Below are 144,179 nucleotides of genomic sequence, written 5' to 3' on the forward strand. Positions count from 1 at the left end.
CGATGAGAATTTCTGAGTTATGAGTTTGGCAATCACTTAAGACATTGTGGAATTGTTTCACAGTTGAAGCCACCTGGAACACCACAGGGTAATGGTGTGTTCGGACGTCGTAGTTGAACCCTATGAGATATGGTGCGATCTGTGATGTCTCTTACCGATCTACCATTTTTATTTTGAGGTTATGCGTTAGAGACAGCTGCATTCACTTTAGATAGGACACCATCTAAGTCCATTGAGACGATGTCGTATGAATATGGTTTGGCAAGAAACAAAAGTTGTCATTTCTTAATGTTTGGGGCTGCGATGCTTAAGGCTTCAGCCCGAGAAGCTCGAACCCAAAAGCGGACAAACACATCTTCATAGGATACCCAAAGGTAATAGTTGGGTATACCTTCTATCTCAAATCCGAGGGCAAATTGTTTGTCGCTAAGAACGGGTCCTTTCTCGAGAAGGAGTTTCTCTCAAAAGAATTGAGTGGGAGGAAGATAGAACTTGATGAGGTTGTTGAACCTCTACTTCAACCAGAAAGTGGTGCAACACAGAAAGATGTTTCTGTGGCGCCTATGTCGGTTGAAGAGGAAGTTAATGATAGTGATCATGAAGCTTCAGATCAAGTTGCTATCGAACCTCGTAGGTCGACAAGGATATGTACTACTCCTGAGTGGTACGGTAATCCTTTCTTAGATATAATGTTGTTAGACAACGATGAACCTACGAGCTATGGAGAAGCGATGGTGGGCCCGTATTCTGACAAATGGTTAGAAGCCATGAAATCCAAGATATGATCCATGTATCAGAACAAAGTATGGACTTTGGTGGACTTACCCGATGATCGGCAAGCCATTGAGAATAAATGGATCTTTAAGAAGAAGACAAACGCGAACGGTAATGTCACCATCTATGAAGCTCGACTTGTGGCAAAGAGTTTTTCACAAGTTCAAGGAGTTGACTACGATGAGAATTTCTCACCCGTAGCGATGCTTAAGTCCATCGGAATCATGTTAGCATTAGTTGTATTTTTCGATTATGAAATCTGACAGATGGATGTCAAAACAAGTTTTCTTATCAGTTTTCGTAAGAAAAAGTTGTATGTGATACAATCAAAGGTTTTGTCGATCCTAAGGATGCTAAAAGGTATGCTGGCTCCAGCAATCCTTCTATGGACTAGAGCAAGCATCTCGGAGTCGGAATATATGCTTTGATGGAGTGATCAAAGCTTTTAGGTTTATACAATGTTTGCTAGAAACTTGTATTTACAAGAAAGTGAGTGGGAGCACTACAACATTTCTGATAAGTATATGTGGATGACATATTGTTGATCCGAAATAGTGTAGAATTTCTAGAAAGCATAAACGGTTGTTTGAAGAGTGTTTTTCAAAGGAAGACCTGGATAAAGCTGCTTACATATTGGGCATCAAGACCTATAGAGATAGATCAAGAAGCCTGATTATACTTTCAAAGAACGCACACCTTGACATGTTTTTGAAGGAGTTCAAAATAGATCAGTCAAAGAAGGGGTTCTTGCCTGAGTTGTAAGGTGTGAAGTTGAGTAAGACTTGAAGATTGACCACGACAGAAGAAAGAGGAAGGACGAAGGTCTTCCCCTATGCTTTTGTCATAGGCTCTATACAGTATGCCATGCTGAGTACCGCACAAGATGTGTGCCTTGCCACATGCCTGGCAAGAGGGTACAAAGGTGATCTAGGAGTGGATCACCAGATAGTGGTCAAAATTATCCTTAGAGGAATAAGGAAATGTTTCTCGGTTAAGGAGGTGATAAAGAGTTCGACGTAAAGAGTTACGTCGATGCAATCTTGACACCTATCTGGATAGCTCTGAGTAGAGATACCGGATACGTATAATGGAGCAACAATTTGGAATAGCTCCAAGTGGAACATGGTAGCAGCATCTGCGATATGACATAAAGTTTTGCGAAATACATAGGGATCTGAATATGGCAGACCCGTTGACTACAACCTCTCTCACAAGCATAACATGATCAAACCCAGAACTCATTGAGTGTTAATCACATAGTGATGTGAACTAGATTAGTGACTCTAGTAAACTCTTTGGATGTTGGTCACATGGCGATGTGACCTGTGAGTGTTAATCACATGGCGATGTGAACTAGATTATTGACTCTAGTGCAAGTGGGAGACTGTTGGAAATATGCCCTAGAGGCAATAATAAATTGGTTATTATTATATTTCCTTGTTCATGATAATCGTTTATTATCCATGCTAGAATTGTATTGATAGGAAACTCAGATACATGTGTGGATACATAGACAACACCATGTCCCTAGTAAGCCTCAAGTTGACTAGCTCGTTGATCAATAGATGGTTACGGTTTCCTGACCATGGACATTGGATGTTGTTGATAACGGGATCACATCATTAGGAGAATGATGTGATGGACAAGACCCAATCCTAAGCCTAGAACAAGATCGTGTAGTTCGTATGCTAAAGCTTTTCTAATGTCAAGTATCATTTCCTTAGACCATGAGATTGTGCAACTCCCGGATACCGTAGGAATGCTTTGGGTGTGCCAAACATCACAACGTAACTGGGTGGCTATAAAGGTACACTACGGGTATCTCCGGAAGTGTCTGTTGGGTTGGCATGAATCGAGACTGGGATTTGTCACTCCGTGTAACGGAGAGGTATTTCTGGGCCCACTCGGTAGGACATCATCATAATGTGCACAATGTAACCAAGGAGTTGATCACGAAATGATGTGTTATGGAACAAGTAAACAGACTTGCCGGTAATGAGATTGAACAAGGTATCGGGATACCGACGATCGAATCTCGGGCAAGTATCGTACCGATAGACAAAGGGAATTGTATACGGGATTGATTGAATCCTTGAGATCGTGGTTCATCCGATGAGATCATCATGGAGCATGTGGGAACTAACATGGGTATCCATATCCCGCTGTTGGTTATTGACCGGAGAGTTGTCTCGGCCATGTCTGCATGACTCCCGAACCCGTAGGGTCTACACACTTAAGGTTCGATGACGCTAGGGTTATAGGGAAAGTATGTACGCGGTTACCGAATGTTTTTCGGAGTCCCGGATGAGATCCCGGACGTCAAGAGGAGTTCCAGAATGGTTCGGAGGTAAAGATTGATATATAGGAAGTATGGTTTTGGCCACTGGAAGTGTTCCGGGCATCACCGGTAGTGTACCGGGACCACCGGAGGGGTCCGCGGTCCACCAGGAGGGTCCACGGGCCCCGGAGGCCTACGTGGGCCAATAGTGGGAAGGGACCAGCCCCTGGGTGGGCTGGGGCACCTCCCACCAAGGCCCAAGGCGCCTCCAAGAGGGGAGGGGGGCAAACCCTAGGGCAGATGGGCCCTAAGGCCCACCCCAGGTGCGCCTCCCCCTCTCCCCCTTGTGGCTGCCATCCTAGATGGGATGTAGGGCTGCCGCACCCCCCTCCCCTCTCCCTATATATACTTGAGGTATGGGGGCTTCCCAACACATGAGATCCTCTCCCTCTTGGCGCAGCCCTACCTCTCTCCCTCCTCGTCTCTCGTAGTGCTTGGCGAAGCCCTGCTGGAGTTCCGCGCTCCTCCACCACCACCATGCCGTCATGCTGATGCTGGACGGAGTCTTCCCCAACCTCTCCTTCTCCCCTTGCTGGATCAAGGCGTAGGAGACGTCACCGGGCTGCACGTGTGTTGAACGCAGAGGCGCCGTTGTTCGGCGCTTAGATCGGAATCAACCGCGATCTGAATCGCTACGAGTACGACTCCTTCATCCACGTTCTTGTAACGCTTCCGCTTAGAAATCTAGAAGGGTATGTAGATGCACTCTCCTTCCCCTCATTGCTATATTACTCCATAGATTGATCTTGGTGATGCGTAGAAAATTTTAAATTTCTGCTATGATCCCCAAAACTCCATCAGCTCCATCTACTTTGACTGAAGCCTTCGTTCTTGGAGTTATCCGGACACCACCACCTGAAGACCAAGCCTGAGAGACGATTTAGTGCTATGCATTTTCGAGGAACTTTTTGGTAACTTGTTGCCAAAGGGGGAGAAAAATGTATAGATCATAGGCTTCGAGAGAGAGCGTTGCTTTTTATTCTCTCTTGCTTTGGTGCTTGAACTTTATTTGCTTTGCTTGTTTGAGATACCTTTTGTCTATGTGATACTTGGATGATCATGTGTTTGATCATATGCTACATTAATGCTTGTTGGATGACATTATCTTTTTATCCCTATATAATCATTCACTTTGCTTGGTGATGAGTGCATGCATTTAATTATTATCATTTTGAGCGCTCCACCAAGATGTATGTGACATGGAAGAGTAACCCATGAGCCTAACTCTTTGTGCATTTCAAGTCCAAAGCAAACAATAAACTATGCACAAATTTAGGGGGAGCTCTTGCCTTTCACATACATCTCAAAGCTACAATGTTTTTCACTCTTATTATCATTTGTCGAAGCTTTGATCTATATGTTGTCATCAATTACCAAAAAGGGGGAGATTGAAAGTCCAACTATACCTAGGTGGTTTTGGTAATTCCTAACAACATATAGCTCATTGAGCTAATGCTATTACAAGATTAATATTTAAGGAGAAGCTCAATGAATGGCATGGCATGAATGAGGAATGTGGACCCCTCAAAATATTAAGGACAAAAAGATTGGGTCAAGCTCAAAGCTCAAGACTCTACATTTTATATTTTAGTGATCCAAGATCACATTGAGTCTATAGGAAAGGCCAATACTATCAAGGAGGGATGAGGTGTTGTTTAATGAGGTTCTTGCTTCATAGTGCTTAGTGATATGCTCCAAAACCCTCAAATACCTTCCCACATCCACATATGACCTAAACCAAAAGTCAAACTCGGCCCGACCGATTCTTTCTATCTGGCGCCACCGAGTTTCAAATGTCATAGCCACTGCCACAAACCCTAGGCAAATCGGTCTCACCGATAGGGATTTCGGTGACACCGAGATGGGGTTGTAATCTCTCTGCTTCCCTTCATAACGTTTTGGTCCTACCGAGATGAGCGATCAGTCCCACAGAGATTGCAATGTAAACTCTCTGTTTCTCTTTCGTAACATTTTGGTCCCACCGAAATGAGCGATCGGTCCCACCGAGTTTACCTGGCCAACTCTCTGGTTAGCTTATTACCAAAATCGGTCCAACCGAGTTTGTGTAATCGGTCACACCGAGATTATGTTATGCCCTAACCCTAACCATATCGGTCCTACCGAGTTGCATCTCAGTCCCACCGAAAATCTTAACGGTCACTAGGTTTGCTAAATCGGTCCGACCGAGTTTTTCACTTCGGTCTCACCGAGATTGGTAAATTGTGTGTAACGGTTAGTTTTTGTGTGGAGGCTATATATACCCCTCCACCCACTCTTCATTCGAAGAGAGAGCCATCAGAACATACTTACACTTCCAATACACATTTTCTGAGAGAGAACCACCTACTCATGTGTTGAGGCCAAGATATTCCATTCCTACCATATGAATCTTGATCTCTAGCCTTCCCGAAGTTGCTTTCCACTCAAACCTTCTTTCCACCAAATCCATATCTGTTGAGAGAGAGTTGAGTGTTGGGGAGACTATCATTTGAAGCACAAGAGCAAGGAGTTCATCATCAACACACCATCTATTACTTCTTGGAGAGTGGTGTCTCCTAGATTGGCTAGGTGTCACTTGGGAGCCTCCGACAAAGATTGTGGAGTTGAACCAAGGAGTTTGTAAGGGCAAGGAGATCGCCTACTTCGTGAAGATCTACCGCTAGTGAGGCAAGTCCTTTGTGGGCGATGGCCATGATGGGATATACAAGGTTGCTTCTTCGTGGACCCTTCATGGGTGGAGCCCTCCGTGGACTCGCGCAACCGTTACCCTCTGTTGGTTGAAGTCTCCATCAACGTGGATGTACGATAGCACCACCTATCGGAACCACGACAAAAACATTCATGTCTCCAATTGCGTTTGAATTCTCCAAACCCTTCCCTTTACATTCTTGCAAGTTGCATGCTTTACTTTCCGCTACTGATAGACTCTTTGCATGCTTGAATTGTGTTAAGATTGCTTGACTTGTGCTAAGATAGGTAAAATCTGCCAAAAGTCTAAAATTGGGAAAAGGATAGATTTTTATTTGGTCAAGTAGTCTAATCACCCCCCCTCTAGATATACTTTCGATCCTACACCTTGGGAAGTAAAAGTGGGAGGACTAGCCCCTCCTGCCTTTCCCTCTCATTGGCTAAAGGAAGGGGGGCGCCACCCTCCCTTGCCTTTCCCGCACTCCAAATAAGGAAAGGGGGGCACGGCTTGGGAGGGACCCCAAGTAGGATTCCTCCTACTTGGGAGCCTCCTTTGGCTGCTCCTCCCTCCCTGCCACCTATATATATGTGGGGAGGGGGCGCCACACAAGGACACAACATTGTCTTAGCCATGCGTGGCGTCCCCGTCCACCGCTTACACACTCGGTCATACTTTCATAGTGCTTAGGCTAACCCCTGCAGAGATCACTTCACCATCACCGTCACCATGTCGTCGTGCTGATGGAACTCATCTACTACCTCGACGTCTTGCTGGATCAAAGAGAGGGACGTCACCAAGCTGAACGTGTGCAGAAGGCAGAGGTGCTATGTGTTCGGTACTTGATCGATTGAAGCACGAAGAAGTTCGACTACATCAACCGCGTTGTGAAACGCTTTTGCTTACGGTCCACGAGGGTACATAGACACACTCTCCCCTCGTTGCTATGCATCTCCATGGATAGATCGTTGCGTGTGCGTAGATTTTTTTGTTTTCCATGCAACGATTCCCAAAAGTGGTATTAGAGCCAGGTCTATGCGTAGATGATATGCACGAGTAGAACACAAAGAGTTGTGGGCGGTGATAGTCATACTGCTTACCACCAATATCTTATTTTGATACGGTGGTATTGTGGGATGAAGCAGCCCAAACCAACCTTACATGTCCACGCACATGAGACCGGTTCCACCGACTGACATGCAACTAGTTTTGCATAAAGGTGGCTGGCAGGTGTCTGTTTCTGCTACTTTAGTTGAATCGAATTTGACTACGGCCGGTCCTTGAAGAAGGTTAAAACAGCAAACTTGATGAATCACCGTTGTGGTTTTTGCCGTAGGTAAGAACGGTTCTTGCTAGAAACCCGTAGCAGCCACGTAAAACTTGCAATAACAAAGTGGAGGACGTCTAACTTGTTTTTGCAGGGTATGTTGTGATGTGATATGGTCAAGACATGATGTGATATACGTTATTGTATGAGATGATCATGTTTTGTAAGATATCAGGCAACCGGCAGGAGCCTTATGGTTGTCTCTTTATTATATGAAATGCAAACGCCATGTAATTAGTTTACTTTATCGCTATGAGTTAGCAATAGTTGGTGAGATGAGCACGACGCAACGATGGAGATCAAGGTGTCCAGCCGGTTGAGGGAGTCCTAGACTAAGGGGTCCTCGGGCGTCCGGCCTGTTAATCATGGGCCGGACTGATGGGCTATGAAGATACAAAGACCGAAGACTACACCCGTGTCCGACGGGACTCTCCTTGGTGTGGAAGGCAAGCTTGGCGATCAAATAAGTAGATTCCTTTCTTTGTAACCGACCTTGTGTAACCCTAGATCCTCCCAGTGTCTATATAAACTGGAGAACTTAGTCCGAAGGGGGGACAATCATTACCATAGTCATACAGGCTAGGCTTTTAGCGTTTAGCCATCTCGATCTCGTGGTAGATCAACTCTTGTAATACTGATATTCATCAAGATCAATCAAGCAGGAAGTAGGGTATTACCTTCATAGAGAGGGCCCGGACCTGGGTAAACATCGTGTCCCCTGTCTCCTGTTACCATCGACCTTAGACGTACAGTTCGGGACCCCCTACCCGAGATCCATCGGTTTTGACACCGACATTGGTGCTTTCATTGAGAGTTCCACTATGACGTCGACGACATGATCGATGGCTCGCCTTGTTCTCAAGGACAATATCACCGCCGGAGGAGCACTGGCCCAAGGACAAACCCTCCGGCTGGGCGACTGTCAGGACCCCGACTCAATGTCACATCGATCTAGCCGGTAACACCTCATATCACTTTGCGGCCTCACGCACGGTATCCCCACGGGTGTCGCCTTACCTTTGCCCGGGACCGTTTGCGCATTTTGGCTCACGTATATGATAGTGTCGCTAGCATCCATATGATAAAAGAGCCCAGGCTGACATGGCTAGTCGTAAACCCAAAGTGGCACAGACTTACAGGGACAGGCATCCATGACCCAGCATCGAACGTGTCGGTCATCAGCAAGTGGGTCCGGGCTGTAGCACTGGGCTAGCAGGACTCCGGTAAACCGGGCTGTAGCGGGCTAACAGGACTCCAGTACTCAATGCGTGACATTTCCCCGAAGGGACAGACACCGGAACGAAGAAGGACACATGCCGGCCAGCCTAAGTGTTCCAGAGCAGTAGCAAGCTACCATGGCTCAGCGGTAACACTAGGAGACATTTCCCGGTAAGAGAGGCTACTAAAGATAAACAACTAGGTAGTCAGATCCCACACATACCAAGCATTTCAATAACATACACACAATATGCTCGATATGTGCAATACAACATGGCATCACAAAATGACTCTACGACTCAAGTAGTCTATTCAATAGGCTCCGAGGAGCGAGATATTACAACAGGGGTCTCATGACCCAACACCCAGAGCATACAAGTCAAAGCACAAGCGGAAGCTATCATGTCTGGGTACAGACATCTATAAATGAAAAAGGCTGAGAAGCCTGACTATCTATCAGATCCTGCCGAGGGCACAAGATCGTAGCTGAGGTATCAAGCTAAACGTCGAAGACCACGCGGAAATACTAGTGAGACTGAAGTCTCTCTGCAAAAACATGAAATAGGCAAACGTGAGTACAAATGTACCCAGCAAGACTTACATCAGAACTATCTACGTATGCATCATTATCAACAAAGGGGATGGTGGGGTTTAACTGCAGCAAGCCAGCTTTGACTCGGTGGCTATCCTGAACTACAACTACAAGTAACTCTTTTGAGGTGGCGCACACGAGTCCACATATTCACCATATCAATACACCACTATGGATCCGCTCCCGTCTTCCTACGAGAACGCCATCCATAGCACTCACGCTTATCTTGCGTATTTTAGAGTATCCACTTTCACTTGTCTATGAACTGATATAAGCAACCCAGAAGTCCTTTACCGCGGACACGGCTATTCGAATAGATGATGTTAACCCTGCAGGGGTGTACTTCTTCATACATGTTTCCACCACTTAGCGTCTGCACACGACATGTGCTCGGCAGACTTCAAGCGAAAGCCGACGTGGGTGTAGACCACGACCTACCTAAACACTCAAGTCTCTAGTCCAGGTTTATCGCCTATTCGGGTTCCATCCATGAGGAGATCCGGCCGGAGTTTCGCTCACAGCCCCAAACGATGTGAACAGGGTTCCCGAGATACCAAACGGGCATCCGGTACACCGTGCCACGTACCTACCGCATCACAGCCCACCCCTACGGTCAGCGCTGTCCATGGCCTCCAGTAAGCTACAAACACCAGAAACTACTTGCAACTCCTGGACAGAGGACTAGGGTGAATAAGAAGTCGAGCGGGGTCATATTTCAGGGCCCAATGTATGGTAGTAGCTGAATCATGGATCACAAACACAGAACTCAGTTCCTGAGGACGGCTGCAATGAGACAACCCACCATGTACTCCTACATGGCCTCTCACCGCTACCTTTACCAAATCGTGTTCACACACTTAGCTCACACACAGTAGGACATGTTCACACGCCTCTGATTCATCCCTGATGAATCAGACCTGACTCAACTCTAAGCAGTAGCAGGCATGACAAACAAGCATGAATGAGTAGGCACAACAGGGCTCAAACAATTCCTACTCATACTAGTGGGTTTCATCTATTTACTGTGTAACGACAGGTCATGCAAAGGATAAAGGGGTTCAGCTACCGCAGCAAGTAACAGATGAATCGTTGTTGTCCTAATGCAGTAAAAGAGAGCAGGAGCGAGAGAGTAGGATTGTATCGGAATGAACAAGGGGGTTTTGCTTGCCTGGCACTTCTGAAGATAGCATTGAGTCTTCATCAGTGTCAACGATCGCATCATCGGTACACGTCTATCGAGAGGGGACAAATACCGGCAATACAGAAAAATCACGATCAATGCAATGCACAATATGATGCATGCTATGACATGGCAAAATGAATGTGTTTTGGGCTAATGCATCTAAAACCAGATTAAATGGGGTTGGTTTGAATACAAGATTCAAATTTAAACTCCATATGTGATTATTTAAATGCCCTTTATATGATTTGTGCTAAACAGCAGCTATAAGTTGTTCTAACATGCATGAAAATGGTACAGATGGATTCCTTGAATTTTTCTGATAATTTTTCATATATAAATTATTTAATTTGGAGTTACGGTTAATTTTCTATGATTTATAGAAGTTTATATAATTTTCTGGAATTTCCTGAATTATAAAAAATCCAGAAAATGGTTTATTGCGTCAGCGTGACGTCACAGAGGCGTCAGCAGGGCTGACCAGGTCAAACCTGACGTGTGGGGGCCACACGTCAGTGACACTGGGGTTAACCCTGGGTCAAACCCGCACTGACCAGGGTTGACTTGGCTCTAGGGCCCACTGTCAGCGGCTGGTGGGGTGGCTAATGGTGGGGATTAGCGCTAAATAAGCCGCCACGTCAGCCTCGCCAGAGTTCGGCCGGCGACGACCAAACCGCGCGGCGGTGCTTCGCCGGAATGGGCTACAGGCGGCGGAAAAGCGCGCGGAGACCACCGGGGCGTAGCCCGTCATCGTCCGCATCCAGTGGAGCATGTGGGATGAGCTGGGGAGGCCGGAGCTCGCCGGAGTGGAGCCCGAGGCGGCGGCCGGAGCTCGGGCGAGGTCGGGGTTGGCGTTCGGGGGCACGGGAGGAGGGGCTGGTGGGCGCTACGGGCTCCTGGGAGCAAACTGAGTGCTATGACGCGCCCAGGCACGAGCTACGGCGTCTGTAGCCACGACGGCGGCATGGCCGGCGGCGGTGAGCTTTCGGGCTCGTGGGGAACGACGCTACATCACGGGGGCGAGCACAAGGAGTTAGGGAATAAGGTAAGTGGCTCACGGCGAGTCAGACGGTGCAGACGGCGGGGCCGGGGAGGCTCTGGACGCGCCGAATCGGTGGAGTCGATCTCCGGGCACCGGAGGTGAAGACGACGATGCTCCGGTCGACTGCGGCCTCCTCTGGTCGCGTGCGTCGCGTGGGTAGCTTCACGGGGTCAGGGCGGAGCTCAGGGATGCATAGTGGGAGCGAGGGGGTGGCTGTGGCCCCGGTAACGGCGTCGGCGGCGATGGGCTCCGCTCGGGCGCGTGCAGGGAGGGAAGCAGAGGAGGGAACGGGGTCCAGGGGAAGAGAGGGGAGGTGCAGGGGGCGAGGGGAAGTGCGTCGCATCACCAGAGGGCTCGGGGAGGAAGCAGGAGGTGGCCAGAGCAGGGTGGAGGTGGCGCGCACGGCGGCGTCGCGGTGTCCGCGTCCTTCTGGCGAGGAGGAAGACGACAGGGGAGTAGCGGTGGCGGGCTGGGCCGTGCTGCTGGGCCAGGTGGGCTACCAGGTGAGCGCCAGGTAAGGTTTCTCTCCTCTCTTTTATTTCTATTTTAGTTACTGTTTTCTATTTTCTGTAATTGTGTTTGGATTTATTAAAAATGCCAGAGCATTTCCAAAAATCATGCAACTGACTGTGGCCACTGTTTGGAATATTTCCAACAGTAACATTTCAGTTTGTGATTATTTGAGCATTTAAAATATTATTAGCAATTAAATGCCCAAATGCAAATACTATATAACTTAATTCAAAAATCCAGGAATAGCCTATAAATATGTTCATCATTTTTGGAAGAGGTTTTCACCTTTAACAGAAATTATGAACATTTCCAAAGGGCATTCTGGGTTATTGAAAATATTTTTATTGAACCTAGTTAAATTTCATTTGGTGCTAGGGTTTCAACAATCCCCATTTCAAATTTAAATGAAATTTAAACATGGTGCAACACTCTAATGCATGCACTAGGCATTGTCAGAACTAGGGATGTGACAACTCACCCCCACTAAACAAGAATCTCGACCCGAGATTCAAGCGTAGGGTAAGACGAAAGGAAAACACCAACTAACATAATCTTCACGATCCAGGTTGCACTTCAAATGAACGTTGATTCAATCACCATAATTGTCTTGAAGTCTTGCTCTGAGAAATCCTGCCAACATGACCTGGAGGGAAGAAGGAGACTCTAGAAGGGTCGATCTTCTCGAAGATCGAACAACTCAGGATTAACTCACGGAATGAGACATAGCAACATCTCTCGAGCTGAGAGATGAAGCACACCTCTAGAGAAATGGAGTGGAACAGATGACGAAGGTTCACTAGGTAGACAACGATTCCACACCTAAGAAGGTGGTGAACGGTTGTCAACGTAGCGAGGAGTTGAGTTGACATGACACCATAATGATGCACGTAAGGGAAGGTGACCCGAAGATATATCCCCTTAAGTGGCAAAAAGAATTACCTTTGATATAGAGATCATTGAGACTCTCTATATCAGCCTAAGGCAAATCACAGCAATCGATTGGCGGGGGTCGGTAGAATGGCATACTTGGACTTGGATGATGTGGATTACCTTGTTGAAGACAACGTAGTGGATGAATTTGCTTATCACCGGAAATGTAAGGGACCCATGGTAGAATGGCACATTGGCGGTGCAAACTGGGAACAAAATGCAAATGATGGGAATGATTCTGGTAACTGGGGAAGAACCCAACAATAAAGAGTGAATTCACTGTTGGAGTGGTTATAGCATAACCGAAGAGACTAGGAGCAATCCCGGTTAGTGCCGGCGATAATACCTAGCGCTTGAGCGTGCTCTCAAGAACTTGAGCATTTCCACAATCATCAAGATTTTACCAATATCCGTGTCAAGGATCCTGGCAACACAACATACTACCATGATGGCTAATGATGGATGATGCAGACGCAAAGGAAGATAACACCTTCTCAGATTACACCTTAGCGAAGCCAAGGAACAAAATCTGGATGATCGACCGAGAGACATTTAGCACTCCGCTTCTAATGTTCTCCTTGATGTGCTAGTGTAACCCATTCATAGAAATGGTCTGGTATCTAGAACATCAAGTAAAGGTCGGACTTCGGAAAGACAAAAAATCATAAGGCACAACTAGGGAGTAAATCCTACGAAATCCTTATGAGGAGGTGGCCAACTTCTCCAATCAAGATACTACAATATTAGGTCTCCCGGCTGGGTGTGTTGGCCACGACATCCACTTTACCGGTTATCGAGGGACCAATATTATAGTTCTTGGAAAATGTTCCAACCATCATATCTGCCTGAGATTCAGATCTGGTTGGTGTCAGGATATTCCAGACTCATCGAGTCTAGGAAGAAAAATGAAAGTTTGCAACACAAATCGACGAGATAACGTTGCGAGATTCTCGGGAAATGAACTACGATAGCAAGCTCCAAAACATGAGCTGGTTCTGCTACACACATGTGAACACGCTGTCCCAGACAAGCATGGCCACATAGTAGTCTTATAATAAAACACTACCGAGTTCAGGAGGTGGAACCATCAACGAGGGTATCGAAGTTCTTTCATAAGTCCGGATTAGCTCTTATGAAGGAACTCCTTCTCCTTGAACAAATCAATCAGTGGCTTGGTGTGCTAGGGATACATATAGATTGAAGGTTGCAAGTCTTCAAACCACAGCATTCTTCGCACGTGTGCATGACTGATTTGGAATGATTCCAAAGAAAGCAACATTGACTTTCTCGAATCCACGGCGGCAACTTGCATCAGATGCACATGAATTAAAGGAAGTCACTACCTTCATCCAAACATATGCTTCATGAGCTAGCATGAACAAATGCTTTCAAAAGTTTCCAACACTAGCTTAATGTTCAGCAAAATTATGGAGAATACAAGGATGTTGTCAATGGGCACAACAACAATTCATCTGGGTTTCCTTTTAAAAGGAATTCCATAGTTAAGTGAACAAGTGATAGCATTGGTCAGACCAAAGATGTAATGGTGTATGCTCGAGGGATCAACCACGAATAAGACAACATTACGAGCATCGTTGGTACTGATTTGATTGGATGATAGCCCATACTCAATCAAAGGTTTGGGTAAGATAATAGATCCAACAATTGTTTACAAGGACCAATCGATGAAGATATCATCTTTCTTCAACACACACACACAAAAAGATATCCCTTAACATGAACTAAGTTGAACAAGCTTTTATCTTCCAACTCTCCAAGTTGTTGTTTAGCTTATCCAACTAGCTCAGGGCATCCAACACGGATCCTTGGAGAAAGGGTGGTTTACAGGGATGAACCAACTTGATCACGAACTCAACATAGCGGTCAGGTGACAACCTGGTAATACTTCTGAGAAGATAATCAGAAAATCACGAACCACCGATATGTTACTAAGCTCGAGAACAATCTTGCTTTTCAGGGCAAGATGATATGATCAAATGAGCGAGGACTTGACAAAATCCTAACTCATTAATCGAAATGTGCACCAGGAAGATGGACAAGGTAGCACGATCAATCTTAGAAGGATGATTCAAAAACCAACACGCTAAGAATGAAATTATTGTCCTTTAACTACCAAGCAACGAGGTTGCTGGGAGTATTGATTTCACACATCACAATTCATTTGTCGGTATTCCGGTTGCATCAACACGAGGGCCGAGGAATGAAAAAGGATGGCGAGAGGTATCTCTATGTCAAGAATTCACAAAAGGTGGTGCAATTCTCATGAAATTCTTGATATAAAGATGGTAATACTCCAAGGTAGAACAGAACAAAAGTTGGGTTAGCAACTTGATCTGCAGAGTACAACTACTTTGACCCAATCCTAGATATGGAAGAGGTACTGGAGTTTGTTTCTCCTAGTCATTCAGGACGGAATGGCTTGACAGACCACAAGAGTCATAGGCACCGATGAACGAACGCACGCATACTCTTGACTATCAATTGATAGACGAGGGTCAGAATGCAACTAAAGAGAACAACTCAAAGGAACATATAACTTTCTGAGTTGTGGATGCATAGATTAGTATGTCGAACCAAGTTCAACATATTTCTTCCGGATAACCCATGCAGAAAGGTAGAACTGGCAGAGTCACGATTTATGAATGGAGAACTCCTCAAGAGTACTCTAATTGTGATTTTTTTTGATCCAATAAACATCTGCCATAAGTATTTCATGGTATTTGGAAGAAGAAGATACCACGGACTTCAAGGACTATCGCAAAGGTTACTAATATACTAAAGGCACTAGCAATTACTATCAACATGAAGTAGGTAGAGTGAATCTCGGGTTCAGAACCCAGGAGTAGAATACCTACTACTAAGTGGCATCACGGGATGCTTTCGAGAATGATGGCCAGAATCATCACACTGGGAACACAAATCATGGCTAAATTACTAGATGATCCCCTAAGACACCTAGGGTCATAATAATATCTCCAACATATATGTCAAGGTAACGGAGTACCTCAACTCACTGATTAGTGTGGTTAATCTGGCCCATGGGAACATTGAAACAGAAGGAAGGGATTTGCAAATGCATCGGACTATTTAGAAACCTGGGATGACTCGGACAGCATAACGGCTATAATTGCTCAAAAAGATTTGAGACAATCACAAAAATGGTGGCATAACCACTCAGAAGCACAATATCAAGGTTTCGAGATCAACAGTTAACATACAGAAGATAGTAGGAACTGAACTGAGGCTTGAATCAACAATCTTATAAGTCTACGGATTAGTAACACGTGATCCTGATAGATAGATGAGAAGATCTAGTTCCTTAACCCCGTAGGAAAGATAAGATGACTCAGATCAGAAGGGCATGAGGTATAAGGAGTAAAAAGAGCCTTACGTTCCATCCCACAATCAATTCCCTTATATAACTAAAGAATTTCTAGACTCAACTTCGACCAATTTGGCTTGGTAATCCTATAGGCAGTCAAGCTCTGATACCAACGCTGTCAGGACCCCGACTCAATGTCACATCGATCTAGCCGGTAACACCTCATATCACTTTGCGGCCTCACGCACGGTATCCCCACGGGTGTCGCCTTACCTTTGCCCGGGACCGTTTGCGCATTTTGGCTCACGTATATGATAGTGTCGCTAGCATCCATATGATAAAGAGCCCGGGCTGACATGGCTAGTCGTAAACCCAAAGTGGCACAGACTTACAGGGACAGGCATCCATGACCCAGCATCGAACGTGTCGGTCATCAGCAAGTGGGTCCGGGCTGTAGCACTGGGCTAGCAGGACTCCGGTAAACCGGGCTGTAGCGGGCTAACAGGACTCCGGTACTCAATGCGTGACATTTCCCCGAAGGGACAGACACCGGAACGAAGAAGGACACATGCCGGCCAGCCTAAGTGTTCCAGAGCAGTAGCAAGCTACCATGGCTCAGCGGTAACACTAGGAGACATTTCCCGGTAAGAGAGGCTACTAAAGATAAACAACTAGGTAGTCAGATCCCACACATACCAAGCATTTCAATAACATACACACAATATGCTCGATATGTGCAATACAACATGGCATCACAAAATGACTCTACGACTCAAGTAGTCTATTCAATAGGCTCCGAGGAGCGAGATATTACAACAGGGGTCTCATGACCCAACACTCAGAGCATACAAGTCAAAGCACAAGCGGAAGCTATCATGTCTGGGTACAGACATCTATAAATGAAAAAGGCTGAGAAGCCTGACTATCTATCAGATCCTGCCGAGGGCACAAGATCGTAGCTGAGGTATCAAGCTAAACGTCGAAGACCACGCGGAAATACTAGTGAGACTGAAGTCTCTCTGCAAAAACATGAAATAGGCAAACGTGAGTACAAATGTACCCAGCAAGACTTACATCAGAACTATCTACGTATGCATCATTATCAACAAAGGGGATGGTGGGGTTTAACTGCAGCAAGCCAGCTTTGACTCGGTGGCTATCCTGAACTACAACTGCAAGTAACTCTTTTGAGGTGGCGCACACGAGTCCACATATTCACCATATCAATACACCACTATGGATCCGCTCCCGTCTTCCTACGAGAACGCCATCCATAGCACTCACGCTTATCTTGCGTATTTTAGAGTATCAACTTTCACTTGTCTATGAACTGATATAAGCAACCCAGAAGTCCTTTACCGCGGACACGGCTATTCGAATAGATGATGTTAACCCTGCAGGGGTGTACTTCTTCATACATGTTTCCACCACTTAGCGTCTGCACACGACATGTGCTCGGCAGACTTCAAGCGAAAGCCGACGTGGGTGTAGACCACGACCTACCTAAACACTCAAGTCTCTAGTCCAGGTTTATCGCCTATTCGGGTTCCATCCATGAGGAGATCCGGCCGGAGTTTCGCTCACAGCCCCAAACGATGTGAACAGGGTTCCCGAGATACCAAACGGGCATCCGGTACACCGTGCCACGTACCTACCGCATCACAGCCCACCCCTACGGTCAGCGCTGTCCACGGCCTCCAATAAGCTACAAACACCAGAAACTACTTGCAACTCCTGGACAGAGGACTAGGGTGAATAAGAAGTCGAGCGGGGTCATATTTCAGGGCCCAATGTATGGTAGTAGCTGAATCATGGATCACAAACACAGAACTCAGTTCCTGAGGACGGCTGCAATGAGACAACCCACCATGTACTCCTACATGTCCTCTCACCGCTACCTTTACCAAATCGTGTTCACACACTTAGCTCACACACAGTAGGACATGTTCACACGCCTCTGATTCATCCCTGATGAATCAGACCTGACTCAACTCTAAGCAGTAGCAGGCATGACAAACAAGCATGAATGAGTAGGCACAACAGGGCTCAAACAATTCCTACTCATACTAGTGGGTTTCATCTATTTACTGTGGAACAACAGGTCATGCAAAGGATAAAGGGGTTCAGCTACCGCAGCAAGTAACAGATGAATCGTTGTTGTCCTAATGCAGTAAAAGAGAGCAGGAGCGAGAGAGTAGGATTGTATCGGAATGAACAAGGGGGTTTTGCTTGCCTGGCACTTCTGAAGATAGCATTGAGTCTTCATCAGTGTCAACGATCGCATCATCGGTACACGTCTATCGAGAGGGGACAAATACCGGCAATACAGAAAAAGCACGATCAATGCAATGCACAATATGATGCATGCTATGACATGGCAAAATGAATGTGTTTTGGGCTAATGCATCTAAAACCAGATTAAATGGGGTTGGTTTGAATACAAGATTCAAATTTAAACTCCATATGTGATTATTTAAATGCCCTTTATATGATTTGTGCTAAACAGCAGCTATAAGTTGTTCTAACATGCATGAAAATGGTACAGATGGATTCCTTGAATTTTTCTGATAATTTTTCATATATAAATTATTTAATTTGGAGTTACGGTTAATTTTCTATGATTTATAGAAGTTTATATAATTTTCTGGAATTTCCTGAATTATAAAAAATCCAGAAAATGGTTTATTGCGTCAGCGTGACGTCACAGAGGCGTCAGCAGGGCTGACCAGGTCAAACCTGACGTGTGGGGGCCACACGTCAGTGACACTGGGGTTAACCCTGGGTCAAACCCGCACTGACCAGGGTTGACTTGGCTCTAGGGCCCACTGTCAGCGGCTGGTGGGGTGGCTAATGGTGGGGATTAGCGCTAAATAAGCCGCCACGTCAGCCTCGCCGGAGTTCGGCCGGCGACGACCAAACCGCGCGGCGGTGCTTCGCCGGAATGGGCTACAGGCGGCGGAAAAGCGCGCGGAGACCACCGGGGCGTAGCCCGTCATCGTCCGCATCCAGTGGAGCATGTGGGATGAGCTGGGGAGGCCGGAGCTCGCCGGAGTGGAGCCCGAGGCGGCGGCCGGAGCTCGGGCGAGGTCGGGGTTGGCGTTCGGGGGCACGGGAGGAGGGGCTGGTGGGCGCTACGGGCTCCTGGGAGCAAACTGAGTGCTATGACGCGCCCAGGCACGAGCTACGGCGTCTGTAGCCACGATGGCGGCATGGCCGGCGGCGGTGAGCTTTCGGGCTCGTGGGGAACGACGCTACATCACGGGGGCGAGCACAAGGAGTTAGGGAATAAGGTAAGTGGCTCACGGCGAGTCAGACGGTGCAGACGGCGGGGTCGGGGAGGCTCTGGACGCGCCGAATCGGTGGAGTCGATCTCCGGGCACCGGAGGTGAAGACGACGATGCTCCGGTCGACTGCGGCCTCCTCTGGTCGCGTGCGTCGCGTGGGTAGCTTCACGGGGTCAGGGCGGAGCTCAGGGATGCATAGTGGGAGCGAGGGGGTGGCTGTGGCCCCGGTAACGGCGTCGGCGGCGATGGGCTCCGCTCGGGCGCGTGCAGGGAGGGAAGCAGAGGAGGGAACGGGGTCCAGGGGAAGAGAGGGGAGGTGCAGGGGGCGAGGGGAAGTGCGTGGCGTCACCAGAGGGCTCGGGGAGGAAGCAGGAAGTGGCCAGAGCAGGGTGGAGGTGGCGCGCACGGCGGCGTCGCGGTGTCCGCGTCCTTCTGGCGAGGAGGAAGACGACAGGGGAGTAGCAGTGGCGGGCTGGGCCGTGCTGCTGGGCCAGGTGGGCTACCAGGTGAGCGCCAGGTAAGGTTTCTCTCCTCTCTTTTATTTCTATTTTAGTTACTGTTTTCTATTTTCTGTAATTGTGTTTGGATTTATTAAAAATGCCAGAGCATTTCCAAAAATCATGCAACTGACTGTGGCCACTGTTTGGAATATTTCCAACAGTAACATTTCAGTTTGTGATTATTTGAGCATTTAAAATATTATTAGCAATTAAATGCCCAAATGCAAATACTATATAACTTAATTCAAAAATCCAGGAATAGCCTATAAATATGTTCATCATTTTTGGAAGAGGTTTTCACCTTTAACAGAAATTATGAACATTTCCAAAGGGCATTCTGGGTTATTGAAAATATTTTTATTGAACCTAGTTAAATTTCATTTGGTGCTAGGGTTTCAACAATCCCCATTTCAAATTTAAATGAAATTTAAACATGGTGCAACACTCTAATGCATGCACTAGGCATTGTCAGAACTAGGGATGTGACAGCGACTTTACCATGACTGTCCGTTCGGTCGTTAAGCCGATGATGACCTCCTGGGTCATCGAAAATCCCCTTCGTATCGACTCTGAACACTCCAAGCAGATGGATCTAGTGGAGGTTTCGTCTTTAAACGAGCTCCTAGATCGCATTGCCGCCCTGGGGGTCGCTACAGACTACGATCGAATTGGGCTTAAACCCGATTAGAGAGAAATCAAATCTCCACCGATCACCCACCAGATAGCGGTAGTCGAGGAGCGAGACGACAACTCTTCCTCCATACTAAGGACGGACTATGTCCGGATCTCCGGCTTCGAAGAGCCGGACTTGCGAGGAGATGCATCCTGCCCTCCGAACATAGAGTCGGACGAGCCTAAGAAATCAGTGGATATCCCGGAGCCCGATCTGTTAAGTTCGGAAGTCTTTCAGACTCCGGATCCAAAATTGGGTCAGGATTCAGATTTAAAACCACCCACCCACCCAAATATAAGCGCTCTCATGAGCATACAATAGCAGTCTCAGGAAACGGTCCACCACTTCTGGGCCAGATTCCTTCTTGTCAAAGACAAGATTAAAGATTGCCGCGACAAGGAAGCGATCTCATACTACAGTTTGCTGACTTAGCAACTATCATACAAAAGTACAGCACAATGGAAAGCGTATGGAAAAATCAGGCAGCCCGTTGGGAACCATCGGTCCCCACTCAACCCCTCATTCAGGCGAAAAGGGCACACCCTTGTAACACGCCCAGTTCAATGGTAAAGAAATATAAGTCCAGTACGGGGCGTGAAACCGTTCTGGAAGGATGGCTCGATGGGCCATGCAAAATACACGCAACACCGGATAACATACCAACACATAGCCTTAGAGCATGTTGGATACTCCGGCAAGTGGCCAAGAGCGGCGAGGATATCCTCACCAATAATACCCCAGAACAACACCCCCCCCCCCCCCGAAGATGACGACCCCACAGTACTGGCGGTCTTCGAGACATTCGCCTCAAACAATAGGCGTAAAAGAGCACTACACGGACTCGCCGAAGTCTGTCAAATAGCAGCAATAAACCCTTGGAACGACACGACTATAACTTTTAATGCCGTTGACGAACCAAAATACAAGATAGTCCAAGGACCAGCCGCCTTGGTCCTTAGTCCAATCGTGGACGGCTTTTGGCTCACCAAGGTTCTCATGGACGGCGGCAGCGGACTAAACCTCATCTATGAAGATACACTCCACAAAATGGAAATAGACAGGAGCCACACCGAGCAAAGCAACATGACCTTCTGAGGAATCATTCCCAATCGGGAGGCGCGGTGTGCGGGAAAAATAACACTCGACGTGGTATTCGGCACGCCGGAGAATTATTGGTCCAAAGAAATAACCTTCCATGTGGCCCCTGTCAACAGCAGATATCACGCCCTCTTGGGGCGAGAGACATTTACACGCTTCCAAGTTGTACCTCATTACGGGTACATGAAGCTCAAGATGCCCGGGCCCAATGGCATAATCACTTCCGCCAGTGATCCGAACATAGCACTCCGCGCTGAAAATAAAACCCCATCCCTGGCCCTTGAGGCATTATCTGAAGCCCTCGCGGCCAAAGAATTAACCGCACTACGTTCTATGGTGGAAAGGGACGATGTGGTCTTAGACAAACGCCCCAAATCCACCTCCTTCAAGCCAGCAGAAGAAATAGTCAAATTCCAGGTCCATCCAACGGACCCCAAGAAGAAAACATCTATTCGGGCACAGCTAGACCCAATGGTCGACACCGCGCTACGGAATTTTCTTCACGAAAACTGGGATATATTCGCCTGGCACCCTTCTGACATACCAGGAATCCCACGCAAGCTGGCCGAACACAGCCTCAACATATTAAAGGGATACAAACCGGTCAAACAAACACTGCGGCGCTTTTCTGAACCCAAACGTCAAGCCATGGGAGAGGAGCTAGCCAAGCTAATCGAGGCCGGATTCATTAGAGAAATAAAACATCGGGACTGGCTGGTAAACTGGTGATGGTACCAAAGAAGGATAAATCCTGGCGCCTGTGCGTCGATTTTAAAGACCTTAATAAGGCTTGCCCTAAGGATCCCTTCCCCCTCCCCCGCATTGATCAAATCATTGATGCTACCGCAGGACACGACTCACTGTGTTTCCTCGACGCATATTCCGGATACCATCAAGTCAAAATGACGGAGTCCGACCAAGCTGCAATAGCATTCATCACCCCATATGGGCCATTCTGCTTCAACACCATGCCCTTCGGGCTCAAGAATGCTGGCGCCACCTACCAACGCATGATCCAAACATGTCTGGAGAAACAAATCGGAAAGACAGTTGAAGCCTATGTGGACGACGTCGTAATCAAGACAAGGCACATCGAAACACTAATAGACGACCTATGTCTCACATTCGACAACCTCCATGCATATGACATTAAGCTCAATCCGGAAAAGTGTGTTTTTGGCGTCCCCGCAGGAAAGCTGCTAGGCTTCATCGTTTCCAATAGAGGAATTGAAGCAAATCCAGCCAAAATCCGAGCTCTGTCACAATTGGCTACGCCAACAGACCTTAAATAAGTCCAAAACTCGTGGGTTGTGTGGCAGCTCTACGCCACTTTATCTCCAGATTGGGAGAAAAGGCACTGCCACTCTATCGCCTTCTACGACGAACCAATCACTTTGAGTGGACGGACACGGCAACAGCCGGACTGGAAGAAATAAAAACCCTTCTAGCGAGCAACCCAATCCTGGCCGCGCCAAACGTCGGCGAACCCATGTTGCTATACATATCGGCAACACATCAAGTGGTGAGCGCCGTGCTCATCGTTGAACGAGAACATGACGGACACAAATTCCCGCTTCAGAAGCTAGTATACTACGTATCCTCTGTCCTTACACCATGCAAATCCCGGTACCCCCTGATATGTCTCCAACGTATCTACTTTTCCAAACACTTTTGCCCTTGTTTTGGACTCTAACTTGTATGATTTGAATGGAACTAACCCGGACTGACGCTGTTTTCAGCAGAATTGCCATGATGTTGTTTTATGTGCAGAAAACAAAAAGTTCTCAAAATGACCTGAAATTCCACGGGATATCTTCCAATAAATAACAAAAATCCTCGCCAAAGATGAAGACCAGGGGGCCCGCACCCTGCTCACGAGGGTGGGGGCGCCCCCTACCTCATGGGCCCCCTGGAGACCCCCCGACTCCAACTCCAACTCTATATAACTGCTTCCGGGGAGAAAAAAAATCAGGGAGAAGAAATCATCGCGTTTTACGATACGGAGCCGCCGCGAAGCCCTAAAACCTCTCGGGAGGGCTGATCTAGAGTCCGTTCGGGGCTCCAGAAAGGGGGATTCATCGCCGTCGTCATCATCAACCATCCTCCATCACCAATTTCATGATGCTCACCGCCGTGCGTGAGTAATTCCATCATAGGTTTGCTGGATGGTGATGGGTTGGATGAGATTCACCATGTAATCGAGTTAGTTTTGTTAGGGTTTGATCCCTAGTATCCACTATGTTCTGAGATTGATGTTGCTATGACTTTGCTATGCTTAATGCTTGTCACTAGGGCCCGAGTGCCATGATTTCAGATCTGAACCTATTATGTTTTCATCAATATATGAGAGTTCTTGATCCTATCTTGCAAGTCTATAGTCACCTATTATGTGTTATGATCCGTTAACCCCGAAGTGACAATAAACGGGATACTTACCGGTGATGACTGTAGTTTGAGGAGTTCATGTATTCACTATGTGCTAATGCTTTGTTCCGGTTCTCTATTAAAAGGAGGCCTTAATATCCCTTAGTTTCCATTAGGACCCTGCTGCCACGGGAGGGTAGGACAAAAGATGTCATGCAAGTTCTTTTCCATAAGCACGTATGACTATATTCGGAATACATGCCTACATTACATTGACGGATTGGAGCTAGTTCTGTGTCACCCTATGTTATGACTGTTACATGATGAACCACATCCGACATAATTATCCATCATTGATCCGATGCCTACGAGCTTTCCATATACTAGTTTACGCTTATTTACTTTCCCGTTGCTATTGTTACAATCACTACAAAATACCAAAAACATTACTTTGCTTTCATTACTCTTTTGTTACCGTTACCATCACTATCATATTACTTTGCTACTAAACACTTTGCTGCAGATACTAAGTTTCTAGGTGTGTTTGAATTGACAACTCAGCTGCTAATACTTGAGAATATTCTTTGGCTCCCCTTGTGTCGAATCAATAAATTTGGGTTGAATACTCTACCCTCAAAAGCTATTGCGATCCCCTATACTTGTGGGTTATCAAGACTAATTTCTGGCACCGTTGCCGGGGAGCATAGCTCTATTCTTTGAGTCACCTGGGATTTATATCTGTTTATCACTATGAAGAACTTGAGAGATCCAAAAACTAAGATCTATCCCTCAACTAGGAGGGGAGGTAAGGAACTTCCATCTAGCTCTGCACTTGATTCACTTTCTGTTATGAGTAAGCTTGCGACACCTAAACCTGCTTCTGCTATTTGTTCTGATATGTCGCATGTTATTGATGATGCTACTTCTGCTATGCATGATACTTATGATGAAACTACCTCTATGCATGATACTACTATGCCACTTAGTGATTTTCTCGAGGAACGACTTGCTAGGGCTAGAGAGATTGAAAATATTGAATGTGATTATGAAGATGAAAGTGATGATGAAGAATCACTTGTTATTCCTGAGGGTTATTTATTTGATCAAGATGCTTCTTTAGCTATTTTAGCTTGCAAAGATAGATATGAACTCAAATGGTTATTAGCTAAATGGAATAAGCAATCTCTAAATGCTAGGATGAGACCTGAACCTGCTTTTGCTACTTCACCTATCTGTGTTGCTGATAAGGATTATGAATTCTCTGTTGATCCTGATATAATTACTTTGGTTGAATCTGATCCTTTTCATGGCTATGAATCTGAAACTATTGTAGCACATCTTACTAAATTAAATGATATAGCCACCCTGTTCACTAATGATGAGAGATCTCGCTACTTTTATATCCATAAAATATTTCCGTTCTCATTAAAGGGTGATGCTAAGATATGGTTTAATTCTCTTGATCCTGGTTGTGTGCGTAGTCCCCAGGATATGATCCATTACTTCTCTATTAAATATTTCCCTGCTCATAAGAAACAAGCTGCTTTAAAGGAGATATACAACTTTGTGCAAATTAAAGAAGAGAGTCTCCCACAAGCTTGGGGGAGGCTTCTCAAGTTACTTAATGCTTTGCCTGATCATCCTCTTAAGAAAAATGAAATACTTGATATCTTTTACAATGGACTAACCGATGCTTCCAGAGATTACCTGGATAGTTGTGCTGGTTCTCTTTTCACAGAAAGAACACCGGATGAAGCTGAACTCTTATTGAATAATATGTTGACAAATGAAAATAATTGGACACCTCCGGAGCCAGCTCCTGCTCCAATTAATGATCCTATTCCTAAACCAACTCCGAAGAAGAGAGGTATTCTATTTCTCAGTCCTGAAGATATGCAAGAGGCAAAGAAATCTATGAAAGAAAAAGGTATTAAAGTTGAGGATGTTAAGAATTTACCTCCTATTGAAGAAATGCATGTCTTAATTTACCACCTGTTGAAGAAACATATGATCTTAATCCTTTATTTACTGAAGAACCTCCAAACCCCGATAACCCGACACAGGTAGTAAAGGTAAATTCTCTCTATAGATATGATAAAGCTGAAATCCCTCCTACTAAAATTGCTAGTCAATGCTTGGATAAGTTTGATAATTTTATGTTTACAAGAAGACTTCAATGCTTATTTTGGTAGAAAATTAAAACAAGATGCTGATATGATTAAATACTTGGGTGATTATATGGCTAATATTAGAGGTGAACTTAAACTTGTTAGCAGACATGCCTCTATGGTTACCACTCAAGTAGAATAAGTACTTAAAGCTCAAAAGGAATTGCTCAATGAGATGAATAGTAAGAAAAATGATTATGCTATTAAAGTGGCTACTAGAACTGGTAGAATGACCCAGGAACCTTTGTATCCTGAAGGCCACCCTAAGAGAATTGAGCAAGATTCTCAGAGAACTAATATTGATGCACGTAGTTCTTCTAAAAGGAACAAACAGAAAAATGATAGAACTGTGCAAACTTCTAGTGAACCTATTGCTGAACCACCTGATAATCCAAATGATATATCTATGTCTGATGCTGAAACACAATCTCGCAATGAACATGAACCTAATGAAAATGTTAATGATGATGTTCATAATGATGCTCAACCTAGTAATGATAATGATGTAGAAACTGAACCTGCTGTTGATCTTGATAACCCACAATCAAAGAATCAACGTTATGATAAGAAAGATTTTGTTGCTAGGAAACATGGTAAAGAAAGAAAACCTTGGGTTCAGAAACCCATGCCTTTTCCTCCCAAACCATCCAAGAAAAAGGATGATGAGGATTTTGAGCGCTTTGCTGAAATGATTAGACCTATCTTTTTGCGTATGCGATTAACTGATATACTCAAAACAAATCCTTATGCTAAGTACATGAAAGATATTATTACAAATAAAAGAAAGATACCGGAAGCTGAAATTTCCGCCATGCTTGCTAATTATACTTTTAAGGGTGGAATACAAAGAAACTTGGAGATCCAGGAGTACCTACTATACCATGCTCCATTAAAAGAAATTATGTTAAAACTGCTTTATGTGATCTTGGAGCCGGTGTTAGTGCTATGCCTCTCTCTTTATATCGTAGACTTGATTTGAATAAGTTGACACCTACTGAAATATCTTTGCAAATGGCTGATAAATCAACTGCTATACCTGTCGGTATTTGTGAGGATGTGCCTGTTGTAGTTGCAACCGTTACTATTTTAATGGACTTTGTTATTCTAGATATTCCCGAGGACGATATTATGCCTATTATTCTTGGAAGACCTTTTCTTAATACTGCAGGGGCTGTTATTGATTGCTACAAAGGCAATGTCACTTTTCATGTTAACGGCAATGAGCATACGGTACACTTTCCGAGGAAACAACCTCAAGTTCATAGTACCAATTCTATCAGGAAAATTCCATCGATTATATTTGGAGGTTTTGAATTTCCTCTTCCTACTGTCAAGAAGAAATATGATATACTTATTATTGGGGATGTGCATATCCCCGTTGAGGTAACCTAGTGTTATTCGAAATTTCTCCGGTTTCATGTTAATCAGAATGAGTTTGTTAACAAGACTTGATCAACCTTGTTATTGAATTCCTTTTGACGAGCATGAGATGGATGAAACTAGAAGCAAAAACTTAGGATCAACCGAAACTAACCGATAATTGTTGAAGAAGAAAGGTGGGATGCCAACCGGGGCATTCCCAAGCTTAGATGCTTGAGACTTCTTGAAATATTATCTTGGGGTGCCTTGGGCATCCCGAAGCTTGAGCTTTTGTGTCTCCTTAATTCCTCTCATATCAAGGTCTCCCTAAATCTCAAAAACTTCATCCACACAAAACTCAACAAGGACTCGTGAGATAAGTTAGTATAAACCATTGCCAAAACCTTATCATACTCTACTGTAGCAAATCCCTAAAATTATTATTCAGCATTGCATACTAAATGCCTCTGCATATTTAATAGTCCTATCCTCAAATAGTATCATTAAAGAAGCAAACATATACAAACAATGCAAACATAACAGCAATCTGCCTAAACAGGACAGTCTGTAAAGAATGCTGCAACATCCATACTTCCCTAGCTCCAAAAATTATGAAAGAAAATTCCCACTGTAGTAAATTTATCAGAGCTTAATATGCAAAAGGTTTAAACATTTTATCACATTCTGACTTTTCTAGGGAATTATTGCAACATCGGTAAACTTTCTGTTTTCAAACAGCAACATGTGGACTTCTAAAATAGGCATAGTAAAGGCTATCAATGCCACTTTTATTGAAATAAAAGATGCAAAACATTGTTCTAAATAACAGAAAGCAAATCCTAACAAAATAAATTGATGCTCCAAGCAAAACACATATCATGTGGTGAATAAAAATATTGCTCCAAGTAAAGTTACCAATGAACGAAGACGAAAGAGGGGATGCCTTCCGGGGCATCCCCAAGCTTAGGCTCTTGGTCATCCTTGAATATTACCTTGGGGTGCCTTGGGCATCCCCAAGCTTAGGCTCTTGACACTCCTTATTTCATAGTCCATTGAATCCTTACCCAAAACTTGAAAACTTCACAACACAAAACTTAACAGAAAACTCGTAAGCTCTGTTAGTATAAGAAAATAAATCACCACGTCAAAGTACTGTAATGAACTAATTATTTATTTATATTGGTGTTAAACCTACTGTATTCCAACTTCTCTACGGTATATAAACTATTTTACTAGCCATAGATTCATCAAAATAAGTAAACAACACATGAAAAACAGAATCTGTCAAAAACAGAACAGTCTGTAGTAATCTGGATCAAACGTATACTTCTGGAACTCATAAAATTCTAAAATAAATTGCTGGACCTGAGGAATTTATCTATTAATTGTCTGAGAAAAGAATTAACTCAATAGCACTGTACAATAAAAAATGGCAGCAATTCTCGTGAGTGCTAAAGTTTCTGTTTTTTACAGCATGATCACAAAGACTATCCCCAAGTCTTCCCAACGGTTCTACTTGGCACAAACACTAATTAAAAGCATAAAACCACATCTAAACATAGGCTAGATGAATTATTTATTACTAAACAGGAGCAAAAAGCAAGGAACTAAAATAAAATTGGGTTGCCTCCCAACAAGAGCTATCTTTTAACGCCCCTAGATAGGCATGATGATTTCAATGATGCTCACATAAAGGATAAGAACTGAAACATAAAGAGAGCATCTAGAAGAATATGACTAGCACATTTAAGTCTAACCCACTTCCTATGCATAGGGATTTTGTGAGAAAACAACTTGTGGGAACAAGAATTAACTTGCATAGGAAGGTAAAACAAGCATAACTTTAAAACTTTAAGCACATAGAGAGGAAACTTGATATTATTGCAATTCCTACAAGCATATGTTCCTCCCTCATAATAATTTTCAGTAGCATCATGAATGAATTCAACACTATAACCCGCACTAAAGCATTCTTTTCATGATCTACAAGCATGCAAATTTTATTACTCTCCACATAAGCAAAATTCTTCTCATGAATAATAGTGGGAGCAAACTCAACAAAATAATGATCATGTGATTGAAAATTAAGATCAAGATGACAAGTTTCATGGTTATCATTATTCTTTAAAGCATACGTGTGATCACAATAATCATCATAGATAGGAGACATGCTTTCATCATAATAAATTTGCTCATCAAAACTTGGGGGACAAAAAATATCATCTTCATCAAACATAGCTTCCCCAAGCTTGTGGCATTGCATATCATTAGCATCATGGATATTCAAGGAATTTATACTAACAACATTGCAATCATGCTTATCATTCAAATATTTTGTGCCAAACATTTTAATGCATTCTTCTTCTAACACTTTGGCACAATTTTCCTTCCCATCATACTCACGAAAGATATTAAAAAGATGAAGCGTATGAGGCAAACTTAATTCCATTTTTTGTTGTAATTTTCTTTTATAAACTAAACTAGTGATAAAACAAGAAACTAAAAGACTCGATTGCAATATCTAAAGATATACCTTCAAGCACTCACCTCCCCGGCAGCGGCGCCAGAAAAGAGCTTGATGTCTATTACACAACCTTCTTCTTGTAGACGTTGTTGGGCCTCCAAGTGCAGAGGTTTCTAGGACAGTAGCAAATTTCCCTCAAGTGGATGACCTAAGGTTTATCAATCCGTAGGAGGGGTAGGATGAAGATGGTCTCTCTCAAGCAACCCTGCAACAAAATAACAAAGAGTCTCTTGTGTCCCCAACACACCCAATACAATGGTAAATTGTATAGGTGCACTAGTTCGGTGAAGAGATGGTGAAACAAGTGGTATATGGATATTAGATAAAGGTTTTTTGTAATCTGAAAATATAAAAACAGCAAGGTAACTAATGATAAAAGTGAGCGTAAACGGTATTGCAATGCTAGGAAACAAGGCCTAGGGTTCATACTTTAACTAGTGCAAGTCCTCTCAACAATAATAACATAATTGGATCACATAATTATCCCTCAACATGCAACAAAGAGTCACTCCAAAGTCACTAATAGCGAAGAACGAACGAAGAGATAATCGTAGGGTACGAAACCACCTCAAAGTTATTCTTTCCAATCAATCCGTTGGGTTATTCCTATAAGTGTCACAAACAGCCCTAGAGTTCGTACTAGAATAACACCTTAAGACACAAATCAACCAAAACCCTAATGTCACCTAGATACTCCAATGTCACCTCAAGTATCCATGGGTATGATTATACGATATGCGTCACACAATCTCAGATTCATCTATTCAACCAACACAAAGGACCTCAAAGAGTGCCCCAAAGTTTCTATCAGAGAATCACGACGAAAACGTGTGTCAACCCCTATGCATAGGTTCATGGGCGGAACCCTCAAGTTGATCACCAAAACATACATCAAGTGAATCACGTGATATCCCATTGTCACCACAGATACACACGGCAAGACATACATCAAGTGTTCTCAAATCTTTAAAGACTTAATCCGATAAGATAACTCCAAAGGGGAAACTCAATTCATTACAAGAGAGTAGAGGGGGAGAAAACATCATAGGATCCAACTATAATAGCAAAGCTCGCGATACATCAAGATCGTATCACCTCAAGAACACGAGAGAGAGAGAGATCAAACACATAGCTACTGGTACATACCCTCAGCCCCAAGGGAGAACTACTCCCTCCTCGTCATGGACAGCACCGGGATGATGAAGATGGCCACCGGAGAAGGATTGCCCCCTCCGGCAGGGTGCCGAAACGGGTCTAGATTGGTTTTCGGTGGCTACGGAGGCTTCTGGCAGCGGAACTCCCGATCTATTGTCTATTCTGGAAGTTTTAGGATACGTAGGTATATATGGGTGAAAGAAGCACGTCGGTGGACCGAAGGGGGGCCATGGGGCAGGGGGGCGCACCCTAGGGGATGGGCATGCCCCCCACCCTCGTGGGCACCTCCCTTCTTTCCTGACGTGCACTCCAAGCTTTTCCGTTAGCTTTCCTTCCAAAAATAACTTCTCCAGTTGATTTCGTTCCGTTTCGACTTCGCTTGATATTCCTTTTCTTCGAAACACTGAAACATGCAAAAAAACAGCAAATCTGGGCTGGGCCTCCGGTTAATAGGTTAGTCCCAAAAATAACATAAAAGTGGATAATAAAGCCCAATATTGCCCAAAACAGTAGATAACATAGCATGGAGCAATAAAAAATTTAGATACATTGGAGACGTATCAGCTAGTCCTATTTCTAGAGGCCCTGGTCCTCTCCCCAAATATTGAGCGGGAAGGGAGCCAACAACGGCCAATTTGAAAGCCGACAGCTAGTACGAGCTATCCTAACAAAAGGTGGTCTTTGCCTGCCAAAGGCTCTGGTGGTGACGCCGCCCTGGGCTCCATGGTGACCTCCGTCTTGCCGTCCTTCTGGTCTTGGTCTCGTTGCACCAATATGGCAACCTTTGCTTGATGCCTCGGTACTCCGCGCCTGCGCTTGCCCCCTTAGCACCAAAGAGGAAACAAGGACGCTGCGCGCGCTGGCACCCGCCTTGTCTCGATCGTTGATACGTCTCCGTCGTATCTACTTTTCCAAACACTTTTGCCCTTGTTTTGGACTCTAACTTGCATGATTTGAATGGAACTAACCTGGACTGACGCTGTTTTCAGCAGAATTACCATGGTGTTATTTATGTGAAGAAACAAAAGTTCTCGGAATGACCTGAAACTTCACGGAGCAACTTTTTGGAAAATATAAAAAAATACTTGCAAAAGATGAAGCCCAGGGGGCCCACCACCTGTCCATGAGGGTGGGGGGCGCGCCTGCCCCCCTAGGGCATGCCCCCCTACCTCGTGGCCCCCCTGGAGCTCCTCCGACTCCAACTCCAACTCTATATATTTTGTTTTGGGGAGAAAAAAATCAGAGAGAAGGATTCATCGCATTTTATGATACGAAGCCGCCGCCAAGCCCTAAAACCTCTTGGGAGGTCTGATCCGGAGTCCGTTCGGGGCTCCGGAGAGGGGAATCCGTCGCCATCGTCATCATCAACCATCCTCCATCACCAATTTCATGATGCTCACCGCTGTGCGTGAGTAATTCCATCGTATGCTTGCTGGACGGTGATGGGTTGGATGAGATCTATCATGTAATCGAGTTAGTTTTGTTAGGGTTTGATCCCTAGTATCCACTATGTTCTGAGATTGATGTTGCTATGACTTTGATATGCTTAATGCTTGTCACTAGGGCCCGAGTGCCATGATTTCAGATATGAACCTATTATGTTTTCATCAATATATGAGAGTTCTAGATCCTATCTTGCAAGTCTATAGTCACCTATTATGTGTTATGATCCGTTAACCCAGAAGTGACAATAATCGGGATACTTACCGGTGATGACCGTAGTTTGAGGAGTTCATGTATTCACTATGTGTTAATGCTTTGTTCCGGTACTCTATTAAAAGGAGGCCTTAATATCCCTTAGTTTCCGTAAGGACCCCACTGCCATGGGAGGGTAGGACAAAAGATGTCATGCAAGTTCTTTTCCATAAGCACGTATGACTATATTCGGAATACATGCCTACATTATATCAATGAATTGGAGCTAGTTCTGTGTCACCCTAGATTATGAATGTTACATGATGAACCGCATCCGGCATAATTCTCCATCACTGATCCATTGCCTACGAGCTTTCTATATATTGTTCTCTGCTTATTTACTTTTCCGTTGCTATTGCTATCATCACTACAAAATACCAAAAACACTAGTTTTGCTACCGTTACCATTACTATCATATTACTTTGCTACTAAACACTTTGCTGCAGATATTAAGTTTCCAGGTGTGGTTGAATTGACAACTCAGCTGCTAATACTTGAGAATATTCTTTGGCTCCCCTTGTGTCGAATTAATAAATTTGGGTTGAATACTCTACCCTTGAAAACTGTTGCGATCCCCTATACTTGTTGGTTATCAAGACTATTTTCTGGCACCGTTGCTGTGGAGCATAGCTCTATTCTTTGAGTCACTTGGGATTTATATCTGCTTATCATTATGAAGAACTTGAGAGATCCAAAAACCAAGATTTATCCCTCAACTACAAGGGAAGGTAAGGAACTGCCATCTAGCTCTGCACTTGATTCACCTTCTGTTTTGAGTAAGCTTACGGCACCTAAACCTGCTTCTCCTATTCGTTTTGATATGTCGCATGTTATTGATGATGCCACTTCTGCTATGCATGATACTTTTGATGAAATGGCTTCTATGTTTGATACTACTGTGCCACTTGGTGAATTTTTTGATGAACAACTTGCTAGGGCTAGAGAGAATGAAAATATTGAATCTGATAATACTAATGAAATTGATGATGAAGACTTGCCTATTATTCCTGAGGGTTATGTTTTTGATAAAGAAGCTTCTTTAGCTATTTTAGCTTGCAAATATAGATACGAACTCAAGAGGTTATTAGCTAAATGGAATCAACAATCACTAAATGCTAGAATGAAACCTGACCCTGCTTTCTACTTCACCTATCTGTGTTACTGATAAGGATTATGAATTCTCTGTTGATCCTGATATAATTACTTTGGTTGAATCTGATCCTTTTCATGGCTATGAATTTGAAACTGTTGTGGCACATCTTACTAAATTAAATGATATAGCTACCCTGTTCACTAATGATGAGAGAACTCGCTACTTCTATATCCTTCAAATATTTCCGTTCTCATTGAAGGGTGATGCTAAGATATGGTTTAATTCTCTTGATCCTGGTTGTGTGCCTAGTCCCCAGGATATGATTTATTACTTCTCTGCTAAATATTTCCCTGCTCATAAGAAACATGCTGCTTTAAGGAATATATATAATTTTTTGCAAATTGAAGAAGAGAGTCTCCCACAAGCTTGGGGGAGGCTTCTCAAGTTACTTAATGCTTTGCCTGATCATCCTCTTAAGAAAAATGAAATACTTGATATCTTTTATAGTGGACTAACCGTTGCTTCCAAAGATTACCTAGATAGTTGTGATGGTTCTGTTTTCAGGGAAAGAACGCCGGATGAAGCTGAAATCCTATTGAATAATATGTTGACAAATGAAAATAATTGGACACCTCTTGAGCCAGTTCCTGAGCCTATTCCTAAACCAACTCCGAAGAAGAGGGGTATTCTATTTATCAGTCCTAAAGAGATGCAAGAGGCAAAGAAATCTATGAAAGAAAAAGGTATTAAAGCTGAAAAGAATTTACCTCCTATTAAGAAATACATGGTCTTAATTTACCGCCTGTTGAACCTTAATCCATTACCTATTGAAGAAACTCATGGTCTTGATAACCCGACACAGATAGTAAAGGTAAATTCTCTCTATAGATATGATAAAGCTGAAATCCCATTTACTAAATTTTCTAGCCCATGCTTAGATGAGTTTGATAAATTTATGGCTAAGCAAGAAGACTTCAATGCTTATTTTGGTAGACAATTGAAATACAATTCAAATATGCTTGAACACTTGGGTGATTATATAGCTAATGTTAAAAGTGAACTTAAACTTATTAGTAAACATGCTTCTATGGTTACCACTCAAGTAGAAAAAGTACTTAAAGCTCAAAATGATTTGCTCAATGAATTGAATAGTAAGAATAATGATAATGCTGTTAGAGTGGCTACTAGAACTGGTAGAATGACTCGGGAACCTTTGTATCCTAAAGGCCACCCTAAGAGAATTGAGCAAGATTCTCAGAGAAATAATGTAGATGCACCTAGTCCTTCTAATAGGAAGAAAAAGAAAAATGATAGGACTTTGCATGCTTCTAGTGAACCTATTGCTCAACCACCTGAGAATCGAAATGATATTTCTATTTCTGATGCTGAAACACAATCTGGTAATGAACCTGAAACCAGTGATAATGTTAACAATAATGTTCATGATGATGCTCAACCTAGTAATGATAATGATATAGAAATTGAACTTGCTATTGATCTTGATAACCCACAATCAAAGAATCAACGTTATGATAAGAAATACTTTGTTGCTAGGAAACATGGTAAAGAAAGAGAACCATGGGTTCAGAAACCCTTGCCTTTTCCTCCCAAACCATCCAAGAAAAAGGATGATGAGGATTTTGAGCGTTTTGCTGAAATGATTAGACCTATCTTTTTGCGTATGCGATTAACTGATATGCTCAAAATGAATCCTTATGCTAAGTATATGAAAGATATTGTTACAAATAAAAGAAAGATACCAGAAGCTGAAATTTCCATCATGCTTGCTAATTATACTTTTGAGGGTGGAATACCTAAGAAACTAGGAGATCACGGTGTACCAACTATACCATGCTCCATTAAAAGAAATTATGTTAAAACTGCTTTATGTGATCTTGGAGCCGGTGTTAGTGTTATGCCTCTCTCTTTATATCGTAGACTTGATTTGAATAAGTTGACACCTACTGAAATATCTTTGCAAATGGCTGATAAATCAACTGCTATACCCGTCGGTATTTGTGAGGATGTGCCTGTTGTAGTTGCAAACGTTACTATTTTAACGGACTTTGTTATTCTTGATATTCTCGAGGACGATAGTATGTCTATTATTCTTGGAAAACCCTTTTTGAATACTACAGGGGCTGTTATTGATTGCACTAAAGGCAATGTCACTTTTCATGTTAATGGTAATGAGCATACGGTACACTTTCCGAGGAAACAACCTCAAGTTCATAGTATCAACTCTATTGGAAAAATTCCATCGATTATATTTGGAGGTTTTGAATTTTCTCTTCCTACTGTCAAGAAGAAATATGATATTCTTATTATTGGGGATGTGCATATCCCCGTTGAGGTAACATAGTGTTATTCGAAATTTCTCCGGTTCCATGTTATTCGGAATGAGTTTGTTAATAAGACTTGATCAACCTTGTTAGTGGATTCCTTTTGATGAGCATGAGATGGATGAAACTAGAAGGCACAACCTTCTGTACCCCACTTTTACTTTTTGTTATTTATATTAAATAAAATAAATATAAATATTTTTCTGTCTGTTATCTGATTACCGTGCAATATAAAAATACCCTGAAAATAAAAGTTCTCCAAATGCCCTGAAATTTAAATATGATTTTTTCTGGAATATTTGAGAATATTTGGCACTCAGAACACAACAGGAGGAGCTGGCACCTGGCCACGAGGGTCAGGGGCGCGCCCCCTGCCTCATGGTCCCATGGTGGCCCTCCTCCACTTATCTTTTCACCCACACACTCCTTCTTCCTCCCACAAACACGAACAACCAGCTCAAACCCGAGTCCAAGTTCGTTTTGCTGTCATTTTCGATCTCCTTGCTCAAAGCACCTCTCACAAAACTACTTGGGGAGATTGTTCCTTGGCATGTGACTCCTCCATTAGTCCAATTAGTTTTTGTTCTATTGCTTTATTCATTGCAAATTTGTGCTGCCTAGGTGACCATGTTCTTGAGCTTGCATGTCAAATTTATATGGTTCCAAGTGGTTTTGATGCATGATATAGGCTCTAGACAGTTGTATGAGTAGTTGCTACCAATATTATTGAGTTTGGTTCACTTTTATTTTGAAATTACTAAAAAATTTCAGAATTTTTTCAGAGGAAGAAATATGCTTAGGAAAATGTTCCAAGGTGGTTCTTCAAGAAAGCAAGGACCCAGGCTTGCAATGCATGATGCTGATGAAGAGCCACCAAGAGACGCTCGAGTGCGTCCTTGTGAATGGCCTTCTAAGAACTTCATGGATCGAACGGGAATTAAGGAAGAATTTAATGCATATTTGCGTAACGATGACCTTGTGAGTTTCGAGGAAGAGAAATGGAGCCAGTATCACCAGCTCACTAGTTCCTTTGTGAGGAGGTTTGAATTTTCATCTTCACGTAATTCTCCAACTGTCCTGTTTGATCTTTATGAAAATTCTTACACTATGGACTTAGAGGATTTTACCACTGCTTGCAAACTTCCACAATGGGGTAGTATCAGTGATCCTCACAAATATGAATTTAGAGATTTTCTTGCTAGTATAACTGTGGGGGAATCTAGAGATATAACACAAGCTACCATAGGGAGCATTCACTTTCCTGCTATACATTATTTTGCTCTCTTTATAGGTAGATTCATTAATGGTAAAGATGAAGCATGTCATATGTGTGTTCCTGACCTCAGTATTCTTAGGAGTGCTGTGTTAGGAGACAAATCTTATAATTTGGGAGCCATTGTTGCATGTAGGTTGCATCTTAATAGATTTAATGGAGATTTCTTTGGTGGAATTTATGCAACCCGCATAGCTAATTTTCTTGGTGTAGCCATACGCAAAGATGATATTGAATTACCTCCTGCTTACTTAGACTTTAATGCTATGGTTCACCACCAGTTTGTTGAGAGGAATGAATCACCTCTCCAATATCGACTAATCTTTGACAGACGGCGTGCTGTCCAAATTACTCTCCTTGCTCCTGCCTTCTTTGATCATCAGGCAAAAGGAGGATATGTTATTACCAAAGAGGAGGCAGATGAGTACGAGAGGAGAGCGGAGGCCGCTCGTCGCCACGCTGCAGCTCAGGAGGCGATAGCCGCTGCATCGCAGTACGACCCCAATTACTATTATGGATATCCGCCAGGCCAGCCGTGGCCATAGACCAACTTAGGCCAAAAGCCTAAGCTTGGGGGAGTACATATTTCCCACCGACATTACATTTATGTTCACACACTCATTGCTAGATGTCGGTGCTCATACTTTTTCATTGTATCATCCATGCTAGTTTACTTTCCTTTTTATGCTTTCTTCTTGTGTGTTTAATAAACCTTAAGAAAAACCAAAAAAATTAGTTGTAGCTTTTAATTAGTTTACTTTCCATGCTTGTAGTAGTAATTAAAAAGAAAACCCAAAAAGATTTCCTGTTCTTCTTTTGCTTGTTGGGAGCTTTCCTGTGTAAATAGCTTTATTTCTTTTCTTTTCTTTGAGGGTCGATAGGAGAAGACCATGATTAAATTGTTGAAGTGGCTCTTGTATGCATAATTGTTGATCTGATAAAAGAACCCATATTGCCTTGTCTTCTCTTGTTTATTGACTGCTTGCAGATTCCAGCTTAGTCCAATGCAGGTGCACTATTATTATTATTCACATCGTTCGGTCATGCAAATGAAAGGCAATTATGACGATATATGATGGACTGACTGGGATGAGAAAAGCTGGTATGAACTCGACCTGTTTTGTTTTTGTAAATATGATTAGTCCATCATTCTTGATTCGGCCTATTATGAATAAACATGTTTGAAATGACAACTAGAGATCATAGTTCTTGTGTCATGCTTGATTAACTATGAGTTATAATGGTTTACCTTGTGTGCCAACATGCTATTGAAATGGTTATGATGTGGTATGATAGGGTGGTATCCTCCTATGAATGATTTAAGTGACTTGACTTAACGCATGTTCACGCATGTAGTTGAAACAAAATCAACATGGCCTTCACGATATTTATGTTCATGGTGGATTATATCCTACTCATGCTTGCATTCGATGTTGATTAATTTTAATGCATGTTCATGACTGTTGTCGCTCTCTAGCTGGTCGCTTCCTAGTCTTTTGCTAGCTTTCACCTGTACTAAGAGGGAATACTACTTGTGCATCCAATCCCTTAAACCCCAAAGTTATTCCACATGAGTCCACTATACCTACCTATTTACACTATCTACCTGCCGTTCCAAGTAAATTTGTATGTGCCAAACTCTAAACCTTCAAATAGATATCATGTTTTGTATGCTCGAATAGCTCATGTATCAACTAGGGCTGTCCGTATCTCCCATGTTAGGCGGGTTATTCTCAAGAGGAGTGGATTCCGCTCCTCACTCATGAGAAAATGGCTAGTCACCAGGATGCCCAGTCCCATGCTTTATGCAAACTAAATCAAAATAATTGCAAACAAAACTCCCCCTGGGACCCTTGTTAGTTGGAGGCACTCGTTGTTTCGAGCAAGCCATGGATTGATGCTTGTTGGTGGAAGGGGGAGTATAAACTTTACCATTCTGTTTGGGAACCGCCTATAATGTGTGTAGCATGGAAGATATCGCCATCTCTTGGTTGTTATGTTGACAATGAAAGTATACCACTCAAATTATTATTCTTCTCTATTTCAAAACCGAGCTCTGGCACCTCTACAAATCCCTGCTTCCCTCTGTGAAGGGCCTATCTATTTACTTTTGTGCTGAGTCATCATCCTCTTATTAAAAAGCACCAGTTTGAGAGCACTGCTGTCATTTGCATTCATTATTGTTAGTTTACATTGGGTATGACTTGACTGGATCTCTTTTACCATGAATTACAATGTCTAGTCGGTCCTTGATCTTTAAAGGTGCTCTGCATTTATGTTTTGCGGTCTCAGAAAGGGCTAGCGAGATACCATCTTGTTATATCATATTATGATTATTTTGAGAAAGTGTTGTCATCTGTGATTTATTATTATTGATCGCTAGTTGATTATGCCATTGATATGAGTAAACTTGAGACCTAAGCGTTATTGTGAATGTGGTTAGTTATAATCTTTGCTGAAAACTTGAATGCTGGCTTTACATATTTACAACAACAAGAGGAAACAGAGTTTGTAAAAGTTTTTCTTTATCACTTTCAGTTTGTCAACTGAATTGCTTGAGGACAAGCAAAGGTTAAGCTTGGGGGAGTTGATACTTATCCATCGTATCTACTTTTCCAAACACTTTTGCCCTTGTTTTGGACTCTAACTTGCATGATTTGAATGGAACTAACCCGGACTGACGCTGTTTTCAGCAGAATTACCATGGTGTTATTTATGTGCAGAAACAAAAGTTCTCGGAATAACCTGAAACTTCACGAAGCAACTTTTTGGAAAATATAAAAATACTTGCAAAAAATGAAGGCCAGGGGGCCCACCACCTGTCCACGAGGGTGGGGGGCGCGCCCCCCTACCTCGTGGGCCCCCTGGAGCTCCTCCGACTCCAACTCCAACTCTATATATTTTGTTTCGGGGAGAAAAAAATTGGAGAGAAGGATTCATCGCATTTTACGATACGGAGCCGCCGCCAAGCCCTAAGACCTCTCGGGAGGACTGATCTAGAATCCGTTCGGGGCTCCGGAGAGGGGAATCCGTCGCCATCGTCATCATCAACCATCCTCCATCACCAATTTCATGATGCTCACCACTGTGCGTGAGTAATTCCATCGTAGGCTTGCTGGACGGTGATGGGTTGGATGAGATCTATCATGTAATCGAGTTAGTTTTGTTAGGGTTTGATCCCTAGTATCCACTATGTTCTAAGATTGATGTTGCTATGACTTTGCTATGCTTAATGCTTGTCACTAGGGCCCGAGTGCCATGATTTCAGATCTGAACCTATTATGTTTTCATCAATATATGAGAGTTCTAGATCCTATCTTGCAAGTCTATAGTCACCTATTATGTGTTATGATCTGTTAACCCCGAAGTGACAATAATCGAGATACTTACCGGTGATGACCGTAGTTTGAGGAGTTCATGTATTCACTATGTGTTAATGCTTTGTTCCGGTACTCTATTAAAAGGAGGCCTTAATATCCCTTAGTTTCCGTAAGGACCCCACTACCACGGGAGGGTAGGACAAAAGATGCCATGCAAGTTCTTTTCCATAAGCACGTATGACTATATTCGAAATACATGCCTACATTATATCAATGAATTGGAGCTAGTTCTGTGTCACCCTAGGTTATGACTGTTACATGATGAACCGCATCCAGCATAATTCTCCATCACTAATCCATTGCCTACGAACTTTCTATATATTGTTCTCTGCTTATTTACTTTTCCGTTGCTATTGCTATCATCACTACAAAATACCAAAAACACTACTTTTGCTACCATTACCACTACTATCATATTACTTTGCTACTAAACACTTTGCTGCAGATATTAAGTCTCCAGGTGTGGTTGAATTGACAACTCAGCTGCTAATACTTGAGAATATTCTTTGGCTCCCCTTGTGTCGAATCAATAATTTTGGGTTGAATACTCTACCCTCGAAAACTGTTGCGATCCCCTATACTTGTGGCTTATCAATCATCATGGCTTACGTCACAGAAACCTCACGAGGTTTGCCCAACCTTGAACTCTCCGCCCCTCATGAGCCGGCCTGATGAGGCTGCTCCTGAGGAGGTCTTGTGTCGTCTGCCTCGCGAGGCTTGGCCCCTCGCGAGGGTCTTGATTCCTTGTTGATGAAGATGGGCCGTACAGGCCTGCCAGCAAAGGCACGCCATGGGACGCAGGCAGGAAAGTCTGGGGACCTCCGTTCCTAGAACGCCGACAGTAGCCCCCAGGCCCAAGGCGCGCTCGTGCTTGGCTTCGAGGCGAAGCCAAGGGTCAAGTGCGGAGTGCCGCGGGCCCCAATAGCCAGCGGCCTTGGTCGACGCATGGCGGTTGATTGGACGTGGGCGTCTCTGCTTCCCCATGCTGCCTCGGCAACTGGCCGACGTGACAAGTCCCCGTGAGATGCAAGGAAGACCATCATTACATGAGATCGTGGGGGGTGCCGGTTGGACTTTTGCTGGTATAAATGGGAGGGGGCGGAGCCCCCATCGCCCATCTTTCCTCCACCTCTCCTACTTCTTCTTCTTCCTCGCTCCACTTCTGCCACCAATGGCACCGCCAAGGAGGTTCCCTACCACGGAGAAGGGGAAGGCCCCTCGCGAGGGCCCGGCTCTCTGGTGCCCAAGCGTGGACGCGGCCGTCCCCACAAGCACACCGCAAACCCCGCCGCGGCTCCATGCGGCTGTGGTGGTGCCGCTTCCGGGGCAGGGGTCGCTCTGGTTGTGGTGGTCCCGTCGATGAGGGGAGGCACGCCGTGGTCGCACGGCCTCGCCAGCCACTTTCACTCGGCGGAGATGCTACTGGAGTTCGTCGTCTGGTCAGAGAACCCAGCTGGCAACTGGCTTCAGTTCCTGTGCTTCCTTGCCGACGAGCTACCGGCCTCAGCCCCTGGCGGGCTTTGACTGCAGGCGGACGGCTGCTGCAGCAGGGCTTCCTGGGTTGCGGTCGAGGTCTCCGCCGCGGGCATTGTAGCTTTGGCCCGCAATTGGCAGACGTTCGCCCGCGCACGCGGTCTGGGCAGGCGGTGCACCCTTCACTTCAAGCACGACGGCGATGCGACCCTCTATGTGAGGGTGTTCGGGGGAGATGGTCGCCGCGTCGGGTGCTGCCCCGAGGTGAACGATAGTGAGGAAGTGCTCGGCCTTGGCGATGACCGCGACGAGGATGGGGGCGAACTCGCCCTTGGCACCGACCATGTCTCGTCCGGCTACGGCAGCTTTTCCCCCAGCGATAGCTCCAGCAGCGGCGGCTATGACCAGCCACCACGCAGCCGTGCCCGCTTCGAAGACGGTGGCGGGTCGTCTTGTCGCCACGCCTCTGTGAAGCGTGAGGAGGGGTCCGACTGAGCTCAGGCAGGCACTGGGGCCTGCGCCCGTGGACCGCTGTAGGTGTTGCTTATTTTGTTCTTCCTTTCCTTCCTGCATTAAAAAGAAGCCAGAATGGGCCCTGGAGGGGCGTGTATCGAACTATGGTCCCAATCGCTATGTTATGTTTGCCGTTCCTGCGCCTTGTCGTAACATTATCGTTTTATGTAGGGATAACTTAGCTCGACTTGTTTTGAAGGACTTCCTCCTCATGAGGCACTCGCTTCCTAGTGCTTGTCGAGGCCTCCTTGACCTGATATGTGCTTAGGAACTGCAAAAAAAATCGTAAGAGGTGTATCACTCACCCGGGGTTTGGTTATAGGAGCCGCTGGCCTTGACTCAGTGCTTCACGTCGCGATGCCTGTGGGGCACGGACCAGGAGAGGTGCGCCAACTTGTGGGCTCAAACGAGGGTGCCTTGCAAAAAGACGGAAGGAGGAAGCTCACGAAGGTACCTATCCAGCCCCCTCACGAGGGACGCGAGGGAGAGTTTAGGTCAACCAAAGAGGCGAAGGCAGAAACAGAGGCAGAAAGCGATAAAACGAGACCAGCAATAGACAACAGAAAGCAAACTTCGATTAAAAGAGGGGTGAGCCAACTTCGGAAAGCAAATGAAAAGCCGCGTCTGGCACCTAGTCTAGTCTTCGACGTCTTCTCACCAACGCGGAGCTAAGTGCTACCATTCGGCGTGGGAGGGAGCCCCCGAGGCCCAAGGGCGGCTATCCTGAGGCTCTGGGGCATGTACAGCCCCACTCATTATTACGTGAGAGTGTCACGGGTGGCGATTTTTCACAGGCACGTGGCCTTGCTTCACAGGCACTGGGCCTTCTTCACAGGCATTGGGCCTTTCTTCACAGGCACCGGGCCTTCTTCACAGGCATTGGGCCTTTCTTCATGGGTAGAACTTCCGGAGGTGTTGGATGCTCCAGGCGTTCTGAACGGGTACCCCATCCCATGTCTCCAGGCGCGCGGCGCTAGGCCTGGAGACGTGGACAACCTTGAACGGGCCCTCCCGCATAGGCGAGAGCTTATGCAGCCCCTCCCTGGAGAGCACCCGCCTCAGGACGAGGTCACCCACCTCAAGAGTCCTGGAGCGGACGCTGCGGCAGTGTTACCGTCGCAGCGCCTGTTGGTATCTTGCCGCTCGTAGTGCAGCTTCACGATGTCGCTCCTCCCCCAGCACGAGGTCCATCCCCCGCATGGCGTCCTGCTGCGTCTCATCAAACGCAAGGACCCGTGCGGAGCAATGCTCGACCTCGTGAGGGAGGACTGCTTCAGCTCCATAGATGAGGAAGAATGGGGTTTCGCCCGTTGGCTTGGTGGCGGTGGTGCAGATCGACCATAGCACAAACTGGAGCTCGTCGTGCCAGCCCCTGCCGTAGGCCTCGAGCTTTTTCTTGAAGGTCCTGGTCTAGAGGCCCTTCAGGACCTTAGCGTTGGCGTGTTTGGCCTGGCCGTTGCTCCTGGGGTGTGCTACTAAGGCATAGCAGATCTGCATTCCAAGGTTAGCACAATATGACTTGAAGAGATTACTAGTGAAGTGCGAGCCATTATCGGTGATGATGCGGTTGGGGACCCCAAAGCGGCTCACGAGGCCCTTGATGAACTTGACTGCAGAGCCAGCTGGGATGGCGCAGACGGCTTCATCCTCCGGCCACTTGGTGAACTTATTGATGGCGACATAGATGTATCGATAGCCCCCAGGTGCCCGAGGGAACGGGCCCAGTATATCCAGCTCCCAGACCGTGAACGGCCATGAGAGTGGGATAGTCTGGAGGCCCTGAGCTGGCTGATGGATCTGCTTGGCGTGGAATTGGCAGGCCTCGCAGGACTTCACCAGCTCGCACTACAAAAAAATACACTTCCGTGATGATACGTGTTTGTCATAGTAGGTCGCGTTTTTTGTCATGCATGTACATCCATGACAAATTTATGACAGAATCAAGATAGTCATACCTGTGCTGTCGTAGAAGTGTTCCATGACATTACCAAAATTATCATCACGGAAGTGTCCACTTCCATGACGATAAATCGCGCGTCACAAAAGTGCTTTCGTCAAGGGTGACCGACACGTGGCATCCACCGTAAGGGAACGCCGTTAAGCTATCAGGTCGGGTTTTGGATCCGATAACCCGTTAACAACCCCGACCAATGGGGATTTTCCACGTGTAAAATCATCATTGGCTGGAGGAGACACATGTCAGGTTCGCGTTGGCACAAGTGTCACTCATCCAATGGGCGAGATGCGCCTATGATATGTTGACACGTGGACCGACCCATCAAGTTTAAGTGGGCCAGCCCAACTGAAGGCCCACAAGATTTTGTGGACCATAATGGGCCAACCCAGCTAAAGGCCCATGAGATTTTGTGGACCATAATGGGCTGGCCCAGCTAAAGGCCCACAAGATTTTGCGGGCCATAATGGGCCGGCCCAAGTAAAGGCCCACAAGATTTTTGTGTGCCATAATGGGCCGGCCCAGGTAAAGGCCTACAAGATTCTTGCGGATCATAATGGGCCGGCCTAGCTAAAGGCCCATGAGATTTCGCCGACATTAATGGGCCGGCCCACCTGTAGGCCCACAAGATTTTGAGGACTCTAGTAGGCCGGCCCATTAACTGGCTGCCATGTTTTGGGCCAAATGCCGGCCCATGTTTGATCCGGTCCATTAATGGCCTGCCACGCTCCGGGCCTAATAGTGGCCCATATGAGATCCGGCCCGTTAAAAGCCTACCATGTTCTGGGCCAAATTACGGCCCAGATCAGGTCCGACCCTTTAAGAGGCTTTGGGCTCAATTATGGCCCATATCAGATTCGGCCCGTCAACTGGACACTATGCTTTTGGGCCCACTTGCTAAAGGCCCACTTAGTAATTCGGCCTGATATTAGTATTGGCCTGTTAAGGGCCCGTTTAACATTTCAGCCCTATATGAATTTCGGCCTGTTAAAAGCCCGTCATATAGTTGGGCCTAACTACGGCCCGGTTTGCATCCGGCCTGCTCGCAGCCGATATCTGATTGGGCCAAACAAGGACTGAGACAATTTTGGCCTATTAAAAGCCCGTGATTTGATTCACACAATCATGGGTCGGGGTTCATTTTGGGCTGCTGCCGGCCCGTGAGCTGTTCGGCACGTTTCAGGCCCATCCTACATCGTGATTGCATGACAGCCCGATTATGTACCGTAATTTTACAGTTTGGCCGGTTTACTGCGAAGATAGGATATATATATATATAGTAAAATAACTGCAGCATCGTGAATAAGAAAAAACCTAGACTATACAATAAAGAAATTACGGCATATTACATCCACTGGGCATCAAAGTTCGCCACTATGATAATAAAGCACAAGCAGACAGCAGATTACATACACTGGGCATCAAAGATCGCCACCAGTGCAAATAAACACACCGACAAAATAATATACAAAACCAACATCACTTCAATAGAGTTCAAGAAAGGTTAGCCCTGCTGGGGAGCTGCAGCGCAAGCAGCTGAGCAAGATGATGATATTGTGCTTGTTCAACAGTTATATCTTCCTCACTCTGAAAGATAAACAAGCAGACAGATGACAAGTTTTGCACATAAAAGTATCAGTGCTGACAATTCATCACATTTCTTACTGACGAATAAAGTGACACAGTTTAAAATTGCATTAACACAATATGGTATTGTTTAGGTCAAGACATGGCAGGAAATGACATTGTGAAGGAGTTGGCAGCTTCGCAACACAACTGGATTACAGATCAAGAACTCATGAGTATCAATGGTTAGTGTGCTGTCAATTTATACCATTTTAAATTGGCAAATAAGGAGACGGTTTAAATAATAGTAGAATGATATGACATTGTTCATAGTTAAGACATTGCAGAATATGACATTGTGTTGTAGTGGGTAGGTTCACCACACCACTGGATTACGGATGAAGAGCAGAAGCATACATGCAGTGCAAAAGAAGATCACTTGCTCTCTATAGTTTAATTTACATGGTATGAAGAAGGAACTTGGTTGTACAACTGAAAACATAAATTGAGAAAGGACAAACTTTTGTTTATGAACTACATAATAAACTTTAAACAAGCAATTTGATGCAAACACCAAAAATAAACAGCTGTTGCAGTCATGCCTAACCAAATATGTACAACAAAGTTTGAAGGCTTGAGATGGACAAACTTACATTATTGGTGAACACAGGCTCTATAAAGGCCTTGTCCATGTTGATGGGGGGGAGCAATTCAAAAAGTTTACTACACAACCTTCTTCTTGTAGACGTTGTTGGGCCTCCAAGTGCAGAGGTTTGTAGGACAGTAGCAAATTTCCCTCAAGTGGATGACCTAAGGTTTATCAATCCGTAGGAGGCGTAGGATAAAGATGGTCTCTCTCAAGAAACCCTGCAACCAAATAACAAAGAGTCTCTTGTGTCCCCAACACACCCAATACAATGCTAAATTGTATAGGTGCACTAGTTCGGCGAAGAGATGGTGAAACAAGTGGTATATGGATAGTAGATAAAGGTATTTGTAATCTGAAATAATAAAAACAGCAAGGCAGCAAGTGATAAAAGTGAGCGTAAACGGTATTGCAATGAGAGGAAATAAGGCCTAGGGTTCATACTTTCGCTAGTGTAAGTTCCCTCAAAAATACTAACATAATTGGATCATAAAACTATCCCTCAACATGCAACAAAGAGTCACTCCAAAGTCACTAATAGTGGAGAACGAACGGAGAGATTATGGTAGGGTACGAAACCACCTCAAAGTTATTCTTTCCAATCAATCCGTTGGGCTATTCCTATAAGTGTCACAAACAGCCCTAGAGTTCGTACTAGAATAACACCTTAAGATACAAATCAACCAAAACCCTAATGTCACCTAGATACTCCAATGTCACCTCAAGTATCCGTGGGTATGATTATACGATATGCATCACACAATCTCAGATTCATCTATTCAACCAACACAAAGGACCTCAAAGAGTGCCCCAAAGTTCTACCGAAGAATCACGACGAAAACGTGTGCCAACCCCTATGCATAGGTTCCCAATGTCACGAAACCCACAAGTTGGTCACCAAAACGTACATCAAGTGGCACGTGATATCCCATTGTCACCACAGATATTCACGGCAAGACATACATCAAGTGTTCTCAAGTCTTTAAAGACTCAATCCGATAAGATTACTTCAAAAGGGTAAACTCGATTCATTACAAGAGAGAAGAGGGGGGAAGAAACATCATAGGATCCAAATATAATAGCAAAGCTCACGATACATCAAGATCGTGCCAAATCAAGAACATGAGAGAGAGAAAGAGATCAAACACATAGCTACTGGTACATACCCTCAGCCCCGAGGGAGAACTACTCCCTCCTTGTCATGGAGAGCACCAGGATGATGAAGATGGCCACCGGAGAAGGATTGCCCCCTCCGGCAGGGTGCCAGAACGGGTCTAGATTGGTTTTTGGTGGCTACGGAGGCTTCTGGCGGCGGAACTCCCGATCTATTGTGTGTTCTGGAAGTTTTAGGGTATATGGAGTTATATAGGCAGAAGAAGCACATCTGGGGAGCCACGAGGGCCCCACGAGGCAGGGGGGCGCGCCCCCTACCCTCGTGAGCTCCTCCTTCCTTCCTTGACGTGGGGTCCAAGTCCATCGGGTGGCTTTCATTCCAAAAATAACTTCTCTAGTTGATTTCGTTCCGTTTCGACTCCGTCTGATATTCCTTTTCTTCAAAACACTGAAATAGGCATAAAACAACAAATCTGGGCTGGGCCTCCGGTTAATAGGTTAGTCCCAAAAGTAATATAAAAGTGGATAATAAAGCCCAATATTGCCTAAAACAGTAGATAATATAGCATGGAGCAATCAAAAATTATAGATACGTTGGAGACGTATCAAGCATCCCGAAGCTTAATTCCTGCTCGTCCTCGAGTAGGTAAATGATAAAAAGATAATTTTGATGTAGAATGCTAGTTGGCATAATTTCAATGTAATTCTTCTTACTTGTGATATGAATATTCAGATCCATAAGATTCAAGACAAAAGTTTAATATTGACATAGAAACAATAATACTTCAAGCATACTAACTAAGCAATTATGTCTTCTCAAAATAACATGGCCAAAGAGAGCTAGCCCTACAAAATCATATAGTCTGGCTATGCTCCATCTTCACCGCACAAAATATTTAAATCATGCACAACCCCGATGACAAGCCAAGCAATTGTTTCATACTTTTGATGTTCTCAAACTTTTTCAATCTTCACGCAATACGTGAGCCTGGGCCATGGATATAGCACTATAGGTGGAATAGAATGGTGGTTGTGGAGAAGAAAAAAAGGGAGAAGATAGTCTCACATCGACTAGGCGTATCAACGGGCTATGGAGATGCCCATCAATAGATATCAATGTGAGTGAGTAGGGATTGCCATGCAACGGATGCACTAGAGCTATAAGTATATGAAAGCTCAACAAAAGAAACTAGTGGGTGTGCATCCAACTCGCTTGCTCACGAAGACCTAGGGCATTTTGAGGAAGCCCATCATTGGAATATACAAGCCAAGTTCTATAATGAAAGATTCCCACTAGTATATAAAAGTGACAACATAGGAGACTCTCTATCATGAAGATCATGGTGCTACTTTGAAGCACAAGTGTGGTAAAAGGATAGCAACATTGTCCCTTTTATTTATTTTCTTTTTTGGGCCTTTTTTTTCTTTGGCCTTTTTTTATTGGGACAATGCTCTATTGAATGATGATCATCACACTTTTATTTATTTACAACTCAATGATTACAACTCGATTCTAAAACAAAGTATGACTCTATATGGATGCCTCCGGCGGTGTACCAGGATATGCAATGAATCAAGAGTGACAAGTATGAAGAAATTATGAACGGTGGCTTTGCCACAAATACTATGTCAACTACATGATCATGCTAAGCAATATGACAATGATGAGTGCGTCTTGATGAACTAGATGGTGGAAAGTTGCATGGCAATATATCTTGGAATGGCTATGGAAATGCCATAATAGGTAGGTATGGTGGCTGTTTTGAGGAAGGTATATGGTAGGTGTATGATACCGGCGAAAGGTGTGCGGTATTAGAGAGGCTAGCAAAGGTGGAAGGGTGAGAGTGCGTATAATCCATGGACTCAACATTAGTCATAAAGAACTCATATACTTATTGCAAAAATCTAGATGTTATCAAAGCAAAGTATTACATGCATGCTCCTAGGGGGATAGATTGGTAGGAAAAGACCATCGCTCGTCCCCGACCGCCACTCATAAGGAAGACAATCAATAAATAAATCATGCTCCGACTTCGTCACATAACGGTTCACCATACGTGCATGCTACGGGAATCACAAACTTCAACACAAGTATCTCTCAAACTCACAACTACTCAACTAGCATGACTCTAATATCACCATCTCCATCTCTCAAAACAATTATCAAGTATCAAACTTCTCATAGTATTCAACACACTCATAAGAAAATTTTATTATTAATCTTGTATACCTAGCATATTAGGATTTTAAGCAAATTACCATGCTATTTAAGACTCTCAAAATAATATAAGTGAAGCATGAGAGTTCATCTATTTCTTCAAAATAAAACTACCACCATGCTCTAAAGGATATAAGTGAAGCACTAGAGCAAATGACAAACTACTCCGAAAGATATAAGTGAATATCAATGAGTAGTCGAATAATTATGCAACTATGTGAAGACTCTCTAACATTTAATTATTTCAGATCTTGGTACTCTATTCAAACAGCAAGCAAAGCAAAATAAGATGACATGTAAGAATAGCAAACATCATGTGAAGAAGCAAAAACTTAGGATCAACCGATACTAACCGATAATTGTTGAAGAAGAAAGGTGGGATGCCAACCGGAGCATCCCCAAGCTTAGATGCTTGAGACTTCTTGAAATATTATCTTGGGGTTCCTTGTGCATCCCCAATATTGAGCTTTTGTGTCTCCTTAATTCCTCTCATATCACAGTCTCCCTAAATCTCAAAAGCTTCATCCACACAAAACTCAACAAGGACTCGTGAGATAAGTTAGTATAAACCATTGACAAAACCTTATCATACTCTACTGTAGAAAATCACTAAAATTATCATTGAACATTGTATACTAAATGCCTCTGGATATTTAATAGTCCTATCCTCAAATAGAATCATTAAAGAAGCAAACATATGCAAACAATGTAAACATAACAGCAAATCTGCCTAAACAGGATAGTCTGTAAAGAATGCTGCAACATCCATACTTCCCTAGCTCCAAAAATTATGAAATAAAGTTCCCACTGTAGTAAATTTATAAGATCTTAATAGGCAAAAGGTTTGAACATTTTATCACATTCTGACTTTTCTAGGGAATTATTGCAACAACGGTAAACTTTCTGTTTTCAAACAGCAACATGTATACTTGTAACATAGGCATAGTAAAGGCTATCAATGCCACTTTTATTGAAATAAAAGATGAAAAACATTGTTCTAAATAATAGCAAGCAAATCCTAACAAAATAAATTAACGCTCCAAGCAAAACACATATCATGTGGTGAATAAAAATATAGCTCCAAGTAAAGTTACCGATGAACGAAGACGAAAGAGGGGATGCCTTCCGGGGCATCCCCAAGCTTAGGCTCTTGGCTATCCTTGAATATTACCTTGGGGTGCCATGGGAATCCCCAATATTAGGCTCTTTCCACTCCTTATTCCATAGTCCATCGAATCCTTACCCAAAACTTGAAAACTCCATAACACAAAACTTAATAGAAAACTCGTAAGCTCCGTTAGTATAAGAAAGTTAATCACCATTTCAAGGTACTGTAATGAACTCATTATTTATTTAAATTTGTGTTAACCATACTTTATTCCAACTTCTCTATGGTTTATAAACTATTTTACTAGCCATGGATTCATCAAAATAAGTAAACAACACATGAAAAACAGAATCTGTCAAAAACAGAACAGTCTGTAGTAATCTGGATCAAACGTATACTTCTGGAACTCATAAAATTCTCAAATAAATTGATGGACCTGTGGAATTTATCTATTAATCATATGAAAAAAGAATTAACTAAATATCACTCTCCAAATAAACACGGCAGCAATTCTCGTGAGCGCTAAAGTTTCTGTTTTTTTACAGCATGATCAACAATACTTTCCCAAAGATTCTACTTGGCACAAATACTAATTAAAAGCATAATATCACATCTAAACAGAGGCTAGATGAATTATTTATTACTAAACAGGAACAAAAATCAAGGAACTAAAATAAAATTGGGTTGCCTCCCAACAAGCGCTATCGTTTAATGCCCCTAGCTAGGCATGATGATTTCAATGATGCTCACATAAAGGATAAGAATTGAAACATAAAGAGAGCATCATGAAGAATATGACTAGCACATTTAAGTCTAACCCACTTCCTATGCATAGGGATTTTTTGAGCAAACAACTTATGTAAACAATAATAAACTAGGATAGGAGGGCAAAACAAGCATAACTTCAAAACTTTAAGCACATAGAGGGGAAACTTGATATTATTGCAATTCCTACAAGCATATATTCCTCCCTCATAATAATTTTCAGTAGCATCATGAATGAATTCAACAATATAACCAGCACCTAAAGCATTCTTTTCATGATCTACAAGCATAGATAATTTACTACTCCCCACATAGGCAAAATTCTTCTCATTCGGAATAGTGGGAGTATCATAGGAAACTTGAATACTATAAATTGTTTCCACATTAAAAGAGTAATGTTCAGAGAAGGGGTAATCATAATCATGACAAGTTTTATAAATATAATCACTACTTTTTATAGCATAAGTATCATCACAATAATCATCATAAGTAGGGGGCATGCTATCATCATTATAAACTTGCATATCAAAACTTGGGAGACTAATATTATCTTCATTAATCATAGCTTCCCCAAGCTTGAGCCTTTTCATATCATAAGCATAATCACTCTCATCATTAATAGTATAGATAGCACCGATAGTATAGCAATTATTATATTCTTCCAAGCAAGTGCCAAAAAGATTTTGAAGATCATAAGAAGTATCATTATCTTCCACAATTATATTTTCATGAGGCACAATAGTAATAGGAGCAGCATTATTTGGGAGAGATATCTTTTTACCTCTCTTCCTTTTTCTTTTCTTCTTCTTCACCACATCATGTGTGGGTTCAATCCTCTTTTTGGAGCTCCTTATTAATGAGATTGGTTGAATAGGACGCTCCTCCTCGTTACCTTATTCATCATAAGAAATAATAGGAGGATATTGGGAAGTCTCTTCCCTTTCATTAGTATTCTCTTCATCTTCTATTTGTTTTCTTTTCTTTATGTAATTGGCAATATAAGGATTTTCAATGCAATTCACCGCACAATACATATAAATTTTCTCTAGATCGAAATGAAGAACTTCATAAAGGGCAAATTTTGGAATATCCTTAGTTATACGTTTAATTTCTTCATAATCCAAGAGCAAACTAAGTTCATTATGATATGCAAGGGAAATCAAGTCATCACAATTTTTGGACACGATATGCTCATGAAACAATTTGCATTGGGTACTAAAATGATCATGTTCATTGCAAAGTTCACAAGTAGGGCTAAGAAAAGATAAATTCTCAGCACATTCATCTAGCTCTTCTTGCAACAATTTGGTTTCTAAGTACTTATGCCTCTTACAATATATATCTTCCCTATTTGGTGTGTACTTGCAAACCCAATCTACTCCACAAAAATTGACATATTTATAGGAGGCATTTTCATCATAACTAGTGCAATCATCATTAGCATCATGGATATTCAAAGAATTCGTACTAACAACATTGCAATCATGCTCATCATTCAAATATTTAGTGCCAAACATTTTAGAGATCTCTTCTTCTAGCACTTGAGCACAATTATCCTTTCCATCATACTCACGAAAGATATTAAAAAGATGAAGCGTATGAGACAAACTCAATTCCATTTTTGTAGTTTTCTTTTTTAAACTAAACTAGTGATAAAACAAGAAACTAAAAGACTCGATTGCAAGATCTAAAGATATACCTTCAAGCACTCACCTCCCCAGCTACGGCGCCAGAAAAGAGCTTGATGTCTACTACACAACCTTCTTTTTGTAGACGTTGTTGGGCCTCCAAATGCAGAGGTTTGTATGACAGTAGCAAATTTCCCTCAAGTGGATGACCTAAGGTTTATCAATCCATAGGAGGAGTAGGATGAAGATGGTCTCTCTCAAGCAACCCTGCAACCAAATAACAAAGAGTCTCTTGTGTCCCCAACACACCCAATACAATGCTAAATTGTATAGGTGCACTAGTTCGGCGAAGAGATGGTGAAACAAGTGGTATATGGATAGTAGATAAAGGTATTTGTAAACTGAAATAATAAAAACAGCAAGGTAGCAAGTGATAAAAGTGAGCATAAACGGGATTGCAATGATAGAAATAAGGCCTAGGGTTCATACTTTCGCTAGTGTAAGTTCCCTCAAAAATACTAACATAATTGGATCATAAAACTATCCCTCAACATGCAACAAAGAGTCACTCCAAAGTCACTAATAGCGGAGAACAAACGAAGAGATTATGGTAAGGTATGAAACCACCTCAAAGTTATTATTTCCAATCAATCCGTTGGGCTATTCCTATAAGTGTCACAAACAGCCCTAGAGTTCGTACTAGAATAACACCTTAAGATACAAATCAACCAAAACCCTAATGTCACCTAGATACTCCAATGTCACCTCAAGTATCCGTGGGTATGATTATACGATATGCATCACACAATCTCAGATTCATCTATTCAACCAACACAAAGGACCTCAAAGAGTGCCCCAAAGTTCTACCGGAGAATCATGAGGAAAACGTGTGCCAGCCCCTATGCATAGGTACCCAATGTCACGAAACCCGCAAGTTGGTCACCAAAACATACATCAAGTGGCACTTGATATCCCATTGTCACCACAGATATTCACGGCAAGACATGCATCAAGTGTTCTCAATCTTTAAAGAGGGGGGAGAAACATCATAGGATCCAAATATAATAACAAAGATTGCGATACATCAAGATCGTGCCAAATCAAGAACACAAGAGAGAGAGAGAGAGATCAAACACATAGCTACTAGTACATACCCTCAGCCCCGAGGGAGAACTACTCCCTCCTCGTCATGGAGAGAACCAGGATGATGAAGATGGCCACCGGAGAAGGATTGGCCCCTCCGGCAGGGTGCCGGAACGAGTCTAGATTGGTTTTTGGTGGCTACGGAGGCTTCTGGCGGCGGAACTCCCGATCTATTGTGCGTTCTGGAAGTTTTAGGGTATATGGAGTTATATAGGCAGAAGAAGCATGTCAGGGGAGCCATGAGGGCCCCACGAGGCAGGGGGGCGCGCCCCAGGGGGGTGGGCGCGCCCCCTACCCTCGTGAGCTCCTCCTTCCTTCCTTGACGTGGGGTCCAAGTCCATCAGGTGGCTTTCATTCCAAAAATAACTTCTCTAGTTGATTTCGTTCCGTTTCGACTCCATCTGATATTCCTTTTCTTCAAAACACTGAAATAGGCATAAAACAGCAAAGCTGGGCTGGGCCTTCGGTTAATAGGTTAGTCCCGAAAGTAATATAGAAGTGGATAATAAAGCCCAATATTGCCTAAAACAGTAGATAATATAGCATGTAGCAATCAAAAATTATAGATACGTTGGAGACGTATTAATGCTACATAACCAAGTAGCTATAAATGTAAGTGCAGCGTTACAGGCAAAAGGTATAGCCAAGAGCAATGCACAGCTAAACTTCTTCAGTACCAACCTTATGTTAAGAGTAAATATAGATGTGATGTGCAGAAAATGGAGGGCAAAGGAAAATAAGCTGCAGAGTGATGGTACATGAACAACTACCTGTCATTATAAGTACACTGATAAAGGATAACATGTACTTACAAGAACAATGCAGAGCTAAAAAACATTGGCATTGGATATATTCTACACTAATGTAACCATTCATACATATCAGATAATTTGGAGCGAACAATTGATAAGCAAGCTATCATGCATACTGCTGTCACATAATGAACCACGTATGTATGCAAGTACGGTGATACAGGACAACATGTACTAACAAGAGCAAAGCAGCGGGCAACATATTTGCGATATCCTGTCGTTCTTGTCATACCGGAATTCTTCTTCGAGCAGATTTCCTGCAAAAAAGATCCGTAAGGCACATGCGGAAAAGTAGAAGTTCAAATTGTCATGTGATTTCATAGACAGTACCTCATCCTGGGAACGAGACCAGTGCATAACAAGGTTTTTCCATTCAATGTCTTCTAAATTTAGCACAGGAGACTTCACCGGAAATTCATTTATAGACTTGCCATCAAAGTGTGATTTTCTCAGGTAACACCGATACTGTTGCAATGCTTCCTTGAAAAGCACAAGCAAGCTTTGCTCGTCATGACTATCCAGATTGACCCTCGCCTAGTTACAACAATGCAATGTAAATTATTGATGTGTTCAATCAGCAGAAAACAGGAAAATAATAACCATGAATAATAGAACTTACACGTAAGTTGGACAGGAAGATGTGAAAATGGTGTTTGTCTTCACAATGACCATGATGGGAATATATGCACGTAGTCCCTAACAACATTGAAATCATTGTCTTTTAAACTGGGAATAAATGGAATGGGGCCCAATCTGCAGGAATTGGTCGTCTCTGCAGTTGGGATAGGTCTTCGGCCGGTGGACTTGCTGTACTTTTTGCTGGAGTGGGATTTTTTTTGTGGTACAGCTGGTGCTGTGGCAAATGAAATCGGTATACCTTTTGCTAGAGTGCAGGTCCTGTGTGGTGGGGCTAGTGGTGTGGCCAGTGAAGTATGGGTACAGTCTGCTGGAGTCGGTCCTACATTTTGTGTCACTGGTTGTACATCCAATATAAGTGGGATGTTGTCTGATTTCTCTGGCACCACCACGTTTTTCAAGGAGTTTGCTGGTGCTCCTTCAGGTTCGGCAATCACCCTCTTCCTTTTTGATGTCTGATGCACAAGAACAACATTTGAGTGGAAAAACATGGTATGATGACAAATGGAATATGTATTGATAATGGATGGGCATGGCATCTCGACATATATGATGAGTAAACTAAGCAGATGGCGGTGCAACAAAGTAGAAGAAATGCAAGACAACATATGCAAGATACCCGCAATCAATAAAATATTGCCAAGTTAGAACAAGCACCTTGATGGGTGAACAGGATAGGCCATCTGCCTTTGACTCCTCGAGGTTAGAATAGTCATTAGGATCATATTCTGAACAAGAATCAACATGTGGGGAGCGTATGAGTTTCATTGCATCCAGAATGGCACTCAATGCCTTGGTGCCAATTTTGTAAGTAATTGCAGTGTTTAGCTTCAAGAGTGGACTCTGCTAGTGCGACACAAAGCAGCTACATAGATCATAGTGTATATATAACGGGAAAACCTTAAGCATCAGAGTAAAATTAGAAAAGTGGAACTTGCTGGAATATATGTGCTAGTATTGCCAGTATGGCTAGAAATGCTTCGGATACCATCTCTCTTCAAGTGAAGGTGCGGTATCGTTAATATTAGTGTAACTCTCAAAGGCGACACAACTCCCCGCATTTCCTTGCTATTCTTATAACATTCAAGTGGGCAGGCCACTACAAATCCTATTCCTATGTTTACAAGATCCTACGAATCAAAGAGGCTCAAAGTGTCCATCACAACCGACTGTATAGACCTCTACACTGCAAATGTCCCTGCTCATCTTCAGTACAAGGAACATACTATACTACTATCATACTCCCTCCGTTCGAAAATATAAGTCTTGGTAGAGATTTCCACTATGGATCACATATAGATGTATCCAGATACATTTTAGAGTGTAGATTCACTCATTTTGCTCCATATGTAGTCCATGGTGGAATCTATACAAAGTCTTGTATTTAGGAACGGAGAGAGTACATATTAAAGAAGAACGGAAGAGGAACATGGTAAAGAAGAGCAAGAAGATTTTGGATAATAAAATGTTGGTTGCGCAGTGCCCACCAATGATGAACCAGAGCGCATTAAGAATGCAACTCCCAGCTATCTCTCGACCATTTCAGGCAGTTGGATGAAGATCCTATGTCTCCTAACCCTTCTTCTTCCTCGTCTCTGATTCTTCCCATACAGAACACCGCACGGGCCGCCGGCCAGACCCCCGGCCCCCACCGCCTATGTTCCTCCGCCACCCCCACCCCCGCCCCAACCCCCACCCGCGTCAAATTTTCTTCGTTCGGCGAGGCCCCACAACCACCCGAGCCCCTTCGATCGCACCGGCGAACTCCGGCAAGCTCTGAAAAATTGACTGACCCAATTTTGAAATTTAGTCTATTGTGATTTAACTAGTGTGGAATATAAAAGGGGAAAACCATAAGCATTGGGAGTATAGTGTTGAGCGTGCCATGGCGGATCTGAAGGTGCAAACCGGACAAAGGCAACTTCACAACCAAGACAAGAAATCAGAGTAAAGCAGTGGCGATCTATTTTCTTGCTGTGATAAATAAGTTGAGCAGATACGAAAGAGTACCGCCTCTGGTGCGGCGCAGTGTACGCATCTGCTGAGAATTTGACGGTGCTGCGGTAGCGATGGATGTCGACGGTGTCGAAGCAGATCTAGGAGGGTAGACGGTGGCGGCGGGGCGCGGTGGACGAGATGATCGTAGGAGCGGTGCCGGCAAGGTGGACGACGGCGGGGATGAAGCGAGAGGACGGGATGCAAGGATCCCGATCTGAAGCCGTGGATGAGAGAGGTCGACCTCTTGTAATGGGCGGCGGCGTCGGGGTATCAGCTCCGACATGGTGGAGGAGGACGGTGGTGGATGGGGTGGCGGACGGCGGCGGACGGAGGAGGGTGGGGTGGAGAGGGTGTTTTGGCACCCATGGAGTACGAATGGGGAAAAGGGAGGTAGAGAGGAAGGGGGAGCCATGTATTCAGGGCGCGCTTGTCTCAAATGCGAGGAAATTTACAAACTTAGCCCCCATTTCAAATTTGTACTACATCACAGCAACATTAGTTGGTTGGGGATAGGACGGTAATCTCGCATACACCGAATATTTGCCGACGAGAGTTTGTTTTTGGCGCCCACCGTGTATGAATATGAATCGGGGAGGGAGTCGATTTCGGCCGAGGACACACCGTGTTTTGGCGCCCACCGTGTATGAATCCGGGTGAGAGGTGGTTACGTCACATTTGGGTGAAATTACAAACCTACCCCTATCGAAACCTATAGAAATCCAGCAGATAGGCTTTGCGTGGCAGGGATAGGCAGTAGTGATTTCCATCTCGTAGATTTTGGTTTCGGGCGGTTACTGTGACTTTCCCCGCTTCGTTCAAATTTTGCAGAGTGCACGTTTACCGTGCCAACTCAATTCGAATCCTGTTTGTATTCTATTTTTTTCCGGGCAGGATCCATTTTCAATTGGAATTACATTCTATATACATCATTTTTTATATATACTTTCAAAAGCACAACAAAGAATTCTGCTCCTTTATATGTATAATATGATTTGCAAATACAACGATCTCGAAATCTTAAGGTTGAATTAGAATTTTTTAACCAAATTATGTTCTACTAAAATGTATGGATCAGTAATATCTACATATTAAATAGCATAGATGTGCGTGAATTCATATGAGTATGCATGTTTGATAGATCAATTTCGGTTCGAGTATGGATTACATGTATCATCATCTCGAATTCAAATATTTTAATCCCTTTTTTGTTCACTCCTTTCACGCCCATCTCTCTCGCATGCATGCTCCTTCAGGTAGCTATCACTCTCTTTTCTCCAGCTCACCCGCACGCTCACTTCATGTTTCTCCTATCCTCGCAAACATGGTCTCTCGACGTCTCCCTTGAGAAGTGTCACACTCTCCCTATCATTATACATTACACGGTTTTCATTATCTCTCACGTCTCTATTGTTCTCTGGTATCATTCGGTACCTAAGCTTTCTTTTTCACCGCCACACACACAGTCTCCACTCGTCTTTCACTTTGTCTTTCTCTCTATGGGATTCTCTCACACACCCTATATGTCTCTACATATGACTCATACCACTAAAATTACCCTCTCTCTCTCTCTCCTGTAGACACAACATTTGTTGCGGTCTCCTTTTGTCGGGGAAACTGATCCACGAACACCTATGGGGCCGGCGGACCGGGCCCCTTTCGGTTCGGCGGGGGCCGGAGATCGCACGAAGAGCAGATCGAGGTGAAGCACACGAGCAGTTTACCCAGCTTCGGAGCTCTCCGGAGAGATAACACTCCTACTGCTGCTTGTCTGGTTGTATTATGTCCTTGCTCCCGAGAGCTAAGTGTTTTCTGGCTCCCGAATCCCTCGAACCCTCCGAACCCCCTCTACGTTGCGCATGGGCCTCCTTTTATATGCTAAAGGGGTCACCGACAGGTGGCAACGCAGAGAAGGGTACAAATGTAAAAAGTGAGGTGGTTGGTACAGTTACTTGTACAATGCACCCTACCTAACCCTGACGGCAGGGGACAAGGGCATTAAATGCCCGTCTGACTCGCCCAAACAGTGCAGAAAAGGACCGTTAGGGGCGCCACCGTTCGCCACGATGGTGATCTTGTCAGCTTCGCATGCCACTGCGCACCGCTGGCTGCACAGCCTCCCGCCACGCGCGCCTGGAGAGGCCCCCAGAGCGACACGTTGGTGGATGCGCTAGAGCGTGGGCACAGAGTGGCCGCCTGCCGCGGCAAGCGCCTTGCCGCTGCTGTTATCTTGTCGGGTCCGGAAGCTTGTCGCTCACCGGGCCTCGAGGTACTTTGGTTGGTCTTCCCGGCAAGCTCCTCTTGCCGGGGCCTTGTTGCCTTGCCGGAGCGCGTGGTGCGTCGCGGCAAGTTCCTTGGAGTGCCTTGGTTGGCCTTCCCGGCAAGCTCCTCTTGCCGGGGCCTTGTCTCCTGAGCTTAAATACTTTGTTCTTGAATGGCTCCAAGGGAACCACGGAGGATCTTGGCGTTCGCCCGGCAAGCCTTGCCGCGGGGTGCTGCAACTGCCCGTGCACAAGCTAGGGTCCCCTATTCTAGTACCCGACAGGAGCCCCGGGCCTACCACAGTCCGAGGGTCCACCCCAGGGCACGGGACACGGATGGGTCATCGAATGCTCCGTATCCACCACGTCTCCCCTGGCAGTGTTGGGAGATTGTGTGAACCTGATCCGGCGTTCACACGAGCTAGATCTTCATTCCCTTCATCAAACATGCCACCGGAAGAAGAAGATTTCGGCGGCCAGCCGCTCCGTCCACGTCACTTCCGCCACCGTTGGAGCAAACGGGTGGTGGAATGGACGCCGGCGGAAGAATGGACGTCGACGAGGAAGCTATGATGCTGCCAGGTCCAAGGACAAGGCTGCACAAACCTCGGCGACTGTACATGTTCCGCGCCACTCTCAGGAGGCGCAAGACCAACAGCGTCATGGCACTTGCAGTGCCATACGCATGATAGGCCAAGACCAAGCTGGTGGATCTCGGGGCGCTCAAGACCAGCATGCACGCCAGCGTGCTGGCACGAGCGGGGCACGGTCGCCTGGACGGGATACTGCTCCTTCTAACATAGTTAGAAGTCCGAGCACGTCCCGCTCCTCGCGCCGTCCGCCACTGCCACCCACCACTCCAGCAGAAGCTTTGGCGCGAGCTCAACTGCTCCTAGATTACCCTCCGACGTCGGACAAGATCGACGAATGGAGGGCCACCATTCAGAGTCTCATCGGCTACGCCAACGGCGACACTCCACGGCGGCCGAGCGCGTCGCCGCCGCGGCAGGGTTGCCGGGCGCGAGCCGGTGGCGACGAAACGGGTGGAGGTGCAACTACCATGCAATCACCGCCCCGAAGGCCAAGATCGCCGACTCGCCGGATCCACATCGACAGCGACTCCACCGCATCGTTGGATCCACGAGCTCGTCGCGATCAGCGCCAAGTTCTTCACGATCGGCAACAAGAAGACGCTCGAACTCGCATCGAGCGCCGAAGAGAAGCGCGACGTCAATCCGACAAGCGCGCTGGGCCCTCTGTTGACATGCATGCGCCAGGGGAACCAGGCGATCTGCCGTACGCGGTAGGTTGCCCTGCGTTCACTCGTGAGCTGCGGCAAGTCCAGTGGCCCAGCACGAAGAACTTCAAGCCAGACGTACTGGAGAAGTACGACGGCAAGACGCATCCGTCGGAGTTCCTCAGCATCTACACCATTGCGGTGCAGGCTGCCGGGGGACGGGATGACAAGATCCTTGCCAACTACTTCCCGCTGGTGCTCAAGCCCAACGTCAGATCCTGGCTCATGCACTTGCCGGACAACTCCATATCCTCTTGGGCTGATCTGTGCCATCAGTTTGTCGGCGCCTTCACAGGCGGACACAAGCCTCATGGCCAGGAGAGTGATCTTCATCTGCTCGCCCAGAAGGAAGGAGAGCCCCTGCGCAAGTACATTCAGAGATTCAGCAGTGTGCAGCACAACATCCCAGACGTCCACCCTGCCGCGGTGATCAGCGCGTTCCATCAGAACGTGCGAAACCGCAGGATGCGGGAGGAAATGGCGATGTGCAAGATCAGGGACGTCAGTGAGTTATATGCACTGGCCGACAAGTGTGCACGTGCTGAGGAAGGGAGGAGACTCCCCGGAGAGAATGTAGGAGCGGGAGGATCTGACAGTGAAGATGCTGCCCCGGCAAGGAAAAACCGGCGGCGGAACAACAGGAAGAGGAAAGGCAAAGAGGTGCTAGTTGTTGAGCAGTCCGGCAACGGTGGTGGCGCCAAGAAAGCCAAAGCTGGTGACTCCGGCAAGGAGGTTGCCGCGGAGGTGGCGGTCGCCGACAAGCAGGACGGCACCAACAAGCAGTATTGCAAGATCCACCGCACCAAGGGCCATGATCTCCAGAGCTGCAGAAAGTCGAGCAGCTTGTTGAGCAACAGAAAGCTGAATACGAGCGGCGCGACAAGGAGAAGGCCCAGGAAGGTGCTGGGGGATCCGGCAAGAAACGTCCCGGCCGAGGAGGACGCCGCGGCAAGGCCAAGCAGCGGCAAGGAGACAGACCTCCTCGCGGCCGCGACAAGGATGAAGATGACGACGACGATGAAGACATGGATGATGAGGAGACTGATGAGCAGGAGTTCCAGAAAGCCACAGAGGTCCTGTGCGTTGACGGTGGTGCTTCTCTGCATACCTCGCACCGTCAGCTCAAGCAGTGGGTGCGGGAAGTTAATGCAGCAGAACCACCCGTCGAGTCACGCAAGCCTCTGAAATGGTCCAGCACGCCTATCATCTTTGATATTGAGGACCACCCTGATCGCATAACTGCGGTCGGGTGCTTGCCGATGTTGGTGTCACCAACAATCCGCAACCTCAAGGTCACTAAGATGCTAGTTGACGGCGGGGCCGGCTTGAACCTGATCTCCTCCGCGGTGCTCCAGAAACTCCAGATCCCTGACAGCGAGCTCGAAGAGACCGGTACATTTCAAGGAATCAACCCGGGAAGGAGCAAGCCGAAGGGAAAGATCACGTTGCCGGTAACATTTGGCAGCGAGCTGAACTTCAGGACTGAGAGGGTCACGTTTGATGTTGCTGACTTTCCATTACCTTACAATGGAATCCTTGGCCGTCCGGCACTCGCCAAGTTCATGGCAGCCTCTCACTATGCGTACAACGTACTGAAAATGCCAGGCCCGATAAGTGTCATCTCTGTCCCTGGCGACAAGAAGGATGCTCTTATCTGTGCCGACAAGATCTACCGGGAAGCAGCAGCCGCAGCAGAACGCAAGACACTTGCCGCTGAAGCTCCCGGGGGGAAGAAGAAGACCAAGTCCGGCAAGAGCTCTGATGCCCACTCCGGCAAGCGCACCTCTTCGGAGTGCTGCGCTACCGTCGAGGACGCACCATCGAGCTCCACCGGCAAGTGTAAGAAGGCAATGGCAGCTCCACCTGAGACCAAGAAGGTGTCCGCCAAGGAGGACGGCACTGGTGGTACCTTCACCATCAGCGCCACTCTTGACCCCAAATAGGAAAGCGCGCTCGTTGCTTTCCTGCGGGCGAATGTCGACGTGTTTGCGTGGCAACCGTCTGATATCCCCGGTGTTCCCAGGAAAGTAATTGAGCACCACCTTGCCGTCTGTCCTCATGCGCGGCCCGTCAAGCAGAAAGTCAGGAAACAGGCAGTGGAGCGCCAAGAATTCATCGCAGAAGAAATCAAGAAGTTGGAAGCAGCAGGCCTTGTCAGAGGAGTGCTCCATCCCACGTGGTTGGCCAATCCTGTTGTCGTGCGCAAGGCTAACGGGAAATGGAGGCTTTGTATTGACTTCACTGATGTTAATAAAGCTTGTCCCAAAGACCCATTTCCCTTGCCGCGCATTGACCAGATTGTTGACTCCACAGCCGGATGTGATTTGCTTTCATTTCTTGATGCATACTCAGGATACCATCAGATCTTCATGGCAGAAGAGGATGAAGAGAAAACCGCATTTATCACCCCGTGTGGCACGTACTGCTTCGTACGGATGCCTTTCGGTTTGAAGAATGCTGGTTCAACATTCGCAAGGGTAGTCCACCACGCTTTTGAGCCGCAGATGCACAGAAATGTGGAAGCCTACATGGATGACATAGTGGTCAAGAGCAAGAACAGGGCGACCCTGATTCAAGATTTAGACGAGACATTTGCAAATCTGCGCAAGATCAACCTCAAGCTTAACCCCGAGAAGTGCGTGTTTGGAGTCCCTTCCGGCAAGCTTCTCGGGTTCTTCGTGTCTCAGCGGGGAATTGAAGCCAATCCCGACAAGATCAAGGCCATTGAGCAGATCGAAGCACCAAAGCGCGTCAAGGATGTACGAAGGCTTGCCGGTTGCGTGGCTGCTCTCAGCAGGTTTATCTCTAGATCTGCTGAGCGCGCCCTGCCATTTTTCAAAATTTTGAAAAAGGCAGGTCCAATAAAATGGACTCCGGAGGCGGAGGCTGCGCTGCAGGACTTGAAGAGATACCTGTCCTCCACTCCAACACTTGTCGCACCTAAGCCGCAAGAGAAGTTGCTGCTGTATATAGCGGCAACCAATCAAGTGGTTAGTGCTGCGTTAGTGGCGGAGAGGGAGGCAGATGATGAGCCAGCAACCACGGCAGATGCATCCAGCGACAAGCAGGGGGCTTCGCCGACAAGCTCTGGTCCCGACAGAGATGGATCTGCGCAGGAGCATGATAAGATGCAGAAGAGAATGGTGCAGCGTCCAGTTTACTTTGTCAGTTCCCTTCTACAGGGGGCTAGATCAAGGTACTCTGGTGTGCAGAAGTTGCTTTTCGGCCTCCTCATGGCCTCGAGAAAGCTGCGCCATTACTTCCAAGCACATGAGATCACAGTCGTCACTCGCTTTCCGCTGAAGAGGATACTGCAAAATCCAGAAGCGACAGGCAGGATTGTCGAGTGGGCGCTGGAACTGTCAAGCTTTGGCCTCAAGTTTGAGAGCACTTCAACTATCCAAAGCAGAGCATTGGCAGAGTTCATAGCAGAATGGACGCCAACACCAGATGAAGAAATTCCAGAGACGAGCATCCCCGTCAAAGAGGCAAGCAAAGAGTGGCTGATGTACTTTGATGGTGCCTTCTCGCTGCAAGGCGCCGGTGCGGGCGTGCTGCTTGTCGCGCCCACCGGAGAGCACCTCAAGTACGTAGTCCAGATGCACTTTCCCAAGGAGCAAGCAACCAACAATACTGCAGAGTATGAAGGATTGCTTGCCGGTCTCAGAATCGCAGCAGACCTTGGGATCAAGAAGCTCATTGTCAGGGGTGACTCACAGCTTGTCGTCCGCCAAGTGAACAAGAACTACCAGAGTCCATTGATGGAAGCATATGTTGATGAAGTGAGGAAGCTAGAAGAGCACTTTGACGGCCTACAGATGGAGCATATCCCAAGAGCTCAGAATGACATTGCTGATGGCCTGTCAAAGTGCGCCGCACTAAAGTTACCTGTGGAACCAGGGATCTTTGTGCTCAAGTTGACTCAACCATCCGTAACACCATCAACTGGACAAAGCAAGAAGAGGAAGTTGGTTTCTGGTGACTACTTTCCGGCAGAGCTCCCCGAAGCCGCCGCCAAGAAAGTCCCCAAGATCAACACCAAGGATGCTGAGGGGCAGTCTGCTCCGGCAAGCCTTATGGTTTGTTCCGTTGAAGCAGACGCTCCCGACAAGTTTTGCTCCGGCAAGCTTGCCGGGGAACATCAAGCTCCGGCAGGGCCGCAAGTCCTTGCCGTAGAAGCGGATGTTCCCGCAGCAGCAGATGTGCCTTTAGTCCTTGTTGTCGAGCCACAAGCTCCAGCATGGGCACAGCAGATTGTCCATTTCCTTCAGACAGGAGAACTTCCCGAAGAGCAAGAAGAAGCGGAAAAAGTAGCCCGGCAGTCAAGTATGTACCAGTTTGTCGATAGCATACTGTACAGAAGAAGACTCAACGGTGTGAAATTGAAGTGTATTTGCCGGGAAGATGGACAAAAGCTGTTGGCAGAGATACATGGAGGCATATGTGGCCACCACATTGGCGCAAGAGCACTTGCCGGCAAAGCTTTCCGGCAAGGTTTCTTTTGGCCGACAGCCCTCCAGGATGCAACTGCACAAGTAACCAAGTGTGAAGCGTGCCAGTTCCACTCCAAACAGATACACCAGCCAGCTCAAGCTCTCCAGACGATCCCTTTATCCTGGCCATTTTCGGTCTGGGGGCTCGATATCCTCGGCCCTTTCCCCCGAGCTGTCGGGGGCTTTGAGTACTTGTACGTCGCAATCGACAAGTTCACAAAGTGGCCGGAAGTGCAGCCAGTGAGGAAGGTGACAGCACAGTCAGCAGTCAAGTTCTTCAGGTCAATTGTTTGCCGTTTCGGGATCCCTAACAGGATCATCACCGACAACGGCACGCAATTCACGAGCCGCACCTTCATGCAGTACGTCCAAGACCTTGGCGCCAAGGTCTGCTTCGCTTCTGTTGCTCATCCGAGAAGCAACGGTCAAGCAGAGAGGGCAAATGCTGAAGTGCTGCGCGGGCTCAAGACCAGAACTTTCGACAGGCTGCGCAAGTGCGGAAGAAACTGGATCGAGGAGCTGCCGGTGGTTCTTTGGTCGATCAGAACGACGCCAAATCGAGCCACTGGCCAGACGCCTTTCGCTCTAGTCTATGGAGCAGAGGCAGTTCTCCCCACGGAACTCGTATACGGATCGCCTCGAGTGCTCGCTTATGATGAGCTTGAGCAAGAACAGCTGCGACAAGACGACGCGCTGCTCCTTGAGGAAGATCGTCTTCAGGCTGCTGTACGAGCTGCTCGATACCAGCAAGCTTTGCGCCGCTACCATAGCCGCAAAGTTAAGGCCAGAAGCTTCGAGGAAGGCGACCTTGTTCTTCGGCGCGTTCAGTCCGCCAAGAATTCCAACAAGTTGACGCCGAAGTGGGAAGGCCCTTATCGGGTGAAACGAGTCACAAGGCCCGGCGCTGTCCGCCTTGAGACCGAAGATGGCATTCCGGTGAGCAACTCCTGGAACATAGAACATCTTCGTAAGTTTTTCCCGTAGGGCGCGGTTGCCGGAACCCGTTCCGGCAACCACCTTTTGTACAAGTCTTGCCGCTGTTGCATGTAATCCTTTGTACAAAGCCGGGCGCAGATCCCGTGCATAAATAAAACCCCATGTGCTCCGCACAACTTGTCCATTTCATGCATTAGTTTCTTTCTTGCATGCGTTATCTGACACTTTGTGCAGCACCTACATCCGGTAAGCAATAACGAGCCGAAGGGCTCCATATCATTATTTTCTCTTCTTTCTTCTTTTCAACAAAGGAAAAGAAGGTTCCCTCGCACACAAGTTTGCCGGGGGGGAAGGAGAAGATTGTGGTATGGACCAGGCGTCGTTCAAGCAAAGTTTTGCCTTGCCGGGAAGCAAACGACAGAAAAGCTAAGTTGCCAAAGTTTGAGCAATCAGTTTTTAAATTTTTGAGTTATCTTCCTCGAACGACCCTGCTTTGTATGGAAAACCTGTGCGCGGAGGAACCAACTCGTGGCTAGTTGCGCCCTTACTTTGTTTCGAGTCCGCTCAACAACTTAAGTGTGCTGCATCTAGTCGCGACAAGGTTTCTTGTCGGAAGCAGCGCCGCCAGCAGGCTGCTGACGTTCCGCACTCAGCGCTCGCGGCTCGGGTGCCTGCGCCGACAAGTTCCCTAGAAGCGTAGGGTAAAAACATACAAAGGAAGGAATCTAGTAGAGGAAATAACATAGCAATTGATAACAGAAATAAAGTTATATTACAAGATAACTTGTCGCAGCTCTAACAGACTGTTTTCATAACATGATTAGCAGCGACAAGGGAAAAGAAGAAATGGGCGGCCTAGTCTACGCGGTCGCCCTCAACCCTCTTGATCTCGCTCACCTTGTCCACAATGGGTGCGACAAGGGCCTTGAGTGCGTCCCGATCGGCGTCTGGCGGCAAGGACTTGAGGACGTTGGTGAAGCTGAGGCCTGGATTGCGGAAGGCCACCTTCATCAGCACCTTCTGGAGAACCCCGGCGCAGATTTTGCGCGACTCGTCGGCCAGCTGCTTTGGGATCCTCTCCCGGAGCCGCTGGAGTGCCGTCGCCACGCCCTTGAAGAACAGGCTGAGCTTGGCGCTGGGTTGGAGATTCTCGTCGGAGGGATACCCAAAGTCCTCCATCCCCAGCTGCGCCAGCTCCTCGTCGATGACTGCGGCAATATTCACCAGACCCTCGGTCCAGTGCTCCACAGTATCTCTGAACGAGTTCTGGGTAACTGCGATGCTCTCCAGCAGCGCCTTGTCAGCTTTGACCTTCTCCGACAAGGTCTTCTCCCGCTCCTTGGCGGCCTCCAGCGTCTGCGTCAGCGTGGCCAGCTTCAACTCCAGGTCTGCATTGGAATCCTTGGCGGCGCTGAGCTCCTTGCCCCTCTCAGCGAGAAGACCTTGCAGCTCACCGTGGGCGGCAGCATCCTTCTCACGCTCACGCTTGAGCGCGGCAAGCTCCTCGCCGCTCTTCCCGATGTTGGCCTCCAGCTGCGCCACCTTCTCCTCCAGCTCTTTCTTGGCGGCCTCTGCGATTGCGGCAGCGTCCTTTGCTTCCTTGAGCGCCCCGCCAAGTGCTTGCTCGCGCTCGGCGAGCTCCTCCTCGTAGCTGTCGAGGTTGGCCTTCCGCTGCACCAATTCGCCTTCTCGCGCGGACTGCTTCTCGGCGGCCAGCCTTTGTTCCTCCTCAGCTTCGGCCTTCTCGAGAAGGAAGGCCGTGCGCTCCTCGTCGAGTCGCTCCCGCTCCTGTGCCAGGGACCGGAGAGCTTCTTGATTGTGGCCCCGGAGCTCCTCCGCGCGCTTCTCCATATCAACTCCCGCCTTCGCGACAAGCGCTTCCCGGGAAGCCAGCTTGGCTTGCGGGCGCGGTAGAGTGACAGCAGCTTCCGCAGCAGCTGCTCCTCCTCAGGCTCGCCACTGCTGCTGCTGGGCGCATCGACCAACGACAGCCCGGCGGAGGTGAGCAGCTCTTCATCGAAAGTTTCCCCCTCGACCGGCGCCCTAGAGCTCGACGCCCAGGGTAGCTTGATGAAGATATCGTCGCCGGCCTTCAAGTAGGCGCCGGGCTGGGGCTCCCCGGAGCCCGGCTCCGCAGCAGTGGCAGAGGGATCGGCGATCGACGCAGCGCCTGGCGCTCCTGTGGCCTCAGGGTCATTAGTGCGATCGCCTGACCCCTTGCCGGCTTCTGCGGCGGCAGCCTTGGCGGCCTCTTCGCCGGTGGGCTCATCAGCACCGGCCCCTTCTTCGTTGACGGTGGCGTCGTCGTTGCTGCCACGCGCGCCTTCCTCGCCGGCGTCCTCTGCCTCCATTGGCTCTGCGGCAGATGGATCTGAAGAACGAAGAAGGAAGAAAAAGTCAAGCAAATATGCAAGAAGAAGATCAGAAGAAGAAGAACCCAAGGGCAAGTTTTTGGACAAGTGAATTACCTATGCCAAGATCTGCAGTTGCGGTCTCGGCCGCCGCAGGATCGACGGTGCTGCCCCTTGCCGGAGAGCGCTCCCTTACCGGGAACTCCTCCCTTAGCGGCATAGTCGAAGCAGATGGCACTTCGGGACCAGCTTCCGGGCGCTCCTGATATGGCTGCTCTGCTCCTACACAAATCAACAAGCAAGATATCAACAAAGGAAAAAGCACTCATGCGCGCCTGACAGCGGAAAGCTAACTATGAACTTACGCTGGGGGTTGTGCTGGGGGCTGCTTTGAGGAGTGGTTGCCGGGTCCGTCAAGGTGGTCTCGGACCCACCCCCTGCTGACACGGTGGGGTCATCTTCGATGACAATCACCGCGGCCTTGGCCCTCTTCGCCGCTCTCTGGGCCAGCGTCCTGAAAAGAAAGGAGTCCAGATTGAAGCAAGTCAGATACAAGATAAAAACAGCAAGATTGAAGAACTACAAGAGCACCAAAGAAACTTACTCTTCTTCCTCCTCGTCGGAGCTGAGCGCGGAAAGATCGAAGTCCGGCTCCCCTCCGGTGCGGCGAGGCGGAGGAGTAGGATCCCTTGCCCGCTTGGCGGGGCGGTGGCGGTGGCCCGGGAAGATCCCGCTCCAGTTGCCGCTGCTGCGTGAGGCGCTCCCGCGGCAACATTGCTTGCCGCGGTAGAGCGTGTCGCACGGCTCGGCGGCTGTTGACCCGGCTGCCGCCCCGCTACGTCCGCGGCCCTGCGAAGACGCCTTCTTGGCGGGGCCGGGGGCTCCGCCTGCGGCAAGCTTTCTGAAGGCTCGGGCTCTTCCTCGCCGGCCTCGCTCGGCTCAGCTTCAGAACCGGCAGGCTCTTCCTCGCCAATGAACTCCGCGCGCTCGGCGAGGTTTGCCGCCTCTGCCGCCTCCGCCTCCTCCACAGTGAACCCGAACGCGCCCGCGGCAGCTGCGGCCGCAACCTCTTCCGCCCTAGTGGCGATGCGCTGCAGCTCCTCGTCGGTGGTGTCACGGGTGAGGCTCTTCTGCTCGTCAGCGTGGACCGGCACTTCTTCCAAGTTGTCGAAGAACGCTTGCACGACGTCATCCGCAGGCTCTTGCCAAGTTGGAACGATTCCGTGTGAATCGCACAACGGCATCATGGCGCGGATCCGGTCAAGCGAAGAATTATTGCACAATGGAACGACGCCCCTCGGCAGCGTGAATGGGTGCTGGGGATCGCGTTTGAACAACTCCAGGAGCATTGCATCCAGCTCCAAGACGGTGAAGTTGTAGTTGAGGCCCGGCCGCAGCCTCATGATGTCCGCCGAGTTCTTGAATTCCCAGGCGGGCCTCCCCCTCTCCTGCAGGGGGGCGATGCGGCGGCGGAGGAAATCTGCGCCTACAGCGCCTACAGTGAGCCCGGCAAGCCTGAGGCGAAGGATCCTAGTGATGGCGATCTTCAGCCTCTCGTCTTCCGGGGCCACGTTGCTCCAGTCATTGCCGCGCACTATTGGAGCTTGGCGCACGGCGGTGAAGGGCTGCGGATTCTCCTCGACGATCCAGCACCACTCCGCTCTCCACTCCTCCCACTTGCTGCGGAGCTCACCCTCCAAGTACGCCTCCTTCTTGCCGACTCTCGAGATCCAGGCGATCCCTCCGGCAAGCGGCTCTCCTCTCTCTACCCGAGGTATGAAGAAGTGGCGGAAAAGGGCAACATTGGGGTGGACTCCGACAAAGTTTTCGCACAAATGTGCGAAAACTGCCATGGTCAGAACGGCGTTGGGGGTGAAATCAAGGAGGCGGAAGCCGTAGGTGTTCATGATATCGCAGAAGAACTCCGAGAAGGGCGGGCAGAGCCCGCAATAGAAGAACAGCGCGAAGAATGGGTACCCGTTTGGAGCCAGCTCCGAAGCAGCGGCCGGGAGTACCCTCGTGCGCGGATGCGCCCGCGTCTCCGTCGCCCAAAAGAGGTAGAAGTACTCCCTCAGCTCCTTCACGCCGAGCTGGGGGGAGAAGATCGCCCGCTCCTTCCGCAGCGCCGCGAGCCGCTGCGCCTCGGCCGACTTCACGCCCTTTCCCTTGTCGGCTTTCGGAGCCATGGCGGAGGTGGTGGGGGAGGTCGACGGCGTTGGTGATGCTGGTGGCAATGGGGGGCGGAGCGCTGCTCTCTCGGCTTCGAGAAGAAGGGGGGAGCGGCGGAGGTTCGTGAAGATGGAGTAGTAGCAACCAGCGAGGGGGAACGAACTGCCCCTGTTTCCTCTGCTTATAAAGAGGGACGGGGCGGACGTTTCGCCCTTCCGAATAAAGAACCACCCACGATCTCTCCCACGACGCCGCATTCAACGCGTGCCGTTAGGGGAGAGCGCGGTGGATACGGAGCGAGATTCGGCGTGGCCCAGTCCGCGTGTGCCCGTGCCCTGTCTTGGGCCTGGCCCAACAGCGCTCGGCACCGTGTCTGGCCCAGGCCCGGGGGCTCCTGTCGGTGTACTAGAATAGGGGTACCCTAGTACCCCGAACTTGTGCACGGGCAGTTGCAGCACCCCGCGGCAAGGCTTGCCGGGCGAACGCCAAGATCCTCTGTGGTTCCCTTGGAGCCATTCAAGAACAAAGTATTTAAGCTCAGGAGACAAGGCCCCGGCAAGAGGAGCTTGCCGGGAAGGCCAACCAAGGCACTCCAAGGAACTTGCCGCGACGCGCCACGCGCTCCGGCAAGGCAACAAGGCCCCGGCAAGAGGAGCTTGCCGGGAAGACCAACCAAGGTACCTCGAGGCCCGGTGAGCGACAAGCTTCCGGACCCGACAAGATAACAGCAGTGGCAAGGCGCTTGCCGCGGCAGGCGGCCACTCTGTGCCCACGCTCCAGCGCATCCACCAACGTGTCACTCTGGGGGCTTCTCCAGGCGCGCGTGGCGGGAGGCTGTGCAGCCAACGGTGCATAGTGGCATGCGAAGCTGACAAGATCGCCATCGTGGCGAATGGTGGCGCCCCTAACGGTCCTTTTCTGCACTGTTTGGGCGACTCAGACGGGCATTTAATGCCCTTGTCCCCTGCCGTCAGGGTTAGGTAGGGTGCACTGTACAAGTAACTGTACCAACCACCTCACTTTTTACATTTGTACCCTTCTCTGCGTTGCCACCTGTCGGTGACCCCTTTAGCATATAAAAGGAGGCCCATGCGCAACGTAGAGGGGGTTGGGAAGGTTCGATTCATTCGTGAGCCAGAAAACACTTAGCTCTCGCGAGCAAGAACATAATACAACCAGACAAGCAGCAGTAGGAGTGTTATCTCTCCGGAGAGCTCCGAAGCTGGGTAAATTGCTCGTGTGCTTCGCCTCGATCTGCTCTTCGTGCGACCTCCGCCCCCCGCCGAACCGAAAGGGGCCCGGTCCGCCGGCCCCATAGGTGTTCGTGGATTCAGTTTCCCCGACATCTTTACCTGTCGGTGTACTAGAATAGGGGTACCCTAGTACCCCGAACTTGTGCACGGGCAGTTGCAGCACCCCGCGGCAAGGCTTGCCGGGCGAACGCCAAGATCCTCCGTGGTTCCCTTGGAGCTATTCAAGAACAAAGTATTTAAGCTCAGGAGACAAGTCCCCGGCAAGAGGAGCTTGCCGGGAAGGCCAACCAAGGCACTCCAAGGAACTTGCCGCGATGCGCCACGCGCTCCGGCAAGGCAACAAGGCCCCGGCAAGAGGAGCTTGCCGGGAAGACCAACCAAAGTACCTCGAGGCCCGGTGAGCGACAAGCTTCCGGACCCGACAAGATAACAGCAGCGGCAAGGCGCTTGCCGCGGCAGGCGGCCACTCTGTGCCCACGCTCCAGCGCATCCACCAACGTGTCGCTCTGGGGGCCTCTCCAGGCGCGCGTGGCGGGAGGTTGTGCAGCCAGCAGTGCGCAGTGGCATGCGAAGCTGACAAGATCGCCATCGTGGCGAACGGTGGCGCCCCTAACGGTCCTTTTCTGCACTGTTTGAGCGACTCAGATGGGCATTTAATGCCCTTGTCCCCTGCCGTCAGGGTTAGGTAGGGTGCACTGTACAAGTAACTGTACCAACCACCTCACTTTTTACATTTGTACCCTTCTCTGCGTTGCCACCTGTCGGTGACCCCTTTAGCATATAAAAGGAGGCCCATGCGCAACGTAGAGGGGGTTCGGAGGGTTCGAGGGATTCGGGAGCCAGAAAACACTTAGCTCTCGGGAGCAAGGACATAATACAACCAGACAAGCAGCAGTAGGAGTGTTATCTCTCCGGAGAGCTCCGAAGCTGGGTAAACTGCTCGTGTGCTTCGCCTCGATCTGCTCTTCGTGCGATCTCCGCCCCCCGTCGAACCGAAAGGGGCCCGGTCCGCCGGCCCCATAGGTGTTCATGGATCAGTTTCCCAGTTTTGCCTTGCCGGGGACAAGGGCATTAAATGCCCGTCTGAGTCGCCCAAACAGTGCAGAAAAGGACCATTAGGGGCGCCACCGTTTGCCACGATGGCGATCTTGTCAGCTTGGCATGCCACTGCGCACCGTTGGCTGCACAGCCTCCCGCCACGCGCGCTTGGAGAGGCCCCCAGAGCAACACGTTGGTGGATGCGCTGGAGCGTGGGCACAGAGTGGCCGCCTGCCGCGGCAAGCGCCTTTCCGCTGCTGTTATCTTGTCGGGTCCGGAAGCTTGTCGCTCACCGGGCCTCGAGGTACTTTGGTTGGTCTTCCCGGCAAGCTACTCTTGCCGGGGCCTTGTTGCCTTGCCGGAGCACGTGGCGCGTCGCAGCAAGTTCCTTGGAGTGCCTTGGTTGGCCTTCCCGGCAAGCTCCTCTTGCCGGGGCCTTGTCTCCTGAGCTTAAATACTTTGTTCTTGAATGGCTCCAAGGGAACCATGGAGGATCTTGGCGTTCGCCCGGCAAGCCTTGCCGCGGGGTGCTGCAACTGCCCGTGCACAAGTTCGGGGTACTAGAGTACCCCTATTCTAGTACACCGACACCTTTTCGTCTCCATCCCAGACTAACATTATTCATTTGTTTACCGATCAGACAACCCCAACTACCGTCTCCTCTCTCTCTCTCTCACAGACACACACACAACTCCTACTTCCACTCCCCTTCCCGACTATCGTCTCTCTCTCTCTCTCACACACACAAAACTCTCGCTTTCGCACCCTGACTCGTATTTCTCTCACAAACATTTATCGACTAGCTAGCCTCTAGATTGGTTTATACACCCGCACACTCGTGCTTCCACAATTGCATACATGTCTCTCTCCCGCTCCTTGTATCTATGTAGATTTTTCTTCCCTTCTTGAGACACGCCCTCTTGATCGTGCACACACACACTATCGCCTCATTTTAAGCTGATACCTATCGCACACACACTCCTTGTGTCTTTGTCACACATGCACTCCGTCCTCCTCCACTCTCCCTCTCTCTCACACACACATGGGCTTTTTGCAACAACTAGCAAGATGCCCATGCGTTGCACGGAACATCAAGATGCATTTGTATGAGTAGTTTATCTTGTGGGGGAAAAGGATGAACGAGGGAAGGCCTTATTTGCAAATGTGGAGAGGGGTGTGGGTATCTTTTTGCAAAATCGCCATAGTTTCCTTCCTATCCGTTAGATATAGATCGGACGGCCTATATTGCAGGATGGCAGGCACACGATCATCACTGACAATGCTTTTTATAAGAGTAGGGATAAAATGGAGTTGGTGATGATGGTGGGCCTGCCATCCTGCAATGTAGGTCGTCCGATTTATATATGACGGATAGGAAGGAAAATATGGCGATTTACCCGCACTCTTCACCACATTTGCAGATAAGGCCTTCTCTCGTTCATCCTTTTCTCCCACAAGATCTTGATGTTACGTGCAACGCACGGGCATCTTGCTAGTAAGAGTAGAAATTATACATATACCACTTCTCGAATCTTGAAACCAACAACATTCCTCCCTTATCTCATCAAAACCGCCAAAGGAATATATTTTGAGTGAAACATAACATATTTTTAGTGATATACGTACTTCAAAGCTAGACCTTTTTTTTTGTCAAATTGATGAATATGTATTAATCTACTTTGATCGTGTGGCAACGCATTGGCACATTGCTAGTAGTTATTATAATTTTTTGGACACCAGACAAACGGTGGAGTACATATACGGAGAGAAGAGGCACACGCACGTAGTCGTCCTCTCACCGTCTCTCACACATGAGTGTTACGTAAAGGCGACGTTAACAAATAAACCCTAAAACCCTAGGTGCAAGATTGCTGCATTCACGGGTATCGGGTACATGGTGGAGCACCTTTGTAGGAATAGTCAGCTCGCGTGATAATTTGATCCGTAGGAGTTGATGGTCAGGACCACAGGTGAACGACTTGGAGCGTGGTGGCTCGCCAGTTGCCACAGATCGAGTAGCCACGTTTAAAATATCGTTTTTAGCGGGGTTAAGAGTTCCAATTTTCAATGGCGCGTTATAAGTAGTAAGTAGTTTTTAGAACGATTGGTATGGAGCGAAAATGGAATTCATAGTACTACGTACCTCCTTGGCGTATGGTTGTATGGTTTTTTTTGCGATGGAGGTTGTATGTGTTTATGTTGCGAGATGTTGAACCTGGTAGTTCTAGGGCAAATACTATGGTTTAGATTTAGATGCTGGTTTTCAGTAATGAAAATCGGAAGGGGAAACCCTTCTTTGATTAAAAAAAACTACTACCTCCATTCTGGTTTACTAGTCCCCATCGTACTTCGGGTCAAAGTTTGTCCATGAATTTTACTTGTAAAATGTGAATGGAAAACAAGATTTTGTTATACCCATACAAAAAAGGACTGGAGGGAGTGATTGCTCTGACACGGACGCGACCTCTCATAGCGCAGGCACTGAACCGGCGCGCCGGCCAAGAGGGCCGCACTCGCTGCAGGCCCGGCTGAGCACGCCTCCTCGCCGCGTGCATGAACACTAGTTACTCTAACCCCCTCTCTTCTTTAATTTTTGCCACATCAGCATGTTTGCTATTCCCGTGTGCATGATACCAGCTAAGATACCACCATTATGGCCACTCTTAATCATCGCATGCAATAATTCAGTGCACCTTGAAATATGAACATGTGTGGGGCGTGTATGTTTTTAATGACTTGCGACTATACCTAGCCCAGCATGCAAGATGACTTATTATGCACCGTTCCCCATACCTGCAGGAAGCCCGTTCGTCTCCAAATCTTTTCCTCTCCATGTGTGGAAAGAATATGCCTGCCAAACTCTCCTTCTCCCTCCGGCGGTCCCACCACTCCACCCCGTGTGAAAAAATCTGCATGCATGACTCTCCTTCCCCCACGCTCGTCCACTCCATTGTGACCAGCAATATTTCCACCCCTTCGCTCCCCCGTAATTTACTTCAACAAATATGCCCACGTAGCTGTTACTTACTACAGGTGCATTGGGTCACTGACATATGGGCCCAACAGGGGTGTGGCCCACATATCAGTGACGCAACTGGACCTGCAATTAAGTCAGTGCAGCTCAGTCCATATCTTACGTAGGTGTGCCATTGCTCGCTATAAATACTGCGCTTCACACGACATCGCTATCTCCTCCCCCTCACGTTCACGTTCATCGCTATCTCCTCCCCCTTCCTCTCATGTCGACCACCATGGCATCGCCCCTCCCAAGCCCTAGGAGCCCCTCGCTACACCGTGCGAACGGTCACGCGTCGCCGTTCCGTTCCTCGCCGCCACTAGTCGAGGAGGACGCGTCGGTGTTCCGCTCCTCGCCGCTACGCGATGCGTCGCCGTTCCGTTCCTCGCCGCCACTAGTCGAGGAGGACGCGTCGGTGTTCCGCTCCTCGCCGCGACGCGACGCGTCGCTGTTCCGTTCCTTGCCGCCACTAGTCGAGGAGGACACGTCGGCGTTCCCAATCTCGCCAGCACGCGCGCCGGAGGATGCGTCGGCTCCCCGCTACGAGGAGAACGCCCCGCCGCCCGCCGAGCCCCCCAGCCTTGAGGAGCTTTGGAAAGAAATGGATGTCGCCTTATGGGAGGCTTTGACTCCAGCAGAGCGCGCCAAAATAGAGGCGGAGAAGAAGGCCGACGAAGAGAAGCGCACCGCGGAACAAGCTGCCTGGGAGGATGATGTCGCGTCTGAGAGAGTCAGGCAATTGGCTCTTTGGTAGAAGTCTCGTGCGAGGGCCGTGAGGGTGGCGGAGGACGCCCGTGCCGACGCCCTGAGTGCAGCCGGGTCCAAGCGCCTCATCTACGCTTGGCGATACGTGGATCGGGTGCACGCTTCCAATGAGGAGGAGTACCTGTTGGCGCCGGATCACCACACCGGTGAGATTGCGCTCGCCCGCCGACAAGCCGCCAATCAGCACCTCGCGAGTTGCGAGGCTGAGGAAGAAGCATTGTGTCGGCGCGCTGGGAAACGACCGCGCACCAGGGCACTCGTGGCACGCCGCAAGCGTTCCTGCGAGCGCCGTGGCTTTTAGGAGGAGTATAATTTTTGTTTCGTAAGGCGATCTCATTAGTTTTGGGACGCAAATGATAAACCCCGAACGTTCAGGAATTTTTAGCGTCCTTAATTAAGTATGTAAAAGGGAAAGTTTGGAAACCTTGTGTATTCGTACGCATTTTGCAAGTACATGCATATAGCACAAACTTTACTATATACTACCGCACTACACGTCTCTCTCGATATATGCTTGTAGACTGTGCTACTCCCTCCGTCCAGGTCAATAAGTCATCTTTGGTTGTGCACCGTTACCAAGAAGGAGGGAAGACTTATACACCTAGACGGAGGGAGTACTACTATTACTTCTGTACATGCAAATTCACGTTTTAGCATTACGATGCGTTTTTTGTAAAAGTAGAAAAACAACACTAGTCAAGCTTGTGAAACGATTCAATGCAAAACAAATGCAAAAATGCTCGTTTGATTGTTTACTTTTAGCTTCCTTCTCTGTGGTTATTTCTCTATTGTACTTTGTATGGAGTATCTCACTGGTTGGAAAGGCATGCAAATTCCCAAACTGCTTCCTACACCCTGTATCGAATTTTTTGCCTAACAAGTTGTGCCGTGCAATTGGAATTCCAACTTGAGTACTACTACTTGTAGGAGTACCAGGGGCCAGTTCTTTTAGGCTTCTAGATTAGTAATCCCATAACTACTACCTCCGTCCTGGTTTATTGGTCCCCATTGTAACCTGTGTCAAATTTTGATCATAAATTTAACTAATGAAATGTTAGTGCATGTCACATGCACTACTCCATCCGTCTAGGTGAGTAAGTCATCTTAGGCTGTGCACCGTGACCAAGGAGGAGGACAAAACGAGAAATGTTAATGTTTATTTGCTAATTAATAGTATTGCATGCAATGAACTAACCACTGCATGTCGTGTTTGATATTTCAAGTCATTAAAAGCATGCACACTCTTTATCTCTTATTGGTTGATATGTCAAGAAACAAGAAACGAGGTAGAAGTTAATGCACCGCGCCTAAGTGTTTTGGGATTATTTGGTTTTCGTAAGATGACTTACACACCTAGACAGAGGGATTATAATGGTGAGGAATAAACCAGTTAAATCTTTGGTCAAAATTTAGCACAAATTACAATGGCGCGGAATAAACTAGGATGGAGTAGTAGTTTAGAAGCCCAAATAAATGAGTGAGGCGCCTTATTGTTACTCTCCACTGTGACTAGTCTTGTGGGAAAAGCTGGGGAAGCCGCCAAAAGAACTGGCCCTAGGAGTAGTAGCTAGGGATCGAGTGTGCGAGATGAATCGGAGAAAGTAAATGCAGAGAGATGAAATGTAAAAAAGACGGAGGGATGTGATGGTTGCTTGTCCGTTTATTTTACCAGGCCACTTATTATTGGGAGTGGTTGGGTTTTGTGATATGACGGCTTTACTGATGCGCCATGAGTGGGGTGAGAGGTGAGACTCCCGTGCAGCGCCGCCCTCTACACTTGTACTACATCGGTCGTGGTTTATTAGCCCCCCATTGAATTTGACTGAAGATTTAACTGACAAAATGTTAGTGCATGTCAACAAAAACTATATCGTTGGATTCGTATTTGAACATAGTTTTGAATGATATAATTTTAGGTGACATGCATCAGCATTTATCGTACTATATATAATGTTAGTTCAATTTTTCGTCGTACTAAACTATAGTAGTAAGGTGCCTGTGCGTTGCACCGAAGAGTGAAATGCATTTATTGGGGAGTTGTTTATTTTGACAAAGGATGTGGGGGTCATCTCATGTGTAACGGGTATCGATAGGTTTCTTTGGATGTTATTTCATCTCTAGAGCTCACAAACATCTGGGTGAAATAGATAAAAAGGTATCTTTTGCAAACATAACACTTATTGTGCTTTGCAAGAAATGATCTTTAAGAACTAGTTTTTGAGTATCGATTGTTATACATGTTGGCTACAGATGACATGGCACTTTCTTATAGTCAGCAGTTGGCTATACTATTAAGTAATATTAACCATGCCCTTATACACCTAGACTGAGGGATTAAATCAGGATGACTTGCAAGCAGGCAGAGGAGATGTAAGAAATGGTTCATCGTAAGTCTTTCACCAGTACCGTAGTAAAAATTCATACATGGAAGATTCTAGACTAAACCATAAACAGATACACTTTTATTCATGCGTGATACTCCAATAGAGCAAGATCCTGCATGGAAGTCTCCACATGCTTAGACAGTGGATTACATTAAGAAAAGACTAATGATCAACATTTAACTTGATAATGCGTATGTCCAGGTGAACCTCCTTGGAGTCGCGTCGGCGGGTAAAGGATGCCATGGGTTTTCCAAGTCCACATTGGCGGGATAGTCCCAGCTCCCCAGAGTCCAAGTCCGTTCGATGAGGCCGGTGTCACTGCCCACGCAACCTGGAGGGGTAGTAACACTGACCACGCACCCGTACATCGGCCTCGTGTCAGTGTCAGCGTCAGCGGCGTCGCCCCTGACGCATGACAGAGACGGGGCGGCGGCCTGCGCGGGCCTCACCGGTGCCCACGATCAAGAGGAAGACACTACCATCCTCCTCCGAGACTAGCAGGCGGCGGTGATCCTCCAGCGACTCCGGCATGGTGAACGGGTAGCACGTCTTGTACTTGATGTTCTCTGCCAAGGGCCAGCAGTGACCACTGAACGCATCCATGAGGTGATGCACCATGTCTGCCGGTGAGCCACAAAACGGCATCGGGCACTCATAGCAGTGGACGAAGGGGGAGTTGCGCCAGTTGAATATATGAGGAAGTTACTATGAGATTAAATCCGAACAAGCACAAAATAAATCATGAATTCTACCATGATTTCGAACAGGAAGGACATAAACACATACGGTGCAACGGGAGCAGCACCGTTGGTGTTGAGGTTGTTGCCCATGTACAAACACCACGTAGACACGGTATTTGAGCACGGTTCATAGTCGTTCCATGCTCGGGCATTGAAGTTTGTAACTATTTTAGATTAGAATATACTACTCCTCCGGTGCTAGTAGTAGAGCAGAGTCCTACTCTACTACTCTACTCAAGCAAGTTAGGGCATAGCACTGTAGGGAGTACCACTACTGTGATCACCCAAGCAAGTTGTCTAGCATCGACATGACCCTACGCTGCTGGTATGTGCTCGTAAGTCAAGCGGCGTGCTGTAGTCATCATCATCTGTCCACTTCCCGCAGCACATATTCGCTTCTCCATCTTTGTCCGCATGTAATCTCGTCCAATCTTCCATCCCCGCTAAGGCGCCTCCCCCCTCGTCTGAAACCCAAGCACTAACAATGGCAGAACCGAGCAGCGTCTGCTGAAAGAGTGGCTGGAATTTGCTCCCCACAGAGGTAATCAAGCTCATTGTTTCGCGTGTGGATAATCTAAGTACCATGTCGCTCGCCGCGTGCTCGTCGGGGCTGTACCGTTCACTGAAAGCCCTCAAGCCGGAGCTTTTTAAGCCAGCTCCTTTCTTACTGATGCCGCCTAATCTTCAGAAACGACGTGTCACGCAGCATAACAATCATAGGGTGGCGAGCATCAACCCCCTTGACTGCGATCCGATCCCCGTCAGCCTCAAGTACATTAACGGTATGTACTGGGTCGACATGAACACGTTTTGGATGGTGCTCATCGATGGTTGCGACAGCTGGATGCTCGTGGAGGTCTACACCCAGCGATTGATCCCCCTTCCTTCGATTAACACTGCACTGCTTTGGCACCGCGGCCCAGAATACTCGGAATCTTACAATAGCCAACATGATACCAAGTTTGATTTGCTCAAGGTTGTAATCTGCCAAGTGCCCACAAGATCTGCGAATTATAAAGACTTCAGGCTAATTGTGTTCTTCAACCGCGGTCTCGCCTATCTGACAGGTCACTGCGGTAAGTGGATAAATCTGCACATCCATCGCAGGATCATATATCCTCCATGGTTCTCTGATGCCATTGAACACAAGGGCTTCATTTACGCTGTCGACTCCTTCTATGGCTGGATGTATTGCTGGCCTACTCAAGTCATCGCTACAAACGGCTGTTACAATAGTATGTTACTTTCCTATGATATCATGATGGCTTGCTTATATTACTGCCATCATTTGCTGAAAAAATATTCATGCTCATAACATGCTGTTCTTAAGATTGACTAAATCAAGAGCCCTTTTTTATTTGACTCCAACTTGATATGATGTTGTAGGCCGCCTGGTGTCCCTACCCTTCCTAATCCCAGAACCTTTCAAAGAAAAGCGACATGGCAGTTGCAGGTGGTTCCTGGCTCAATCAAACGACGACGAAAGATTGATGATCGTTCGCATGTACTGGAAGTGTCATTTCGTGGAATACAATCACATTCACTGCAAGGTCTTTGAGCAGGATCCCAGCTTCTCTGGGCCTTCAGGAATTTTTGACTGGAGGCTGGTAAGTAGCCTTGGTACATGCTCTTTGTTTGTCAGACTGAATTATCCGATTAACCAGGAGATAACCAACGGCAAGGATCATGATGGCAACGCAGTTTCATTCATCAGGCAAAACTGTGTGTACACAGCGTACCATGCGTCTCTACATGCACCATACCCTGATATGTGCCGCCATGCTCTGCAGCCCAAAGTAGGAGAGAGGGTCGCAAGTATCAGACTTCGACCTGCTGGCTGGAGTTTCCCCCGTCAGGCACCCATCTGGTTGAAGCCGTCAGCCAATCTCCACAGCTTAATAAATAGTAACGTCTAACTGAGCCAGTTAGTTAGATGCGTACACTTGGTGTAGTAGGATCTTTATTTAGTTTGATGTATACACTTGTTCTTTTTTGGTAGCCCTTTTGTAATGATGGCTGATGTTTGGTTTGGAAGAGAGAGCTATGTCTTCACTCTTCTGGCCTGCTTACTGCTTCTGTTGCACCCCCAACCCTGGTTGCTGCTGCTGCTATTTTCAATGTACAATCAGTAGTATATTTCGTCTGTTGGTTGAATAAATGTATTTTTAGAATGACAAACACAATGTTTTGGAAGTCTATGCACGGTTCGATCCTTTAGTGCGCCGTACCGTATGTAGCGCATACTATTTTTCGTACGGAACACATTTTCCACTTGTTGATAACATGCAACCCACTGATGAAGGCCCAATAGAGAAGCCCATAATTAACAGGAAGGGAGGCTCTCACATGAATCCGGCCCAGGTACATGCTCATGGTCCCCTAAACATAAATAGGTAAATAAATAAAGCTAAATGCTCATGCGCTAGTTCTTTGGGAAAATAGGTAGCCCAGTATTTCTTTTTGAAGAATACCCAAGCTAGGCCTATTTGTTTTCTCTGAATTACTGGGCTGCAAATCTTTCAAGACGAGGAGGGATGCATTCCGGCCTGGCTTAAGAGTATGGTCAATGTCTGTTAAAAGTAATATCAAAAGGGGTTGAAAATTCCAAAAAAAATATAGCAAATGGGATATAAGTTTCTTTTTTTGTTTTTGTTCTTCACTGATATCTTATACGTATTTCATTGGATTTAACATGACATAGTACTAATTTATTTTTAAATTTGTTTTAGTATGACTATTAATTTTTGGATTAAGAATATTTCATTCCCCAGCAAAAATTTGCGAATTTTCAAAATTTCCCACATATTTAGTTAATTTTTTGACCCTGGTACTGACCAGAAAATGGCCAGCAATTCTAAAAATGGAAAACGGGCTGCAATAAATTCCATATGGATTAGAAAATGAGTAAAAATAATAAAAATAATAGAAAATGGGCTGTACACGCCACAGATTTCGAGGCTGACTTGTTTACGCAAGGCTTTGTCAGTGAACACACGATTCTAGCAGCAGTGACTGTTGGATGTCCATCCAACGGCCGACGTGCTTCTTCAATCTCTGATCTTCCTGCTCTAGCTGCCTAAACTAGAGCCGGCGGGACTGCCTGCTCCCTCCTCTTGTGGCCCGCTATGATGCCACGCAGGCTTCCCCGGCCCACCCTGCTCCCTCCGCTGGCCTGGCCGCACGCAATCAACTGCCTCCTTATTACGCGAAAAAATGATTCCTCCCACTGACATCTAGGGCGCACCTGTTGAGAGGCTGACCTGTGGGCCTACTAAGTTGACGCGTACGCAGGGCTTGTCAACTTAATCAACAAATGATTCTAGCAGCAGTAACCGTTGGATTTGAATCGAACGGTCATGTTGCTTCTTCAATCGCTGCTCTTCTTGCACCAGCCGCCCAAACCAGCGCCGGGGAGACCGCCTGCTCCTGCCTCCAGTGGCCGGCTGTGCTGTCGTTGAGGCCTCATCACCCCCTACTACTCCCACCGCTAGCCAGGCCCTGCGGCGACGACAGCCTCACACTGCAGCCGAACCAGTGAACCCTCGTACTCCTCTCTGCGTGGGCATCCACTGTCGCGTCTTCTCCGGCTCCGCATCATCCCCTTCCTAGGCCTCGCCATCGTCCACCGCCTTGGTGCTCTCGGCGCGGCATGGTCAACGTGGTCAACGACATTCCATCGGAAGAGTACTGTACGTGGAGAGGCTGACAGCTGGGTCCACGGCCACAACCCAGTTTTTTTGTGATTTGCCAAGTAAGTCGCTTTGTCAGTCCTGTTGTGCTACAAAATTTTCAAGACGAGGAGACCTTTCATTCGGCTGGCCGAGAAAATGGCCCATCAGTAATGAGAAAATGGGCTATACAATTTTAAAACACATCAAACCGGCAATTAGTTTCAAATATCTTTTTTTTCATTTCGAGATTTTAAATTACATTAAATTTTTATGCGTGGAGAATTTGTTGGATTTTATATTGATATACATTTATTTTTAAAATCAGTTTGAATGTGAGTCAAAATTTCGGGATTAAAAACAGTTTGAACCGCACCGAAATATGCAAAATTTCATATAATTGTTTAACCGTGGCCACAATATGGGCTCCAAAAAACCTTAATAATTAGCAAATGGGCTGTAAATTATTAGAAATAATGACAGATGGGTTGTATGTTGTTTTCCACAGATTTGAGGCTTTCCTAAAAAAAGGTTGACGCACAAGCAGTGACTGTTGGATGGCCATCCAACGGCCGCCGTGCTTCTTCTATCTCTGCTCTTCCTGCTTTAGCCGCTCAAACAAGCACCGGCGGGACTGCCTGCTCCCTCCTCCCCGCGGCCGGCTCTGCTGCCGCGCAGGTCTCACTGCCCCACCGTACTCCCATCGCTGGCCTAGCCATCCCTCTACTCACCCACACCTGCTGTTATTCTTCGGCGACGGCAGACGAACCAGTAAACGCTCATACAGTTGTACTCCCCTTCGCGTGGGAAACAACTGCCGAGTCTTCCCTGCCTCCGTGTCGTTCCCGTCCTAGGCCTCGCTGTTGTCCACCACCCTGGTGCTCTCGGCGCAGCCTAGTCAACGTGGTCAATGACCGACATGCATCTGAAGTGGACTGTACGTGGAGAGGCCGACAGCTGGGTCCACGGCCGCACGCAAGGAAATGCCTCATTATTACGCGCAAAATAATGATTCCTCCACCTGACATCAGGGACCCACCGAAAGGGCCTCTTTATTTCGCGAAAGAAACGTTACCGCCGCTGACATCTCGGACCCACCAGCTATATCTTCGCACGCAAGGAAGTGCCTCCTTATTACGCACAAAAAAAATGAATACTCCCCCTGTTAGCTGGGACCCAGTATAGTGGCAGGCTGACTTGTGGGCCTACTAAGTTGACGGGGACGGAGGGCATTGTCAACTTAGTCAATATGCACGATTCTAGCTCCAGTGACCGTATGATGTCCATCCAACGGCCGTAGTGCTTCTTCAACCTCTGGTCTTCTTGCTCCAGCCGCCCAAACCAGCGCCGGTCGTGCCTCGTGCTCCTGCCTCCCGTGGCCGGCTGCGGTGCAGCGGAGGCCTCACCGCCCCTACTACTCCCACCGCTGGCCAGGCCATCCCTCTACTCACCCATCCCTCTACTCACCCACACCCCCTGTTATTCTGTGGCGACGGCATCCACTGTCGCGTCTTCCCCGGCTCCGCGTCGTCCCCTTCCTAGGCCTCGCCGTCGTCCACCGCCCTGGTGCTCTCGACGCGGCGTGGTCAACATGGTCAAGGAACGGCTTCCATCGGACGTGGACTGTACGTGGAGAGGCTGACAGCTGGGTCCACGGCCGCAGCAAGGAAGTGCCTCCTTATTACGTGCCAAATAATTATTCCTCCACCTAACAGCGGGGACCCACCGGACGGGCCACCGTATTTTACGAAAAAAACGTTTCCCCCTGACTGCTGGGACCCACCAGCTACATCTTCGCATGCAAGGAAGTGCTTGACAGTCGGGACCCACCTGGTCGAAGCGTACGTAGCGTTGTCATTTTGGTCGCGAACGTGTACGTACATATATACTGGTGGATGTAGAGGCGCACACGTGTCGTAGTAGAGGCGCGTACGTGTCGTAGTAGAGGCGCACACGTAGCATGTACACATACGTACAGCGGCCAGGGTGCAAGAAAGAAAATACGGCCACGTATGTGTACATACGGGCGGGGTCTCGAACGCCTACTCGCGCATACGTACGGCCAGGGCTCGTGTCCATGGCTGGGTCAGAACAGAGAAACAGTGTCGTCGTCGTGTTCATGGGGAGGCAACGGAATGCGTCGTGTTCATGTGGAGGCAACGGAATGCATCGTGTTCACCGGGAGGCAACAGAACACGTGGGAGCCAACCGGCTGGGTCAGAACGGAATGCGTGGTCGTGTTCATCGGGAGGGCTTGGATGGAACAGGCGATGGAAACGAGGCCTGGCGTACCGCACAATGGAGGAAACGGACCTCCTACGTTCGGAACGGGATCCTGTTGATCGGGAGGGGTCTGGCGTACCGCAAAACGGAGGAAACGGACCTCCTACGGTTGAAACGGGGTCCTGTTGATCGGGAGGGGTGTGGCGTACCACAAAATGGACGAAACGGACCTCCTATGGTCGAAACGGGGGTCCTGTTGATTGGGAGGGGCGTGGCGTACCGCAAAACGGACGAAACAGACTTGTGTTGGAGTGCTACGGTCGAAACGGGGGTCCTGTTCATCGGGAGGGGTGTGGCGTACCGCAAAAGGGACTCCACAGGATACTGTTCATCTCCACTGTCGACCTCCTCTAGCCTCCACGGGCTACCGTCGACCTCCTCCAGCCTCCACGGGCTCCTGTTCATCCAGCCTCCACCGCGCGCTACTCCATCGACTACTGTTCAACCACCCCTCCATGGGCACCCCTCCATCGTCTACTGTTCATCCAGCGCTCCACACGACGTGGTCCTGTTCAACCACCCCTCCACGGGCACCCCTCCACCATCTACTATTCATCCAGCCCTCCACCACACCACGAGATCCTGTTCATCCAGAGGCAACACCACCGCTCACTGTTCATCCACCCCCCGGCAACGCTCACTGTTCATCCAATCGATCGACTTTAGTTAGCAGCAGTAGCGAAGGAATTGCTTGATCGGGTTCAGTTAACAGCCATCGATCGATCGCTCGGGTTTAGTAACACGCAGCCTACAGTGCAATCACTCGGGTTCAGTTAGAGCCAATGCCTCGCACACACGCACGTACGTGTACGAGAGAAACGCGCATCGCTCGGCCCCCGACCTCCCACCGTAACCGAGAACTCCCTGAAATTTTCCTCCCCCTCGATTCTACCACGGTTTTTTCTGTCATGGGCGTCCCAAAGAATGTCATGCAGCTGCGTCTCCGGTCCGCCCAGGATGAAAAGCCCATTTTCTGTCATGATTTTTTGTCATAGAAGTAGGAGCCCACCACATCTATCATGATACCGGTTTTGTCACAATTATCGTCATAGAAGTGTCATATGTATGCCAGAATTTTTTTTCGTTCGGCCCAAAATGTCACGGATGTGTCTTTTTTTTTTGTAGTGTCGGTCGCGTCGTTGAGTGTCGTAGGCCAGTAGAATCCACTTCAGAATGCCTTGCTGACGAGGGTTCGCGACGACGAGTGATGCCCACAGTCTCCGTCGTGTATGTCAGCTATCAGCTCTTTCCCCTGTTCCCTGGGGATGCAACACAGTGTAATGTCATTTGGTCGCTTCCTGTATAACTCACCGTCCTGGATGCAGTATGCCGTGGCCTGACGGGCCACGCACTCCGCATCCTCCTCCTTCTCTGGCAGCACCCCTTGTATCAGGTATTCCTTGAATTCCTTGGTCCAGCATCCCTCCTGGGGCTCGAGCGCCAGGAGTAGGCGTGCTCCTGAGGTCGGGCTGCAGGCTGAGGCTCCTGAGGCTGGCGGCTGTGGGAGTTGCTCCTGAGGCTGATTTGCTCTCGGAAGTGGCGGCGTTGCTGATGGCTTGAAGAGCCGCTCCTCGAAGACGCCAGGCTCCTGGGGCTGTCGCTTGGACGCTCTTCTGGCGATGTCTTCTGCTTCCTTGTTGGTGCCTTGGGGCATGTGCTGCAATTCCAGGCCCAGAAATTGCTTCTCCATCTTGCGCACCTCCGTGAGGTATGCCTCCATGTGCTCGTCCTTCGGGTCATACACCTTGTTGGAGAAGTTGACAAGGAGTTGCGAGTCGCCCCTGATGGTGAGACGCTTCACCCCCAGCACCGCTGCAGCCTTCAGGCCGGCTATGAGGCCCTCGTATTCTGCAATGTTGTTGGAGACCTTCTCGCCATGCTGGAAGCAGAGCTGTACAGCGTAGTAGAGCTTGTCCTGAGTGGGCGAGATGAGTATAGCTCCAGCCCCCGCGCCCCGGCGTGCGAAGGCGCCATGGAAATACATGACCCAGCCGTCAGGCGCCTCGATGCTCAGCTTGTAGAGCTGCAGGAACTCCACGGGGTCGGGGGTGCCATCGTAGCGAGGGGGCAGATCTGGCTTGAACTTGCCTGGCCAGGCGATGCTACATAGCTCGGGGGTGAAGGCGCGACAGCCGGCCATGGTCACCGGGGCCCGCCTTGGAGGTGGAGCTTGGCCTTGGCACCCGCGCGCCGCTACGGCCATCGGCGCGGGGCCTTGCTGCAGCAAACGATCCTGGCGTGGCGGAGCAAGGAGTGGCGGAGCATTTGCTTGCGGTAGAGGGACTTCTTCGCAGCTTCTTTCTTCATGTGCGGCTGCCGGACGCGGTGGGTCGCGCCGTGGAGCCACGTGCCTTGGCGCTAGGGCGCCGTCTTGGGGCAGAGGTGGTGGAGGTGCTTCATGAGCCGCGTCGCCTGTGGCTGGCGGAGGGCGAGGCAGAGAGTGGGATGGCGCAGGGGAGCCCCCTGTGGTGTGGACAAGCTCGACGATGCGGTCAAGCTAGTTGAAAGTGCAACTATCCCTAGGTGGTTTTGGTAATTCCTAACAACATATAGCTCATTGAGCTAATGCTATTCCAAGATTAATATTTCAGGAAAAGCTCAATGAATGGCATGGCATGGATGAGGAAAGTGGACCCCTCAAAATACTAAGGACAAAAAGATTGGCTCAATCTCAAAGCTCAAGAATCTACATTTTATATTTTAGTGATCCAAGATCACATTGAGTCTATAGGAAAAGCCAATACTATCAAGGAGGGATGAGGTGTTGCTTGATGAGGTTCTTGCTTCGTAGTGCTTAGTGATATGCTCCAAAACCCTCAACTACCTTCCCACTTCCACATATGACCTAAACCAAAAGTCAAACTCGGCCCCACCGAGTCTTTCTATCCAGTGCCACCGAGTTTCAGATGTCATAGCCACTGCCACAAACCCTAGGCAAATCGGTCTCACCGATAGGGATTTCTGTCACACCGAGATGGGGTTGTAATCTCTCTATTTCCCTTCGTAATGTTCCGGTCCTACCGAGATGAGCGATCGATCCCACCGAGATTGCAATGTAAACTCTTCGTTTCTCTTTTGTAACATTTCGGTCCCACCGAAATGAGCGATCGGTCCCACCGAGTTTACCTGACCAACTCTCTGGTTACCTTATCACCAAAATCGGTCCCACCGAGTTTGTGTGATCGGTCACACGGAGATTACGTTATGCCCTAACCCTAACCATATTGGTCCTACCGAGTTGCATCTCAGTACTACCGAAAATCCTAACGGTCACTAGGTTTGCTAAATCAGTCCGACCGAGTTTCTTAATTCGGTCTCACCGAGATTGGTAAATTGTGTGTAACGGTTAGATTTTGTGTGGAGGCTATATATACCCCTCCACCCACTCTTCATTCGTGGGGAGAGAGCCATCAGAACATACCTACACTTCCAATACATATTTTCTGAGAGAGAACCACCTACTCATGTGTTGAGGCCTAGATATTCCATTTCCACCATATGAATCTTGATCTCTAGCCTTCCCCAAGTTGATTTCCACTCAAATCTTCTTTCCACCAAATCCATGTCCTATGAGAGAGAGAGTTGAGTGTTGGGGAGACTATCATTTGAAGCACAAGATCAAGGAGTTCATCATCAACACACCGTTTGTTATTTCTTGGAGAGTGGTGTCTCCTAGATTGGCTAGGTGTCACTTGGGAGCCTCCGACAAAGATTGTGGAGTTGAACCAAGGAGTTTGTAAGGGCAAGGACATCACCTACTTCGTGAAGATCTACCGCTAGTGAGGCAAGTCCTTCATGGGCGATGGCCGTGATGGGATAGGCAAGGTTGCTTCTTCGTGGACCCTTCATGGGTGGAGCCCTCCGTGGACTCACGCAACCGTTACCCTCCATGGGTTGAAGTCTCCATCAATGTGGATGTATGATAGCACCACCTATCGGAACCACGACAAAAACATCCGTGTCTCCAATTGCGTTTGAATTCTCCAAACCCTTCCCTTTACATTCTTGCAAGTTGCATGCTTTACTTTCCGCTGCTCATATACTCTTTGCATGCTTGCTCGAATTGTGTTAAGATTGCTTGACTTATGCTAAGATAGCTAAAATCTGCCAAAGACTAAAATTGGGAAAAGGCTAGATTTTTATTTGGTCAAGTAGTCTAATCACCCCCCCTCTGGACATACTTTCGATCCTACAAGTGGTATCAGAGCTTTGGTCTCCATTTGCTTTGATTTTCATAGCTTTTGGTGGTCATAGCCTTGGTTTCACAACCTAGGAGAGTATCGTGTCTAGCGAGGGAAATTACCACCGTAGAGGTCCTTACTTTGATAGTACTAATTTTGCTAGTTGGAAGCATAAGATGAAAATGCATATTCTTGGACATAACCCCGCCGTTTGGGCTATTGTGTGTGTTGTCTTGCAAGGTGAATTCTTTGATGGGAGAGGACCGAATCGTGAAGCCACCGCGGAAGAGTTGAAAATGCTGCAATACAACGCTCAAGCTTGTGATATCCTCTTCAACGGATTGTGCCCCGAAGAATTCAACAAAATCAGCCATCTTGAGAATACAAAGGAAATTTGGGATACTTTGTTTGATATGCATGAAGGTACCGACTCCGTCAAGGAATCCAAGTTGGATGTGCTTCAAAGTCAACTTGACAAGTTCAAAATGAAGGATGGTGAAGGTGTCGCTGAAATGTACTCTAGGCTTGCTCTTATCACAAATGAGCTTGCCGGCTTAGGAAGTGAAGAGATGACCGATAAATTCATCATCAAGAAGATCCTAAGAGCCTTGGATGGAAAATACGATACCGTATGCACATTGATCCAAATGATGCCAAATTACAAAGATCTCAAGCCAACAGAAGTCATTGGAAGAATTGTTTCTCATGAGATGTCACTCAAGGATAAGGAGGAGCTCCATAACAAGTCAAGTGGTGCTTACAAAGCCTCATGTGAAGCCCCCACATCATCAAGTGAGAAACAAACCTTCAATGAAGAATTGAGCTTAATGGTGAGGAACTTCAACAAGTTCTACAAGAATAGAAGCAAAGAGAGAAGTTCCAAGTCAAGGTCCTACAATGACAAAAGATCTTCTAGTCGAGAGGGAAACTGCTACAATTGTGGAAGACCCGGACACTACTCCAATGAGTGTACGGCTCCCCACAAGAGAAGAGAAGATTCTTCCAAAAGAAGAAGTAGAAGAGAAAAATCACCACCTAGAGAAAGAAGGAGTAGGGATGATTGTTATGAACGAAGACCCTCACGGAGAAGCAAGGATTCAGAAAGGAAGGACAAGTCATCAAGGAGCTACACAAAATGAAGACATCAAGCTCATGTTGGTGAATGGGTATCCGGCTCCGACTCCGACAATGACTCCGAGAGAAGCTATCACTCCGACTCCGAATATACTCAAGATGAAGGTGTTGCCGGTCTAGCACTTGTGTCAACCAACTCCTATGACATATTTGATTCACCAAATGAAGGAATTGGAAGATGCTTCATGGCCAAAGGTCCAAAGGTATCACACCCCGAGTATGTTGATTTCAATAGTGATGAAGATGACTTGTTAGGTGATGATGATTTATTTGTTTTTTTGACTGGGGACTGTAGGGAAAACCCCCACAGCATATCAAAACTTTATTAAAAGGCAAGACAAGTACAAGTACAAGGGGGATTACAAGGGGTAATCAAGCTAATCTAAATAAAGGAGGAAAAACAACAAACAGGCTCAAGGTGGAAGAAAAGAGATCCATTTAAGGAGATCATCCTTATAAGCATGCTTAATCCTATATTGCATTAGAGCAATATCATGAAGAAAAGCTGTTCTCCATTTATTAAATCCAGCTCTCTCATGCCTAAAGACCTTAGCATTTCTGACAATCCATATATTCCAGCAAGCTATAAAGACCACTTCAGTGAAGAAAGGTTTCCTAAAACTCCTATTTGCATTGATGACCAGCTCCTTCATCGAGTCACCTGATGACCAATCAATTTGCAAATAGTTCCAAACCCTGATACTAAAATTGCAATTGAAGAACAGATGATCTCTTGTTTCCCTAGTCTGCAAAGGGCAGAGAACACAGTTTACTCCATCCTCCAAATGCCAATGCCTCCGTTCCACCATATCTTTGGTATTCAGCCTATCCATAATGAGCATCCAAGCAAAAACCTTTATTTTCATAGTGCAAGAGGACTTCCAGATCCAAGCTGTCAGGGGGTTGAAAGATTGTGACACAAACACATGGGAGTAAAAAAGCTTCGGAGAGTATCCCTTGGCAGTGCCATTCCAAAGCCAAATATCTTTGGACCGAGTGACTCTATCATGGCTTTCCAACAGAGATTGAAGAATAATCAGCTCAAAGGAAGATGGAAGTGGTGATACATGTCCTGAGAGTCCAAGAAATCCTTAACAGAAATCCAGGGATCTTTAACATATGAAAAAAGCCTGGGAAATCTGAATTGAAGCTTAGAGTCCTGATCATCAAGCTTCCAAGTGTCTGACCACATGAGTGCAGTGTCTCCTTCATTTATCTGAACCCAAGCACAGTCCCTAAAGTTTTGCAAGACCTTGCATATATCCTTCCACCAGAAGGAGCCACAATCAGAAGTTCCTTGGGGTACTCTGCCATGATAGTAAGAGTCCCAAATTAAGGACACCCAAGGTATATCCTTTTTATTGAGGAAGTTATTGGCATGTTTGAGCAGTAGCACCACGCTCTGAACACCCAGGTTGAGAATACCAAGGCCTCCCTTGTTTTTTGGCCTACAAATAAGGTCCCAAGCAGCCAGAGAAGGAGCAGGTTCACCCCTATTTTTCCTCCAGAGGCATTGTCTCTGAATTCTCTCCAATGGCTTTAGAATGCCAGCAGGGACAGCCAAACTACAAAGAAAGAAGATAGGCATAGAAGACAATGCAGAGTTCAGAAACTGTAATCTCTCCCCCTGATTTAAAAAAGAGGAGCTAGCTGTCATTCTTCTCTCCATGCAGTCTACCAGAGGCATGAAGTCCACCATTTTAGGCCTAGTAGTACCTACTGGCAGCCCAAGGTATGTGAAAGGCATTTTTCCAATTTGACATCCAAAAGCAGCAGCTAAATCTGTCATGACAGCAGTGTCCACATTGATGGGAATGATAAAGGATTTATGATAATTCACATCAAGCCCAGTAGACATAGAGAAGACCTTCAACATGTCCTTCAAAGCAATTAACTGTACCTTGTCAGCAGGCAAGATAATCAAGGTATCATCAACATACTGAATCACAGGATAGTCCTGGTCATGAGAAGGTATTGGGAGATGAAGTATGCCCCTTCTGAACATGTCATTAATTACAGTCTGCAATAGGTCAGCTGCTAAGACAAAGAGTAGGGGAGAGACTGGATCTCCCTGCCTAACACCCTTTTTGCATATGAATTTCCTACCAGGAACACCATTCAGCAGAATAGATGAGGTACCTGTAGACAAAAGCTGTTTCATCCAAAGAATCCACTTTTCATTGAAACCCTTATATCTCAAGATTTGGACAATTGCCGCATGCTCAAGAGAATCAAAGGCCTTCTCAAAATCCAATTTAAGTATGACAATTGGCCTCTTGGACTGATGACACTGGTGTAAATACTCAAAAGTCCATCCAATACAGTCCTGAATAGTTCTGCTTTTTATAAACCCATACTGGTTCTTGTGGATACACTGCATTATTACCTCTTGGAACCTATTGGCTGCCATTTTGGAAAGGAACTTAAGACCCATTCCTGTTAAAGAAATAGGTCTGAAGTCCCCCACCTCCTCGGGTGAATGTTTCTTAGGCACCAAAGTGATATATGAATCATTGATGTTCTCTAGATGAGCAGTACCATCATAAAAAGCCTATGCCAGTTCATAAAAATCTGGAGAGATAATGTGCCAGCACCTTTTGAAGAAAAGACCATTAAAACCATCTAGACCTGCGGCTTTATCAACAGGCATATGTTTGACAATCTTGTCCATTTCCTCTTTCTCAAAGGGCTTAGTGAGAACATCCAAACCCTCCACTGGAACAATTAAAGAGGAGAGATCAAAGCCCATGTGGATACCCCTTGAAGAGCCCATTCTATTTTTAAAACAATTCCATATAATACCCTCCATTTGAGAGTGGTCAGATACCACAATGCCATCTGGTAGTTTTAAGCTAGCAATAGAATTCCTTCTATGCCTCTCAGTATCCATAGCATGAAAGAACTTAGTGTTTTCTCCACCCACTTTTATATATCTGATAGTACATCTCTTTTTCCAATAAAGCCATTGAAGGTGAAGCAACTTTTCCACATGATTCTTAACCACTCTTTGAAAATTAGATTCATGCCTGTACAATGGTCTGAGCTCCTCAAGTTCATCTAGTAACAGAATAACCTTATTACATTTACAGACAAGCATTTTCAGTTTGGAGATGTTCATTTGCCATCTTTTGAGACACATTCGTAGGGATTTGAGCTTGTCAGCTATTCTAGCTGTGATATGTCCCTTTCTAGAAGTTCTTTGCCATGAAGAGTCAACACAGTCCATAAAACCCTCGAGCTCTAACCAATAGTTCTCAAATCTAAAAATGTTAGACTTGGGAATAGAAGTTTTGATTGAAACCACACATGGCACATGGTCAGATGCAGTTTTTGCGAGGGGCGTCACCTCAGTCATGGGATAGTCAGATATCCAATCAACAGAAGTGAAAAACCAATCTAGCTGCTCAAGGAGGGGATTATCCTGCATATTAGACCAAGTGTATGATCTGCCTTTGATGGGCAATTCCAAAAGGCCCAAGTGCCCTATAATCTCATTGAAGATAAACATGTCATTCAGGTCCCCTCCAGGGAAATTTCTGTTATCCAGCGAGTGCAGAAAATTGAAATCCCCCAGGAGCAGCCAATTTTCATCCACTGGAATATTCAGGTGGTATAACCAAGTACAAAATTATCCCTAGCTTCCCCCTGACAAGGACCATAAACAGCAACAAGAGTCCACCTCTCATTATTTTGTCTGGAAACAAACTCAATCACTACTGCAAATTGTTGGATTTCCAATAAGGTCCCCTCAAAAACAGAGGAGTTCCAAACAACTATGATTCCACCAGAGGCCCCCAAAGAAGGAGCAAAAGAAAAACTGTCAAATATTTTAGGACAAAAACTTTTAACTGATCTGGAGTCAAAAGAAGCACATTTAGTTTCCTGCAAACATGCAATTGCATAGTGACTCTCATCGATCTTTTGCCTGACAGCTCTTTGCCTAGTTTCAGAGTTTAAACCCCTGACATTCCAGCACAGGACATTCCAGCTTTTACATTGAGAATTCATAGATAAAGATCATAAACAGGTCCCCAAACCACACAGCACACAATACCATATGTCCAAAAGCCACATTAAGGTCTGAACCAACATTATTAGATATCCAAAGTTCAGAAAGTAAAGACATGAAGGGAGCAAATTTTGGGGCTTGCAAAACCCAGCATTCGGATAGCACACTATTCATTGGAGGCTTGGTTGGTTGCGGCAGAAGGGTCCACCATAAGTGCATCCTCAGTGAGCAGAGCTGCATCAATGTCCAACTCCTTGCCAATAGCTTGCAGATGACTGACAGGAGTGGGAGGAGGGACATCTCCAGATGATTTATTTGTTGACAACTATAGTGATGAATACTATGATGAAACGAATGACAATGATAAGGAGAAGATTGAGTCTCTAAGTAAAGAACTAAACACTCTTAAGTTAGCTCATGAAACTATCTTAGGAGATCATCGAGAACTTTTAAGGACTCATGAGAAATTATGTTTTGAGAAGCTCAACCTTGAGCAAGAGCATGAGTTCTTAAAGGCAATCAATGATGATCTTCGCAAGAAAAGTTCTTCTTACATTGCCAAGCGTTTACTCTTATCCACTTAAATGCCTCAAGTCAAGTCTAGTAACAAGAACAAGAAAGATTTTTCCTCTAGTAGTAACAATAATCATGCTAAACCCAATATTGTTGCCTCTAGTAGTTCTCTTGATTCCATTAATGATTCTCTTAGCCAAGTTACACTTGAGCAAGAAAATAGCTTATTGAAGGGAATTATAGAGAAAGGTGTTTACAAGAGCCTTGCCGGGAGTAAGCAATTCAAGGAAATTGTACGCAAGCAAGGAAGGCACTGGAAGAATCAAGGTATTGGTTTTGAACGAAAGTTCAATGCCAATGGAGTTGAGTGGGAAGAATATCAATACCCCAAGACGAAGTTTGTTCCTCAACAAGAGAAGTATGATCCCACTTCTTTCCAAGGGACACAAGCTCAAGATGATCTTCCACCACAAGACCACAAGCAAAAAGGCAAGGACAAGCTTCAAGAGGAAATTGATGCATTTTAAGAAGCTCCTAAGGCCTTGGTCAAGTGGGTTCCCAAGACTACATAAAGTTCCACTTCATCAAGTACAACTACAACTCCGAGGATTCCCATCAAGATGGTGTGGATCCCGAAGGAGAAGAACTAGAGAGTTCTTGAGGGTGACTCCGCCAACGTACTTCACTCTTATCATTTTGGCAAAAACAAGTGCAATCAACTTCCACATCTTGCACTAGTTCAAGGAGTCACAAACCCTGTTGTTGGTAAGACAAGGGACAAGGTAACCTAAAGCTTTCATAGACATCATCTTGTGTGTGCATCACTCTATGTCTATGGATATCCTTGTTTGTTCCTTGTGGGACTAACCCGTGTAGGTATTGAAAGTGCAACTCACTCCAAAGGATAGCTCCGAATGATCTACATCAACTTAGAGCATCCACATCTTCAACACCTACATGAAGTCATCATCGAGAAAACCCAAGGTTAGTTCATCCCTCTAAAGGGGGATCTCACATCTAGGTGGAGCTTTACTGTAACAATTGAGTTAAAGCAACTCTAATGGTGTGAACACAACAATGCTTTATGTAAAAGTGGTAACCCCACTTGTGCTTAAACAATGAGTATGACCTATGATCAAATGTTCTCATCTGACTCCTAAGTCAGTATACTCATATATAGATGACCTAGTCATCGCCAATTGCTTGATAGATGCTAGAGTTGTTTGTGCATGTTTGCCACATATTTCATTTGCCATTTTATTGTGTGAGCATGTTGGTTGCATAATTTACTCATTCGAGGACATCCACTTGTTGTTTTGATTGTTTGGCTTCCTTTTCTTTTGGCCAAGTGGATGGACAAGAATGCCTAAGAACCTTCTCTTGCTATCTATGCTTTTCTTGTCTCAAACACTATTCATGCTGCATCACAAAATTTGATCAAGTCAGATTCGAACCACTCTGTGTGAGGAGCACTCGGAGTCCCCGATTCGTCATAGACATAAACTTCCAAAACTTCTTTGTGCGTTTCGGTCTGACCGATGCATCCATTTCGGCCATACCGAGATCACTAAGTCGATCTAGGTTTTCAATCTCGGTGCAACCGATTTGAACTTTTTGGTCACACCGAGTTTGAGTAACTGCTTGCAGTTATGAATCTCGGTGCCACCGAGTTGTTCCACTCGGTCACACCGACAGGGTCGGGCTATATATACCCACGGGTCAAATTTTGGAAAAATTTCCGAACCTCCTCGACCTGCGCTTAGCCTGCTCTGCCTCCTGGGTCTCCGGATCGTCCTCCTCGTCGCCAGCCGCCTCCTGCTGCTGGTCTCCGCCATCGTCAATGGGAATCAACCCCGCCGTTGCCGCCGTAGCGAGTTCATCGCCGAACTAGGGTATGAACTCGATCACTGTGCTATCCTTATCTGATTCCTAGCACATTGTGTTCGCCATGTATCTTGCCACGATTGAGATCATTCTATCCAGTCAAAACACTCCGTAGTTTAGTCGTGAATTGATAATTTAGGGTTAGGTTTCCGCCGAAACCATCTCGGACCCACCGAGTTGTGGAAATCGGTACCACCGATTCAGCTAAGGCCATTGCACATGTGATTCTCGGTCTGACCGGGAATTGCAAATCGGTGTGACCGAGTTCAGGACTTTGTGAAACCCTAGCAGTCTCGGTGCCACCGAACTGTGACTCGGTCTGACCGAGTTCACTAGTTTAGGTTCCAACAGCTGCTTCGGTATCATCGAGTTTACAAATCGGTTGATCCGAAATGCTTTCTATGGAAAACTAAAACTAAGTTTTTGACTCATTCTTTTGCAAAAACCTCTGCATTTTGTGATGCTCATCCACTCTATCTCATCTATATCTATTCACAGGGTCTGCTGTCAGTGTTTGCAATATGTCTGATCAGAGTGACAGCCAGAACAAGCCAGAGGAGTAGGTTCACTTGAGTGAGGGCACTAGTCCCTCTAGCAGCTCTGATGAGGGTAGCAAGAGCACCCCAAGCAACTTACCCAAAGCTGCCACCAGGGCCAGCAAGAAAAGAACCTCAGAGTCAGAAGATGAGGACTATGTGGCTGAGGAAGAAGAAACCACCTCAAAAAAGAAAGTGGTTAAGAAGGAATGTAGCACTGCTGCTGCCACTAAGCCTGGTATGAAGATCAAAGTACCTGCAAAGGGAATTCCCATGTCTAAAGCCAGAGCATCTACTCAAGTCCCTTTGGAATCTGAACCCAAAGAAGCTGCTGCAGAAGGGAAGAAGAGGAAAGAGAGGATCAAGAAGACCACTGCCAGAGTGCTTGGGAGATCCTCAATCATGAGAGATTCTGAAGAGGAAGAGGAAGAAGATGCTGCACCAGCATGCAAAGCTCAGAAGCTTATGGGTGATGCCATCAGGGCAGGGGCTGTTCCATCTAAGCCTAAGACAGCTCCAAAGGCTACTGCTCCAGCTCCAAAGCCAAAACCAAAGAGGAGCACCAGGAACATCCCTGCTGAGGAGAAGAACAAGGCTCCAATGCCTGAAGCTGCAATGGAAGAAGAAGATGATGAGTCCCATGTCTTGAGGAAATTGAAGCCAAAAATTCCAGATCACAATGATGCTCATCCAGTTTGCAGAGAACATGAAGATCAGGAAGGACTCAGGTCTAAGGCTATGGAGAGAGTCTGATCCATACGCCACCAGGAGAAGGACTGTTGTGGACTACAGGTTCCATACAAAGGAACAACAGGACTTCTATGAGACAGTGTTGCTTGACAAGAAGCCTATTGTCTGTGACATGAGATGGGTCGACTAGGACTACATCAAGGAGAATGATGAACATTATCTAGGTGTGTATGACAGTTTCAAGGCTTGTGGAGTTGATGACTTTGTTGGGAAGAAGCTCACAAAATGGAATGATGAGCTTATCATGCAGTTCTACTCCACAGCTCACTTCTACCCAGATGGAAGGATTGTCTAGATGTCTGAAGGTACTAGGTACCAGTCCACGGTTGCTGAATGGGCGAAGTTGATCAATGCTCCAAAAGAGAGTGAAGATGACTTTGATGTCTATGCCAAGAAGAAGAAGGATCACAACTCCATGGCACACATGTACAAGGAGATCCCAGATGCTGCTCTTGAGACACATAAGTTTGGATTTGTACATTACCTTTTGTCAGGATTGCCAACTATCAATTGGATCCTCAGGCACACTCTCTTGCCAAAGTCAGGTGATCACAAGATGATCAGAGGCCATGCAATTAACTTGCTTCACATCTTTGATGTCCCACAGAAGTTCAAAGTCATGAGCCTAATAGTGGAAACTATCAAGAGGACAGCTGCTGACCAGAAGAGGAGGTGTGGTTATGCCCCATAGATTCAGGAATTGATTAACTCCAAGATGGGCACTAGAACATACTTGTTGGACAAGGAGCACATGCCTATCTATCCGGAATTTGAGGACAATGCTATGGTGATGGATGAAAATGAACCATCTTTTGTGCACGCACAAGCCAAGAAGGAGAAGGCAAAGGCTGAAAAGGCTGCAAGGATGTCAACTACGAAAGAAGCATCTCAGTATCTTCTGAAGAGCAAGCAAGATCAGCTTGGCTACTTGATTGCCTCCACTCTGAGGATTGATAAGGGACTGGCCACCCTGACTCAAAACCAGGAGAGCTTGGAGAGGATCGTGGAGCAAAAGTTCTATGCCTTGGATGTGAAGGTAACTGAGATTCAGTCTGTTGTGGAGCAACTTCAGGATGATATGCATGAGAGGAAGGGCAAGAAAACCATTGATGCTTTTGCTAGAGTGCCCAGAGGACAAAGATCTGCTGCAGTGCCTATTCCAGACACCAGAGCCACTTCATCTGCACCAGCTACAACTTCAGTGCCATCAGCTCCAGCACCTACTCCATCAGCTCTATCTACTTCGACTGAAGCCTTTGTTCTTGGAGTTATCCGGACACCAGCACCTGAAGACCAAGCCTGAGAGACGATTTAGTGCTATGCATTTTCTAGGAACTTTTTGGTAACTTGTTGCCAAAGGGGGAGAAAAATGTATAGATCATAGGCTTGAGAGAGCGTTTCTTTTTATTCTCTCTTGCTTTGGTGGTTGAACTTTCTTTGCTTTGCTTGTTTGAGATACTTTCTGTCTGTGAGATACTTGGATGATCATATGCTACTTTAATGCTTGTTGGATGACATTATCATTTTATCCCTATATGATCATTCACTTTGCTTGGTGATGAGTGCATGTATTTAATTATTATCATTTTGAGCGCTCCACGAAGATGTATGTGACATGGAAGAGTAACCCATGAGCCTAACTCTTTGTGCATTTGCAGTCCAAAGCAAATCATAAACTATGCACAAATTTATGGGGAGCTCTTGCTTTTCACATACTTCTCAAAGCGACAGTGTTTTTCACTCTTATTATCATTTGTCGAAGCTTTGATCTATATGTTGTCATCAATTACCAAAAAGGGGGAGATTGAAAGTGCAACTATCCCTAGGTGGTTTGGTAATTCCTAACAACATATAGCTCATTGAGCTAATGCTATTCCAAGATTAATATTTCAGGAAAAGCTCAATGAATGGCATGACATGGATGAGGAAAGTGGACCCCTCAAAATACTAAGGACAAAAAGATTGGCTCAAGATCAAAGCTCAAGACTCTACATTTTATATTTTACTGATCCAAGATCACATTGAGTCTATAGGAAAAGCCAATACTATCAAGGAGGGATGAGGTGTTTCTTGATGAGGTTCTTGCTTCATAGTGCTTAGTGATATGCTCCAAAACCCTCAACTACCTTCCCACTTCCACATATGACCTAAACCAAAAGTCAAACTCAGCCCCACCGATTCTTTCTATCTGGCGCCACCGAGTTTCAAATGTCATAGCCACTACCACAAACCCTAGGCAAATCGGTCTCACCGATAGGGATTTCGGTCACACCGAGATGGGGTTGTAATCTCTCTGTTTCCCTGCGTAACGTTTCGGTCCTACCGAGATGAGCGATCGGTCCCACCGAGATTGCAATGTAAACTCTCTGTTTCTCTTTTGTAACATTTCGGTCCCACCGAAATGAGCGATCGGTCCCACCGAGTTTACCTGACCAACTCTCTGGTTAGCTTATCACCAAAATCGGTCCCACCGAGTTTGTGTGATCGGTTACACCGAGATTACGTTATGCCCTAACCCTAACCATATCGGTCCTACCGAGTTGCATCTCAGTCCCACCGAAAATCCTAACGGTCACTAGGTTTGCTAAATCGGTCCGACCGAGTTTCTTAATTCGGTCTCACCGAGATTGGTAAATTGTGTGTAACGGTTAGATTTTGTGTGGAGGCTATATATAACCCTCCACCCACTCTTCATTCATGGGGAGAGAGCCATCAGAACATACCTACACTTCCAATACATATTTTCTGAGAGAGAACCACCTACTCATGTGTTGAGGCCAAGATATTCCATTCCCACCATATGAATCTTGATCTCTAGCCTTCCCCAAGTTGCTTTCCACTCAAATCTTCTTTCCACCAAATCCATATCCTGTGAGAGAGAGTTGAGTGTTGGGGAGACTATCATTTGAAGCACAAGAGCAAGGCGTTCATCATCAACACACCGTTTGTTACTTCTTGGAGAGCGGTGTCTCCTAGATTGGCTAGGTGTCACTTGGGAGCCTCCGAAAAAGATTGTGGAGTTGATCCAAGGAGTTTGTAAGGGCAAGGAGATCGCCTACTTCGTGAGGATCTACTGCTAGTGAGGCAAGTCCTTCGTGGGCGATGGCCGTGATGGGATAGACAAGGTTGCTTCTTCGTGGACCCTTCATGGGTGGAGCCCTCCGTGGACTCGCGCAACCGTTACCCTTCGTGGGTTGAAGTCTCCATCAACGTGGATGTACCATATCACCACCTATCGGAACCACGACAAAAACATATGTGTCTCCAATTGCGTTTGAATTCTCCAAACCCTTCCCTTTACATTCTTGCAAGTTGCATGCTTTACTTTCCGCTGCTCATATACTCTTTGCATGCTTGCTTGAATTGTGTTAAGATTGCTTGACTTATGGTAAGATAGCTAAAGTTGGGAAAAGGCTAGATTTTTATTTGGTCAAGTAGTCTAATCACCCCCCTCTAGACATACTTTCGATCCTACACTAGTCCTTGTAGAGGTCGTCGACCGGGCGGTAGCGCAGGAGCTCATGCGCCATGAGGAGCGCGACCCGTGTGTCCGTGGGAACGCGACGAGCATGAGACAATGAACCAGCGGGAGTCAGTGATGGGGTGGCGGTGCGGCCATCCTGCCGCACTGAGGGGTGCAGCGAGGATGCTTGCTGCTCGTTCCCCGCTGGGCCGGTGGCGGCGTTGGCGGCAGGCGACGGAGAGCGACGGGGTAGCCCGCTGTTGGTGTCAAAACCGGCCGATCTCGGGTAGGGGGTCCCGAACTGTGCGTCTAAGGCAGTTGGTAACAGGAGGCAGGGGACACGATGTTTTACCCATGTTTAGGCCCTCTTGATGGAGGTAAAAACCTACGTCCTGCTTGATTTATTCTTGATGATATGGGTATTACAAGAGTTGATCTACCACGAGATCGGAGAGGCTAAACCCTAGAAGCTAGCCTATGGTATGATTGTATGTTGTCCTACGGACTAAAACCCTCCAGTTTATATAGACACCGGAAGGGGCTAGGGTTACACAAGGTCGGTTACAAAGGAGGAGATATACATATCCGTATTGCCTAGCTTGCCTTCCACGCCAACTAGAGTGCCATCCGGACACGAGACGAAGTCTTCAATCTTGTATCTTCATAGTCCAACAGTCCGGACAAAGGATATAGTCCGGCTGTCCGAAGACCCCCTAATCCAGGACTCCCTTAGTAGCCCCTGAACCAAGCTTCAATGACGATGAGTTCGGCGCGCAGTGTTGTCTTCGGCATTGCAAGGTGTGTTCCTCCTCCAAATACACCACGGAAGAATATGAATACAAGGATAATGTCCGACCCTGCAAAATAAGTTCCACATACCACCGTAGAGAGAATAATATTTCCACAAATCTAATCTGCTGACATGTTTTGGTAACATGACATTATGCCATAGCCCGGTGATTATTCGAACCGTTTCCTTTAACTAGCCCCGCACATAACGCGAGGCAGTTCCTTGGCATGTCTTGTCAAAGCAGAGATCGTGTCACCCTTATTATGGGATTCTCATCAATACGGGCGTGGGTAACCCAACCGCGCCATCGATTACGGCGCTTGGGGGATAAGCGAGTTTTACCAGGATAGTGGGGATGCATAGTTTCGGCCGGCCTTATAAAGGGACAAGGTTTAACCTTTTTCTACCCACGCCTTCTTCCTCCTTGCTCATCCATTCTTGCGCACTCGAGCTTCAACGCCCAAGTCCACATCCTTCCCCTCAACCTTCTCCAATCATGTCCGGAGCGGGAGGCAAATGGATGGCTTCCTCCATTACGGAGGGACACATCAAGAAGCTGCGCGGAGCCGGATACTTAGCCGCGACTATCGCGCATTGGCTGCCCGCTGCAGGGCAGATCGTTCCTACCCCAGAACCTCACGAGAGGGTAGTTTTCCTCCACCACTTCCTCCGCAGACTGGGGTTTCCCCTCCATCCATTTGTCCATGGTCTCATGTTCTACTACGGGCTGGACTTTGATGATCTAGCCCCGAACTTCATCCTCAACATTTCGGCGTTCATCGTCGTGTGTGAGGCTTTCCTCCGCATCCGCCCCCACTTCGGCCTGTGGTTAAAGACCTTCAATATCAAGCCGAAGGTGGTGGGAGGCCAACAAGCAGAATGCGGCGGAGCCATGGTGGGCAAGATGCCCAACGTTATATGGTTTGAAGGCTCCTTTGTGGAGACCATAAAGGGGTGGCAATCGGCGTGGTTCTACATCACCGAGCCGCGCGACGCCAACTGGGTGGTGGCCCCCGAGTTTTGATCCGGAATCCCCACGCGGCTCACTTCCTGGAGAGAGAATGGCCTATCCTGGGGTTCATCGGTGGAGCTGGACGGACTCCAGAAATGTATCTGGAATATGGCAAGCAAGAAGCTCAAGCTTGTCAACATAGTCCAGGTCATGCTCATCCGCCGGATCCTCCCGTGTCAACAATGGGATTTCAACTTGTGGGAGTTCGACCCGGCCCAGCACCAGACTCTGAGCGAGCTCTTTGACACGACGCACAAGGACATCGGAGGGTGCTGTTCAAGGGCGCCGAGGTCCCTCCCTCTCTCTCCGAGGACCGCGAGCTAAGCGCGAAGCGCCCAGCGCATTCGGTGAGTTCTATACATCCGGTAGGATATTTTATTTCCCCTAGCTTAATCATGTGCGGGGTCTGAGCTCCATGCCTTTGACATGACTGGGTGGAGATGTCGGGGCAGATTAACTATCCCGCCCCTCTGCCCGAAGACACTGTGGACGCTCTCCTGACGGAGATGCTGACTCCGGCTCCTTACAAGGTGCCGGAGAAGACCAAGAAGGCCAAGGGAACCCGAAAGAGTTCCCGACGCCAGGTGTTATCAGACTCATCGTCTGATAACTCCGCGACGCACTCCTCCCCCGAAGACGTGGAGGAAGATGAAGATTATCCCCCTCCAGCCGGGGGAGACAAGAAAAGGAAGGCCGCCCCAACCGGGGGGGGGGGGGCGAAGGGTCCATGAAGGGAAGGACTCTCCTTCCGGACTACTCCACCGCCGCCGCCGAAGGCGAAGACGAGTGGCTGCTCAGGGCCAAGCCCCTGGCGAAGTCGTAAGTATTCGGATGCCAAAGTAACTCATAGCATACCTTTGTCGCACTCCTTTTCCTAACACCGAATTATGATTATGCAGACCGCCACGAGCCCGTGTCGACGTATCTTCGTCGGACGGCTCCCTGGGCTCGTCGGATATGGATAGCGATCCACTTCCGACCGCCACCTCCCCTTGCCCTATGGACAACGCCGAGGTATTGTCTCAAGAGGCACCAGGTCAAGGGGAGACAGTCCCGGAGGCGCCTCAAGGCGACCTTCCGGATTCCGGGAGCAGAGGGAGCAAGGCTCCCAAGGGCTCCGAGTTCGGCCCTCAGCCGAACACCGCGCCGGAACCTCCAGTGGTTCTGGACTCAGGCAGGCGGTCTCCTTCCAAAAGGGGCAAGACGCCTGTGCCGGTGACCTCTGTCCATCCAGAGGCACCGGACAGCCTGCTGGGAGCGCTTCGCAGCGCTTCCATCGACGAGGAGCACCACACTATTATGAGTGCGGTGATCCAGAAGGTTCAGTCCGCCAAGAGCGGACTGACTGAAGCCTGTGCCAGCCTTCTAATAGGCCTTGAGGTAAGTATTTGAAATATAGGAAAAATATTACCGCATAGACAGTAGCCCCTGATGCTCTGTTCGGTGTTCACAAAGAAAAGCCGAACAGAGGATCAAACAATATCGCAGGAGTCTAATATAAATATGTCTATATGCGTATGCAGGCTTCGCTGCTGGCCTCTGCCGCACTGACTGCGGAGGTCGCCGCACTGAAGCAGGACCTCGAAGGGTCCAAGGAAGAGCTCGGCCTTGCCAAGAGGCAGCTCGAGGAGAACAAAGGTAAGTAATACCTAGTCTATGGATATATAAAAAAGAATGTGATTGCGAAATGACAGGATCATCGTAAATTTGCCAGGGGCCACGACCGAGGTGGCGACCCTGAAGCAAGCGCTATCCGAGGCCAAAAACAAAGCGGCCAAGGAGCGCACCGAGCGGGAAAGGCAGGAGGCACGGGTGGGTGAGGTGCAGCAAGAGCTCCACACTCTCGTGACGAAGCACGAGGCGTTGGAGCTTGACTTGAAGATGCGAGAGTCCGAGCTTGCCACGGCCCTTGAGAGTGCAAAGAGTGCCAAGGCCGAAGCCCAAAAGGCCCTCTAGGAGATTGATGCGATGAAGAAGATAGCGGCGGGTAAGGCATTCTATATGCAAAGCAAGCATGTGAAAGTAAATTACTTGTTACTTACCCGAATCCGGAGCTCTCCAGGAGCATTCGTAGATTTGCCCCGCAGCGTGTCGGATGTCGCATAGTTTTACCAAGCCGAGGAGGGAATCTCAACGGAGAAGTTGTTCTGGTCTCAGTATACTAGGACCAAACACCCGATGCCTCTGAGCGACCAGCTGAAGCAACTGGTCGAGCTGCACAAGGCGGCCGAACAGGCCATGAAGGGCTTTATAGTACAGATGTGGCCTGGCGATGCCCTTCTCAACAGCTACTTCGGCCTGGTGAGGCGGCTTGTGGATGCCTGCCCACGGCTAGAAGTCATCAAGCGGTCCGTCTGCATCGAAGGTGCACGCCGGGCTTTCGCCCGTGTGAAGGTGCAATGGGCCAAGATGGAGGCCGTGAAGCTGGTGAAGGAGGGGCCGCCGCAGGGCAAGGAGCATTGCCACCCCAAGATGTACTATGAGGGTGTCCTGAAGGGTGCCCGTCTCATAGCGGACGAGTGTACAAAAGATGTAATATTTGAATGAACTTGCTTGTGTAATCCTGTATTATGAAAACTTGTTCATATGCACTATGCAACGCTTGTCTGAATTTAAAATATTACCTTCTGTTCGGCTGTTTATCAAATCTGAGAGATGGCTAGTCGTCGGCTTCAGCCCCCACGCCACGAGTGCTGGGGTGTTCGGGATAAACCTGAGCACTCTTGTTCCCATTGTTGGGTCCTTCGAGGGAGGTGCTCAGCACAATGAATAAGGCAATCGTACTATAATGCGTCATCACTCTCACTTAACCATAGAATTCTATAATTTTAAATTTCGGCGAAGCCCCTAGTATTCGGAAGGCCGAATTCAGGGCGCGATACGCGCCTTAATCCGGACAAAGCCGACTCCTCGCTCTAAGCGGCATAAGTCTTTAGGGACTTTAAACCTCTCAAACAGCGACCAGTCTCTCGCCTTATCATGACAGTCAGTTTTAGCTTTCTCTACTGAGGTGTTTAGCCCAGCAGAACCGGGGCACGATCGCAGTAGTTCTCCTAGTGCTACCTTAGCTGATATAGCGGAATGTAAGGTACCAAAACATGGGAGTCGGGCAAACCCAACCATTGACCCAAGACATGATTCAGAGCTGATGCAAATAATGCTATAAGTTTGGGGTGCCGCACTGTCAAAAGTGTTCGGACTTCTCACGCCGTATTATGGGGTATGCCTAAGCCCCTAGCGTATTGGTCGTACGATAATGTACGGGTGCTAGATGTCATGAATGAACATATATATATATATATATATATATATATATATATATATAAAGGAAGAATGCAATAATGGTCTTAATGCTATGCCTTGTTTATTCAAAAAGGTGCATTAAAGCGGAATGATACAAGTAGTGCGATAAGAAAAAAGTAGGACTGTTTGACATGTCCCTTCCAAGGGCAAGATGAAGAATAGTATTAAAGCAAATATTTCACTTGTTATCGTAATCCACCTGGGAGTTCCGTGTGTAACTTAGCTTTCTGCCTCCTTGGTTGCTGCATCATGTGTTCGGCAATCATCCTGTCGGACAGGGTTTCCAGAGATTAAAGTCTTGAAAGAGAAAAATAGCAAAGCGGAAGTCCCTAGTGTGGTTTAAGCCACGTCTAGGGGCGTGCCGTAGTCATGCCCCCTTCCCCACCTGTGCCCATGGTATTTTTAATGCGTAATTATGTACGCGTGGCATGAATTTCGCCGTTTGGCTGGGACCGGGGTGGGGTCACATTGCTATGCGAGCTCGGAACGTGCCAAGCGGTCCAGTTGCTGATTACTCCGGGCGCGCTTGAAGGTGTCCGGGTCCTTAATTGCTGAAGTAGTGGATTGCCTTAAGAGGCTGCTTTGCGATTCTGCTACGAGGTCCGCAGTGTGCTCCTCCGTGCGGAGAGAGTGCTCTGTGTTTCCATTGACTGTGATGACCCCCCGAGGTCCTGGCATATTGAGCTTGAGATACGAATAATGCGGTACCGCATTGAATCTCGCAAATGCGGTTCGCTCGAGCAGTGCATGGTAGCCACTGCAGAACGGGACTATGTCGAAGATTAACTCTTCGCTTCGGAAGTTATCTGGGGATCCGAAGACCACTTCTAGTGTGACTGAGCCTGTGCAATGGGCCTCTACACCTGGTATGACGCCTTTAAAGGTCGTTTTTGTGGGTTTGATCCTTGCGGGGTCTATACCCGTTTTGCGCACTATGTCCTGATAAAGCAGGTTCAGGCTACTGCCGCCATCCATGAGGACTCGAATGAGGTGAAATCCGTCAATGATTGGGTCTAGGACCAATGCGGCGAATCCACCATGACGGATACTAGTGGGGTGGTCCCTGCGGTCGAAGGTGATCGGACAGGAAGACAATGGGTTGAATTTTGGGGCGACTGACTCCAACGCATATACGTCCCTGAGCGCACGCTTCCGTTCCCTCTTGGGGATGTGGGTTGCGTATATCATGTTCACCGTCCGCACTTGAGGGGGGAACCTCTTCTGTCCTCCGGTGTTCGGCTGCAGGGGCTCCTCCTTGTCATGGCTATGTGACCCCTTATCTTTATTTTTGGCATTTAACTTGCCGGCCTGCTTGAACACCCAACAATCCCTGTTGGTGTGGTTGGCTGGCTTGTCGGGGGTGCCATGTATTTGACACGAGCGATCAAGTATACGGTCCAAACTGGACGGGCCCGGAGTGCTTCTTTTGAATGGCTTTTTCCACTGACCGGGTTTAGAGCCTTTGAATCCGGCATTGACTGCCGTATCCTCGGTATTGTCGCTGTTAATGCGGCGCTTATGTTTGTTGTGACATGACCTGCTCTTGCTGTTCTTGGCATCCGAAGTACCATGGTTCTTTGATATGTTGTTGCCGCAAGCCAGCCAGCTGTCCTCTCCCGCACAGAAGCGGGTCATGAGTGTCGTGAGGGCTGCCATAGATTTCGGCTTTTCCTGACCAAGGTGCCGGGCGAGCCATTCATCGCGGATGTTGTGCTTGAAAGCTGCTAGGGCCTCTGCATTCGGACAGTCGACGATTTGATTTTTCTTTGTTAGGAACCGTGTCCAGAATTGCCTGGCCGATTCCTCTGGCTGCTGGATTATGTGGCTCAAGTCATCGGCATTTGGTGGTCGCACATAAGTGCCCTGAAAGTTGTCGAGGAATGCGGCTTCCAGATCTTCCCAATAGCCAATGGACTCTGTTGGCAAGCTATTGAGCCAATGCCGAGCTAGTCCTTTGAGTTTGAGTGGGAGGTATTTGATGGCGTGTAGGTCATCACCGCAGGCCATGTGGATGTGCAAGAGGAAATCCTCAATCCATACCGCAGGATCTGTTGTGCCGTCATATGACTCTATATTTGCGGGTTTGAAACCCTCTGGGATTTGATGATCCATTACTTCATCTGTGAAGCATAAGGGGTGTGCGGCGCCTTTGTATTGGGCTATATCGCATCGCAGCTCAAATTAGTCTTGCCCGCTGTGTTCGGCCCGGCCGGACTTACTTTTACTGTATCCGGCGTGATGATTATCGTCTTGTAGAGTGGCGCGCCCTCGTGATCCATAGATCGATCTTGCGTGTTTTGCTTTGTCCTCCAATACAACTCGCAGGTCTGGCGTATTTCCCCATGGTGTATCTCGCAGATCTTTGGGTGTGTCCACCAAGTATACATCATATGATGAAGTGGGCGTCCAGTGCCCTGTGGGAAGTGGTTCCTGTTCGTCTCCTGCATCGTCGTCCATACCATTGATGTCTTCGGAGTCGAGGTCGAGCATGTTGGTCAAATCATCGACAGCGGCTACTAAGTGGGTGGTGGGTGGGCGGCGAATTTCTTCGTCATCCGCATCCCAATCCTGCCGGACATAGTTTGGCCAGGATTCTCCTGACAAGGAGAGTGTCCTTAATGAGTTCAGTATGTCGCCAAAGGGTGAGTGCTGAAAAATATCCACGAAGGTAAACCCCATGATCAGCGCCCAATCGGATTCGACAGGAACGGGCGCAGGCGGTTCGGAGTCCGTGGCCGGAGAAGGATCTGGCAGTTTGGCAACACAGCTCTCGTGAAGGGTAAGGTCAATATTTGGCTCGATTGCCGTAGAGGATGCGACCTCCGTGGCAGGGTCTATCCACCCGTCCATGGATGGCGCAACTGGCTCCGAATTGAGGGTCAGAACGGCTGCCGGTGCGATTTCTTGAACACTGTCCAATGGCAGAGCTAGATCATACTCATCGAGACCGCGTGGCGCACAAGGCAGGGGCTCGAATCCGTCGAAGATCAAGTCTCCGCGGATATCGGCCATGTAGTTTAAGCTTCCAAACCTGACCTGGTGGCCAGGGGCGTAACTTTCGATCTGCTCTAGATGGCCAAGAGAGTTGGCCCGCAGTGCGAAGCCGCTGAACACAAAGATCTGTCCAGGGAGAAAAGTATCACCCTGGACTGCATCGCTATCGATGATCGTAGGAGCCATCGAGCCTAATGGCGATGACACAGAGGAACTCTCAATGAAAGCACAAATGTCGGTGTCAAAACCGGCGGATCTCGGGTAGGGGGTCCCGAACTGTGCGTCTAAAGCGGATGGTAACAGGAGGCAGGGGACACGATGTTTTACCCAGGTTCGGGCCCTCTTGATGGAGGTAAAACCCTACGTCCTACTTGATTTATTCTTGATGATATGGGTATTACAAGAGTTGATCTACCACGAGATCGGAGAGGCTAAACCCTAGAAGCTAGCCTATGGTATGATTGTATGTTGTCCTACGGACTAAAACCCTCTGGTTTATATAGACACCGGAAGGGGCTAGGGTTACACAAGGTCGGTTACAAAGGAGGAGATATACATATCCGTATTGCCTAGCTTGCCTTCCATGCCAAGTAGAGTCCCATCCGGACACGAGACGAAGTCTTCAATCTTGTATCTTCATAGTCCAACAGTCTGGACAAAGGATATAGTCCGGCTCTCCGGAGACCTCCTAATCCAGGACTCCCTCACCCGCCGACAGGGGCTCTCTGAGCGATGCGGGTGGCGAGGGCAGCCCGACGCTCAGCACGGGCGCGACATGCGTCCGCCATGGAGACGATGGAGCGACGAGATGCGGAGCGATGAAAGGGAGGCTTCGGCGCACCCCTACCTGGCACACCAAATGTCGGATCACGGGTTCCGGCAAAACCCTTAAGGTTCGAACTCTGGGTGCGCGTGAAGATCTCCCCCCCTATCGATCCGCGTCCTAACTTAGCCTAGATCTCACGAACTAACTCGACGAACTTGCAACAGAAAGGACACAAGATTTATACTGGTTCGGGCCACCGTTGTGGTGTAATACCCTACTCTTGTGTGGTGTGGTGGATTGCCTCTGAGGATGAACAGTACAAGAGGAAGAACAACCTCCTCAGGTTGAGGTGTTCTTGTGCTTGGTGCACTTGTGTGGCTGAGGATGATCTTCCATCCCTCCCTGTGGTGGTGGCTAGTCCTATTTATAGAGGCCCTGGTCCTGGTCCCTTGATATGTCTCTGTCGTATCTATAATTTTTGACTATTCCATGCCAATATTCTACAACTTTCATATACTTTCGGCAACTTTTTATATTATTTTTGGCACTAACATATTGATCCAGTGCCCAGTGCCAGTTCCTGTTTGTTGCATGTTTTATGTTTCATAGAATATCCATATCAAATGGAGTCCAAATGGGATAAAAACAGACGGAGCTTATTTTTGGAATATTTGGAAAATCTGGGAGAAAGATCAATGCGAAACGGTGTCCGAGGTGGGCACAAGGCAGGGGGCGCGCCCCAGCCCCCTGGGCGCGTCCCTGACCCTCGTGGTCCACCCATAAGGCATTTGATTCCCTTCTTTGGCCGCAAGAAAGCTAATTTTTGGTAAAGAAAATCACGGCGAAGGTTCGGTACAATCGGAGTTACGGATCTCCAAGAAATGGTGAAAGGGCAGCAACACAGAACGCAGAAACAAAGAGAGACAGAGAGACAAATCCAATCTCGGAGGGGCTCTTCCCCCTCCCACGCCATGGAGGTCAAGGACCAGAGGGGAAACCCTTCTCCCATCTAGGGAGGAGGTGTAGGAAGAAGAAGACGAAGGGGCCTCCTCTCCCCTTCTCTCTCGATGGCGCCGGAACACTGCTGTGGCCATCATCATCACCGCAATCTTCACCAACAACTTCACCACCATCATCACCAACTCTCCCCCCTCTATGCAGGGGTGTAACCTCTCTCTTACCCGCTGTAATCCCTACTTAAACATGGTGCTCACGCTATATATTATTTCCCAATGATGTATGGCTACCCTATGATGTTTGAGTAGATCTGTTTTGTCCTAAGGGTTATTTGATGATCGTGATTGGTTTGAGTTGCATGTTTTATTATTGGTGCTATCCTATGGTGCTCTCCGTGTCGCGCAAGCATGAGGGATTCCCGTTGTAGGGTTTGCAATATGTTCATGATTTGCTTATGGTGGGTGGCGTGAGTGACAGAAGCACAGACCCGAGTAAGTAGGTTGTTTGCGTATGGGATAAAGAGGACTTGATACTTTAATGCTATGGTTGGGTTTTACCTTAATGATCTTTAGCAGTTGCAGATGCTTGCTAGAGTTCCAATCATAAGTGCATATGATCCAAGTAGAGAAAGTATGTTAGCTTATGCCTCTCCCTCATATAAAATTGCAATAATGATTACCAGTCTAGTTATCGATTGCCTAGGGACAAATAACTTTCTCGTAACAAAAAGCACTTTACTAAAACTAACTTAGTTGTGTCCTTATCTAAACAGCCCCTACTTTTTATTTACATACTCTTTATTATCTTGCAAACTTATCCAACAACACCTACAAAGTACTTCTAGTTTCATACTTGTTCTAGGTAAAGAGAACATCAAGCGTGCGTAGAGTTGTATCGGTGGTCGATAGAACTTGAGGGAATATTTATTCTGCCTTTAGCTCCGCGTTGGGTTCGACACTCTTACTTATCAAAAACTGTTGCGATCCCCTATACTTGTGGGTTATCAAGACCTTTTTCTGGCACCGTTGCCGGGGAGCAATAGCATGGGGTGAATATTCTCGTGTGTGCTTGTTTGCTTTATCACTAAGTAAATTTTATTTGCTGTTCTTAGTTGGTCTTTATCTTTAGTTATGGATATGGAACACGAAATACCAAAAAAATAGGTGTACTTGCTGCTCATGGAGATGAGGAACCTCCTAAAACCCTCGATGCTCGTTATGTGACAGAAATTATGTACTACTTTGATAATCCTGAGAAAACCCCCTTCATTTTGGTAATGGGAGTAATGTTGGATCAACGTGAATACTTTAGGGATTATTGCTTACACAAAAAGGGAAACTATTATGGGATCAAATTTATATATTGAAGTGGTATGCTCGGCAAGTATGCTTGAGTTATGATTATACTTGTTGCTCCAGGATGAAGGCTCCACACCTTCCCTTTTCATGCAAATTTAATGATAATTAAACCTTAGCTTCTTATGCTAATGGTATATATGATTACTATGATGTGGAACAAATATAAGAATTTTTTGCTTTTAGGGGTGCTTATGAAACTGAATCTTTGTTTGAAAAGTATGAAGCTTTTGATGATGATGTTTATAGGCTTGAAAATTTTGCTATATTGAAATATTGCTATGATAATTATGAATATAATTCCTATATTAATTCACTTATTGAGAAAGTCTCTGCTGTCCAAGAAGAGACTAATATTTTGCAGGAGTCTATGGAAGAAGAAATTGATGAAACTGTGAGCTCATTGGATGAAAAAGATGAGGAGGAGAGCGAAGAACAAAAGGAGGAAGAGCGGATTTATCACCCGCGCCCACCTTCTAATGAGAGTAACTCTTCAACTCATACATTGTTTAATTTCCCTTCGTGCTTACCGAAGGATGAATGCTATGATAATTGCTATGATCTTGTTGATTCTTTTGAAATATCCCTTTTTGATGATGCTTGCTATGCTTGTGGCCAAGATACCAATATGAATTATGCTTATGGAGATGAACTTGCTATAGTTCATTATGTTAAACATGAAATTGTTTCTATTGCACCCACACATGATAGTCCTATTATCTTTTTGAATTCTCCAAACTACACTATATCGGAGAAGTTTGTGCTTATTAAGGATTATATTGATGGGTTGCCTTTTACTACTACACATGATGATTTTGATAGATATAATATGCATGTGCGTGCTGCTCCTACTTGCAATTATTATGACAGAGGAACTATATCTCCACCTCTCTATGTTTCCCACACGATAAAATTGCAAGAAACTGTTTATACTATGCATTGGCCTTTACTTTGTGTGCATGAATTGTTCTTTTATGACATGCTGATGCATAGGAAGAGAGTTATACTTCGTTCCTGCATGATATATGTTACTTTATGCTCACTACTAAATTACAAATCATTGTTAATTAAAATTGGCTTTGATATACCTTGGGATCCGGGTGGATTCATTACTTGAGCACTATATGCCTAGCTTAATGGCTTTAAAGAAAGCGCTGCCAGGGAGACAACCCGGAAGTTTTAGAGAGTCATTTATTTCTGTTGAGTGCTTTCATATAGTTTAAAAATAACAAAAATAAAGAGGGGAACCCAAAACTTTTTCAAAAAGGAAAGTGAAAGTGAGAGAGACAAGCATTGTTGAAGTGGGAGCTAGCCTTGAACTTTGTTCATGCTCACGGAAACTTTGTGAATCTTGATTACAGAAACTTTTAAATAAAAATAATTATCACCTTGTACAATTCCATTGTATTATAAAAATAATGTGCCAAGGTTTGCCTTTAGGATGTTTAAATTGCTTGTTGGTTTGTACGGTGCAGGACAGAAACTTTGGCTATAGTGCGCAATTTTATTTTTTTTACTGGAACGTCAAATGGTTCTGATTCTTTTTGCTCTGTCATTCTATACAAATTTTTTATTTTTACTAATTTTGGCAGAAATTTTCAAGTAACATAAGTATGGTGAATGTTCGGATTATTACAGACTGTTCTGTTTTAGACAGATTCTTTTTTTGATGAATAGTTTGCTTGTTTTGATGAAACTATCGAATTATATCAGTGGATTAAGCCAAGAAAAAGTTATATTACAATAGAGACAATGTAAAAACAAAATATGAATTGGTTTGCAACAGTACTTAGAGTAGTGATTTGCTTTATTATACTAACGGATCTTACCGAGTTTTTTGTTGATGTTTTGTGTGGATGAAGTGTTCGATGATCGAGAAGGTCTCGATGTGAGAAGAAGGAAGAGAGAAAGAGCTTAAGCTTGGGGATGCCCGAGGCACCCCAAGTAAATATTCAAGGAGACTCAAGCGTCTAAGCTTGGGGATGCCCCGGAAGGCATCCCCTCTTTCTTCAACAAATATCGGTATGTTTTCGGATTCGTTTCGTTCATGCGATATGTGCAAATCTTGGAGCGTCTTTTGCATTTAGTTTTCATTTTTCTTTTATGCACCATGCTGGTATGAGATAGTCCTTGGTTGATTTATAGAATTCTCTTTGCACTTCACTTATATCTTTTGAGTATGGCTTTATAGAATGTTTCATGTGCTTCACTTATATCATTTGAAGTTTGGATTGCCTGTTTCTCTTCACTTAGACAACCACCATTTGTAGAATGCTCTTTTGCTTCACTTATATTTGTTAGAGCATGGGCATATCTTTTGTAGAAATAATTAAACTCTCTTGCTTCACTTATATCTATTTTGAGAGATGACAGGAATTAGTCATTCACATGGTTAGTCATAAAATCCTACATAAAATTTGTAGATCACTGAATATGATATGTTTGATTCCTTGCAACAGTTTTGCGATATAAAGATGGTGATATTAGAGTCATGCTAGTGGGTAGTTGTGGATTAGTAGAAATACTTGTGTTGAGGTTTGTGATTCCCGTAGCATGCACGTATGGTGAACCGTTATGTAACGAAGTCGGAGCATGAGGTATTTATTGATTGTCTTCCTTATGAGTGGCGGTCGGGACGAGCGATGGTCTTTTCCTACCAATCTACCCCCCTAGGGGCATGCGTAGTAGTACTTTGCTTCGAGGTCTAATAAACTTTTGCAATAAGTATGTGATTTCTTTATGACTAATGTTGAGTCCATGGATTATACACACTCTCACCCTTCCACCATTGCTAGCCTCTCTAGTACCGCGCAACTTTCGCCGGTACCATAAACCCACCATATACCTTCCTCAAAACAGCCACCATACCTACCTATCATGGCATTTCCATAGCCATTCCAAGATATATTGCCATGCAACTTCCATCATCATCATATACATGACTTGAGCATTCATTGTCATATTTCTTTGCATGATCGTAAGATAGCTAGCATGATGTTTTCATGGCTTGTCCGTTTTTTGATGTCATTGCTACGCTAGATCATTGCACATCCCGGTACACCGCCGGAGGCATTCATATAGAGTCATCTCTTTGTTCTAGATATCGAGTTGTAATATTGAGTTGTAAGTAAATAAAAGTGTAACATCCACAATTTTCAATTTGGAATGTTATACATTAGAGCATCATGCATATCATATTTTATTTTGCATTTTGGTTGATCCTAGAAATTCTACGCAACTCAATGAACCACAGAGAGAGTTGGGGATTTCGTTATTTTCATATTTGAGTTTTCTCAAATTTTGAGAAAAGGATCATTTGATTTTATTTATTTTATCATCAATTATTTCTACTACAAAAATATGAGAGAGGGAATAAAATGACTTTCCCAAAATAAAGAAATATTGAGGATTTAATAATAAAATCAAATAAGATTTTATTTCGGAGTTTTTCGGTGTTTTATTTGAATTTAGGAAAATGTGCGTTTTTCAAAATTGCATTTAGGTCCCAAATAAATGTTCACCTTGTGCGGCTTGATTTTTAGAAGCCCGTGAAAATTTATTTCGGAATTTTTGGAGTCCGTTTAGTATTTCTTTTTATTTTTCTTCCGAGCGGAATAATTTTTAAAAAATGTGAACCGACCTACGGGCCGTGTCCGACTAGGACTCCGGCCCGAGGGGGGGCTTTATAAGCCGGCGCAGCCCACCCCGAGGGAAACCCTAGCTAGCCCCCAGCCCAGCCGCCGCCCCGCCCTAGTCGCCGCCACCGCCGTCGTCCGCCGGATCCCGCCGCCGAGGTTCATCGCGCCTCGTTTTCCATGCCGAAGAAAAAAGATCGGCGTTTGTCGTTTTTCTTTTTCTCGGATTAAATCCGCAATTTTTCTGATCGCGATTCCTGATCCGATTTTTGTTTTAGTATAACTTTTCGCTCGTTTATCGGAATCAGGCGATTCAAGCGCCTAGAGTTTCGTCTCAAAACCCTCTATCCGTTTAACAAACTTAAACAATATTTTGCTACTGTAAAATTTGCCCTAGATCCAGATTACTAGAACAAAGTTGTTTTCTTTCGCCGTTGGATTTTCGTTGCTTCGTTTGATGTGATTCTTTTTGCCAACCGGAGTTCTTAAGTTGAACCTTCTGGTTAGATCTCTTATTTGAGTTTTACCTGTGCATTAGATGAGTACTTATTGTATGCTTGTTTGTTTGTTTGCGATAGAGTACCCGGAGTGCGTCGCCTGTTACTTCGAATCGCTAGGTTTCACGAATCATCAGCAAGGCAAGTAACACTTTGATCATACCTTTTCCTACTCTCCAGTTTTCTTGCATTAGATCAATCCTCACACATTGCATGATTAGGATCTAATTAAATTGTGGGATGGGAAGTAGATGAGGTAGTACCTATTACCTGTTTATTATCAAACCTTTGGGAGTTACTTCTACGTTTGCTTATTATGCCATGCTATGCTAGTAGACGTGGATTGGGTGAGTGATATCCATGACAGATGTGAGATTGTTAATTAATGGTTTATCTAAGGTGGCAACTTAAACACACATCTGGGTGGATTGAGGCACCTGGGTATTCCAGGACTTGCCTGTTTTCTTTTGGACCGCCACCCAGGCTCAAAGGGATCATGAGACTATTCATACTAGAAACTTCCGTGTGCAGCCACAAGCTATTATGGGCTCTAGCATAGTTGACTAAGTCGTGCAAACTCTTACAGTGGTAGACTAGCAGATGTAGGGGATATAGGTGGTACGGTCTACCCGATCGTAAGGTGCTAGCGCTTCTGAAAGACTATGTCTCGGTCATCCGTCTGCTCAAACACCATGTAGTGCGAGAAACCAAACGGAGGCGATCGAGTCTTGTGGGGAGAAGTGCGCAAACCTCTGCAGAGTGTAACAAACTAATCATGGTTAGCCGTGTCCCCGGTTATGGACATCTTGAGTATCTAGTGCCTGGATTTTCATGTGAATCTCAACATGTCACTCTAAATTAATTTTGTTGGGTTATGTTTAATGATGATGCTTAATTGGGATTGAGAATGCTGTCAACCATTCTCAATGTTTAACAACCACCATGATAGTAATTAAATTTTATTCCTTTGAAGTAGGGAAAAATTGGCTTTACGCAAACTGTAACCATAGAGCTTTCCACCAGCCAAATATGCATATAGTATAGCTGTTTCATTCCATTACTCTCTATGTGTTACCTTGCCAGCATATTCCATGTGCTGACCCGTTTTCGGGCTGCAACGTTAATGTTGCAGACTTTTCAAACAATGATTAAGGAGTTTTTAGGTCGTGGTTCTATACTAAGTGATGCCGTTGGAGTTGATGGACTCACTTATCTTCCAAGCCTTCCGCTGTTATCGTTATTAGATGGCCTTAAGCCATATTTATTGTAATAAGTTCTCTTATGAGACACTCGATGTAATAAGTGTGTGATTGCTACTCTGCTATAAATCCTCCGAGTACTATGTGGTGTCAGCATTACTGATCCAGGGATGACACCGGAGCACAGAGATCAGATTGTTTGAGGTCTGGTCGCTACATAAAAGTGTGATGATCATCATTATTAGAGCATTGCCCCAGTGAGGAAAGGATGATGGAGAGTATGATTCCCACACAAGTTGGGATGAGGCTCCGGACGAAGAAAAAGAGAAAGGCCAAAAAAGAGAAGGCCCAAAAAATATAATAAAAATGAGAGAAAAAGAGAGAAGGGGCAATGTTGCTATCCTTTTACCACACTTGTGCTTCAAAGTAGCACCATGTTCTTCATATAGAGAGTCTCTTGAGTTATCACTTTCATATACTAGTGGGAATTTTCATTATAGAACTTGGCTTGTATATTCCGATGATGGGCTTCCTTAAATGCCCGAGGTCTTCGTGAGCAAGCAAGTGGGATGCACACCCACTTAGTTTCAGTTTGAGCTTTCATATAATTATAGCTCTTAGTGCATCCATTGCATGGCAATCCCTACTCCTCACATTGACATCAATTGATGGGCATCCCCATAGCCCGTTGATTAGCCATGTTGATGTGAGACTTTCTCCTTTTGTCTTCTCCACATAACCCCCATTATCATATTCTATTCCACCTATAGTGATATATCCATGGCTTGCACTCATGTATAGTGTGAGGGTTGAAAATGTTGAAGCGCATTAAAAAGTATGAACCAATTGTTCGGCTTGTCTTCGGGGTTGTGCATGATGTGAATATTTTGTGTGGTGAAGATGGAGCATAGCCAGACTATATGATTTTATAGGGATAACTTTCTTTGGCCATGTTATTTTGAAAAGACATGATTGCTTTATTAGTAGGCTTGAAGTATTATTGCTTTTATGTCAAATGATAGACTATTACTTTGAATCACTCGTATCTTAATATTCATGCCATGCTTTGACATATGATCAAGATTATGCTAGGTAGCATTCCACATCAAAAATTATCTTTTTACCATTTACCTACTCGAGGACGAGCATGATTTAAGCTTGGGGATGCTGATACGTCTCCGTCGTATCTATAATTTTTATTGTTCCATGCCAATATTCTACAACTTTCATATACTTTTGGCAACTTTTTATATTATTTTTGGGACTAACATATTGATCCAGTGCCCAGTGCCAGTTCCTGTTTGTTGCATATTTTATGTTTCGCAGAATATCCATATCAAACGGAGTCCAAACGCGATAAAAATGGATGGAGATTATTTTTGGAATATTTGGAAAATCTGGGAGAAATATCAACGCGAAACGGTGTCCGAGGTGGGCACGAGGCAGGGGGGCGCGCCCCTGACCCTCGTGGTCCACTGATACGTCTCCAACGTATCTATAATTTTTGATTGCTCCATGTTATATTATCTATTGTTTTGGACATTATTGGGCTTTACTATCCACTTTTATATTATTTTTTGGACTAACCTATTAACCGGAGGCCCAGCCCAGAATTGCTGTTTTTTGCCTATTTCAGGGTTTCAAAGAAAAGGAATATCAAACGGAGTCCAAACGGAATGAAACCTAAGGGAACGTGATTTTCTCACCGAACATGATCCAGGGGACTTGGACCCTATGTCAAGAAACAAGGGAGGAGGCCACGAGGTAGGGGGCGTGCCTACCCCCCCAGGCGCGCCCTCCACCCAAGTGGGCCCCCTGTTGCTCCACCGACGTACTCCTTCCTCCTATATATACCTACGTACCCCCAAACGATCAGATACAGAGCCAAAACCCTAATTCCACCGCCATAACTTTCTGCATCCATGAGATCCCATCTTGGGGCCTGTTCCGGAGCTCCGCCTAAGGGGGTATCCATCATGGAGGGCTTCTACATCATCACCATAGCCCCTCCGATGAAGTGTGAGTAGTTCACCTCAGACCTACGAGTCCATAGTTATTAGCTAGATGACTTCTTCTCTCTTTTTGGATCTCAATACAATGTTCTCCCCCTCTCTTGTGGAGATCTATTCGATGTAATCTTCTTTTTGCGGTGTGTTTGTTGAGGCCAATGAATTGTGGGTTTATGATCAAGTCTATCTATGAACAATATTTGAATCTTCTCTGAATTCTTTTATGTATGATTGGTTATCTTTGCAAGTCTCTTCGAATTATCAGTTTGGTTTGGCCTACTAGATTGATCTTTCTTGCAATGGGAGAAGTGCTTAGCTTTGGGTTCAATCTTGCGGTGTCCTTTCCCAGTGACAGTAGGGGCAGCAAGGCACGTATTGTATTGTTGCCATCGAGGATAACAAGATGGGGTTTTCATCATATTGCATGAGTTTATCCCTCTACATCATGTCATCTTGCTTAAGGCGTTACTCTGTTTTCATTAACTTAATAGTCTAGATGCATGCTGGATAGCGGTCGATGAGTGGAGTAATAGTAGTAGATGCAGGCAGGAGTCGGTCTACTTGTCTCGGACGTGATGCCTATATACATGATCATGCCTAGATATTCTCATAACTATGCTCAATGCTGTCAATTGATCAACAATAATTCGTTCACCCACCGTAGAATACTTATGCTCTTGAGAGAAGCCACTAGTGAAACCTATGGCCCCCGGGTCTATCTTCATCATATTAATCTTCCAATACTTAGTAATTTCCTTTGCTTTTTACTTTGCTTTTATTTTACTTTGCATCTTTATCATAAAAATACCAAAAATATTATCTTATCATATCTATCACATCTCACTCTCGTAAGTGGCCATGTAGGGATTGACAACCGCTTATCGCGTTGGTTGCGAGGATTTATTTGTTTTGTGCAGGTACGAGGGACTCGTGTGTAGCCTCCTACTGGATTGATACCTTGGTTCTCAAAACTGAGGGAAATACTTACGCTACTTTGCCGCATCATCCCTTCCTCTTCGGGGAAAAACCAACGCAGTGCTCAAGAGGTAGCAAGAAGGATTTCTGGTGCCGTTGTCGGGGAGTCTACGCAAAAGTCAACATACCAAGTACCCATAACAATCCCTATCTCCACATTACATTATTTGCCATTTGCCTCTCTATTTCCTCTCCCCCACTTCACCCTTGCCGTTTTATTCGCCCTCTCTCTCTCTATCCTCCCTCTCTTTCCCATTTGCCTCTTTTTTGCCCGCTTGCTTTTTGTTTGCTTGTGTGTTGGATTGCTTGCTTGTCGCGATGGCTCAAGATAACACTAAATTGTGTGAATTTACCTATACCAACAACAATGATTTTATTAGCACTCTGATTGCTCCTCTTACCGATGCTGAATCTTGTGAAATTAATGCTACCTTGCCGAATCTTGTCATGAAAGATCTGTTTTCCAGCCTTCCTAGTGAAGCTGCCTCTACCCATCTAAATAGCTTCGTTGATTTGTGTGATATGCAAAAGAAGAAAGATGTGGATAATGATATTGTTAAATTTAAGCTATTTCCTTTTTCGCTTAGAGATCGTGCTAAAGCTTGGTTCTCGTCTTTGCCTAAAAATAGTATTGATTCATGGAATAAGTGCAAAGATGCTTTTATCTCTAAGTATTTTCCTCCCGCTAAGATCATCTCCCTTAGAAACAATATTATGAATTTTAAGCGACTTGATCATGAACATGTTGCACAAGCTTGGGAGAGGATGAAATTAATGATATGTAATTGCCCTACTCATGGTTTGAATTTGTGGATGATTATACAAAATTTTTATGCCGGATTGAATTTTGCTTCTAGAAATCTTTTAGATTCGGCCGTGGGAGGCACTTTTACGGAAAGCACTTTAGGAGAAGCTACTAAACTCCTATATAATATTATGGTTAATTATTCTCAATGGCATACTGAAAGATCTACTAATAAAAAGGTGCATGTGATAGAAGAAAGTAATGTTTTGAGTGGAAAGATGGATGAACTTATGGAATTATTTGCTAGTAAGAGAGTTTCTTCTGATCCTAATGATATAACCTTGTCTACTTTGATTGAGAATAATAATAAATCTATGGTTGTGAATTTTGTTGGTAGGAACAATTTTGGTAACAACGCGTATAGAGGAAATTTTAATCCTAGGCCTTATCCTAGTAATCCCTCTAATAATTATGGTAATTCCTACAACAATTATTATGGAAATTATAATATGATTCCCTCTAATTTTGAATCTAATATTAAAGAATTTATTACTTCGCAAAAGAATTCCAATGCTTTGATTGAAGAAAAATTGCTTAAGATTGATGAGATGGCTAGGAAAGTTGATAGAATTTCTCTTGATGTTGATTCTTTGAAACTTAGACCTATTCAACCTAAGCATGATATCAATGAGTCTCTCAAAGCCATGAGAATTTCCATTGATGAGTGCAAAGAAAGAACCGCTAGAATGCGTGCTAAGAAAGATGCCTTTATAAGAGCGTGTTCCTCTAGTTCCTATGAAAATAAAGATGAAGATCTAAAAGTTATTGATGTGTCCCCTATTAAATCTTTGTTTTGCAACATGAATCTTAATAATGCTGGGACTGAATATGATCCACCTTTACCAGAAGGCGTTCTAAGAATTTGTAGTTTTTAGATCTTGATGCCAAAATTGATGAAAGTGGGATTGAAGAAATTAAAACCCTAGATGTTGCTAAACCCACTATTTTGGATTTCAAGGAATTTAATTATGAAAATTTCTCTTTGATTGATTGTATTTCCTTGTTGCAATCCGTGCTAAATTCTCCTCATGCTTATAGTCAAAATAAAGCGTTTACTAAACATATCGTTGATGCCTTGATGCAATCTTATGAAGAAAAACTTGAATTGGAAGTTTCTATCCCTAGAAAACTTTATGATGAGTGGGAACCAACTATTAAAATTAAGATTAAAGATCATGAGTTTTCTGCTTTATGTGATTTGGGTGCTAGTGTTTCCACGATTCCAAAGACTTTGTGTGATTTGTTAGGTTTCCGTGATTTTGATGATTGCTCTCTAAAGTTGCACCTTGCGGATTCCACTATTAAGAAACCTATGGGAAGAATTAATGATGTTCTTATTGTTGCAAATAGGAATTATGTGCCCGTAGATTTTATTGTTCTTGACATAGATTGCAATCCTTCATGTCCTATTATTCTTGGTAGACCTTTCCTTAGAACGATTGGTGCAATTATTGATATGAAGGAAGGAAATATTAGATTCCAATTTCCGTTAAGGAAAGGCATGGAACAATTTCCTAGAAAGAAAATTAAATTACCTTATGAATCTATTATGAGATCCACTTATGGATTGCCTACCAAAGATGGCAATACCTAAATCTATCCTTGCTTTTTATGCCTAGCTAGGGGCGTTAAACGATAGCGCTTGTTGGGAGGCAACCCAATTTTATTTTTATTCCTTGATTTTTTATCCTGTTTAGTAATAAATAATTTATCTATCCTCTGTTTAGGTTGTGTTTTTTTGTGTTTAATTAGTGTTTGTGCCAAGCAGAACCGTTGGGGAGACTTGGGGGAAGTCTTGATATCTTGCTGTAAAAAACAGAAACTTTAGCGCTCACGAGAAATGCTGCCTTTTTTATTTGGAACGTGATATTTAGTTAATTATTTTTGCAGATGATTAATAGATAAATTCCTCACGTCCAGAAATTTATTTTAGAATTTTTGGGGTTCCATATCTTGCACTAGCTACAGATTACTACAGACTGTTCTGTTTTTGACAGATTCTGTTTTTCGTGTGTTGTTTGCTTATTTTGATGAATCTATGGCTAGTAAAATAGTATATAAACCATACAGAAGTTGGAATACAGTAGGTTTAACACCAATATAAATAAAGAATGATTTCATTACAGTACCTTGAAGTGGTATTTTGTTTTCTTTCGCTAACAGAGCTCACGAGATTTTCTACTTTAAGTTTTGTGTTGTGAAGTTTTCAAGTTTTGGGTAAAGATTTGATGGATTATGGAACAAGGAGTGGCAAGAGCCTAAGCTTGGGGATGCCCAGGGCACCTCCAAGATAATCTAAGGAGACCTAAAACCAAACCTTGGGGATGCCCCGGAAGGTATCCCTCTTTTCATCTACTTCTATCGGTAACTTTACTTGGAGCTATATTTTTATTCACCACATGATATGTGTTTTGCTTGGAGCATCTTTTATGATTTGAGTCTTTGCTTTTTAGTTTACCACAATCATCCTTGCTGTACACACCTTTTGAGAGAACCATACATGATTTGGAATTTGTTAGAATACTCTATGTGCTTCGCTTATATCATTTGAGTTATATAGTTTTGCTCTAGTACTTCACTTATATATTTTAGAGCACGGTGATGGATTTGTTTTATATAAACTGTTGATCTCTCATGCTTCACTTAGATTATTTTGAGAGTCTTAAATAGCATCGTAATTTGCTTAAATAATCCTAATATGCTAGGTGTTCAAGATGAATAAATTTTTTCTTATGAGTGTTTTGAATACTAAGAGAAGTTTGATGCTTGATGATTGTTTTGAGATATGGAGGTAATAATATCAAAATCGTGCTAGTTGAGTAGTTGTGAATTTGAGAAATGCTTGTGTTGAAGTTTGCAAGTCCCGTAGCATGCACGTATCGTAAACGTTATGTAACAAATTTGAAACATGAGGTGTTATTTGATTGTCTTCCTTATGAGTGGCGGCCGGGGACGAGCGATGGTCTTTTCCTACCAATCTATCCCCCTAGGAGCATGCGCGTAGTGCTTTGGTTTTTGATGACTTGTAGATTTTTGCAATAAGTATGTGAGTTCTTTATGACTAATGTTGAGTCCATGGATCACACACACTCTCACCCTTCCATCATTGATAGGCTCTTCGGTACCGTGCATTGCCCTTTCTCACATTGAGAGTTGGTGCAAACTTTGTCGGTGCATCCAAACCCCGTGATATGATACGCTCTTTCACACATAAACCTCCTTATATATTCCTCAAAACAGCCACCATACTTACCTATTATGGCATTTCCATAGCCATTCCGAGATATATTTCCATGCAACTTTCCACCATTCCGTTTATCATGACACATTCATCATTGTCATATTTCTTAGCATGATAATGTAGTTGACATAGTATTTGTGGCAAAGCCACCATTCATAATTCTTTTATACATATCACTCTTGGTTCATTGCATAACCCGGTACACCGCCGGAGGCATTCATATAGAGTCATATCTTGTTCTAAGTATCGAGTTGTAATCATTGAGTTGTAAATAAATAGAAGTGTGATGATCATCATCAATAGAGCATTTGTCCCAAAAAAAAGAGAAAGGCCAAAAAAAGGAAAGGCCAAAAAAAAGAATGGACAGTTGTACTATCCTTTTCCCACACTTGTGCTTCAAAGTAGCACCATAATCTTCATGATAGAGAGTCTTTTGTTTTTTCACTTTCATATACTAACTTGGCTTGTATATTCCAACAATGGGCCTCCTCAAGTGCCCTAGGTCTTCGTGAGCAAGCAAGTTGGAAGCACACCCACTTAGTTTCTTTTGTTGAGCTTTCATACATTTATAGTGCATCCGTTGCATGCCAATCCCTACTCCTTGCATTAACATCAATCGATGGGCATCTCCATAGCCCATTGATTAGCCTCGTTGATGTGAGACTTTATCCTTTTTTGTCTTCTGCACATAACCCCCATCATCATATTCTATTCCACCCATGGTGCTATATCCATGGCTCGCGCTCACGTATTGCGTGAAAGTTTATAGGTTTGAGATTACTAAAGTATGAAACAATTGCTTGGCTTGTCATCGGGGTTGTGCATGATGAGATCCTTCTTGTGTGACGAAAATGGAGCATGACTAAACTATATGATTTTGTAGGGATGAACTTTCTTTGGCCATGTTATTTTGAGAGGACATAATTGCTTAGTTAGTATGCTTGATGTATTATTATTTTTATGTCAATATGAACTTTTATCTTGAATCTTTTGGATCTGAATATTCATACCACAATTAAGAAGAATTACATTAAAATTATGCGAAGTAGCACTCCGCATCAAAAATTCTGTTTTTATCATTTACCTACTCGAGGACGAGCAAGAATTAAGCTTGGGGATGCTTGATACGTCTCCAACATATCTATAATTTTTGATTGCTCCATGCTATATTATCTACTGTTTTGGACATTATTGGGTTTATTATCCACTTTTATATTATTTTTGGGACTAACCTATTAACTAGAGGCCTAGCCCAGAATTGTTGTTTTTTTGCCTGTTTCAGGGTTTTGAAGAAAAGGAATATCAAACGGAGTCCAAACGGAATGAAACCTTCGGGAACGTGCTTTTCTCACCGAACATGATCCAGGGGACTTGGACCCTACGTCAAGAAACAAGGGAGGAGGCCACGAGGTAGGGGGCGGGCCTACCCTCCAGGCGCGCCCTCCACCCTCGTGGGTCCCCTGTTGCTCCACCGACGTACTCCTTCCTCCTATATATACCTACGTACCCCCAAACGATCAGATACTGAGCCAAAACCCTAATTCCACCGCCACAACTTTCTGTATCCATGAGATCCCATCTTGGGGCATGTTCCGGAGCTCCGCAGGAGGGGGTATCCATCACGGAGGGCTTCTACATCATCACCATAGCCCATCTGATGAAGTGTGAGTAGTTCACCTCAGACCTACGGGTCCATAGTTATTAGCTAGATGGCTTCTTCTCTCTTTTTGGATCTCAATACAATGTTCTCCCCCTCTCTTGTGGAGATCTATTCGATGTAATCTTCTTTTTGCAGTGTGTTCGTTGAGACCGATGAATTGTGGGTTTATGATCAAGTCTATCTATGAACAATATTTGAATCTTCTCTGAATTCTTTTATGTATGATTGGTTATCTTTGCAAGTCTCTTCGAATTATCAGTTTGGTTTGGCCTACTAGATTGATCTTTCTTGCAATGGGAGAAGTGCTTAGCTTTGGGTTCAATCTTGCGGTGTCCTTTCCCAGTGACAGTAGGGGCAGCAAGGCACGTATTGTATTGTTGCCATCGAGGATAACAAGATGGGGTTTTCATCATATTGCATGAGTTTATCCCTCTACATCATGTCATCTTGCTTAAGGCGTTACTCTGTTTTCATTAACTTAATAGTCTAGATGCATGCTGGATAGCGGTCGATGAGTGGAGTAATAGTAGTAGATGCAGGCAGGAGTCGGTCTACTTGTCTCGGACGTGATGCCTATATACATGATCATGCCTAATATTCTCATAACTATGCTCAATTCTGTCAATTGCTCAACAGTAATTCGTTCACCCACCGTAGAATACTTATGATCTTGAGAGAAGCCACTAGTGAAACCTATGGCCCCCGGGTCTATCTTCATCATATTAATCTTCCAATACTTAGTAATTTCCTTTGCTTTTTACTTTGCTTTTATTTTACTTTGCATCTTTATCATAAAAATACCAAAAATATTATCTTATCATATCTATCAGATCTCACTCTCGTAAGTGGCCGTGTAGGGATTGACAACCCCTTATCGCGTTGGTTGCGAGGATTTATTTGTTTTGTGCAGGTACGAGGGACTCGCGCGTAGCCTCCTACTGGATTGATACCTTGGTTCTCAAAACTGAGGGAAATACTTACACTACTCTGCTGCATCATCCCTTCCTCTTCGGGGAAAAACCAACGCAGTGCTCAAGAGGTAGCATCCACCTGTAAGGCGGTTGATGACCTTCTTCGACCGCAAGAAAGCTAATTTTTGGTAAAGAAAATCACGGTGAAGGTTTCGGTCCAATCGGAGTTACGGATCTCCATATATATACGAAACGGTGAAAGGGCAGCAACATAGAACGCAGAAACAGAGAGAGACAGATCCAATCTCGGAGGGGCTCTCGCCCTCCCACGCCATGGAGGCCAAGGACCAGAGGGGAAACCCTTCTCCCATCTTGGGAGGAGGTCAAGGAAGAAGAAGACGAAGGGGCCCCTCTCCCCTTCTCTTCCGGTGGCGCCGGAACGCTTCCGTGGCCATCATCATCACCGCAATCTTCACCAACAACTTCACCACCATCATCACCAACTCTTCCCCCCTCAATGCAGCGGTGTAACCTCTCTCTTACCCATTGTAATCTGTACTTAAACATGGTGCTCAATGCTATATATTATTTCCTAATGATGTATGGCTATCCTATGATGTTTGAGTAGATCCGTTTTGTCCTAAGGTTGATGATCGTGATTGGTTTGAGTTGCATGTTTTATTATTGGTGCTGTCCTATGGTGCTCTCCATGTCGCGCAAGTGTGAGGGATTCCCGCTGTAGGGTTTGCAATATGTTCATGATTTGCTTATGGTGGGTGGCGTGAGTGACAGAAGCACAGACCCGAGTAAGTAGGTTGTTTGCGTATGGGATAAAGAGGACTTGATACTTTAATGCTATGGTTGGGTTTTACCTTAATGATCTTTAGTAGTTTCGGATGCTTGCTAGAGTTCCAATCATAAGTGCATATGATCCAAGTAGAGAAAGTATGTTAGCTTATGCCTCTCCCTCATATAAAATTGCAATAATGATTACCAGTCTAGTTATCGATTGCCTAGGGACAAATAACTTTATCGTAAAAAAAGCTCTTTACTAAAACTAACTTAGTTGTGTCCTTATCTAAACAGCCCCTACTTTTTATTCACATGCTCTTTATTATCTTGCAAACTTATCCAACAACACCTACAAAGTACTTCTAGTTTCATACTTGTTCTAGGTAAAGCAAACATCAAGCGTGCGTAGAGTTGTATCGGTGGTCGATAGAACTTGAGGGAATATTTGTTCTGCCTTTAGCTCCGCGTTGGGTTCGACACTCTTACTTATCGAAAACTGTTGCGATCCCCTATACTTCTGGGTTATCACCCCTCGCAACGATCTTGATTCCTTGTTGATGAAGATGGGTTGTACAGGCCTGCCAGCAAAGCCACGCCATGGGCCGTAGGCAGGCAAGTCTAGGGACCCCCGTTCCTAGAACGCCGACATTTTCCTTCACGGAATCAGCCAGCTGGGCCCGTACATCTTTTAGTTCCTCGCCCAATCAGGTATTCGCATCATGGAGCTTATTTTTGTCCATCACAACTGTAACGCCCTCGATGCGGCTATAGCTCCCATGTGTCGAGGCACGACTTAGAGACATAACCGCATTGAAAGCAATGTCGCAAGTTAGGAAATCATCACAACATCCCATGTAATATATATAATAAAAGGGGAGATACATAGTTGGCTTACACTCGCCACGTCACATCAGAGTACATAAATAACATCCATCATACAAACACTCATGGCCCGACTACAGCGCCAAAATAGAAGAAAACCCAACATGCGACAAGGCCCTGAATCAAACCCCAACTAGGCACCACTACTGATCATCGGGAAAGGAAACATAATAACGCTGAGAGTCCTCATCGAACTCCCACTTGATCTCATACTCGTCACCTGGAACTGCATTTGGAGTCATAGTATCTGTGAGCCACAGGGACTCAGCAATCTCGCACCCTCGCGATCAAGACTATTTAAGCTTATAGGAAGGGTAAGGCAATTATGTGTGGAGCTGCAGCAAGCGACTAGCATATATGGTGGCTATCTTATTCGCAAAAGAGAGCGAGAAGAGGAGGAAAAGCGCGAGCGAGAAGCTAGAAGGCAACCTACGCAAACATTACTCCAACACCGTGTCCACTTCCCGGACTCCGCCGAGAAGAGGCCATCACGGTAACACACTCAGTTGATTCATTTTAATTAATTAGGGTTCAAGTTATCTACAACCGTACAATAACAAATTCCCATCTGCCCATAATCGCGGGCACGGCTTTCGAAAGTTCAATCCCTGCAGGGGGGTCCCAACTTAGCCCATGACAAGCTCTCATGGTTAACGAAGGAATAGACCTCCTCCCAAGATGTTCCGATCAGACTCGGTATCTCGGTAACTCAAGACACTTCGACAGGTTAAAACAAGACCAGCAACACCACCCGAATGTGCCGACAAATCCCGATAGGAGCTGCACATATCTCTTTCTCAAGGCACACTCAGATTGTCTTAGGTACATGTAGGCCGGCCCAGGGTTGCCCCTGGTGGCCACCGACAGCTGACAGGTGGACCAACACTCAGAGGAGCACTGGCCCGGGGGTGTAAATAAGATGACCCTTGAGTCTGCAGAACCCAAGGGAAAGAAAAGGCTAGGTGGCGAATGGTAAAACCAAGGTTGGGCATTGCTGGACAAGCTTTAATCAAGGCGAAATATCAAGGGGTTCCCATTATAACCCAATCGCGTAAGGAACGCAAAATCCGGGAACATAACACCGATATGACGGAAACTAGGGCGGCAAGAGTGGAACAAAACACTAGGTGAGAGGCCGAGCCTTCCACCCTTCACCAAGTATATAGATGCATTAAGATAACATGGCAATATAATGCTATCCCCAACAAGTAAATAAATGATGTTCCAACAAGGAACGGCCTCCAATCTTCACCTGCAACTAGCAACACTATAAGAGGGGATGAGCAAAGCGGTAACATAGCCAATCAACGGTTTGCTAGGACAAGGTGGGTTAGAGGTTTGACATGGCAATTGGGAAGCTGACAAGCAAAAGGTAGGCATCGTAGCATTGGCATAGCAAGAGCGAGCAAACTAGCATAGCAAAGATAGTAGTGATTTCGAGGGTATGATCATCTTGCCTACACTGTTGTCAGAGTTGACTGGATCCTCACAAGCAAACTCAACAGGCTCCTGGGTAGCGAACTCGTCTCCCGGCTCTATCCAACAAGACAAACAAGCAACAAGGATACAATCAACCACGTGCAAGACCAAGCAATATGATGAAATGATGATATGCTATGCGGGATGCGATGCGGGATGCAAAATGCAAGATATGATAGGAAATGGATGAACCTGGCCTCAACTTGGAAAACCAAGTGTGCCACTGAATAGAGGGGATGAAATCGCTTGAAAACTATATAAAGATCATTGGAATCGGAGTTACGGTTTGGAAATGGCAAGCGATTTAAGAATGACACCGGTCTGCGATTTACAGCAAGTAGGCATCTAAATGCAACGAAATGAACATGCTATAGCCACCAAACATGACAACAAAATACATGGCAGGGATGCACACAAGATGCTTAACAAAAGACTAGCACTGAGCCACGGCCAATTCATCCATTATGAGGTCCAAACAAGCATGGCAAAAACGCAAATGCAAAACAGATTCCAGACTTAGTGAAATTAACACTAGTCTGAAATTTCAGATCACGAAGCCCTCTTCGGAGCAGCAAAGCAACATGATACATGACCTGATTAAGACAAGTAAGAACATGGCATGGAGATACTCAACAAGCTTAACAAAAGACCCAAAGTGACCTGGGGCCAAAAGGGTTCACAAAATATACTAACGGGCACACGAACATAGCTAAAACACAATCAGTTTTCAGACTTGGTGAAAACTGAGACATGCTGAAATATAACTCACGAAGGCATGTAAACGAGCTCGATGCACTCACTACGGTGCAAGTCATGGCAAGGCAAGCATACATCCATTAAGAAGGCACAAAATGCTAGCTAGACATGGCAAGAACAATGGCATAGCATGCACGGATCAACTACAATAGCATCGGCAAAATCGCAAACGAGTTGACGATCTGCCCAGATTCACAACGAAGCAAAAGTAGAGCTCGATTGACTCAAGCTAGGGTGTTCCATAATTGCAAACAAAGACATGGATGGATAGAGCATAACATGATTAACAAAACTCCTTTACTGACCATCCTCAAAAGAGGCACGGATCACTAGGAAACAAGCTGAACATATGGCATCATGAACTAAGTAATCCCAGACTTAGTGAAAACTACTAAGTCTCTGAAAACAGATTTCCCGGGTGCCTCACTTTGCAAGCTTGCACAAGTCACCACACACATCCTAAAAATGCATGAGTTGCACCTCTGGAAAGAAGACAAAATGCTTAACAAAATATATGAAGGACTCACAGGCATAGCATGCACACAATAATCATGGAAAAAATGACAAAAGTCTAAGATGAACTAGCAGATCTGACAATTAACTCACGAAGCCTCCTTCTAACAGCATTTTGGGCATCAAGATGAGCTCAAATGAAAATGATGCAATGGAACGAAATGATGTACTCGTCGAGGCGAACATTTTGACATACTATATGCATGAATCGGAGCTATGGAAGAAAAGTTACGGGGCCTCGAACAGGAGCATATGAGCTAAAAGTTCTGGGACTTGGTGAAAAAAAACGACCTAGGGTTAGGAAAAAATCAGATCTGAGATCCGGGCCAGAACACTGTAGCGGCGGCACGATTCCCGATGACGACCGTCGCCGGAGAAGAAACGGACGGCGGGGCGAGGTCGCCGGACCGGCTGGACGGCGCCGGCGTCGGGGAGGAGGCGGGGCTCGCCGGAGCAACGAGGAGGCGGCGGGCAGCGGTGTTCCGGCGGGCTCGGACGCGGCGGCGTCGGTGTCGGCCGCCGGAGTCGGCGACGTGGGCGGCGGGCACTGCGGCGACCGGGGGCGGCGGCCGGCTAGGAGGGAGGCGGCGGCGGTGGTCCAGCTCGGGGAGGAGAAGGGCGGCGGGCGAGTGCGATCCGGATGTTGTCCGGTCTGGCGCGGACACGTCCGGCGGCGGGAGAGAATTTTAGGGTTTTGGGGAGAGGGAGAGATCCGAAAATGGAGGGGTGTTTATATAGGCATAGAGGGAGCTAGGAGAGTCCAAATGAGGTGCGGTTTTCGGCCACGCGATCGTGATCGAACGCTCTAGGACATGGAGCAGAGTTTGGTGGGTTTTGGGCCAAAATGGAGGGGTGTTGGGCTGCAACACACACGAGGCCTTTTCGGTCCCTCTGTTAACTGTTGGAGTATCAAAGGAAGTCCAAATTATACGAAACTTGACAGGCGGTCTACCGGTAGTAAACCAAGGCTGCTTGGCAAGTCTCGGTCCAATCCGGAAATGTTTTATCCCCAAACACGAAAGAAAGCTAGAAATGACCACCGGAGGAGAACGAAGCGCCGGAATGCAAAACGGACAACGGGGAAAAAGCTCGGATGCATGAGATGAACACCTATGTAAATGCAATGCACATGATGACATGATATGAGATGCATGAAAAAGAAAACAACACACGGAGACTAAGACCCGAACCCGAGAAATAAATATAACTTAACGCCGGAAACGGCAAGAGTTGGAGTACAAATAGGGAAAGTTACATCCGGGGTGTTACAACACTCCACCACTACGAAAAGATCTCGTCTCGAGAACTAGGACTGAAAGAACTCCGGGTACTCAGAATGGAGGTGATCCTCGCGTTCCCAGGTAGCTTCACGGTCAGAATGGTGTGACCACTTGACTTTAAGAAATTTGATTGACTTGTTGCGAGTCTTGCGTTCAGTCTCTTCGAGAATAGCAACTGGGTGCTCACGATAAGAGAGATCTTCTTGGAGCTCAATGTCCTCGAAGTTGACGGTGCGGTCAGGAGTTTTGAAGCACTTTCGAAGCTGAGAGACATGGAACACGTCATGAACATTTGCAAAGTTTGAAGGAAGCTCGAGTTGATAGGCGAGGTCGCCTCTCTTGCTGACAATCTTGAAAGGTCCCACGTATCTAGGGGCAAGCTTCCCTTTGATACCGAAGCGACGAGTACCTTTCATAGGAGAGACACGGAGGTAAACATGATCTCCGATCTCGAAAGCCAAATCACGGTGCTTACTATCATAGTAGCTCTTCTGTCGGGATTGGGCTGCTTTGAGGTTATCACGAATGACTTTGCACATTTCTTCTGCTTCTGTGATTAAGTCATTACCCAGCAGCTGACGTTCACCGGTTTCAGACCAGTTGAGAGGGGTACGGCACTTCCTGCCATACAGAATTTCAAAAGGGGCCTTGCCCGAACTTGCTTGAAAACTGTTGTTGTATGAGAATTCAGCATAAGGAAGACAATCCTCCCACTTCATGCCGAAGGAGATCACACAAGCCCTGAGCATATCTTCAAGAATCTGGTTGACACGCTCGACTTGACCGCTTGTTTGAGGATGGAAAGCAGTGCTGAAGCGGATGTTAGTGCCCATGGCCTTCTGAAAAGAATCCCAAAACTTCGAGGTAAAGATGCTGCCACGGTCTGAAGAGATCACTTGAGGAATACCGTGCAGAGAGACAATGCGAGAGGTATAGAGTTCCGCCAATTGAGCTGCAGTGATCGACTCTTTGATAGGCAGAAAGTGAGCCACTTTGGTGAGCTTGTCGATGACAACGAATATAGCATCATTGCCACGCTTGGACTTTGGAAACCCAGTCACGAAGTCCATTTCAATGTGGTCAAACTTCCATTCTGGAATGGCAAGAGGTTGGAGGAGACCTGCTGGCCTTTGGTGTTCTGCCTTCACTCTTCTGCAGACATCACATTCATTCACGAATTGAGCGATCTCGCGCTTCATTCGAGTCCACCAATAAGCTTGCTTGAGGTCCTGATACATCTTCGTGCTCCCAGGGTGGATGGAGAGGAGAGAATTGTGAGCCTCATTCATGATCACTTTACGAAGTTCACCTTTGGGCACAACAATACGATCCTCAAAGAAGAGAGTGTCCTTGTCATCAAGGCGGTAGCACTTGTACTTGGACTGACTCTTGGCAATCCCAATCTTCACCTTTTTCACCATAGCATCAAGAAGCTGGGCTTGGCGAATCTGGTCTTCTAAGGTAGGAGAGACTTGAAGGTTGGCGAGGAAACCTTGAGGAACAACTTGCAGATTAAGTTTGCGGAAAGCTTCACAAAGCTCGGGTTGATAAGGCTTGAGAATCAGACTGTTACAGTAAGCCTTTCTGCTCAAAGCGTCAGCAATCACATTGGCCTTGCCTGGAGTATACTCGATACTCGGATTATACTCTTGAATCATTTCGACCCATCGAGTTTTCCTGAGGTTGAGATTAGGCTGAGTGAAGATGTACTTGAGACTCTTGTGATCAGTGAAAATGTCCACTTTTCTTCCCAATAGAAGATGTCTCCAAGTCAACAGAGCATGCACAACTGCTGCCAACTCGAGATCATTAGTGGGGTAGTTCTTCTCATTAGGCTTCAACTGGCGAGATGTATAAGCAACAACTTTCTTCTCTTGCATCAATACTGCGCCAAGACCTTGGAGAGAGGCATCACAAAAGACCTCGTACGGCTTGGATTCATCAGGCGGAGTCAGAACTGGAGCAGTGATCAACTTCTCTTTCAAAGTGTTGAAAGCAATATCACACTCTGGAGACCAAACGTACTTGACGTGCTTCTGGAGAAGATTAGGGAGAGGCTTCGCAATCTTGGAAAAGTTTTCAACGAATCTTCGGCAATAGCTTGCGAGACCGAGAAAACTGCGGAGTTGCTTCACGTTCTGAGGAGGTTCCCAATTCACAATTGCAGACACCTTCTCAGGATTCACGGAAATGCCCTTGGCAGAGATGATATGACCAAGATAAAGAACCTCATCGAGCCAAAATTCACACTTGGAGAACTTGGCATAGAACTGATGTTCCCTGAGCTTATCGAGAACCAAACGCAAGTGCTTGGCATGATCTTCCTTGTTCTTGGAGAAAACCAGAATGTCGTCGAGATAGACCAAAACGAAGTCATTGGTGTAGGCGTTGAAGATGAAGTTCATCATGCGAGAGAACGTCGGAGGAGCATTGGCGAGGCCAAAAGACATGACAGTGTATTCATATGAACCAAAGCTTGTTCTGAATGCTGTCTTGGGAATATCTTCTTCACGAATGCGAATCTGGTGATAACCCATACGGAGATCAAGCTTGGAGAATACTTGAGCACCTTTGAGTTGTTCGAACAGCTCATTGATGTTGGGAAGTGGGTATTTGTTCTTGATGGTCTTCTTGTTCATCGGACGGTAATCAACACAAAGTTGGTCCGTTCCATCCTTCTTCTTCACAAAAAGAACACCACAACCCCACGGAGAAGAACTAGGCCGGATGAGACCCATTCTTTCTTGCTCATCGAGTTGCTTCTTCAGCTCCTTCAACTCTTCAGGTCCGAGCTTGTAAGGACGTTTGCACACAGGTTCCGTGCCAGGCTCAAGTTCAATAACGAATTCAACTGGCCGGTGCGGAGGCATTCCTGGGAGCTCTTCTGGAAAGACGTCTTGATATTCGCAAACGACTGGAATTTGCGAGATGACATCCAATTCACCCTTCTCATTGAGAGAAAACAGACGAATAGTATTATCCCGAGCGGCAAAGACAATTACATCCTCAGACGAATGAGTCAATTGAATCTGCCTGGCTGCACAATCAAGCTGAGCCTTGTGCTTAGAAAGCCAATCCATTCCGAGAATAAGATCAATATCCGAGTCACCAAGAACCATTGGAGAAGATAGAAACTTGTAGTCACCCAAAGTAATAGTAACATTCGGAGCAATGGAGTTAGCCTACATGCGCTTACCGGGAGAGACAACTGCTAAAGGACTAGGCAAAATTTGCAAAGGCAACCCATGCTTAGATGAAAACGGTCTCGAGATGAAACAATGCGATGCACCCGTGTCAAAAAGAACTTTTGCAGGAATATCATTAACAGGAAGGTTACCCATGATCACATCTGACGAGTCCTCTGCCTGAGCTGCATTCCTCAATTTGACCTTGGCATGCTTGGGGTTATGCTTGACCACAGCTGTACTTGCCGATCTCACAGGAGGAGGAGGAGGAAGACGCCTCTGGTTGAAACACTTGTTGGCATAGTGACCCTTCTGTTGGCACTTGTTGCACGTGACCTCTGAAAGCGGACGGTGATACGGAGCACTCGATCTTGGAGGTTGAGACGAAGTCTTGTTCTGAAAGCCAGGGTTGGGTGGGTGGGAAGAACCACTGCCACCTTTGCTCTTCTGCTGATACGGCTGACGGAACGGAGGAGGAGGAAGCCAAAACTTCTGCTGCTTGGCCACTTGAGTAGAGGAAGAAGGAGTAACATCTCTGACTCGCTTCCTGGAAGCATCACACCTCAACTGAGCAGCCTCTTGCTTCAGTGCCATGTTGTAGAACTCATCGTATCTCAAGGGCTCAAAGAGAACAAGAGCGAGCTGAATATCTTCTCTGAGACCACCCCTGAACTGGTATATCATGCTCTTCTCATCAGGCACGTCCTGCTTGGCAAAGCGGGCAAGCTTCTGGAACAACTTGTTGTAGTCATAGACAGACAAAGAGCCTTGCTTCAGATTGCGGAATTCCTCACGCTTGCTTTCAACCACGCTCTGCGGAATATGATGAGCTCGGAAATCTCGACGGAAATCATCCCAAGTGATAACACGTCCACCTCTGGAATCCTTGTACTGCTGGAACCATTCTGCAGCTTGATCTTTGAGTTGGAAGGAAGCGAACTTGACAAAGTCCTCAGGCCTGACGTTACTGCACTCGAAATGCTTACACAGATCCACAAGCCAATCGTCAGCATCGGTTGCCTCAACACAATTGCTGAAAGTCTTTGGCCCGTTAGCAAGGAACTGGTTGAGTGTAGCAAAGTGACTCTGATTGCTGCCTTGATTCCCTTGACTGCCTTGATTGCGCTCTTGGAGAATTTGCATGATCAGCTGTGTGTTTGCATTGGTTGCGGCCATCACAGCTTGCCATGCCTCTGGAGGAGGTGGAGGCGGTGGCGGATCTTGATTCTGGTTCTGACTGGTGCTCTTAGCGGGAGCCATCCTGAAGAGGTTGACCACCGTTAGCACATAGACAGATAAATATTGAAGCTGAATCCAATGGAATGAAAATTGCAACATATAGTCTTCACATCCGAACAAAATGAACGAATGCATTCCTCTTCAAATGGTCACATATCCATAAATTGAGAAGCCACGTGGAATTAAGGTAGAGAAATAAATCAACAAGGTACGGATCAAGAATGAATAATCGGTAAGAAATCCCAATCTCAAACCAATATCCGTGGAAGAAGAACTAGAGCTACTAGAATTCCCACCTATGAAACTCCCGAACTTTTCTGGTTATGCAATCAGGTGTTGGGGATACAGGGGAAGCATAATATCTCACCCAAACTAGCAAATCCTACATCCAGCTGTATCCATCCTTCAACACATAACCGAGAAAACTTCGGAAACCATCTACCTCAACCTTCGAAAAGCATCCGTTATACAAGTTATGGCGATACTCCCGAACTCCCGCCCCAGTACTGGGTGGCGTCGAGGTTATCTCACCAACGAACTGCATAAAAGAGATTTTCGATGTCAGCGAACATATCTCAAGTACTCTAGAATTGCAACGATAAAATTATGATGACAACACCTCAGAGCTCAACTCCCCGGGACACTTCCACTAAACCCCTGATAGGAGGCACCAAGACAATGTTCTCATCATAAGCCATCGGAACGATTCCAAGATACTCGCGTGATCCTAAATTTTTTTTAGTGAAATTTGAGAAGAGAAGAGTCAAAACTCTACGTCAGGATGCCTTACCAGAGCGATGAGGAGACTGGGAAGTAAAAAGAATTCCTAAGCTCTCCGATATATAATTCCTAAAAGACTCAAAACATTTTTCTAGACACAACTCGGCTGCTAAAAATGATCAAGCAATGGGGCTCCTAAGGACGGGGAAGGCTCTGATTACCAACTTGTAACGCCCTCGATGCGGCTATAGCTCCCACGTGTCGAGGCACAACTTAGAGACATAACCGCATTGAAAGCAATGTCGCAAGTTAGGAAATCATCACAACATCCCATGTAATATATATAATAAAAGTGGAGATACATAGTTGGCTTACACTCGCCACGTCACATCAGAGTACATAAATAACATCCATCATACAAACACTCATGGCCCGACTATGACGCCAAAATAGAAGAAAACCCAACATGCGACAAGGCCCTGAATCAAACCCCAACTAGGCACCACTACTGATCATCGGGAAAGGAAACATAATAACGCTGAGAGTCCTCGTCGAACTCCCACTTGAGCTCGTACTCGTCACCTGGAGCGGAATCACCTGGACCTGCATCTGGAGTCATAGTATCTGTGAGCCACAGGGACTCAGCAATCTCGCACCCTCGCGATCAAGACTATTTAAGCTTATAGGAAGGGTAAGGCAATTATGTGTGGAGCTGCAGCAAGCGACTAGCATATATGGTGGCTATCTTATTCGCAAAAGAGAGCGAGAAGAGGAGGCAAAGCGCGAGCGAGAAGCTAGAAGGCAACCTGCGCAAACATTACTCCAACACCGTGTCCACTTCCCGGACTCCGCCGAGAAGAGGCCATCACGGTAACACACTCAGTTGATTCATTTTAATTAATTAGGGTTCATGTTATCTACAACCGGACATTAACAAATTCCCATCTGCCCATAGCCGCGGGCACGGCTTTCGAAAGTGCAATCCCTGCAGGGGGGTCCCAACTTAGCCCATGACAAGCTCTCACGGTCAACGAAGGAATAGACCTCCTCCCAAGACGTTCCGATCAGACTCGGTATCTCGGTAACTCAAGACACTTTGACAGGTTAAAACAAGACCAGCAACACCGCCCGAATGTGCCGACAAATCCCGATAGGAGCTGCACATATCTCTTTCTCAGGGCACACTCAGATTGTCTTAGGTACGGGTAGGCCAGCCCAGGGTTGCCCCTGGTGGCCACCGGCAGCTGACAGGTGGACCAACACTCAGAGGAGCACTGGCCCGGGGGTGTGAATAAGATGACCCTTGAGTCTGCAGAACCCAAGGGAAAGAAAAGGCTAGGTGGCAAATGGTAAAACCAAGGCATTACTGGACAAGCTTTAATTAAGGCGAAATATCAAGGGGTTCCCATTATAACCCAACCGCGTAAGGAATGCAAAATCCGGAAACATAACACCGATATGACGAAAACTAGGGCGGCAAGAGTGTAACAAAACACTAGGCGAGAGGCCGAGCCTTCCACCCTTCACCAAGTATATAGATGCATTAAGATAATATGGCAATATAATGATATCCCCAACTAGTAAATAAGTGATGTTCCAACAAGGAACGGCCTCCAATCTTCACCTGCAACTAGCAACGCTATAAGAGGGGCTAAGCAAAGCGGTAACATAGCCAATCAACGGTTTGCTAGGACAAGGTGGGTTAGAGGTTTGACATGGCAATTGGGAGGCTGACAAGCAAAAGACAAGCAAAAGGATACAATCAACCACGTGCAAGACCAAGCAATATGATGAAATGACGATATGCTATGCGGGATGCGATGCGGGATGCAAAATGCAAGATATGACAGGAAATGCATGAACCTGGCCTCAACTTGGAAAACCAAGTATGCCACTGGATAGAGGGGATGAAATAGCTTGAAAACGATATAAAGATCATTAGAATCGGAGTTTCGGTTTGGAAATGGCAAGCGATTTAAGAATGACACCGGTCTGCAATTTACAGCAAGTAGGCATCTAAATGCAACGAAATGAACATGCTACAACCACCAAACATGACAACAAAATACATGGCAGGGATGCACACAAGATGATTAACAAAAGACTAGCACTGAGCCACGGCCAATTCATCCATTATGAGGTCCAAACAAGCATGGCAAAAACGCAAATGCAAAACAGATTCCAGACTTAGTGAAATTAACACTAGTCTGAAATTTCAGATCACGAAGCCCTCTTCGGAGCAGCAAAACAACATGATACATGACCTGATTAAGACAAGTAAGAACATGGCATGGAGATACTCAACAAGCTTAACAAAATACCCAAAGTGACCTGGGGCCAAAAGGGTTCACAAAATATACTAACGGACACACGAACATAGCAAAACATAATCAGTTTTCAGACTTAGTGAAAACTGAGACATGCTGAAATATAACTCACGAAGGCATGTAAACGAGCTCGATGCACTCACTATGATGCAAGTCATGGCAAGGCAAGCATACATCCATTAAGAAGGCACAAAATGCTAGCTAGACGTGGCAAGAACAATGGCATAGCGTGCACGGATCAACTACAACAACATCGGCAAAATCGCAAACGAGTTGACGATCTGCCCAGATTCACCACGAAGCAAAAGTAGACCTTGATTGACTCAAGCTAGGGTGTTCCATAATTTCAAGCAAAGACATGGATGGATAGAGCATAACATGATTAAGAAAACTCCTTTACTGACCATCCTCAAAAGAGGCACGGATAACTAGGAAACAAGCTGAACTTATGGCATCATGAACTAAATAATCCCAGACTTAGTGAAAACTACTAAGTCTCTGAAAACAGATTTCCCGGGTGCCTCACTTTGCAAGCTTGCACAAGTCACCACACACATCCTAAAAATGCATGAGTTGCACCTCTGGAAAGAAGACAAAATGCTTAACAAAATATATGAAGGACTCACAGGCATAGCATGCACACAATAATCATGGAAAAAATGACAAAAGTCTAAGATGAACTAGCAGATCTGACAATTAACTCACGAAGCCTCCTTCTAACAGCATTTTGGGCATCAAGATGAGCTCAAATGAAAATGATGCAATGGAACGAAATGATGTACTCGTCGAGACGAACATTTTGACATACTATATGCATGAATCGGAGCTATGGAAGAAAAGTTACGGGGCCTCGAACAGGAGCATATGAGCTAAAAGTTCTGGGACTTGGTGAAAAAAAACGACCTAGGGTTAGGAAAAAAATCAGATCTGAGATCCGGGCCAGAACACTGTAGCGGCGGCACGATTCCCGATGACGACCGTCACCGGAGAAGAAACGGACGGCGGGGCGAGGTCGCCGGACCGGCTGGACGGCGCCGGCGTCGGGGAGGAGGCGGGGCTCGCCGGAGCAACGAGGAGGCGGCGGGCAGCGGTGTTCCGGCGGGCTCGGACGCGGCGGCGTCGGTGTCGGCCGCCGGAGGGAGGGAGGCGGCGGCGGTGGTCCGGCTCAGGGAGGAGAAGGCGGTGGGCGAGTGTGATCCGGACGTTGTCCGGTCTGGCGCGGACACGTCCGGCGACGGCGGGAGAGAATTTTAGGGTTTCGGGGAGAGGGAGAGATCCGAAAATGGAGGGGTGTTTATATAGGCATAGAGGGAGCTAGGAGAGTCCAAATGAGGTGCGGTTTTCGGCCACG

This window comes from Triticum aestivum, chromosome 3A (assembly GCF_018294505.1).
Source record: "Triticum aestivum cultivar Chinese Spring chromosome 3A, IWGSC CS RefSeq v2.1, whole genome shotgun sequence".
Taxonomy (NCBI): Eukaryota; Viridiplantae; Streptophyta; class Magnoliopsida; order Poales; family Poaceae; genus Triticum; species Triticum aestivum.